A 144,179-nucleotide genomic window follows, 5' to 3' on the forward strand; every position below is an offset into this window, starting at 1 on the left:
GTCAAAAAATTGGGAGATCCTCAAATGTGACACCATCATTGGTGAAAGTATCCCCATACGACGAGTATCACCTACAGGAGAGGGAGGAACATAAGGGATCAATTAGTACAGAGTCATGTCACAATATATCCTAAACGACAAGAACACGGTCTTCAAGGGTTTTTCCCCTGCGGACATTGCAAGGCATGCAGGAACAGCACGTTTTGCAAAAGGGTCGAGTGTAATGGGATAAACAAAGAGATCAACCAGTTCCTCACCTGCAGCTCAACTTTTGTCATTTATGCACTTGAATGCCCATGCAAGTTATGGTATATTGGCAGTACCACTCTCATGGCCAAGAAACGTATATTGGAACATTGCCGGGCAATCACGCATATAGATGAAAAATATCCTGTTGCTCGCCACTTTAGGGACAAGCATTTCTCTAATTCTGCACTGCTTAGATTTTTCATTTTAGAACAAATTCCCAGCAATCCCAGAGGCGGGAACCGTGTTCTCAAACCTAGATAAAAAGAGTCCAAATATATTGTTAATTTCCAAACTAAGAACCCTGGTGGGCTCAATCAGGATGAGGAATTGGCCATCCATCTCAGGGAATAATGATAGTTGATGCGGACCTTGTAGGATCTTACTGTTTATCATATAGTTTTTGCATGTTGCTGCAATCATGTCTAGACATGTGATTTTCCATGTGATATTTTCTCTCTCTTTTTCTCTCTTCTTACTTTTTCCATTTTACATTTATGCATTGAAAGAAAAGTTTGCACTTTTTTAATGATATTTAATATTATATCTATGGTTTGTTTTATTCTTCTTTTCTCTTTCTCTTTTTTTGTTATTTAATTGCAGGAGGAAAGGAAGGGGCCCAGACACTGGCACTCATTTTCACGGGCAACCTACCCTTTTCCCCTCATCACCACTTAGTTTGGGCGACTGGTGGGTACGGTATGTGACTCTACAGGGACTTCTTGGTGGATGATTGATCTTGGGTGTATTTATCTTTGTGGAAGGGCACTGGCCCGATTTGACACTGTTCAGATGTACTGTATTTTACATTGTAACTGTTATTTCTTTTGACATGCGCAATTGCATGTTAGCTTGTTCATCATTCCAGCCTGCATGCATTTATAAGATCAGCCTCTCTCGCGTTGTCTTTGATCATGCATTGTACCGTCTTGTATATATCTATATTGTAGCGCAGAAGATGCTCCATCTTGATTTACATATTCTCATGTGGTGAAATGTTGATACAGAGTATTTACTCCTCAAATTTGTTTCACACACGTGTTCGTGCTTGCATTTATCCACTTACTCTCTGGGAGTATACAATTTCAAGACTCTCGTTAACATGCAGCAAACACGGTTATTGATGGCTCCTGACCTGGATGTTGTCAACTACAAGGCACTCGAGTCTTTCTTATATTGCATATGGAATTTTCTTTTAAATTACTGCAATTCTGTGTGGCAGACACTGTACACAGACAACTTTGTACAAATGCATTAAAGTATTTATTTAGAGATTTTGCATGCACAACAACACAATTTATGTACCGACATACCATTGCAATATGTCCGCCATGTATAGGATGTTGTGGCATTTCGCTCTCACGTTGTCCCTTGTTGATGTCTATGTTTCCTCAACTTTATCAGTCACCATGTTTGTTGGCACTTACTATTACGTGATCAAGGCTCTGCCATGAGCTGAAACGCGTCGTAATTAAACACCCTTGAAGCGATTGTGTTGTGTAGTGGAGTCCTTAGTCACTGAGAGCACCATTAATGTTAACGAGTTTTTGGACATTTCCAGCCGGTGTGCTCTGCAAGCGTGGGCGCCACCTCTCTCGGGTCCCAAGCGGTCAGAAGGAGCGGTGATTTTGGAATATATATACTCCGAATGTTATCGTAGGATACCTAGAACAGTGATTGCGGTCACACATAAGCAATATAAAGATGAGCTACATGTTTGGCACAAAGAAGGTCTTCTTACGAAACAAGAACTGAAATTTTTACATAAAGAGTATCCGGTTCTACGCAGCATCTACTTTATCCCTAAAGTACATTAAGGAGTCATGCCAATTCCGGGTCGACCCATAGTGTTGGCAATCAATGGCATGTTTGAGAATACCTCGAAATACATTGACTTTTTTCTTCAAGAGTTGGTAGTGAAGTTGCCTAGTTACATAAGAGACACTATGGATTTCCTACTTAAGCTCAATAACCTCACTCTACCTTTGGATGTTGTTCTAATGACTATGGACATCACAGCGTTATATACTAGCATAGCCCATAATGATGGTTTGAATGCTGTAGAATATTTTTTGGGTGAAAGAAAAATAGAATTTTACAAACACAATATCATGCTGGTGAATATGATCCGTATTTGTTTAAATAACAACATGTTCCAATTTAACAATGAGACATTCCAACAACTGAGAGGCGTGGCTATGGGGGCATGCTTCTCTCCCAGCTATGCATGTTTACATGTAGGCTGGTGGGAGAAGCATGTCCTCATGACCCGTCATGTGGAACAATGGTCCACCAATATTATATCATGGTGGCGGTATATAGACGACATATTTGTCGTTTGGAAGGGTACTGTACAAGAGGCACTCAGTTTTGTTAATGATATTAATGACAATGATTTGAAATTGGAATTTTTAGCGGAAGTGAGCACCAGTACTGTAAACTTCCTTGATGTAACAGTCAACTTGAAAGACGGAAAGTTGGAGACGAGTATATTCCGCAAAAGTACATCAGGGAATACGGTGTTACATGCAGAAAGTTTCCACCCACAACATAGCATAAAAAGTATACCATATGGGGAATTTTTGCGCATCCATAGAGCATGCAGTACCATAGCAGCGCGCGACAAACATCAGTTGGATGCCAAAAATAGGCTGCTAGAGCGTGGCTATGAGGAAAAAAGTTTGCTTAACGCAATGATGAAAGCAAATCTTAGAAATAGAAATGACCTATTGGTGTCTAAAAATACAACAAATCAGGAAACTCTAGCTGTCACCAGTAATATCCCTGGTAATGATCCTGTTGAAAGCGAAATGAGACTTATTACTACTTACAGTAGACAGGCTAAAAAAATTAAGAACATTATCTGTAAGGAGTGGCCCATTGTGCTGACTGATCCTACCCTGAAGGCAGTGCTTCCCAACAATCCCACTGTCACATACAGGCAAGCATTTTCTATGAGGGACGAACTGGTATCCAGTAGTCCGGAAATATCAGCCAGTGGTACCTGGCTAGCCCCAGCTAAAGGATTTTTTAAATGCTCCTCCTGTAGAGCGTGTAAATTTGGAACCAATACTCACCATTATACCACACCGTTCAGTGACAGTCCTAGATATCTTAAAGGACATTACACATGCCGAACTGATTATGTGGTATATGTATTGCAATGCACATGCAAACTCAAGTATGTTGGGAGCACAAAACTGCAAGCTTTTAATAGAATCCTGCAGCATCTACGAGCCATAGCTAACTCCGATCCTACGTACCCGGTAGCTAGGCATTTTAAAGCTTGCCATAACAACAATCTGAGCTGCTTGACCTATTTCATCATAGACTCAGTACCAAAACTTAAGAGAGGAGGTAACCGGGAAAAAGTTTTGAGGCAATTGGAATGCAAATACATATTGGAGTTAGATACACGTATTCCAGGAGGTTTAAATAATGGTGAGGATCTACACCACTTTTTATGAAAGCATATGGTTGCCACATGACATAGAAGGTCATTACGAGATTCAGCTGTATATGTAAGTTAGATGTTGTTTCTGCCATATACACACACTCAGATATGCACATACATGAGATGCTGTCATCATATCTCATGAAGAGTAAGAATATGCGATTTTTATATATTGAAACATTCCTTCCTTTTGTTTACTGCATTGCGGATTATTGTACATAGATTAGGGTAATTAAGTATATTAGCTTCCTCTGTGATAATATATATATATATAAAATTTAGTTTTTGTAGTTTGTCTTTTTATAACATTACGTTATTTATGTGTGTTATCCAGTGCGATTTTTTAGACATTAAGTGGCTGAGCATATTTTCTAACATCTATCCAGATAAGGTATAAGTGTAATTTCAGATTTGTGTTTTACGATGAGTAATAGGTCTCAATTTAATGTTTTGCAATATTTGCACATCATTTTGTAGATTTGTACATTTCGCTGTATTTGCACAGGTATAAATTGCTGAATTTGCACATGATTTTTGCAGATTTGCACATTTTGCTGTATTTGCACAGATAATATTGTCTTGCTAAATTTGCACATAATTTGCGTTATTTTGCATATCTTATACCTGGACTGAAGCACACTGTTGAATGTATACAATTTATATCACAAAGCATTTCCTGGATATACATGTTGATGGGATTGGTCCCTGTGCTTTTACAAAAATGTCAACTATAGCCGGGTGATAGTATTTTGTTTATGTCTATATACAATTGGATGCACGGCACCTTTAAAAAAGTCACGTTCAGTCCATGCTAACCATGTGATCAAGACCGCTGTGTCGGTCGAAACGCGTTAGAACCGAGATATGTGTGTGGAGGAATAAACCGAGCACTTTATTTTGCACCAGCATATTTGTGTCCGTGTCTTTTGATAGTACCGGCTGGTTCTACGAAAGGAGGATTCGATATATATATATATATATATATATATATATATATATATATATACACCATCACAGGAAACCCATTTGAAGTAGAGCCACACGAAGGGTAAATTTCGCTCACTTTTAATGGAAGACAGCCTGCCAGCAGGACCCAACAAGGACAGCAAAGTTCAATACATCTGCGCCAGACGCGTTTCAGGGGTAAACCTTTCTTCAGTGGCGTTTCTTGCTGAATGACTGGAAATGTAGCTGAGAGCACGGCTTTTGATTTCGATCACCTGTCCCAGTGGGCGTGCCTTTTCTCACGGCCTTATGGGTGATTTCAATTACCTGCCCCAGTGGGCGTGCCTTTTCTCACGGCCTTATGGGTGATGTAGTGCTCTATAATGATCCCCAGTGGGTGCACTCTCTCAGTCTCTATTGCAATTTGTTAAACAAATGTCCAGGGCGGGACCTGCCCCGCTTTGTGGCTGACAACCGGAGCGTCAAACTGGCTCCCTCCCTGCAAGGGCTCCAGCTCACCTTCGTTCTCACTGTAGACGCGCCTTCCTGGTGCTGTCAAAAGACCCGCGATACGCGGTGGGCTCCTCTTCGCGACCGGGTAAGGGCCGCCTTTTACATACACCATCACAGGAAACCCATATATATGTATCCACAAAAAGACCTCTCACCACTCCAAAGACATAAATATATTTATCTGTGTGTATCTTTCATCGAGAAAGGCGCAAGCTGTAACGCGTCTGTTTGTTGCGTTGCTGAAATAAATCGACTGCAAAAGTCCCCGTGAGTGCTCTTTTCTGCACTATTGAGGAGAAAAAGGAGCGCCCATAAATTTCGTGGGCACACCCCCACGACTGCAGCACCCGTCCAGGAGTGCTCCGGAAAGGTGATCGGAGCGGAAATATATATATATATATATATATATATAGATAGTTCTCAAGTTTAGTTGGAAAGCAGCTCCAGTATAGAGCACTCTCAACACCAGCGACACTTTAAATTTGCTCACCTCAAATTTCTGATTTTCTAATAAAGTCTTTAAGCATAGGATTAGCACAGTGCCACCCTACGCTGGGATAGAAAGGAACACAGTCTTTTGCCATTTCCACAGCAAAGTCTTTAAGCATAGGATTAGCACAGTGCTATCCATGCCGAGCTGTAAAATGACCAAAGCCTTTTCCCACTCCAGGCACAGTATTACAGCTTTGGATTCGTAAAATACCATCCAAGCCAACCTGAAATGAATAAAAGCAACCCCTGACACGTGTTTCGCTGGACCAATGTGGTGTTATGCCTAGTAGGGAGACATATATGAACCTCAGAAAGTTAACCCATGTCATACATGCAACGTGGGTGGAGGAACACAGGGGCAGACAAATCATTAGATACTGAAAAGGTGTTTGACACCCTAAATTGGGGATATCTGTGGATAGTGCTCCATAGAATGAGGTTTGGCCCATAGTTCATTCAATATACCAGACTCTTATATGGAAATGTTGGTTTTGGATTGGGGAATAACAGCAGGCCTTGTATCACTATATGCGAACGAATCTCTTGTGTATATGAGACAATAAACTGCTCGCTCCACATATTATTACAGGGCACAGCGTTAGGCCTTCGATTTAACAAAACAAGATGGTGCTGTTTCCACTGAGAGGCTTGATTAGGGAGGGCAGAGGAGAGCTACATGACTCGGATCTCAAGTGGGAGATGGGGATGTTCCAATATCTTGGCATCCAGATAGCCCATGCACCCTCATATCAATAGAGGCTAAATATGGGTAAAGTGATAGCAGGACTTCATGAGTCGATCAAGTTCTGGAACACGCTTCCACTCTTGGTTATGGGCAGGGTAGCGATCAGTAAAACTGTGTTTCTGCCACAATGGCCCTACGTCCTCCAAAATTAATTCTGTATCATACCAAGGAAAATGTTTTAGGAATTAAATACTCTACTGATTGTATTGATATGGGTGGGCAATTGCAGCAGGGTAAAACTAGAGGCGCTAGAAATACATAGGGTGAGAGGAGGGCTGGGGCTCCTAGAACTTCAGCTGAACTACCGTGCAAGATTATTGCAATACGCAGTGCACTGGTGTGATGGGGGACCAAAGGCAGGAAAGAGATTGCTGGGTAGGATGGTGGAAGAGAATGAGCTATGACAGCGGCTGGTGAAGGGGTTACAGGTCCCGGAGGATTCCCCTTTTGTGCTAAGGCAGGTAGCAGAGGCATGGGAAGGGGCACTTAGATATGTGATCCGCAGACCACAATATGCTAAGATGCTGCCACTATTGTGGCTGCTCCCCTGCAGACAGATGCAAGATACAATGAATATGAGACAATGGCTGGAGGGAGGATGCCAAACCATGGGTGATCTCTATGCAGATGGTGTGTTTATAGTGTTTGCAGAGGAACAGAGAGTATTTAACCACTGTCCATGGCAATTTCTTTAGGTTTCCAAGCTAACCCATACTGTCCAGGAGGCAGACATCCTACAGGATCAGGCAGAATCAGAGATGCTTTACTCAGACCATTCTGAATTGTCACACTTGTAGGAGTGTGATGAATAGTAGTTGTGTAGGTACAGTGATGGCTGCGCTGACATGGGCAATGAGTGATGCAAGCTACCGTGGCTTCCTGATGAGGGGCCCTGGCGCTTATGTATTTTATTACAAATTAAGCACTACTCCACAGGGGTCTGAGATTAGAAGAACGGACAATGCGCGGGTCGGGGGGGGGGAGTCTGGAAGGCCCGGATTCAGCACCCCTCCCCCAATGGCCCACAGGAAGGGTGATATGTGTGGATGGACACACTAGACGACCGTTGTGACCTTTTGACCTTGATGTAACAAAAGAGAATAAAAACTGTATCTCCATCTCATCTCAAACTTGTGAATGAATTGTCAGCCCCCTCCCCCGAACCATGTACGATGATTGTAATGATGTATGCATTGGATTGGTGACGCTGAACCATTGCAGTTTAGTATTCAAATGTATTTTCATTACCGAAAAATTATAAATAAATAATAATTTTAAAAAATTCTACTTAAAAGCCCGACAGACGAGGTCTGAAGAGAACGCCTATGCAGAATTATAGACTTTAATCAATGCAGTGATGATTTCAAGATGAAACTGATATTTAGTTGGGAAACTTGAGCGACATGAACATTTGTTGCCCTTTACAAAATACTGGATTTGTGTTATTTGGTTTTCCACATACTGAAAAGTAGCCCTTGCCTAATAGTTTATTGTTATGTGGAGCAGCCCAGCCACAGCTTAGGTAACAATGTTCTAGACAGGCACACAGGTGCCACCCTCCTAAACATGTTTGTCTTCACTCCGGGAGCACTAGGCTCCATAAAGTCCCAGACTCAGTGCTGCATCTGTTCAGAAAGTTGAGAGCCACCAGTCTCGCGCATGGTGGGTGAAATGGGACCTTTGACCCCGAGGCAAAGTGATATTTGTTTCCTCTGCACCTATCACAAACTAGATAGTCAGACAGTAAGCAAATTGTCTTCAAAAGCAGTGAAAAAGAGCTGTGTTCGAATGTTGGTGCTGCCTCAGTTTGTACCAGAAGCTTCACTTCCTGGTAACTTCCCTGCTGCACCCACGTGGTGCGCACGTGAGGTACATAATGTACTTGACACTGAAAGCCCACAACCATCACTCCTGATCCTTCTTGCTCTGCCATCTCTTTAATTACCGCGCCGGAAATGTTGGGCGCTCTCAGGTCACCGCTGATTTGGAGATCGCTGGAAGGTTAACTACTTTATAACGAGATCTGCCATTGGTGAATTGATGACCTCAGCCATGCCAAGGTGGTTTCCCAGTGATGGATGGCTCGCAGCGGCGATTGGCTGCCTGCTTTTCACGTTGGAAGCTCTGAGCTAGATGAGAAGGAGTCGTGGATTCAACAGCGAAAGGTTGACATTACCTGGGCTCCTAAAGCGCAAAGAAGACCCCTCTTACTCAGGGTATTTTGGGATTGGCATGGCTTTTGGTTAAGCAGTGTTACCTCTAGTTTGAAACGTGGGATTCAATCAACTGTGTTCATTAACATGAAACTCTAGAACCAGACCCATTCTCGATTCCCTCCTGGTGTTTGCTTCAAACATACTGTTGAATTCTGGTACATGTATGTATTCAATGGGACTAAAAGTCGGAAAATACATTTTCAGAGAATCTGATTATTGTTTGACCCCTGTGTTACCACTTCAAGCATGCCCTTTGGTTCATTGTATGCTTTCCTACCACATTTCAAACTAAATCCATTCCACATTCCATTCTGCGGTTTATTTCTGCCCAGAAATTGCAGTCTGGTATCTGCTTGCACTCTTTCATGTAGGAAGCCGAAGAGAGGCTTTAAAGATGCCACACAGAGTAGTGTAAAATACAGTACTCATTGCCCAGCCATGCATTACCAACAATTACCAACAATATGCACTCTAGAATGTTGCTTTGTTTGATGTACCTACCACCCATACAAACGCACTGGAGCTGGACATTAGTTTTTTCAAACTAATGAGAAAAATGAGACTTCGTCACTTCTTTGACAACGTCATGGAGAACCAACAAAACAAAGAAGGAGACCAACTCATGGGTTTAAAAACAAAAAGTACATTTATGGCTCAGATAAGCCACAAAACTCTGGACATATATGAATACTTGGTGAAACGGTATCTACCCCAATTGGATTTTAAATCTACACCCAAGCGGCAAAACCTCAGTCAAAAAGAATACGCAATACTTAAAGGCATTTCCCCAAATATATCCATAACTTGTCAAAAAGCAGATAAAGCAGGCGCATTGGTGGTACTAAACACAAGTTTTTACAACGACCGAGTTGAAGAACACTTGTCAGACAAGCACACTTATATGAAACTCCAAACCAATCCAACAGATCAATTTATGGAAGTCCTAAAATCCATAGTGTTAAAAGCTGCAGATCAAGGTACAATCAATGGAAAAAACAAGAACTTTTTGATACCAACCAACCCAAAAAGCCCAGCTCTATATATGGTACACAAAATCCACAAAGACTTAGTCAACCCGCCCTTCCGTCCCATAGTTTCCACCAGAGGCAGCTTACATGAACCCACAGGAAAATTTTTAGACCGATATCTACAGCCCACTGTTAACAAAATGAGTACATTCATTAAGGACACCACCGACTTTTTAACCAAAATCAAGCAAATCAAAATCAATGAGGAAGAAACATCATCATGGCTACAGTAGACGTGAAGTCACTATACACTTCCATCCCCCACCAAATGGGGATTGATGCAGTAGAACAGGCACTGTTACATTCAGATTACAGCGAAGAAATACAAATATTTCTCATGGAACCTTTACAATTCACACTAATGCACAGCTACTTTAAATGGAAAGATCAGTGGTTTTTGCAAAAAACTGGTACATCTATGGGCAATTGTGCAGCACCCTCGTATGCCAATATAGTCATGAGCCAATTTGAAAAAACACATATTCGACACCGACATGGAAGAAACATACCAGATTATTTTTGAGGTTCATCAACGACATTTTCATCCTATGGGAAGGATCAACTTTGGAACTCGAAAATGAACTCAAAAAACTCAATCAAATTGATGACAGAATACAGTTTACGCATGAGGTTCAAAACCAATCCATCATATTTCTGGATTTAAAAATGACTAGAACAGCTAAAGGTTTTACTAAAGATTTATTCAGAAAGACAACTGACAGGAAAAATACCTTGCACTATGAAAGCTTCCATCAACCAGCATTAAAACAACATTTGCCCTACTCTCAATTACTACGAGTAAAAAGAATTGTGTCTGATCCCTTGACCAATACAGAGCGCACCAATGAGATGATACAACGATTTAGACAATGGGCATACCCGGAAGAAATTTTACAACAAGCGAGAAGTCGCAGTCAAACGTTGAGAGAACAGGCGCCAACAACGAAAGGGAAACCCACACAAGAATGCCTGACATTAGTGTCCAAATTCTCAACAATGAGTCAAAAGTTTAAAAACATCAAAAAACATTGGTCAATTCTGACATTAGAACCAGATTTCAACCACCACATATTTAATGCAATTCCCATCTTTGCATACACCTGTGGAAAAAATATTGGGGAAATTATTAGACAACCTGAGATCCAAACTATCCCCAAACCATTCAAAGGTACAACTCCTTGTTGGAACTGTAACAACTGCCATAATGTCATTGTTGGACCGAATTTACCACACCCAATGAAAGGACAACATTAAACTCAAAGTAAATGCAACATGTGATTCAACTAACATCATTTACCTATACAAATGCTCGCGTGGCAAGGTGTATGTGGGACAAATGGAAAGAAAACTCAAAACATGTGTCAATGAAGACAAAAGTAACATCAGGACAACACAAGTGAAGTCCACAGTCGCACACCATTTCATAGAAGCCAAACACAACATCTGGCAACTCAAGTTTTGCGTTCTGGAAATCATCCAAAGATAAGAGGGCAGAGACAACCGCACCTTTCTTTTACAGAGAGAAACCTACTGGATCCGACATTTGAATTCACTCAAACCACATGGACTAAACGGCCGGATGGAATTTTCATGTTACTTATAACCATCCTGCAATCTGTAAATGTATTTCCTTATTAAGATTAACGTTTTGTTTAACATTAATTGGTGAAAACACATGTTTTTATTTGTGAAGCCATCATCCTTAATGTTCTGTTTAACATTTGTCCGAGAATACAGAAGCCTTTTATCACTAGCACTTTCATAAGCCTGTTCAGTAGTAATACACCTCTATATCATGGCACCCATCGTCACTGCACGTTTCGTACTAATCATGGTCCACCTTTCTATATCCGTGATCACACACGAACAGTCCGTTATTTAACCACTAGTCAGGAACTGAGGCGTACCGTGGAAAACGCCGCATGATGCGATCAGAGCATTGGCTACACACCAACATTAGTAAGTAACAACCGCACGCTTGTTAATTTTCGCGCTGGTTCGTAAAAACGTCTACCTGCCGTTAGAAGCTTGCATATATTATACGGCCGCCATTTGCGCCTGTGATCCTAACTAACTTTCCGTTTACTCATTGAGCATATAGCAAGCACTTTGAACACACGCGATTGGCAAAGAGCGCGTAACAAATCATTTGTCTACCCGCTTATGCACCTGGTATAATCTCAATACGCCGATGTATTTGTAACATACTAATCACCCTAACATACGTTAAGCTTAATAAACCTTTAATTTATTAAGCGTACGATGAATTCTTTAAGTACTTCCAGAACAAGCACGCCACCATTAGAACAACGACTAACCCACTAGCAGGCACCGACTTACCTCGTTATTCACCCCAGCACAACATCCTCGCGCCATTAGAAAAGTAAAGTAGGATTTATTTAACATTGAACTTAAGCCATCTTAGTTGAAGTGGTCGCCCTGTATATTGAAAGATGGTTCTTTCATTTCAGACTATCCCCAGATGAAGGCCTTCCAGGCCGAAATGCATTGGGAACTATAAAATGTATGTTGGGAAAATTAGTGCAGAAACTACTTGTACAAATTTGATGTGATAAAATCAAAAAGGAGTTTAACTGGAAAATAAAGAATCACCAGTGGACCGATTGTTTTCAAGATTCTTTTATTTAAAAATTGGAATATAAAAAGAATAACCTCCTAGTGGAGGATTATAAACCTGTGCCCCAGGGACATACTCCACCTCTGTGGAGATGCAGCCATGGATCATAGGAAGTGACATCATATGATCTTTGACACTGGATCTTCCCAGGAAGTTATGTCACATGACCTTGATTCAGAAGCCACCACAATATTTGACATTGCTGATATTAAGAACCCAACATAATAATATAATGACACAAAAGTTACTAACACAGATAAATATCTATTTTATATACCACTTATATATTTAATAGGGTGCTCACACGCCAGAAATATTGTCATTTCTCTATTTGACTGCATGAAAAATGTTGTTTTGATAGAGGAAGAAAAAGTGGGCGCCGACATTATTTATACAACAAGCTGTCAAGATGTATTGTGTCTTCTAGTGTATGCTCCTAATACCCCAAGGACGTTATGCACTGGCAAATTACAGTATGTTGCACTGCTGAATGTATTTATTTACTGGAACTAAGAGTTTAATGTCCCAGATTGCAGTGGGAGCTGCAGAACGTAAACAGTGCTCAACAGGGCACCGTTTACCTCCTCTTCTTGGCATTGCCAAGGAATGAAAGGGGTCGCAAATGATGTCCATGCTGGAGAGATGGCCAGAGCAGGCTATGGGGCGGGAGTTCATGTTTCTTCATCTTCTTCCCGGTGGCAACATGCTGCTTCCCTATCTCGTCTTTACGCTGTCTGTTCCATTGCTAACATCAAAAGCTTTTCTCTATGCAAATTTAACAGTAGTGGCTCTCTCTGTTCTTGTCTTTCTTTTCAGTATTGTGTGTGATGCAACCATGTCTCCTTTGAGCCACTTCAGATGGCATGAGACACTGGAGAGTGTGGAAGAACAGAAGGCAATATCAAAGTGAAGACGTAGAAATACTGTGGATCCAAAGTTCCTATGTGTAGTTTGGAGAAACGGAAAGGGCTTGGAAGTGAAGATTGAAAGAAAAAAATCTGTTTATTTTTGGTGATTTGTGCAGCCACCACATCTCACTGCCTCACTCCCTGGTGAGAGTGAGAAAAGAGAGAAGATGAGGATATTGCAACAAGGTCCTGGAGATGGTGAGGACGTACCTATCAGTGTCAAAAAGAATGTTTATTTAGAATCTTGGTCCTTGAACATAAAAAAAGCATTTCAATCTTTTCCGAATACAGTGTCATTAGATAATTCATACATATTAAATATACAATTCTATGATAGATCAAGATTCTTAGTTATTTCATTTTCCTAACCTTATTCATTTTGTCATAAAATATAGTTAATAAATTCCCGATTATATAAACTCGCTTCAGACATAAATCCCCCAAGTCCACATGCTATGTCCTAATAATACATTTCCGTTAACAAATCTACTACCTGTGCATGGTTTTTAATGTCGTATTTTAAAAACATTGGTTGTAAAAACAGTTTCCGTGCAGCAAGAACCTTAAAACAATATAGTAGTATGTGCAAAATATCACATTTTATGCCAAGGTTTAAGGTACACTTCCCTTCAGGATCCATCATAGCCCCTTTTATCCCGTCATTCGCATAACAAGGATTAATTCCTATTCGTAATCTTAATACTTCATTTCCTTGACAACGATTGGGTAATATATATATGTACGGGAACTGTTGATCAGATTGCTGTGACTTAGTCATGAAATTCACAGATTTTTTCCCCTCCAGGTTCTGGCTATCCTGGTCTCGAGAAATTTCTTTCCCTAGTACTTCAAGTTTTCACCTTACAACATCAATTTATAAGTCCTGAGGGTACAGTTTAACTCCCAGTTCCCTAGATACTGTATCTAACGTTTTCCTGACCCCCTCTGCCCACTTCATATCACTCTGCAAAATTTCACGTTTGCACCACAGAGCTATTTTTTGCTCCTCCCCGTTCCCCAGGTGTTGCCAGAATCGTATTAATGCCATACGTGCCATTAGCTCCCAAGATACCAACCCCGTGTCTATTCTTACTGCCTGAATGCATAGCAAAGGCTCATCACATTTTAAAACCATGTTTCAGTGGAACACTCCGGGGAGGACATTGAGATCTTCTTCATAGAAAAAACTGTTTTCTCCTAGATTTACCAGGTCCAGATGGGGCGGTCGCTCCTTTTCCGTGGCAGCGACGAAACTCTGGAATTCCTTACCACCCTCCATCTCCAAGGAGGACCCTCTTCCGGTCTTTAGGAAACTTCTGAAACCCTGGCTATTTGCTTCTTAGCTGGATGTAGGCATTTCTTTCTCCTCCCCATCCGTTCAGCGCCTTGACACCCTCGGGTATAAGTGCGCTTTATAAATATTATCCTATCCTATCCTGAATCATAGATGACCTGGGTAGATTTTTTAATACATATTCCCTCTTTAATATCTCACCCTCTTTTGCCACTCATATACAATATTTTGGCTCCATATTGGAACTGAGGCGGTATCATTGCCATATATGCTTTCAAGACAGGTCTATCTGACCTTTCTCCATAATTTCAGTTACATTTTACCCACCAGTCTGATTTGGTCTTTATAATAGGGAGATTATTCGTGCCTGCTGCTCTAGTCAACGTTAGATTTGCTATGATGCGTTTAACATTTCATTTAAAAAATAACAGCCTAATATCCTCCCCCACCTCTGACCATAATGAATGTTCTGTATTTACTTGCTGTACTCCTTTGCTATATATTTCACCCAGGGTTCGTTCCCAATCAACTTCTGTCACAATGCAATTCATAATCACCTGTGTCGCCCCTGACTCCTCTTGGACTAGTTTCTGAAACTTTTTTACGTCTTTAGTTTCTATTGCGCCTAGTAGGTTTCTCCAGCATCTCTCTTTATATGTTCTTTTTTCCCCCATAATAAACCTTTTTCCAAGTTTTCTTTACTTTCTGTAGGCTAATCTTCATATCTGTATCATACTTCAACTTCAGTCTTCTTTCCCCTTTTCTTATGTTTGATTTTAATTTCCTACATTCCTCATTAAACCAGTTTTTCTCTGTGTTCTGACCTTTCTTATTCCTATCTTTCCTGTGGCTTTTACCTTTTAATTTAACCCTTGGGCATTGGACCATTTGGGTAATTACATTCTCGAACCAAATTACTAGTATTAGGAATATCATCTAATGTTTGGCACTGCTGAAATAACCCCAATTTCCCTAAACCCTCTTCTATCATACAAGTAGTCAGCCACCTAGGGTACTCCATTTGTACTGGAATTATTGTATCTTGTTTTTTTTATTTCCTCAAACTATCTTGACTCTAAGTTGGAAGTGACCGCTTCCCTCAACCCTCATCACCTCAAAGTCTCTCACCAATTCAAAATTCCATGCGTGGATAAAGATGTAGTCTATAGGGCATAGTTGTTTGCCTATCTTAAATGTACGGCTTGCTGGCCAGTCTGACTCCATCCTTCCATTAGCACAAACTAGGCACATTGAACCCATAAAGTTCCCTAGGGCCGTATCTTGTGCAGTGAGTACTCTCCTAGGAAAGCTGGCAACGTTTATATTATAGGCCAGCAGTAACTCTTTACATCCTAGATCAACTCTACATGGATCTAGTTTGTGATTGAAGTCGCCCAGTAATAAAAGCAGGTCTTTCTGATATGCATCTATTATCTCCTGTATATCTTCTTTAGTTCTGCTTTATACTCCTTATGTCCACCCCATGCATATAAACATTTACAATGATTATATCATCATACTTTGGGTTGGGATCTAAAAGGAGCACTCCACTGGCCACTAACCTTTAACATTTAACTTTCAGAGGGACCACCTTCTTGGCTATTTTAGTAGCTATCGTTATTTGTCCACCAGCCGGGTAGCCAAATTTGCTTCTTCTAGCTGGTGAATTCAATTGTACATACCCTTGCAGCAAAGGGGTTTCGTTGCACAGCCAAGTCTCTTGTAGACACATAATATCAAAATGATTAATTACTTTTTTTTACATTTTCTAATTTAGATATTCGATTGTAGCCATTAATATTACAGGCAAGTATGCTCAGGCTGTGTGGCAACCCTTCTTCTTAGTCGATTTAACTTAGACAACTTCCCCGGTGATGTTAAGGGCCTATATCTATTTACTAATTCTAATCCTTCTCTGTCCTCATCTGTTTCGTATGATCTCGGAGTGATTTTTAGATCTTCCTTATCTTCATATGCCTTATTAATCAATCTAATCTCCCAGTCCCACGTGATTTTTCAGGAAGGGTTTGATCCGGGACCAATCAAATTCCTTCAAGTAAGTCCTGTTCTGCATTCATCAATGCTACCTAAACCAATCGTGAATATAACAAGATCTTTGTTACTTCTTGTCCTATTCTATTTGCTGTAAATCCTACTTATCTGAGGTCTCCTGTCCCTATGTCTTTCAGACCTACACATTTAGAGAAGGAGAGAAGCAATTGGGTTCCAATTAGTGGGATAAATTTCTTTCCTCTCTTTCCACCGTTTCTGCGGTGTATTGGTTCAATGTGTAATAGTAGATCATTCCCCCTTTCACTTTCTATTTCATGGGTTCTCCTCCCAACATCGCCCCTCCATCTCCCTTCTGGTCCTTCTATAACCCTCCCTTTCCCCGTTTGATCTTCAGAATCTCCCTTTTCCCCATGCCTTCCCACCTGCTTGTTCTTACTCATGGTTTGTATTTTGGGGTTCAATATCCTTCTCTGGGGTTTTTTATTTTGCTCTCTTCTCTTGCTTTCCATATGCTTTACATCTTTATTCGCTAATCTCCGTATATATGGGCTTGTTTTCTGGTCTTTATTATGGTCTTTAACTGGACCCTTATATCCTTCCTCCGTAGTTACATCCTCCTTTTTCTTCTGTTTTATATTCAAGCCCTTCTTACCCCTTCTCTCTTGTCTCCTCGTTCTGGGTATGTATTGCTTATATCTCATTGTTTCTCCCAGTTTTTTTTTCATAAGCATTGGGTATTGTGATATATATATACACGTTGTTTTCCATTCCGTGGCTGGACCTCTTCCTCCTCCCCCACCTGCGTCAGTATCCCTTCTCTTGTAACCAGTCTCCCTATAGAAGGCATGAGATCCTTAATTTGTTTAAACTCTCCCACAATTATTTATAATTGTTCTTTTTGTCTTTTAGCATATCATTGTTAAGTACGGAGACTTCCAACAGGGCTTGCAACGTTTTCTGTAGGATCAACATTACTTCCAACATTGATGCGCTTGGTGACGCAGTAATTTCGAGGTTTGATATTGATCTTTCGACTTCCTGTTTCCTGCTTCCTGTCTGGCGGGCTCCAACGATAGCAGAGAGCAGAGCGTCATCCCTATCGTCGTTCGGGTGAGCAGAGAGTGGGGATGTTTTTTGGCTGGTTCGGCCTTTTATGCAATGTCATCAGAGCAACGAGCCAGCTGAAATATGTGCTCTCAGACCAGTTTGTAAGTCCACTTGAAGAGAAGTAGTGGGAACAGTCTCTGTACACATATACAATTATTAAAAAAACAATATGAGAAACAATAGAAACTCCCTCTAAAAAAAAAAAAGTGGAAGGTGTATTATGGTTAGGATGCTATATCTAAAAATGACTAAATATCGCCATTTGAGGTGAACAACACAAGCACGACTCCCCATGCCCTGCTTATTACATCGTACAAAATGGCAGACTTGAAATTACAAATTACAGTACCATCTCATCTGACTTACTTGTCCCCAGTTCTTATGTTTGAATGCTACCTCACTGGAACGGATCAAACCTCTATGTTTTTACCAGGACAAGTGGGGAAGCAGGGTGGTAGGAATAACACAACAGCATTACAAGTTTGAGATTCATGCTGGACGATCATAATTATCAAATGCAGGTACTTCCTTTTGGTTTAACATCAGCAACTAGGGCCTTTGCAGACGTTCTACCCCTCATAGAGGCTGTATTGCATACTAAAAGAACATATTTCTTTCCTTTTTTAGAAGACTGGCTCATCACTGCCTTTGCTTATTTGAAGGCGCAGGAAGATACAGTCCTTGTATCCAAGACATAAACAGAACATGTTTTTGACTTTTATATGAGTTCATTTTCAAACTGTATTAGCAAGTTTCTCATTGCCTCACGACAGAGTGGAGAAAATCCAGGTTTTGATAAAGAGATTGTTGAGCAACAACTTGACTCCTACAAAGACTCTGGCTAGGATTACATGGGCTGTTTGACTTTTCTCATGGGTTGTTGGGAGCCAACATCGAAACATTAGAGTATGATCTTGAGACTGAATTGACATTAAGGGATTCTCTGATATGGTGGCTGTGCAAAGAAAACTTATTGAGAGGAAATTCACTAACCAAGCAGATTCAATAATTGTAAAAGTAACAACAGATGCCAGATCTAGAGGCTAGGGGGCAACTTTAGAGCAGGATTTCATTTAGGGTCTTTGGTTCCAACAGTAGAGCAAGATTTCATTCAAGGTCTTTGGTCCCAGGAGTTGCAATATTGCTCGAATTGAGAAGGGTTGGCTATGATCTATGTTTTAAAGTCCTTCACTCAATGTTACAGGGCAAAGCAGTGATAGTGGAGACAGACAACCGGGTGACAAGTCCATATATAAACTGCCAAGGGTGAACCATATCTTACTCTTTAATTGTCTAGTGCAGAATAGATTCTCCTGAGCAGAGATTCACCTCTCTTCTCTGGAGGCAGTGAATCTCCCAGGAAAAGAGAATTGACCAGCCGATTTCTTCAGTCACCACTTTCTATCATCGGTTCATTTCCTATGACATGGCAGAATATTTATGATGATTTGCAGGAGGCAGGCGACCCCAGCGTTATACATTTTTGCATCTCCATAGAACAGTCTTCTCTCACTTTTTGGTTGGTCCACTGGTTGGGCAGGGACACTTTGTCGATGCAATGACCCCCACCCCATTTCCCCCCATTTTGATCCTAATTCCAGCGTTCTCAGTAGTTCAGAGGGAGAAGGTGGAACTGGTGTTAGTAGTGCTGATCTAGGCCAAAAGAATATGAAATTCCCTTCCCCTGTCTCTTTGGAATTAAATAATGTACCTGTATGGGAGCTTCCATTGAAACACTCACCGCTGTTTTTCCCTTATCCAGCACTAGGAACTCTTCTGAGCTGAAGGTTGGGGTTTGGAGATTGAGTAGTAAAAACATTTTAACAAATTTAATACTGTGGCTCCCTCTCTTGGGAATTTTAGCTTTTAGCTTGTATTCATTTGTTTAATATACAATGTGTTTCTTATTGTGTGCTGCTTTTATGGTCGTCGACCGAAATAAAGTATTTAAACGGTAGTACAATCAGCAATGCCTAGGTTGTTCAGAGGACATAGCCAAAGAGTTGCAAATGGACAAATGTCCTTCTACATTAAAATATTACAATTGATATTAAAGAAATCTTGTTGCCTAGTGATCAAAGAAGGGTGTAACCTCAGATATTTGGATCCTTTTAAGATAGAGTTTTTAGGACCAATTTCTCAAGTCTTTCAGTGTCCACATTAAGAGCACAGTGGGCAGCTATAAGCACTTTAGCAGGAGATCATTTGGAGAAAAAGATTCCCTTAACAGGTAGATTGCTGCGTAGTTTCTTAAAGAGAAAACGGGTGATCCAGGGACTGGGAAGGGTTCGCCTTAGCATCTGCTCTTGGTTGTAAGAGTTGTACAAAAGAAACCTTTTGATTTATTGTCAGCTAAAATATTATCCTTAGTGGCAATAGCTTCTGAGCAAAGAGTGGGAGAGTTGGGAGCTTCATTGCACCATGAGCCATATCTCCAGTGTTTGCTGACAAGGAAGTACTAAAACCAAACTCATCTTTCCGTCCAAAAGTATTTTCAGAATTCTATTCTTCTCAGGAAATAATTCTTCCTGCCTTTTCAGACCCAGATTAAGACTAAAGTACAAGTATGCTGAATGTGCATAGAGCATTGACGACTTATTTGCAATGAACTGCTGAAGGTAGGAAAGCTGATGCACTTTTAGTTAAATTTGGATTTCCAGGAAACAAGAGAGAATTTGAGCAGATGGTTTCAGTTGTCTATTGCAAAGGCCTATTCCATAGCAGGAGCTCCTCTTCCATGGGAGGCGGAAGCGAGACTTATCCAAGGCGCATCTGCTTCCTGTGCAGAATTTAAGGGGTGTCACTTGAGCAATACACACGTTCTGTTAATTTTGGTATGAGTGTGTTAAAAGCGGTAGGATTAAATCTTGATATCAGAATATGTGAATAGAAGATATCTGAAATGTATGATAGTTTACTCTTATTACTATATTCATTACTTGCTGTATTCTCAAACATATGGATTGGGGATGAGGAAGTCTAAAGTGAGGGTAATCTTCTGTAACTTAAGGGCAATCTTCATTACCTCGAAATTGACTTTCGTGTCCCAGTTTTAAGTACCCACTCCCCCTCGAGCTGGTCCTCCCATAAGCTTGTAAATAAGAGTAAGTGTGTCACCAATGGCACGGTATTAGCCTAGAGGAGAGTAGGATTTAATAATAAAAAAAAAAATAGGGACTAAGTCAGGAGAATCTGGTGAGAACTCTTGGGAAGTGAGAAACTCACAAAATTGTAGGAAGAAAGTCTAATTTTGAGCTATTGAAACTTATCGGTAAGTAACAGAACATTATTGAAAATATCAAACAAGCTGCTCCAGTGGCTTTCATTGCAGAGACTGGTTGAAAGCTGGACTTGTGCCCAGAATGTTATAATAAAGGAAGGGTATAATGAGGTGCATGGGAAGGTGTCGCTGGTCACTAAATGCAGGGGCCGTGCGGCGCACATCCTGCGAGTACCAAGGTCCCATCAAGAATGCCGGATCTATGCAGGCACAACCTACACGGTGAACAACTTGACAATAAAAAGGCACAGTGCACTCACTTCGAGGGAGCCTTACCGGAGGATGGAGGGGATGGGAGAACAGGGCCTGTATCACCAAACGTGTGGAATGGCAAAAAACAACCCCTGACATGGTTGGTCGCCATCTCAGGAATTCCAGGCCCCAAATGTACTACCCTGGGGTCGACTTAGAGACTAATGGAGCAATTTTGGTACAAAGTATCACTTAAGGTCCCATGGGTGTAGCCTAGGCAAGCAACTTCCATCGGTAATCACTGAAGAATAACGTTACTCCTCACCTTTTATTTTATGGCTTTCGAACCATTTAGTTACATTATTACTTTATGTGTAATTTAAGCAAAATACTTTACCTTTTCTAAATATTAAACACTGGGGGCCCCATTCACAGAACTAACTTAAGACAAAATCCTAAACTTACTACCATTTTCGTATTCACAGAAGGCACTTACTCATTTTGGTATTCACAGAAGACACTTACTCACTTCGGTATTCACAGAAGTTAGGAGTCCTAACTTTAGGACTCCTAGATGCCTTCTGTGAATACCGAACTTCTTAAAATTAGGATTTTTCTCAGTTTAGGAGTCCTAAAGTTAGGACTCCTAACTTTACTACTACTTACCTGAGAAAAATCCTAATTTTAAGGCTTTCGGTATTCACAGAAGGCATTTAGGAGTCCTAAAGTTAGGAGTCCTAACTTTACTACTACTAAATTGCGAAAAATCCTAATTTTAAGACTTTCGGTATTCACAGAAGGCATTTAGGAGTCCTAAAGTTAGGCGTACTAACTATACTACTACTAAACTGAGAAAAATCCTAATTTTAAGACTTTTGGTATTCACAGAAGGCATTTAGGAGTCCTAAAGTTAGGACTCCTAACTTCTGTGAATACCGAAATGAGCAAGTGCCTTCTGTGAATACCAAAATGAGTAAGTGCCTTCTGTGAATACCAAAATGGTAGTACGTTTAGGATTTTGTCTTAAGTCAGTTCTGTGAATCGGGCCCCCACTGTACATTCCGTTATTGAGATTCCATTAATAATTAGTGTTAGTTGTGTTATACATTTTTGAATCCCACACCCCATGACTTAGCAAGCCATGGACTGATAATCTTCCCTGCCCTGAGCGTCATATGCTAAAAATGTGTACCTAGTGCTCAATTTTTGGTCCAAAAGTAAGGTTCAGCCCCAGGACCCAGTGATAAATGGCTCTGATTGATAAACTCCAGACTGTCCTGGGACTCACAAAAAAGTCCTCACACACCCTGAACTGGATCTTCTCATAGACCAGGCATCAGTTCACTTTCACCACTGAGAAAGTAAATTTACTTGCTTATATTCTGTGAACCACACCCTGCCCCCAGCTGTGCGAGCATCCCACGGACCCTCCCGCCGTTCAATTCTCCCATCAGTTATGGACACCAAGACCTTTGTGATGTTAGAATGGCAGCAGTTTATTCATATCGTGAGCTGGTACATAAGTTATCACAATTGCATAGGTCATTAATATGTTCAGCCCTGTACTGCCTACAGTTCACACTTGATCCTCGGTATAGTCTTGTCTTTATTGCTTATCAAACACAACATGCATAATCCAAAAAGCATTATCCTGCAAATCAAAAGTCTCTTGATAGGGTGTCATAAATCACTGTCAGCTGCCATGACAGCTCACCTTCCGGCGATTATTTTGGCACATCGGTTTGCGGCTTTGAGGCTTCCCTTGCTACCAAATGTCTGGTATTTGTGGTCCCCGTGGCTATGCCTGGGCTGCAAGTGCCGTGTCCACCCAGTGCTTTTCATTTCTTACTCTTTTTGTGTGCCCTAAAGTGTCCTAGCTGGGTGGCATCCCAAGGACTCTGTTTAGGCAATTATCCTTTATGCTCCTTTTTGTCTGCCCTTCAGTGTCCCTGCTGTGAAGCATCCCAAGGACCTCATTCGGGCAATTGTCCTTTTATGTCCTCGTGTTGAACCTTGTAGCTACCTACCATCCTAGAGGTGGTTTCCGACCTCCGACAGCTTCACCCAAGACTAGGAGAAACCCAGCATCTCCAATGCCTTCACAATGTTCAGGAGGAACATATCAATCACTATGCTAGACAGGTGGACCTTGTCGTCTGCGTAATAGCCTGGCATCCTGAGGTTGATGAGGCCATGCCGCACATCCTCCCAAACAATGCCCTTGCAGAAGTTGCTCATTGTTATTTTCAGCTTCCTCCACTGCTCCCTATCTTGCTGCCACCACCATTTGTATTGTGCAATGATCTCAGACCACAGTATGTCGGTTGGGCGCAACAACCTTGCCAGGTTTGTCAGATCAGTCTGGATGGCTTCTAACAGGGCTTTCTGCCCCATTGCTGCAAGATCGTTGCCCCCCAAGTGAACGACCGAGCGGCGGGGTTCCCATGAGCCCTCTGCTTGTTCCGCACCGCAAGAAGGGCTGGCTCCATTTCATGCCTGGTTAGCCCAGCCATATAACCTTGGTGTTGCACAGCCATATTCTACCATACAGCTTCCTGGTGCCTGTCCACTGCTGCGACCTGGTAATGTACGAATGTCCTTTATCCACACCGTCCGTTCTTTTGCTCCATTGCCTGAGGTGAAGCATTAGCCCTGGGTTAGTATGCCGATGGCCTAATATACATTTTAAATGCTGATGATTTCCATCTCCCTATTCACCTAATCCCTTTGTCCGCCATGCCGTGCGCTTCCACAATGGTGGCTGCCCTGATGCGGAAGGAGTGAGACCTAAAGCATAGTGGCGTGAGACCCACCTTTGCCAGGTCGTGCTGCATTAGAGCCCTGAATTGGAACCTGCTAAGGTAACTGCCATCCTCATGTATGAGTAGAGGGGCCCACCTCCCACCCTGGCCTGCAGGTAACTGCAGGTCATGTAGACTCGGCAGTGCTCGCTTGCCGTGAGACACTCCAGCCGTGTGTGCTTACTTTTCTCTTCTTGGTCAGTTTTTGACCGTCTCAGGAATACTACCAAATGCATTTTCCATAAGTACAGGTCCTCCACCTAGAGGCAAGCAGAGTCTGGATTGGCCCTTGCCAGTGCCGCCAGTTAGCTCACCCTAAATGCCCCAAAGAAAGCCAGGGAAAAACTGCTTTGAACAGGTGTGTTTCCCCCAGGGATCTACACATGTCCAGTAGGATCAGCCTCTCAAAGTCTATCAGAATTCTGATGTTGCGGGTCCTTAGTTGGGTACGGCCCCAGCTTATCATTGATGCAAAGCAATAAAATGTGTTTGTTAGGTCCACACCCCTGTGTAACTTAGAGTGGTACGCTATGGCACTCAGACACTATGGTCCTAGACTTGACCTGCTCATAGGCCCATTGTATAAAGTATTCTACTCTGTCACTGGTGCATGTTCTAACATCCCCCTCTGCTGCCCTTCTGGGGCCGTATTACACATTATCATTGTTTGCGCCAGATTATGGTGTATGCGCTGCCTCCAGGGCGAGCTGCTCCGTGTTTTCACAGTGCAGGCAGCACCCACGTGCACTTTCAAAGCACATTAGCGATCCCCTTGCAGTCAGTGACTGCACCCGCTTGCAAGGGGACGTCTGGGGGGGTCCATGGGACCCTCTTACCCCCTGCAGAGGGCTGCTCTCAGGGGGTGCTCCACCTTTTAAATAGCGTATTGTCAGTGCGCCTCCTGAGTGCTTCTTTGAGTCTGCGCCCGCGCCCCTATGCAAATAAGGGAACACCCTCTGAAATTGGGCGCTGGCACTTTAAGTGCACCAGTGCTATTGGTATTATAGAAGGGGACGTGCAAGCATCGGTGCCCACTTCTATAATACCAAAGTGTAAGCATTCAACACACTTACTGTAAGTTCTCGCTGTCTTCGGGACCAGGGCTTGGTCCACGAGTAAAGCTAGGTCAGCTGCACCATGTCCCATATGTCTCCCGATAGTTAAGTCACCTGTTCATCTGCCCAAGGCACCAGTTGGCAGAACCTTGCCCACTGAAAATGAGAGAGAGCGTCCGTGATTGTTGCATCTTGACATGTGCCTAGCTTTTATTACGATGTCACCAGACTGATTGCCAGTGGCACTCGCCACACTGTAAACGCCACTTTTGGGAATAGCTCCAGCAGCGCCACATTCTTTGTCAGACCTGTCTTATGCCAGCCCCTGGGCCACCCGGTGGCGCACCAGATGGAACCTAGAATGGCACCGAACCCCTCTTTCCCTGCCACGTCCATGTACAGGCTCAGTTGCTCTTCTGTCACCCAGGGGCCCCCCCACACCAGGGTACCACTGAACTCGCCCAAGAAGTTCCTCCTTAGTAAGCCTTACTCTGTGATGCTTTTGTGTGATGTCCTTTGTAAACCATGCCAAGCACCTGCCAGGATAACCATGGCTGCAAAGTTGAGCTTGTCTAGCAGCTGCTGCAGTTCTTGGAGAGTTGCCTTATTCTTGCCCCTCAATATCCCACCTTAAGTCAGCTTCTTTCCGCTCTGGGAGACTACAGACCCGTTCTTTTGATTCCAGCTGTATCCCCAGAAATGCCAGACACGTAGTATCTGTCTCATCTTGTGCTAGTGGGAACCCGAGTTGCTCTGCCAGTTCCTGAAATTATTAAACCATCAATTTGCACAAACAGGAAGTGGTCCAGATAGTGGAGCCCCCCCCCCACCCCCGGGCATCTTTCGCCCAGCGCCCATTCCAAGAATGTGCTAAATGCCTCAAAGTATGCGCAGGATATAGAACAGCACATGGGCAGACACTTTTCAAAGTAAATGGCTTTCTCCAGTTGGAAACCCAGGAGATGATGACTATCAGGATGCACAGGGAGGATACGGATGGCGGATTCAATATCGGCCTTTGCCATCAGGGCCCCCTACCCATTGTCCTTAACATGTCAATTGCTTTGTCCAGTGTGGCATAGGATACAGGATACTGAGCACCACTCCTGATCTAACCCATCATAACTGACCCCCCCTCAGGGTAAGATAGATGGTGAATGAGCCGAAAATGGCCCAACTCTTTCTTGGGCAGTACCCCCAGTGGGGACACTATCAAATTGTCTAGCGGTGGCTTTTTAAATGAGCCAGCCAGGCAACCCGGTTCCAAGTCTTTGGCCACTTTCCGTCTAGTCACCTCCGCACATTGTCTGTAATATATTTTAGATTGTTGCAGAGCCTCCGCACCACCGGCCCCACGTAGGGAATGCTAAAGACATTCCTGAAACCGTCTGCTAGCAGGAGTGCATCATCTTTTTTAGGGTAATGGTTGAGCAATTGGATCAGATATTGGCATTTTATAGGAGTGGGCTTCAGTCCCCATTTTTTGAAAGGTGGCTTCTTGTCACTACCCCCTTTCCCTTTCCTGCACTCGCTAGTTTGGTTGCTCCCTTTGCAATTGTTGCAAGCATGTTTGAATTTGCAAGCCGCACCCCATTTGCACTCCTGCTTTTCGAACTTCCTACAGGCGGCAGGCTGTGGCCTCGTCTGCTTGTTGCCTGCATACTGTTTTGCTTTGCTGCCCTGCTGGTACCAATCTGACCTCCTCCCGCCCCCATATGAAAGAACTGCTCGTGAGTCTCCACCCCCTCCTGCGCAGTGACCATGTGCTCAGTAATCCCGGCCACGTCCTACCAGTCTATGATAGGCCAACTCTTCATTTTTGCTCCAAAGACCTCATCATACTCTAGCCAGGCTTCCCCTTGATACTTTTGCTGTGCTAAGTACCACCCTTCGTCTAGGTTAAGCTCTTCCTCACATAATCATTTTGACTGTACCAAGATTTAAACAAGCATTGGCATAGCCAATAGGTCTCGCCTTTGGGACCTTATAAGTGTTTAGCCATGCAACAGTTGCAGAACTAAATACTTATAAGGTCCCAAAAGCAAAACCTATTGGCTATGAAAAGCGGCCGCGAAAGTGAAAGTGATCGCAATCGCGATCAAACATCAAAGCGGCCGCGAAAGTGAGAGTAATCTCGGTAAAGCACGGCGCGCGCGCCCGCGCACATGCACTGTAGCTCAAGGCTGGCCTGGTAGCACTTTTTGGAGCCCTCTCAATAAGTCTCGCCAGACCAGCGCATGCGCTGGGTCAGGTGAGACCTAAAAAGCTGGCTCTGGTACCCCTCTTGTACCTCTCTGGCACCCCTCCCCCTGCCTTCCAGAAGCATGGAGAAGCAGATACTCTTAAGGGAACAGATCGAACAATGTAAGCATCTGAATCTGAGCTTTTTAGTTATTTTTTTGTGGTAAAATTTTTATAGATGAATAAAACATTTGTTATGTACATATATCGTGATATACCGTTCGTCATTTAAAGGGGAAAAAAAATACCGTGGAAGATACAACAATACAGCCAGGTATTACAGTTTCATGAATTTCTTTTGTGTCATTTCAAGTTCAACAGTTGGTGAGATGCATAGTTCGCCCCGGATTCTGACCTTTTTAAAGGTATATTTTCCCTTCATGTTGTACGTAGCTTCAAGCGACCACATTTGTGGGCTGTATCTTGCGACTTACTAAAGGCCTTAAAAATAACTCACGGAGAAACCTGTGTTACTTGTGGAAATACAAACAAAACAAATGTGCATTTGCAGATTGTGCTGCACTTCCTAATGTGTAGTTATACTTTGCACCTAACTCCACATTTTAGAAATAGCAGCTGTCACGTGGTATTCTCAGGAGTACTTTTGGAAAGTTGCAGCTGATGTATCTCTCCAAACATACTTTTGGAAATGTTTGGAAATTCCCAAACGTCGTCCATTTACACCTGTGTGCAGGAATGTGCATGAGGGTGTCAATGTACAACTATTCTTTGTGAATCTGTTCGTCAGCATTGCTGAGTCAGTCAATAGACTTTCAAACTTCCTGTATCTGAAAATTTAAAAAAACAAAAAAGTAAGAATTTATGTTCTCTATATACAAGGATGCTGCCATCATATGCAGGACATGTCTAAAATATATATATATATCAATCAATCAATCAATCAGGTGCTTGGCAAGCACGACTACTCACCCGTAAGGGTCTCAAGGCACTGGGGGGGGGGGGGTCGCAGGTTCCAGTCCATCAAGGAGGGGATCTGTCGAAGAGTCAGGTTTTGAGGTTTCTTGTGAAGATGGGGAGCGATGGTATCTGTCTGAGGTGCAGCGGGAGGTCGTTCCAGGCTCTGGCCGAGGAAGGAGAAGGAGCGGCCTCCCGATCTGGTTTTCTGGTGCGGGGGACCACGGCGTAGGAGAGCTGGGCTGATCGTAGGGTCCTTTGGGGTGCGTGGAATTTGAGTCGACTGTTCAGGTATGCTGGTCCGGTATCGTGGAGGGCCTTGTGAGAGTGGGTTAGCATCTTGAAGGTGACTCTAGCTTCAATGGGGAGCCAGTGGAGTGTGCGCAGGTGCTGGGAGATGTGGCAGTTTCTTGGCAGGTTGAGGACCAGTCTTGAGGCGGCGTTTTGGATGTTCTGTAGCTTGCGGGTGAGGTTTTTGTTTATTCCGGCATAGAGTGTGTTGCCGTAGTCGAGCCTGCTGGTGACCAGGGTGTGAGTGACGGTCTTTCTGTTTTCCAGGAGGATCCATTTGAAGGTCTTACATAGGAGGCAGAGGGTGTGGAATCAGGAGGACGAAACGGAGTTGATCTGGCGGTCCATTTTGAGCTCTCTGTCCAGGATGATTCCCAGGTTGCGTGCGTGGTCTGTGGGGGTGGGCGGGCTTCCGAGGGCGGGGGGCCACCAGGTGTCGTTTCAGGCGTCGGGGTTTGGGCCCATGATGAGTACTTCCGTTTTGTTGGTGTTTAGTTGTAGGCAGTTGTTTTTCATCCATTTGGCGACGGCTTCTATGCCTTCTTGAAAGTTGTGTCTGGCGGTGTTGGGTTCGTTGGATGGGGAGAGGATGAGTTTGGTGTCGTCTGCGTATGACACAATGTTGAGTCCGTATGTTCTGACGATGGGGGCGAGCAGAGCCATGTAGACATTGAAGAGCGTAGGGCTGAGGGAGGACCCCTGGGGGACTCCGTAGGTGTACGGTCCAAGAGGAAAGGGGGGAGTCTGACCCGCTGCTTTCTGTCGGAGAGGAAGGAGCCGATCCAGTCGAATGTTGTTCAAATGTTCCAGGGTGGGAACAATTATATTTTAAGGTTCTACTAAAATATTCAATTACAGCTGGTATTAGGATGCTCATTGTATCGGCATGCAAAAAGTATGGTTGAAACAAACTCCCACTCGAGATTGACCATTGATATACTGGGAGAACAGGGCTATTTTACAAGTGCAAGTGGGTTAACGTGATATGAAAAGGATGCCTTGGCCTGCTACCTTTGATGCTGTACATGCTCCCAGTATGTAAAGCTCGCACTGCCATATCACTATCTACAAATTGTCTTGACCATGTCAGTTTCAGATTTATCCTATGTAAATACATATTGCTGTGCCTCTTCATAGAGAATCACACAATTACAGCCACTGCTTTTATTCCACCTTCCTTCCAGCATGAAAACACTATTGCCATAGGTGTTCCCATATAATAATAGATTTTTCTCCTTTGGTATGTAGTTGTCCTGCTCCACCTCTTCCTTCTCCTTTTCGCCACCTCATTCTCTTTCTTGTCCACTTCCTCCTTCTCAGTAGGGAGTTGGCTAGTAGGAACTAGTTTTATATTGTGCTGTTATTACATCTACATAGCACTCCATATCTTCTGAAGGTGCTAAAGACCATTTGTAGATGGGTAGCATGCTAGTCCAAGGAACTGCTGAAGATGTAGGAGTGTGTGGAGGTATTGTAGGTGGTTTGTGTAGAGTATGATTTGTGAGGACCAGAGCAGTGCTCTTATGTTTTTGTCACCTCACCTATGTATACATTCGAGCAAGAGGAGTGCAGAATAGGATGCTTAAGCATTGCCTGCTAGTGGATGTGGTAAGTGTTTTGGTATTGTGTGTGTATGACAGAGGCTCGTGCCGCAAGTGTGTAGCTGATTCTATGCATGGATGTAACTGGAGAAAGCGTTATGAAATCACAGGTAAATATTATTAACTGTTTAGATCCAGTACTTCCAACCACTAGTTTTGATTACCTTCTTCATAGAATTACTAGACCAAATGAAGATGGCACTCACTCGCCATTAATCATCCAATACCGTTAAGAGTAAACGTTGGTTTGATTCCCCCTGTACAAAAACCAGAAAGGACCTCATCAAAGCCCTTAAAAACCAACCCAGAGACAGGGATCAAATTACCTCACTCCAAACCACATACAAAGCAGCAAGAAAGAAAAGGGAGAGACTTAATAGGGAGGAAAAATGGGACAAACTTGACGAGGCAACGACTACGGGTAACAGCAGAGACGTTTAGGAGATATTTAACTCACCCTATTTTAAATCTGATAGGGACGCCACCCTTGACTCCAATGTAGGTGAAGAGGATTGGGTGAATCATGCTGTGAGTATTTTCTCCCCCATTACTTCTCCTGTCCTACCGTCCGCTACCATTCATCACAGTGACCAGGGTAAATTATCCTTCTCACTAGCAGAGGTGAGGGCTAGGGTAGCAGCCTGTAGATGTAGGAAAGTTTCCAAGATAATTTAGATCTCTGGGTACCACTACTGACCAATGTTTTTAACAATATAGGCCTGCTGGGTCCCCCTCCGTCCTGGAAAACCAGCGTAATTGTCTCAATATACAAGAAAGGTGATAGGGGAAGTCCCAAGAATTATAGGCCAATCTCGCTTTTAGACACGACAGCTAAATTGATGGGCTGACTTCTATCAAGGTTGCAATTATGGGCACAGGAGAGGAACATTTTAATGCTTTCACAATAAGGGTTTCAGTGGGGGAAAGGCACCATCGACCAGTGTCTGAACCTCTCTTATGGACAAATATACCAGAGCGAAGGGTGGGAAAATGTATCTTGCTTTTATAGATCTCTCGCACACATTTGACTGTGTGTCCCACACTAAGCTCTGGCACATAATGGAGGAGATGGACTTTGAATTAGCCCTAATCAATTTCATATGCCAGTTATATTCTGACGCTTCGGCATCTCTGCGTTACGGGAAAAACGGGGAATGCACCCGTCCCTTTAAGATCTCAAGGGGGGTAAGACAGGGTTGTGTCCTTGCCCCGTTCCTTTTCTCCATTTATACGAATAGAGTAGAAGGGGAGCTTATGGGCACAACCCCGGATGTTGCTATATTTACTTCCCACCCGTTACCCATTTTGGCATACGCTGATGATGCTGTACCGATTGCCAGAACAGGACTAGTACTGCAATCTCTCTTATCAGCCTATGCCGCTTTCATGAAATCAATGGACCTGAAAGTCAACCAAACAAAGTCATTTGTAATTGTAGCTGGGGCAGGCAAACAAGGAAAAAACCCCGTATTTTCATATGAATTTGGGGAAAACTGAGGTAGTCGACTCCTTCCCTTACTTGGGGGTCCTCTTCGACAAAAATAAATCATGGTCACAACTAGTTGAGGGAAGAGCCCTCGGAATAGAGAGGAGTCTAATGGCAATTAAGTCCTTTTCTAAAAAGCTGGGCAAAAGCCATTAGTCCCCATTAAGAAGATCTATCAGGCCAAAACAAAGTCTGCGGCGACCTATGGGGCAGGAGTCTGGGGTATGGCACCAATTGACTCATTGCAATTAATTGAGAATAAATTCTTCAAGTCATTGGTGTCCCTCCCGCAATCATACTCGAATTACATATCGAGTTGGCTTACCCCACATCATTGACTCGATTAGGCTAGCCTCGATTCTCCTGTGGCTTCAGATTTGACGTCAGGATACGGTGACTGTCAAGCCCCGCCCCACAGATCAGAGGAGTCTATTGATTATGTTCTGTTCCTGTTTCATTGTTTTCACAGGCACGTGTCTAGGGGTATAGGGAAGAGGGATCACAAAGGAGGTTGCTGAAAGGGAGGGGTCCCTGTTGGGCTCTTCTGGTTTCTTTGCTCCCGGCGTCGATGGCGGTCGTTTCCTCGGGCATGGTCCAGCCAGTCGTCCCCTCGGAATAAACAGAAACACTGAGGCAATTATTACCCGTCTTTAACTTCCTGTTGTTTTTCCCTCCCCTTTTGTTTTAGGATCGTTTGTGGATACCCAACCCCTTACTTCCTCTATGGAGTGGGCTTTCCTGTTCCGTCGTCCCCGGGCCCTTATTTTCAGGTGAGTCCTGCTGGAGATGGGTTAGAGCCCGCCCGTTCACCTACCCCTTCTTTACCCTATGGGTGGTTGTCTATAGGCCCGAGTAGGACTAATGAGCGCCACCAGCCCACGAGGGACCTCCCTGTTTCCCCGACCACTTGCCTGAAGCCGGGGCCCGATACAGGGGTCCCGGCTGCCTCGTCCTCTGGGCCTTCCTCGGGGCACGTCCCGGCGTGTCCTCGGGTTTCCACCGTCGTCTCTCTATGGTTCTGCTTCTCGTTCCGCTCCCCGCTCCTCTCCTCGTTCTGCTCCTTGCTCCGCTCCTCGTTCTGCTCCTCGCTCTTCCGACGTCCCTCGACCTCTGTGTCTGCTTCCGGTGGTTTTGAGTCCTCCAAGCCCCTCCCCTTGGGTGTGAGAGTCAGTACTGGTAGTAACGACCTGGTGCCCCCGGGGTCCTTCGGCAGCTCCCCCTCGCCACAGTGCCTCCCCTCCAGCCATGGCCGATCGGGCCATGTATCTACTGGGCTGCGGGAGAGGAAGTCCACGTTTGTCTGCAACGCTCCGGGTCGATGTGACACCTGGAAAGAAAAAGGCTGTAAGGCTAAGAACCATCGGAGGATGCGAGGGTTGGTGTCTTTATGTCTGGCCAGCCAGACAAGGGGGGCATGGTCTGTCAGTAGGGTAAATAGACGGCCCAGTAGATAGTATTGTAGGGCTTGGACCGCCCAGCGGATGGCCAGGCATTCTTTTTCTATGGTGGAGTACCTTAGTTCCCTGGGTACTAGTTTGCGGCTGAGGTACACCACTGGATGGAGCTCACCCGACGGGGTTGGTTGCGATAGGACCGCCCCAAGACTGCGGTCTGATGCGTCTGTCTGTAATGTGAATGGGCTTTTGAAGTCAGGGCACGTGAGCACCAGGTCGCTACAAAGTCTCGTTTTGAGGCGTTCAAAGCTGTGGGTTTGTTTCGGGGTCCATGTGGTGAAGGAGTTGGGGACTGACTTTTTTAACATGTCCGTGAGAGGGGCCGCTTCTTCAGCGAAGTGGGGGATGAACCTCCTGTAGTAGCCTACTAACCCCAGGAACGCCCTAATGCCCTTTTTTGTGGTTGGTTTCTCTGGGGTTGAGATGGCCTTGACCTTATCTATCTGGGGTCGGATCTGTCCGTTTTGTATATGGTAGCCTAAATAACGAACGCTGTCGGTGGCTAACATGCATTTTTCAGGGTTGGCAGTCAGACCCGCCTCCTGGAGACTGGAAAAGACGGCCTGAAGATGTTTAAGGTGTTCCCCCCAAGTGGTACTGAAAACGACTATGTCGTCCAAGTAAGCGGCAGCATAGTCTTGATGGGGTCTAAGCACGATGTCCATGAGGTGCTGGAAGGTGGCAGGGGCTCCATGCAGGCCGAAGGGGAGGACCCAGAAGTGATACAAGCCTGAGGGGGTGGCGAATGCCGTTTTCTCTTGGGCTTGACGGGTGAGTGCTATTTGCCAATATCCCTTGGTTAAGTCCAGTGTGCTGATATATCGGGCTGTCCCTAACCTATCTAGTAGTTCGTCAACCCGGGGCATGAGATATGAGTCAAAGCAGGAGACGCTGTTGAGGCGCCTAAAGTCCACACAGAAGCGTACCGTGCCGTTGGGTTTCGGGACCAGTACGATAGGGGAACACCAGGGACCGTGGGAAGGCTCGATGATTCCGTTCCCTAACATGTCTGCTACCTCCTTTTCCACTATTTGTCGCCTGGCCTCAGGGATCCTATAGGGCCTTTGCCTAATCGGGCTAGCCCCGTCTGTTAAGATGTCATGTTGAATGAGGGGGGTTTTCCCGGGCCTGGCCGAAAACACGTCAGAATAGGAATCGAGGAGGGACTGGAGGTTGGTTATCTGTACTGGTGTCAAGCAGGACCCTTTGGGGACGTCTCTGATGCCCTTGGTGTCGTCTACCTGGGGAAGAGGTATCTCTAGTGGTTTGCTGTCAGTGAGAAACAGATTCGTAGGGGTTTGAGTCCTGTCTTCAGGATCAGTGGTCCACTTTTTTATCAAGTTGACATGGTATATCTGTCCTTTTTTCCCTGAGTGGGGTACAGCTATGCGATACGTGACGGGTGTGATTTGTGCAAGCACAACGTAAGGGGCCTGCCAGCGGGACAGGAGTTTGTTGTCAGAAGAGGGAAGGAGGAGTAAGACCTTGTCTCCCACCGCAAACTGTCGAAGAACGGCCTGTCGGTCGTATAGTTTTTTCTGTTTCTGTTGTGCTGCATCTAAGTTGCACCTCACCCTGTCCCAGAGAGAAGAAAGCCTATCTTTCAGTTGTGTCGCATAGTCAAGTAGAGCCCTATTTTCGTCCGCCTCTTCTTCCCACCTTTCAGCTGCCATGTCCACTAACGTCCGGGGCTTCCTCCCGAAAACCAATTCAAAGGGGCTAAAACCGGTAGAAGACTGGGTGTGTGTTCGGATGGCGAATAACGTCAGAGGTAGTTGTCGGTCCCAGTCCCATCCGGTCTCTGACAGTTTTTTAAAGTATTGTTTTAATGGTCTGGTTGTACCTTTCTACAAGGCCGTCTGTTTGGGGGTGGTAGACAGAGGTGCGGATTTGGCGCACCCCTAGCAGGGAGCAGATCTGGGCCATCAATTTTGACATAAACGGGGTCCCCTGGTCAGCGAGAAGCTCTTTAGGGAACCCCACCCTGCTGAAAAAGGTCAACATGGCCTGAGCGACGCTATTTGTGGACATGGTGATAATGGTACCGGGTCGCATAGTCGACCAGTACTAGGATATACTGATAACCCCGAGCTGAAGTGATAAGAGGACCGACCAAGTCCATCCCCACCCGGGAAAAAGGAACGTCAATCACCGGAAGAGAGCATAAAGGCGCTCTGGGTATATGAGGGGGGTTGGACACCTGACACCTTACGCAGGCTGCGCAATACCTCCTTATATTGAAGACCCCTGGCCAATAAAACCGCCGCAAGAGGTATTCCTCCATTTTCTCTCGACCATAGTGGCCCCCTCCCGCCTGGTTATGGGCTAAGTAGAGAACCTGGTTGCGAAATGGTAGGGGGGCTAGGAGCTGTCGGAGGGTTCCATCGGGTTTCGTTACCTTTCTGTATAACAACCCCTTTGATATCACAAAACAGGGGCCTACCTGATCGTCTTTGTCGTCTATGGCCCGGGCCCGCGCGTGTCCCAGCGCTGGATCCTCTCTCTGTTCGGCCCTAAAGCCTGTCGGCCCTGGTTCCTCGTCTGCACCTGGGGGAGTAGAAAGGATATTAGCACGGCCCTGTAACACAGTTATCCTGTTTTGCTCTCTCTTTTCTCGACGTGTTTTCTTTGTTTTGCACACACCTGGTTCAATGTCTACGATTGACAGTGGAGCTTCCGTGAGCCACCGTTGGGTCTCTCTCTCCTCTACTGCCCTAGATAAGAGAGCGGTGAATCCCCCATAATCGGTACCTATGATCATATCCTCGACCAGGTGTGGGATGACCCCTACTCGGATCAAGGCGGTCTGTTCTCCGAATCCTGGGGTTACTATAGCCACGGGATAGCGTTTCTGGTCCCCATGTACACATGTAATGACCACTCCTTCTCCTTCTTGCCACTGGTGTGCCTGTACCCGTTCCTGTGTGACCACGGAATGACGGCACCCTGAGTCAATGAGGACCCGGGTATCGGTGTGATTCACCTTGAGGGTCAAATGGTAAGCTTCCTCACCCTCTCCGGCCCATAGCACCCTGCCTTTGGCATATCCAACTTCCATCGGTTCGATTGAAGCGGGTTTTTGTGGACAGTTGCGGGAGATGTGGCCCCATTCCACGCAATGAAAACATTGGGGTCCCTGACTACAGTCTTTCCCTCCTAGTCGAGGTACGAGTCTGGGATCGATGAGAGAGCGTGGGTTTAAGGGGACAGGGTTAGGGACGGTTGCTCTCCAGCGGTGTATGATGGAGGTGGGAATTCTAGGCGTGAAGGGTCGGGCCTCTGGCGACCGTTGGTGAGCGCAGGCCAGTTCTATGGCATGCGGTACGGTCAGGTTTGGATGCTGTTTTACCCAGGTCTGGGTTATCGTAGGGAGACCGTCGATGTATTGTTCCAAAAGGATCTTGTCGACTATTTCTTCCTTACTACTCGTATGGGGCTGAAGCCATTGGGTTCCTAAATCTTGTATCCAATAGAAAAATGCTCGGGGTTGTCTTGGGGCTGCCATTTCTCTTTACGAAACCGACTACGGTACTGTTCTTGGTCGCATCCAAGACGTTCCAGAATGTTTTTTTTAATAGTGTCATAGGGCGTGGTACCGGAGGGATTAGCGGCTTGATGGGCTGTCTGTAGTTCGCCTGACAGTAATGGGGCGATGTATTGGCCCCAGCGTTCCATAGGCCACTGGGCCGTACTCGCCACCCGTTCGAAGTTCGTACAAAAGAGTCCGGGTCTTCGCCGGTTCTGTATTTTTGTAATACTGAACTGGGTACGTTCGGATGCACCTTGGTGCTGGCAATAGTATCGGTCAGCTTTTGGATGGCCGTATCTTGGACCGCCTGATTTTGGACCAAGAGACCTGCTTGGGCTTGCAGAGCCTCTTGTAATATCTCCCTGTCTTTTTTTGCTTCTGTAGACTGGGCCTCGACGACCAGTTGTAAATGGCGCTGTCCTTCAGCCAGTTGGGCCAGCATTTCGTTCAGGCCTATGGGCTGCGTCATGGCGGTACGTGAGTGTCTTTCCGCGATCAGTCGTGCGCAGGCGTGGTGGTTCAGACCTGCATCCCACTTCTGACACCACTGTCATGCCCCGCCCCACAGATCAGAGGAGTCTATTGATTATGTTCTGTTGCTGTTTTATTGTTTTCATAGGCACGTGTATAGGGGTATAGGTAAGAGGGATCACAAAGGAGGTTGGGCTCTTCTGGTTTCTTTGCTCCCGGCATCGATAGCGGTCGTTTCCTCTGGCGTGGTCCAGCCAGTCGTCCCCTCGGAATAAACAGAAACACCGAGGCAATTATTACCCGTCTTTAACTTCCTGTTGTTTTTCCCTCCCCTTTTGTTTTAGGATCGTTTGTGGATACCCAACCCCTTACTTCCTCTATGGCGTGGGCTTTCCTGTTCCGTCGTCCCCGGGCCCTTATTTTCAGGTGAGTCCCGCTGGAGATGGGTTAGAGCCCGCCCGTTCGCCCACCCCTTCTTTACCCTACGGGTGATTGTCTATAGGCCCGAGTAGGACTACTGAGCGCCACCAGCCAACGAGGGACCTCCCTGTTTCCCCGACCACTTGCCTGAAGCCGGGGCCCGGTACAGGGGTCCCGGCTGCCTCGTCCTCTGGTCCTTCCTCGGGGCACGTCCCGGCGTGTCCTCGGGTTTCCGCCGTCGTCTCTCTCTGGTTCTGCTTCTCGTTCCGCTCCTCGCCCCTATCCTCGCTCTGCTCCTCGCTCTGTTCCTCACTCCTCTCCTCGCCCTGCTCCTCGCTCTGCTCCACGCTCCGCTCCTCGTTCTGCTCCTTGCTCCGCTCCTCGTTCTGCTCCTTGCTCTGCTCCTCGCTCTTCCGACGTCCCTCGACCTCTGTGTCTGCTTCCGGTGGTTTTGAGTCCTCCAAGCCCCTCCCCTTGGGTGTGAGAGTCAGTACTGGTAGTAACGACCTGGTGCCCGCGGGGTCCTTCGGCAGCTCCCCGTCGTCACAGTGACCTTAACCCAAAAGTTAATTAGAGATTGCCTAAAATTGGAGAATCACAGCAGAATCAGGTGGCTGAATTATGTAGAGCGGGAATTGACTCTTATGGGACAAAAAGAATTATTTGAGGACCCAACAGCCTGCAGAAGGATATCTAGACAAATATTGACTGATATATTTAATCAGAGGGCACAATACCTCAGAAGGGAGAGGAATTATAAGAAACAGTCGGTTCTTGCCTATCAACTGGTCCCACGCAGTTAAAGGGAGCATATTCATTTCTAGACGATATCCCCTGGCCCCAGCATAAATTCATTTTAACACGCTTCCGCCTGAATCTCCTTCCATTGTTGCTAGGCTTTCCAGGAAAGATGTTTAAACATTCAGATCCTTTACAGTGCCCTTGTGATATGCAATCACCCCAGACCGATCTTCACCTAAAGTTCTTTTGCAGGTTCTATAAGGAGGAAAGATCTGAACAAATTGCCCCAATTTTAAAGTGGTTACATCTTAAAGTGTCGGGTTGCACTATACTATTTAAAATTACTCTCCGACCTTTTAGTTTGTTTTGTAGTAGCGCGATTCTGGTGGGCGTGTATGACCAATACAAAGCGGCTGGGTCCACGACCGCGTATGATCCCTGCTACATTTTATTCATTCGGAAGAATCTTATCTTAGATAAACTGTATTTTAAGCTGTAATTTTAATTGACATTTGTATGTATACATAAGAGGGTTGGCCAAAATGAATTCTATAAATTTTACTATGATATTTTAAACGTTTATGAACTTGGGATTGTATACTGATCGTCGTAGTTGGTTGTGATTGCTTTTGTTATTATATGTTTTATAGTCTATTTTTGTATTGTATATGAATTGTTTTGTAGTCGAATTGTCTAATATGTGTAGTATGTCTTTTATGATGCAAATCGAATAAAGACTTTTTGACTGACTGACTGACTGCTTTTGTTATTGAGTACTTTTATGATCTTAATTGGAAATATCGAATAAAGTTTTTTAAGTAAGTAAGAGAAAGTGTTAGGATAGGGGCAACCGTGTATCGTGTGCCTTTAATTTCTGTAGCTGTCGGTGACATATGGTTTGTGTTAGCTTTCTATGGCATTCTTAGGAGTACAGTTAAGCTCGAGTGTAAAATAAGCTATCAAGCACACTCACTAGTGGAGGAGGAGCAGGTTCTAGAAATGCGTGTTATGTCTTATATGATTGAGAAATCCCAGGAGTAGTGGGGTGACCAATATGAATTAGCATTACACAACCCGCATTCATATGTGCTCCGAGGTGTCTCTCGTGGGGTGAAATAGAGAAGCAATGATTGTGAGACAGGTACAAATTGTCATGACTCCCAGGGCCGGCTCTAGGGCGGTGCGAACGGTGCCCTTGCACCGGGCACTGACTTGGGTTGGGGGCGTCATTTCTGCAAGTATATTATCATTTTAGAAGCACCTGCTACCGTGTTCCTGGCCACCAGCAATTTCCAGGCATCAATTAAAATGTCAAGAGAACTCTGGTGATTAATCGTCTTCCTGGGAAGAGACCTGAGGTTTGTCTAGTGAAAGATTTGACTCATCCTAAGGTAGCGTAGAGGGTTAAAATGCCTGCTGCTAAGGACGTGTACTATGCAGATAACAAAGTGCATATAATGTAAATAGGTCAGAAGGTTACTTTTTCTGTAAGAAGGATACTTTTATAACTTGTCTTTTATAAGTCAAAATCCTACTATTGAACATTGAGCTATTAACTATCATCAAAGAACTGCATGCAGACTGCAAGGTATATGTTAGAGCTATGTGTTTGTTTTCCCAGTCTTTCATCATCCTAATCTTGTGAAAAGGGTTCATTTGGGTAGAAAACAATTCTCATTATGAGAGAGAACCCCGAACAATGATGTTACGTTTTATATTCTGAATTTGTGCTTTTCTAGAATAAGGACTCCTAAACTATATGCTCACTACTTAAAATTACTTTCATATTTCAACTATACTAATTCAACACTAATCCTCTATGGGTACCGGAGTAGAGTGTTACTCGCCGACAAAAACGCTTCGTCAGGGGTAGTAAGCGCTATATAAATGCAAATACAATACGATACCAGTATTGATGAAATGTTACTCATACACTACACCTTGTAGTCCTGTCTGATGTAACATTTCCTATACACTGATTACACAAGAATGCTTGGTTGTCTCTTTGTAATGTGTGTGTGATGTAAAGTGCTCTGACACCTTACACTGGTATGAGTGGCGCTATAAAAGTAAATGAGTGTGAGAGACAGTGGTTATGGAGACTTGAGGGGAACTGTGAAAGGGTGCTAGTAAGGGAATCCGTGGCAGAGTGGTCAACAGACATTGTTGCACAGGGCGCCACTAGTGTTAATAGTCTGGTGACTATTCTGAGGTGTGGCCCAGGCTCACCCATAGTAATGGGTACAATGTGACCCATCAATCACCCAGAACTGGCAGATGGGCAGCTCCACAGATTAGCCCACAGTAATGGCTATTATGTGACAATTCTTGGTATTGTTATGAGGGTTGCTCTAGAAGTAGCCGATGAGCGGGGAACAACCTTTACAACGCAACTTTTACAACGCACTACCATTAAAACGAAACTGTTACAACGCGAGTGCATTGACAACGCAGGACATTACAACGCAAGTCTTTACATCGACTTGCACTAGATGGCGTGCTAACATTAAAAATAGTGTAGTTTACTATCCCAACACCTTCCCTACTGTTACGTGGACTGGAGTTGGAATAGTAAATTATACTTTTTTAATGTTAGCACGCCATCTAGTGCAAGTCGATGTAAAGACTTGCGTTGTAATGTCCTGCGTTGTCAATGCACTCGCGTTGTAAAACTTTCGTTGTAACAGCATGCGTTGTAACAGCATGCGTTGTAACGTCATACATCCCGATGAGCCTCTCGGGCTGATAGGAAGGTCCAATGATATGTTGGAGTGCACGACACTTGAAGTCAGCGGGGCTGTTTTGCAAGCAATGGATACTGTAACACAAGTAGTGAGGCAATGATATTTATGCCGTTGATGTGGCTTATGGAAAGGAGAGAGAACGCGTCACTTTCAGTTCAGGTGAGCCTTAACAGGATAAACATAGTCATCAGTAGGGTGACTTGAAACACGGGCTGTCGAAGAATACATTTCAAATTCAGGTGCAGCGTGGGAAGATTAATAGTGTAACATCAACATACAGCCAATTGCATTTTATATGATGTTAAACCAGATGTGTACAAATCAGATACCTCAAAAGATTTGGACAGATTACACCGTGTGATAGCAAGAGTGGGGTAATTGTATGTTATAGAGAGCCATGCCTTCTTAGTTTTATTTCATACCAGGTGGTGTACAGTAGTTTTTACATTTACAAGAGAAGAGTTCTGAAACCTAACCGATTGTACAGGAAAGATGATTTACTCTTCCCTGTTCCTTCTTATATGCAGGCAACAGCCAGGTGGGTGCAGGTTGGATTCGATAGGGCTCTCGTGTGGCTCTCTTTGAGGCTGGATGAATGCTGGGCTTTGTCAGTGACCGCAGAGACTGGGCCCATCCTATACCTGGCGAGTGCTTCAAGTGTTATAATATAGCATTAGTGTATGCTCTGCAGAGTATATTCAGAGCATCACAAACATCACAATATCTTCCTTCTGTATGTTTGCACTAATTAATTATTGCATTACTTTTGCATAGCACCAAGGATTCACAGCCTTCCTGAAATGCAGGAAGTGTTTGATAATTCTTATTTTTACCAGGAGAGAGTTCTAGAGTTTAGATATTTATAGAGAAGATAAAGTCCCACGCGTGTTCTCTTCTTATATGTCTAGATATCAAATTGTAGTGCCAGCCTACAACTGAGTGTTCTCTTCAGTGAATCTTTTGAGGTTTACTAGGGTGAAATATGGGCCTTTGTCATGTATGCCCTATGAGCGATGCACAAGTTCTTGAAAGTTGAGAGCCTGGTGATGGGTAACCTATGAAGGGCTTGTAGGACCATTGAAATGTGGTCATGTAGATGAATATGTAGTAGTTGTCGTGCTGCCACTTTCTAGATTCTTTGTAGTTACCGCAGTAATGAGAGTAAGACCTACAGGTAAAGTCCAATTTCAGAGTCAAGAAGTGAAAATGAGAAAGTTAGTAGCCTGGAGGGTGTGTGGGGATCGTAAATGTGAGAACATCTTGGTTTAGGGCATACATGGGGTCAAATGCATCTCCTGTGACTTGGTTTATTTGGAGCCCCAGGGATAGGCAGGAGTCCATGATAATTCACAGGATTTTCACGTCAATTGAAGTTATTAGTGGGGCTCCAAATTCCTGGGGCCACACTGACGAGTCCTGCCTATCTGCATTTCAAGAACTTCCTTGTGCACCAGGCAACAATAAAAATGTCAAGATAATTCTGGTGATTAATGATCCTACTTGTAGGAGGTCGGAATTTGGTCTTGGCAGTTTTGGCTCATCGCAAAGTAGCACAGGGGGGTTTAATGTGCCTTCTGCAAAGAATGTGCACCATGCAGATCACAGAACTGAGTGTGAGTGAATTATGAGTAGCACTATAAAAAAAAAGAAATGTACGTCAGAGAGAGGTTATGGAGAGATGAGTTGCACTGTTGGAGAGTGGTAGTGGGGGAATTCATGGAGGACGAGGTTATTGGGGAGGCGAGGGCCAAAAAAGACAATTGTAATGGCCGCCACAAGAGCCAGCCCTGGCTGGCAGTCATAGCCCACCCCTGAAGTTAGGGTCTAGTTGCGCCGCTGCTCACCACATATATAGTTCTCTACTCCTTCAAGAGAGTTTAGATTCATATTTTAAGTTATCAAAGTTTTGTTTCTTCCTGAAATAACATTATGTCCTTGTACTTCTTCTCTGTACTCAGATTCCGTTCTTTGCCAAAACATGCTAGACGGAAAAATGATGGTCTTTAGGGCTCCGTAAACACTAGTGTCATGGCTGCAGCTGCATGGTATCATAATTGGCTAGCAAGATGCTTTTAACCATGAGGCATTCAAAATGGCTGCTGCCATTTCCAAACAACTTGAGCCTTTACTAGTGTGATGGGAAACACTAGATTATGTTTGAACCCACAGTGTGTTCTCCAAGTCTGCAAAACCATTCTCTACGTGTCTCCGACTCTCTGTGACCCCTCCAACCTTTCCTACTTTGAATGCGCTTGGGGCGAGAGAGTTTGGAAATTGCATGCCCGCCAATTGCTGCAGAGGTCATGCTATCCGCAAAGGCGGCTCCTCCGCTAAGGCGAAGGAGCGTGCCCCATTCCTTTAAAGCAGTGAAAAGTAAAAATAAAATGATAACGGCCATCCATTGTTATGATGTTATTTTTACTATTGCAGTTGCACTGCAGTGTATCCCCACTGATAGGGCGGGGCAGGGCCGTCCTCCCCTGACGTCGAGGCCAGAGGAGGAGTGGTGGCTGCACCTAAAGTGCACATGAAGGTTTGGCCGGCCAAACCTTCATGCGCACTGTGCATGTTCTCCACAGGCTGTATTATACAGCCTTAGGGGAGAACATGCCCAGCCTCCAAGCCACTGTCTGAACGCCGAACCACGGCACTCAGACGAATCACAATGCTGCTTATGGCAGTATTGTGATTGGTCAAGAGATTCTGGGAGGCTGGGTGCTTCCTGGTGGAGGAGACGCAGCGGCTGCGACGACAACACCACCAGGTAAGTTTTAATTTCTTTTTTCTTATTTATTATTTTGAATTCCCTTCTTCCTCCCTGTTCCCCCACGCCCGTTAGGTAGCAGCCGCTACTGGCTATACATGCTGCGAGCGGACTCTATATACGGCTCCAGTCAGGTGACCCCACTGCTTAGGGATATATGCCATGCCTACTTTCCTCCAGGGCATGCAAGAGTAGTAGAGAAATGAAACGAAACAGTCAAATAAAATTAACTAACATTAAAAAAAAACAAATGAAAATAAGTAAGTGCCTGGCAACACTTAATGCAATATAAGGAAAGTAAATGTGATAGGAAAAAACCCAATTTAAAATAAAAACAAGCATTTGCAATGCAATAGGTCTCGCATTTATGGGAGTTTAAGCTATTGGCATTGCAAAAGACAAAGCATTTTATTTATGTTTTCAAAACGAAAACAAAAATAAAAGGTATTGTTATTTGCAATGTCAATAGCTCAAACTCGCATAAATGCGAGATATTGCTTTGCAAATGCTTGTTTCAGGTGCACATGGTCAATAAAGGCGAACCACCACAAACTGAAAACATATGATTATATTAACTAAAACCCCAGCACTGGAGGGACGAGTCCCCAGTGATATGGGGTGATCTGGTAACATTATGCTATAGCAAATGGTTGAAGTTGTCAATTCGCAAATGTGAATTACCAGACTGCAGTAATGCAAATGTCAATTAGCTCGATAACCCCTGCCTAACAGCTACGTTCGGGATGGCTCCTTTAATGTTGTACATATATTCCTGAATAAATACCTCGGAGACGGGTGTATAATTATTCATTAAACTTCTTTATTAGCCACAGAAGGAGAGCGCCGGGCAAGACGTGACCGCGCGGTCAAATCCCGACTCGCACATGCGCAGTAGCTCCGTTAGCGCTGTCCTCGCGCGCTACGTAACCACGTAGCGTTCGAGGACTAGAGCGCAACACTACATATCTCCCTTCTTTTTCGTTACACAAAGAATATGTAGTCCTTACAGTCTTACGGGTTGCTTAGCTTCCCTCTAGTTCAAAGTCTCGGAAGTGGCTAGGTCTTACCACCACTCTGCCTGCTCTAGTGCACCTTACCGGAGTGGAGGAAGCATCTGGGGTACCATCCTCAGCTGGGCTCCCCACCTTGTCTCTGGAAGTACCCCTTTCTTCTCTCCTCGGGGTACCGCTCTCCTCTCCCAGCAGTTCCTCCATCTCCGTTGTCACTTGATCTTCCTGCTCCTCGCAGCTCACTTCCGCTTTCGTATCTCTTTCTTCGGTTGAGTTACTTCCTTCATTTTCTCTTGGCTTTGGTTCTTGTTGTGTCTTTTCATTCTCTTCTAGGGGCCATCTTAGGATCTTATTGCATTTGGACATGCGATCTTGGGACCACACGTTCCCATCACTGAGCAATGCTGCCCTATCGTACACTTCTTTCACTTGTACGAGTGGACTGTACTTGCTATCTCCTTTCCTTTTCCGTATAGCCAATCTGACTCTCACCCATTCTCCTCTCTCCAGGGTCGTTTCCTTCACTTTTCTCCTCTGATTGTAGTACTTCGTATATATCCTCTGGGCCTTCTCTAGATTGTGCTGTACCACCGCAGGAGACCATTTGCTGGTGATCGTCTTCTCTCTCCATGTCACATTGTCCTTGGTGAAGGGGTGTCTTCCTCTTAAGATTTGGAAAGGGCTATACCCCGTACCAGTGGGGGTGATGCGGTATGCCCAAATCATGTTCTGTAACTCTTTCTCCCAATCCTTGCCCATCATTATGGCTGCTTGAATGGACCCCATTATGACTCTATTGAATCGTTCCACCTGTCCGTTACTCGACGGATGATACAATGAGGTCTGTTGTAGTTTGATTCCGTTTCTTTCAGCGTACTTGTACCACTTTTCCGAGGTGAATTGAGGTCCATTGTCGCTCAGGATGGTTCTCGGAATACCTTCCCTGAGAAAAACTGAAGTTAGAAACTTAATCACTGTCTCCGCATCCATTACTTCTTGGATGTGTATCTCCGGCCATTTCGAATATTTGTCGATCAGAACGCATAGGTATTGGGGCGTTCCTTGGGTGTCCAACACTGGTCCCAGAATATCCACTGCCACTTCTTTCCACGGGCCACTCGGTAGTGAGAACTTCCCCCAATGCCGGTCGTAAGGGATTCAGTGTTTTGTCCGCTCTTTGGCACTGATCGCATTCTCTCACAAGTCTTTCCACCTGGGCGTGTTAAATGGTAGCGGCAGTTTCAGTCGATAATCTTTCAAGTATTTGCCCGGCGGTAATCGCCTCTCATACCACTCGATGATTTACCAATAAAAGAGGCAGGCGCCGGAGACTGGAAGGCAGGAAACAAAGTTTTATTCCGTCGGAGCAGAACACATCAGATCAGACAGCAAGGTATCGTCACGAGGTGCTCTAACTGCATCTCTGAGACCTGGTCTCTTATACACTGGTTTATTGCTTTATTACACATAGTATATTCTTGAGATTCCCTTGATGTGCGGGGAAATATCCCCTGAAGCCCCGGCTCAGATCCGATCCCACACATGGTTACAGTAGAGGTTCCCACCCTACCCGCAGTGGGAGATGGCTATCGCGCAGCAGGGAATTCCGCTAATTCCCGGGGGTGTGTGCAACCGGCCGGGTCTCAGGGGGTAGGGGCTTTGATTCTACTGTAATCCCTTTGATGTGGGGTGTTTCCCTTACAGTAGGGGCAATAAACTGCATCCGCAGGGCTAGGCGATGGCCTGGGACCAGTTCAGACAATGGGGCGCAGAGGAAGGGGGTTATCAAAGGAGAGGCATGACCATGTATGGGTTGTCGGTCGGAAGTGGTTCCGTAGCAGGGTCGCGCAGAAGGAGAGGGTTTATGGCCTGTATGAGAGAGAGCGGGGGTGGCCGGCGCGCGGGGGGATGCTTGCAGCGCCAAGGGAAAACGCTGGCGGTCGAGAGTGAGCGGGGAGAGAGTGGGGTGCCTAAAATGGCGGCTGTGCATTCGCTGCGCGTGGTGCTGGGGAGGGGCAAGATGGCGCAGATAATGTTCAGTTTGCGAGCTAAATTTCCACAGTCCTCCCTTTTAACATATCTCGCCAGCTTGTCCGGCCAATATTCGCCTTTGTTAGCCTTTCAGTTACAGTATCGTCAATGTTCGTCACACATTTAAAGATACAGAGTCTTTAGGGTAGGCAGGAGTAATCTGACACATTTGTACATTGTCTCATACAGTTTGATGAAGCAGGCGAGGAGGAAGTACATTCAAAGTTGCAGTATAGTTGTGTACATGGCTGGTGTTGTATGAATGTTACTATACAAAGTTACATTTTCTTAACTTCTCAGTGTACAGTCGGAAGTGATTGATGCAACATCATGAAAACTTGATAAGAAGATAGTTAATATAATAAGGTGGTTGGGAGAGGATTTTCAACTTTGACATGGGTTCTTCTTTCCAGTGTCCTTGTTTATAAAGAGCTATCACTGGTAAGCTCTCATTGTTCTTCTTTCGTTGGCACTGTTGAGCACCGGCGGTGGAACTAAGGTCCAGTTCAAATCCGATTTCTTCACGTGGCAGGGTGTGACCACTCACTGTTCTTTGATCATAGTCCTGTTCCTTAACACAGTTCACCACAGGTACCTTTGAGACAGGGTGCCGGCCTTTTGTTCCTCGGTAGTAGGTCAAAGTCATAGTCCAAATGAAAGAGGAAGAGAGAATGGGGTGGCATGGGATCAGATCAAAAATGCGGACCAAGGAGAGCAGAATCTTTTCGGCACTGGGCCCATCAATCGGGCCCGACGGGTTAAGACTTCAGGCACGCTGGTCAGTGAGCAGGGGCCTCGATGTAGCCCTTCGCGCTCATCGTTCTGATAATGGTGCCTCGTCTCACACTCTTGTTGCTTCGTCGCTTCCCCCTTGGTCGATGTCATAGATGTTTTATGATCCGCAGCCAGACTGTGCGTCACATCCGACCCCTCTCTTCCGATGGCTGCAGGTTATCCTTGAATAGGTTATAAGAAACGAAAGTCTTAGAGATCTTGGCAGGGAAGACATTTACATACTTCATTCTCTCTCCCAACCACTGAGTAGTTGCGGAAATGCTCTTATCTGTTACTATATGATTGGTGTCTATTAACTCTGATGTTAATGTGCGTGTTTACTAATCTATTGATTACTGCTGTGGTGCAGGGTTCTGTGGGTGTCCCTGTCCATCGTCTGGCCTTCTAGGTGTCAGTTTCTGCCCCCTATAATGCAAGGTTTGGTAATACCCGTAAGTGCGAGGTGCTATGGTCATGCGTTCACGAGTATCCTTTTCATACAGTAGGTGACCCTTTATCAGTTTAAAACAGGGGCCATCAGCTGTTTTGTTCGGGATACTCTGAGACGGCTAGTATAGGGCTGGAGTTATCTTTGGGAGAACAGGGTGCTTTAGACATTTTATTCCGGGCCAATTGGTCAGGGGTAATTCTGGGTGGTGGAGATGGTGTCCTTTAAGAACAAAAACCACTGACATATAGTCCCCGTGTTGTGGGTCAGATTGGGAGACATCAGTCGTCTTACCTGTCCTTTCCTGCTCAGCCGATTAGGCTTAATGTTTGTAAAAAGGAGAGGTAGTAACGTGGTAAAGTATGGTCGTTTTTGTTTCTGTCAATTTGTTCGAACACCACTGTGTTCAGGCCAATTATACACTTACCAAAGGGGTGTATGTCGTTAATTTATTCAAGAAGAAAAGAGGGCAAGAGGGAGCCCTTTGCGAGGGAGGGGGGGGGGGGGGGGGGGGGGGGGGGGGAGAGAGAGAGAGAGAGAGAGAGAGAGAGAGAGAGAGAGAGAGAGAGAGAGAGAGAGAGAGAGAGAGAGAGAGAGAGAGAGAGAGAGAGAGAGAGAGAGAGAGACACAGACACGTGTGCATCAAGTAGGCTATTTTGGCATACATACGACACAAAACGAGAGAGAGAGAGATGGGTAAGATAATAGGCCACTTGGTGCACACACAACATGGAGTAGCATGGGTCTGTTCCATGTAAGAAAACACAAGCGGGGAAAAGACATAAATTCGGTGATCATGTACACACAAATGCCGGATAGGGTATGACAGTACATGCAACAAGACGGAGACTCAGGGTTGTGTCGAGCACGGGGACCTCTCCTTTCCTGTCCTCTATTCCTATGCACGCTGCGTACCTTTAGTATTTTTGTAGTTTATCTTATGGGTTGTCTGACCCTTTTATTCTCCTCCCTTTGATCGGTGGACGCACACTTCAATCATACAATGACGCTCTCTTCAAGTGATCCGAACATGAAAGGCATACACATTCATATCGTATAATCGTAGTACACACGCACAATCATATCATACGGTTTTTCATGTTCTCAATGGTGGTCTGTTAATTTTACACACTATCTCACAACGTTTGTCTATGTTCTCCCTGATATAGAACTTGGTGCGGTCCATGTCCACTCCACTCTTCAGTCGGAACTTCGTCGTGACCTATAGAGGGGAAATAAGAGGGGAGGGGAGGTGCAGTAATCAAAATACCCCAGCGCGCGCGGACACGAAAGGTTCTACCTACCATGTACCAGGCTAGCCGCAGGGTTGGGTAATACCACGGACCCATTATTCTTTAGTTTGAGGCAAAGATGCTCTAGTTCATTCATCTCCTAAATTCGCGTTCCCTGGTCGTGCATGTATTTCTCAATTGGTCGTGTATTATGGTGCAGGATACCGTACCTTGCATGCGACATATACCTTAAGTTATAGTTCATTATTGATTTGACAATTCTTGGAAAAAGGGCAGGCGTGATGGGTACAAATTCCGTTAAACAAAAAGATTTTTAGGCAAATGGTGTCTGTATTATCTGTATGCTTTCGCTTAGGAGTAACAATCATTTATTCAAAAGAAAAACCTTCAACAACCTAGATGATTAGTCATGACACTGAGTTCGTAATTCCTTTTTAAGAAGCCCTTTATTTAAAACAATGTCAGTATGGAAATACGGGCCTACAGCCGCCACAGACCGGCCACGGTGTGAGAGGCGTCGAGCAACATGAGCAACACTGGATTAACATAAAAATCGGTTCCCCCCTCTCCCCCACCGCCATGTGTGAAAGCATCGCATACATGTATATATATCTCTTTTTAACACGAATGTCACGTGACTGGAACGCCACAAGGAGTTGTAGGCTACTCCTACATCAGCGCCATCTTAGGGCGGGGTCGGGCCAGTGCACAGTCTAAGTCTTTCCATGAATTAGCAGTTGAACCAGAATCCCTTTCGGTAGTTCGAGAACTTTCGTTAGCGTCAACTTTGCGTCACTGCAACCTTGTAGCAATGCCACGGTTTGTTCTTAGGGCGGGGCAGCAGGCGGGTTCTTCCGCCGACGCTTTACTGTCTCACTGTATCAAGCGGAGGCAAGGTGGCTGCCGCCCGGGGGCAAAAAGAGCAATGGTGGTGGTTTTGTCCTTACCGGAAGTCCGCAGGAGTCGAACGTAAAATGACTCCAACCAATTCTGCAAGGCTGAGGGGAGCGTTCTGTCAAGGGTGGGGCCCATGCCCTAGCAAACAAGCTTTCGAGTCCAGAATTGTCTCACGGTGGGCCAGGCCTGGAACCGGAGGGGTCGACCGCCGGAGTTCAAGGGCAGCAGTAGCAGCAGCTCTTCGGTACAGTCACCGGAGAGGAGCCAGCAGCAGTAACAGCAGCAGTTCGGGTGGTGCTGCCACCGGGGTGATTCCAGTAGCAGTGACGACAGCAGTTTGGATGATATCACCACCGGGGTGGGTCCCCGATTACCTTGCTGCGGGGGCCCACTCCTCATGTCGGGCGCTAGCGGCAGTCCTGGTGAACCCGGTGCTTGGGTGGTTGCCTGGCGGCCGCGTGCAAGGGTGCCGGCTCAGCCGAACGGCGAATGAAGTGGCAGGGCGCAACTCAGCTGGCCGACGTGTGAAAGGTGTGGTTTGGGGTGCCCTCATCTGCTGGCGAGCCTCCACCTGGGGAGGTGGGGGAGGTCCGTCCGCGTCGCCTCCCCCCGCCAGGGCACCCTCCGTTATTGAAGGAAGAAGTGACTGGGAAGACCCGCACAGCGTGCCAGGGTGAAATTCAGCAGGCCGATGAAAAAGATGGCTGGGTGCAGCTTAGCTGGCCGGTGAGTGAAAGACGGTTGGGTGCAGCTTAGCTGGCCGGAGAGTTAAAGGCGGTTGGGGTGCCTGGCAAGCCTCTACCTGGGGAGGTGGGGGAGGTCCGTCCGCGTCGCCTCCCCCCGCCAGGGCAGCAGCCATAATTGAAGAAAGAAAGAAAACGGGAAGGTCCGCACAGCGTGGCGGGCTCCGCCTTGGTGTTGCCAGAACTTCGGCGCTTCGTATAGCCTCCGGCCTATTCGCACAATCGCTCGCCACTGATGTCAATGGATTTTTGCATGGCTTTTATAGCCCAAAGTCAACTAAGAGGGACCGCCCAAAACAGGCCAATGTTGCAATTTCGAGGAAGGAGAGGCGAGGACGGTGTCACGTGGACGTTAAGGCTTTGGGATGGAGGTTGCAGCAGACTGTCATGTAAATAGTTGTTTTAAAACGTGTTTTATCCTGTTCATTTTACCGGAATGTTGTTATACTTGTAATTTATTAAAAATGTTTGACCATACTATTTTGCTGGAGCGTTGTACGTATCAGCGATCTGGTTAGCGTATTCGGAAAAAAATGGCGTTTGCTCGATTGCACGTGATCCTAATCAAGTGTGGTGACGTTGATGGTGGGTATCAACAAACTTCCGGTTGTGTCTATTGGGGTCCCTATTTTTGTTCAGTTCCAAAAGGACCGGGCACTGGGATTTCCAGTGTCCGAACCCTCTACAGAATGCACATTGATTTCCATCTAAGTCTCTCCGTCCGTTGTAGGGTGTAGGTGTATGGTCTCTAGGGGGTTTTTGTCCTGGTTCTCGCTGTTTATCTACGGTATCGAGTTGTACCCAGGTATATCCGAACGGCTCAGCGTGGTCAACTTTCCGGATTTGTTTCCACACATCAGCCGGCAGGCATAGCCCAAAGAACAAGTCGATATCTGCTAACGTCATTATCGTTGAGCCTAAGGCTGTGCCTAATTCAGTGTAGAAGGCAGTCGGGTTCTTTCTCAAGTCGGGTAGGGTCTTTCTAAAGGTCAAAATATCTTGCCGGTCCCACGGCTGGTAGACCCAGTTATATACAACCCTTCCCTTCGCATCTTGGTGGTTGATGTCGTCGTGTGTTCCCTGACCCCGTGGGGGGACCCAGTAGGGGGCAGCTTCTTTAATGGGCATCATGGCATCGGCCCTTCCTTCCTGGGGCTTAGTTGCTATGGGGGTTTCTGTTTTGGTGGTCTGTCCATGTTCTTTAAGGTGTCAGTAGACCTCGAGTGTACGAGTGAAGAGGTTCGTTACATCGCCCTCTCTTTCTTCCCCAATGTCTACCTTCCTATATAGGGCCGCTAGGCCTTCGGGACCTTTATCGTGGTACCTATCCTCATATGTATTCAGGGTGTGATAACAGAGCCGTACGACGAAGTGTCGTCTGCGGCTGCCGGCATACGATTTATACACGTCCGTTATATACTCCTCACTTTCTTTTCGCTCCACCAGCGTCCCTACTATCTTGTCAATTCCTGCTCGTTCATCTTTAGTTAACCGATTCATTCTGGTGGACTCTTTCTTTCCTATCTCATGGTCGTCTAGCGTTGTAGTCGACGTTAGGTTCAGTACAAGAGGCTCAGCCGGCGCGAAGGCCGTGAGGGCCGAGGCCCCTGTACTGCTTTCGTTCGTGTTCGGGGGTTGTGGGTGTTGCACTACCGATTGGGAGGGTGCATACGGAGGGGGCATGTAAATGGTCGGGGGACCTAACAGTAATTCGTCATTCGTTTGCTGCTTGGAGGACAATACAGGGTAGAGCAAAGAAGGGGTCCTAACAGCGTACTGGCCTGAGGTTTCGGGCTCCTGTCTTAGTTTAGTTTCCCTTCTCTCCTTTATGTCTTCTTCTAACTTTTTAGCGGCTAGGTGAGCTGCCTTTCGTAATTCCTTTTCTGCTTTTACTTCTTCCCTCTTTTTCCGTTGCGTCGCTTCTTTGCGCCACATGCCAATACTGTCAAGCATAGTAGGCGTCGTCTTATTGCTACGCAGAGCTACTTCTAGCGCTTCTATCTTGCGGTCGTCGAAGGATCCCATCAGTGGCCACTGACTTTCGGGGTCCTTCTTGGTATATTTATGCCACAGCTTGCTATAAGCTACGGCGACTAGTCCATATTTAGTGAACATGTCCTTATTAGGGGTGCCTTCCAGTGGAGCCGGATGGTTCACCTCTAATAAGCGGTCCGGGCAGAACCAACTACCAATCAGTGGGGAGAAGATAGGCATGACGGGTTTCAACGGGGACAAAAGTCAGCACTACCTATCTTTTCACTGCTTGCAAAGACTAGACAGAATATCTCTATTCTTCGTTATTTGTAAGCAGAGAATACCTCCAAAGAACCAATATCGAACAACTAGTGTTCGGACAATCAATCAATCAATCAATGGGGAGATAAAGATAGGCACGACGGGTTTCAACGGGGACAAAAGTCTGCGTTACCTACCCTTCACTATTTGCAAAGACTAGACAGAATATTCCTATTCTACGTTATTTGCAAACAGAGAATATCTCAAAAAGTACTATTCTTCAAAACAATCAATGTTCGGACAATCAATCAATGGGGAGATAAAGATAGGCACGACGGGTTTCAACGGGGACAAAAGTCTGCGTTACCTACCCTTCACTATCTGCAAAGGGAGAGAGAGAGAGTATTCCTACTCCTCCCCGTTTGTAGACAGCGAATATCTCAAAAAGAACAATCAATGAGCAATACTAGTATTCAAACAATCAATCAATTATTTCGCACTTTTGTCGTATTTCACGACCTTACCCGGACCGCGTGGACAGTTTCTCGTCTTCCGCCTCCAGCGCCCGATCGTCCTCTATTCTCCGTATTTGCCGCGGCACTCCTGATGGTTCCCAGTCAGGACCGTAGATCACTCGAGAGAGGTCTGCTCGGAACCAGTGAAGTTCGGATGATCGGCTGCCAGACGAGGGTCTATTGGGCAGGAGCTCTCCCGATCGTTGCAGTCGTTCACTCTGTCGTCGGGACCTCTCCCACTGGATCCACGTGTCGCTGATGGGCCCCACGTTTGGGACGCCAATTGTTAAATGGTAGCGGCAGTTTCAGTCGATAATCTTTCAAGTATTTGCCCGGCGGTAATCGCCTCTCATACCACTCGATGATTTACCAATAAAAGAGGCAGGCGCCGGAGACTGGAAGGCAGGAAACAAAGTTTTATTCCGTCGGAGCAGAACACATCAGATCAGACAGCAAGGTATCGTCACGAGGTGCTCTAACTGCATCTCTGAGACCTGGTCTCTTATACACTGGTTTATTGCTTTATTACACATAGTATATTCTTGAGATTCCCTTGATGTGCGGGGAAATATCCCCTGAAGCCCCGGCTCAGATCCGATCCCACACATGGTTACAGTAGAGGTTCCCACCCTACCCGCAGTGGGAGATGGCTATCGCGCAGCAGGGAATTCCGCTAATTCCCGGGGGTGTGTGCAACCGGCCGGGTCTCAGGGGGTAGGGGCTTTGATTCTACTGTAATCCCTTTGATGTGGGGTGTTTCCCTTACAGTAGGGGCAATAAACTGCATCCGCAGGGCTAGGCGATGGCCTGGGACCAGTTCAGACAATGGGGCGCAGAGGAAGGGGGTTATCAAAGGAGAGGCATGACCATGTATGGGTTGTCGGTCGGAAGTGGTTCCGTAGCAGGGTCGCGCAGAAGGAGAGGGTTTATGGCCTGTATGAGAGAGAGCGGGGGTGGCCGGCGCGCGGGGGGATGCTTGCAGCGCCAAGGGAAAACGCTGGCGGTCGAGAGTGAGCGGGGAGAGAGTGGGGTGCCTAAAATGGCGGCTGTGCATTCGCTGCGCGTGGTGCTGGGGAGGGGCAAGATGGCGCAGATAATGTTCAGTTTGCGAGCTAAATTTCCACAGGCGTCCATTCCTGGCCACCAGTACATGTGCTTCGCTCTCGTCTTGGTTTTTACTATTCCTAGATGTGCTTCGTGCAATAGCGCGACCAGTCGAGAACCTAACGCTGCAGGGGGAATTACTTTATCACCTCTGTACAGGAATATGCCTTTGTCCCCCACTGACAGTTCCTCTCTGACTTCATAGTATTTCCTGAGTGCATCCCGCAACCGTTTTTTCTCAGGCCATCCATGTATTATGTTCTCTTTGACTTCACTAATCTCCCTGTCTTCTTCGTACGCTTGGGTCCACTCTTGTTTACTTATCACTCTTTCTGGATCTTTCATCACCGCTACCATTTCTTCCTCTTCTGTTGCTGGGTTCAGGGCTTCTTCCATGGCTGCCGCTCTACTGAGGTAATCTGCTACTTTGTTTCGTGTCCCCGGTATGTACTCCACATCATACCTGTACTCTAGTAGTTTTAGTGTCATCTTGGCGATGCGTGGCGTGGCACTGGCATGCCCACTCGGAGTGAGCACTTTGACTAATGGCTTGTGATCAGTTTAGAGTTTGAACCTTGTGCCCCATAGGAATTGGTGGAACTTCCCCATGGCCCACACCACCGCTAGCATCTCTTTTTCGATTACGCTATATTTCTGTTCTGTGGGTGATAACGCTCTTGATGCAAAACTGAGGGTCTCCGTCGTTCCTTCTCTCCTCTCCTGCATGAGGACTGCCCCCAGTCCTTTCTCGCTGGCATTCGTCATCAGCACCGACCGACCGAGCGGGTCATATCCCTGCAGTGGCACGGCTTGGCTGATGTCCGTCTTCAGGGCTTCAAATTCCTTTTGTGTTTCTTCTGTCCACTTGAATGCTGTTTTCTCCCTTGTTAATTGTCGTAGGTGGTGTGTCTTGGTGGCAAAATGTTGCACAAACTTGCTGTAATATTCTGCCATCCCCAGGAAGGATCTCACCTCTTCTTTGTTGGATGGAGCCATAGCATTGCATATTGCTTTCACATTTGCGCGTTTAGGCGTGATGCCTTGTCCTCCTATTTCATGACCGAAGTAGGTGACTGACGTCATTCCCAGTCAGCACTTCTCCCATTCCGCGGTCAGGCCGTTGTTTTCTAGCACACGGAGTACCTTATCTAACTTCTCATCATGGTCTTTCCTATCTGTTGATCTTGCATGACGTACTTCACCATTGGTCTCTTCGTTTTTCGTCAACAAACCTTTTCATAGTGCCCCATTATGCCGCAGAACATGCACTTCGCTCGAAACGCTGGGCAACGTTTGTCCAGGGCTGCATGTGCTTGACTTCCGCACCTGTAGCATGACACGTTGTTGTCTCTATTCTGCTTCCATGTTTGCCCCTGTTTCCCTTTCCATTTAGTTAGTCCTTTACCTTCAGGAGGCATGGTTTTACTCCTTCCCTGTGGTTCGGCGTCGTCCACTTTGTTCACCATGGTCTTCTGGAGTGTCTCCCTTTTCGCTGCATCAGCACACCTTTTTGACAATTCCGCCTTTTTTACCATAGCAATTACTTCTTTAAGCGATGCCTCACTGTTTGCCCACAACTTGTCTTGCACTGTTTTGTTGGTGGTGTGCATGACTATTTGATCTTTTATGAATTCGTCATGCAGGACTCCATACTTGCATGTCACCGCCAACTTTCTCAACGCTGCTACATAATCGTCTATGGATTCACCGGTTTCTTGTTTCCTTTGTTGGAAGTTGTATCGGTCAATGGAAACACTCACCGCGGGGCGGTAGTGGTTGTCGAGATCATCAATGGCGTGCTTGAATACGTCGTCGGCGGCGTTCTGTCTGGGTGTGGGGACCAGATTCTGAAAGACCCTTATGCCTTCCGGGCCTAAGTTATGCAGGAGAATTCTTTTCTTCCTCGCGCTGGGGAAGGCTTCTCCATTTTCGTCTTCTAGAGCTGCAATATAGTTCTTGAAGTACTCTCTCCAATCCTCCCACTTCATTTGGGGTTCTCCCGGTCTCGGCAGAAACGGGATTGGCGTCGTTAATGAAGATGCTAGCGTGCTCATCGCGTCGCGTCTGTCTGGTTCCGCCCCTGGGCCTCTTGGACTGCCTGCCGCGTCCGTGCTTTCACTCTGCACCTGATCCTGTCGGATTTCTTCTGCTCCCCTGTCTCTACGTGCTGCTGCGTCCGCCAGGGTCTCTTTGGGTTGGAGTCTACTCCGTCCTTATCTTGCCTTCTACCCCACTGCTGGTTTCTCACCCTGTGGTTGGCTCCTGTCCCTTCTTGCTGCCTCTGCCGCACTCTCCCTCCGTGTAGTGCACTTCACTGGTGGTCTTCCTACTTGTGGTCCCCAGTGGTGGCTTCCAGGCTGGCCTGTGCTTGCAGGGGTGGTGGGTGTGTTCTCTCAATCTTCTTCACCACGTTCTTTTTCCAAAATCCCATCCTCGTCGCCACTGTAATGTTGTACATATATTCCTGAATAAATACCTCGGAGACGGGTGTATAATTATTCATTAAACTTCTTTATTAGCCACAGAAGGAGAGCGCCGGGCAAGATGCGACCGGGCGGTCAAATCCCAACTCTCGCATGCGCAGTAGCTCCGTTAGCGCTGTTCTCGCACGCTACGTAACCACGTAGCGTTCGAGGACTAGAGCGCAACACTACAGCTCCCTAGTTAATCCCTTGAGTTTAGAAGGAAGCCTAGCGTATGAACCTTGCAGGGTTCCCACTCCTGAACGTCGCAAGGTATTGTGTAACGACAGCTAAAGGTACTTTACATTCGGACAGTCCAGATTTCTCGGTAGGCGAAATGGGTGTTGCAAGAGTTCTATGCAAATGACGGGGCTGCGCCCGCCGTCTTGCCTTTTCACTGACCTTTGCTCTGTCTTTGTAGGATCGCTGTCCAAAGCTGAGTACCACCTCCTAGTACCCCCATGATTGCCGCCATGCTCTCCTCCTGCACGGGTCCCCAAGTGAAGTACTGGGTGTTCTAGAAGAGGCTTAGTGTGCAGCGTTAGGGAGCGACGGGGCCATATTGGAATGAAGTCTATCTGATTTACTTAATTGACAAACGAACAGTTCACCCCGTTTTTTTTTTTAAGTATGTACGGGAAATTACTTGTTTTAATAGCATGTGTGGAGTCTTACTAATTACATTTTGGGGTCACAGATCATAGTTTACATTTGTTTTTAATCGACAGGAAGATGGTTTGTTGATGTAAACGTTAAAGTTAACAGGCATTTGCAATGCAATAGGTCCAATTGCATTGCAAATGGTTAAGTTTAAAACTGAGCGCGGCACCCTTCAAGGACACCGCGCTCGTTTTTAAAAAAACTTTAACACTGAGGCGGTGTCCTTGAAGCGGCGCCGCGCTCAGTTTTAAAGTTAAAAAAAAAAAAAAGCTCCTGAGCTGTTCCAGCATTGCAGGAGCAAGAGAGGCTGGGTTTGAGGTTGTACAACACAAGGCAACTGTTTCTCCAAAATCACATATCATGTGTTGGGAACATGTTGGCTGGATATCATAGATCAAAAATTTCCTTTGGTTCACAAATATTAACAATTTTTAGCAGTTGAAGTGCGCCTCTGAAGAAGACACGATCTGCCGCCCTCTCTGCTCGGAACCATCCATGAGCAATCAGGAGCTACAAGAGTCCAGCATGTTAGCACAGTAAGGAGTGAGCCCATAGGAAATTGTATAATTTCTAGAAAAATATACATAACCAGAATATATAAAGAGGAAATGAAAAATGCCTCCAACTCTTAAACCTTCAAATTTACAAAGCAAACACACTGGTTACCCAAAACACGAACGAAGCTGGTAGTTTGGCTGTTGTGTCACGAAGAAGTTTTTTTTCTCAAGTTACACTAAATACAAAGGACATCTTGTAGATCCGGAGTGTTTGTTTTTCTCAATACAAACACACACACCAATTATGACACAAGCAGAAACTACGTTGTCAGTGCAACAGAGAAGGAACGGATCCAGCTCAATAGGCAGCTGTGCCACATGCACTCACACTGAATACTTGCAGCACAGACCAGTGAAAACCACACCCAGACACACAAAACAGATTAAGTGTGGAGAGCATCAGTGCAAGGGTCACCGACATGAATCCACAATATGACGACGGGAACAGTGCAAGCTTCAGTCACTCTCAGAACAGTTACAGCCGTTGCAGCAGTAGTGCAGGTTTACAAACTGATGCTGCTCCTAGAAGCCACAGGTCCTCCACCAATCCAAGTAGAGTGCAACAGTTGCAGCTGTGCTGCTAGTTAAGAACTGAGCATATACTGCAACCTACCACAGCTGCTGCGATTCCTAGGAGCCCACCATGTCTTCAGTTTTCAACCATGCTTCCGCTCCAGCTAGGGCGTGGATTCATTGAAAGAGTTCAAAGACATGCAGGGCCAAGTTCATAAGCACAAGACACACAAATGAAGGACAGAATGCACAACAAATCAAACATTCACCCACAGTTAAGAGATCTGGGTTAAATCCATTGTTCTTTTGCTCAGTATGCCAACCCAGTTTGGACCCAGCCATATGCAAATCAGTCTTGACCCTGCACCTCGTGGGAACAATACAGCCCTTACAGCCAAGCCAGGTCCTCCCTGGACCACTAACAAGCATCCTGGGACTGGTTTCTAGGTATCACCCCTCATCAGCCAGGTTAGCTTGATTCCAGTGGCACAGGGAGCCCGGGATCCACGTATGGGCCTACCTGGCGCACTTAGAGCAAAAAAGCAAAAGACACATGTACCAGCCACTCAGCCTGCAATAGGTAAAAAAAAATCTGAATCATATCGAGGAGTACCCATAGTGGGCAGGTGCCGAGAGGTACATCTGGGGCAGTAGCATTGACCAAAGGTCCACATGAGGGGCAGATGTACATCCTCGAGTGGCAGGCAAGAGGTAGTAGTCAGGAAGCCTGGGATCAGGAACAGCAGCGAAAGGCTGCAAGGAAATTAAAGAGAGATTTCATCAAAGGTACCCCATTTACACGGGTACAGTAACAGAAGCAACACAAAGTAAAAAGAGGGGAAGCAGTTGGTCACCTTCTGCCGCAGGCCCCAAACCTTTTAGAACACACATACTATAGTTTCCTATAGTTAAACTAAAGCTCATAATCAAAAATTAAAATATGGCTCAACACCAACTATGACCACAGTGTTCGTATGTAGTGGATACAACACCAAAGTTCTCAATGTAGAACATTTAAAACACTGCTGCTATCTAAAGCTGTAGAAAAAAAAGGGGGGGGAGACTAAAAGTAAAAAAATGTAAAACAGTGCAATGAAACTGTAAACAGAGATTTCAGTAGAACTGGACCCAAGTGATAAAGTAAGGAGGGGACAAACAGTACCCTAAATAAAGGCGGGGGGTATTTAACACGAATAAGGTTTAAAAGGGAGTGCATGTTCCTCAGGCACGAGGGCAGTGCCCAGACTGGCCCGTCTGCAATTCTTTCACTGCATGCCAGCTCCTTGAGTGGCAGACGTCCGTGGGCAAGAAGGAGAAACAAAGAATGAGTAGGAAATCTTAAGTTACGGCTTCAGAAAAGAGCAACTAACGCGAGCACCGAAACACTGACAGAATATATTCACACACACAGATCAACTCCAAAAGGCAAAAACACTGAATGCAAGTAGGGGCTCTACATGCCAGGGTAGACATTTACACCGTTTTACTCCATATCGAACGGCCCCAAGAAGTGAAAATACAACACCAATCACCCATAGCTTACGAAGTGGTCCACTGTCAGCCAGGCACTAAGCATGATGCCGTGCTTATGTCAAATGCCTGTATTTTCAGTAGAAATAAACTTCACAGAGCAGGTAAACCACCAGACAACCCTCGCTTCCCCAGGCAGAGCAACGCAATGTTTCCATCATCTGTTTTGCACTTTCGCAACACATCACATTACTATAGGAGCAAGATGATGCCGAAGGCCAAGTCCTTATCAAATGTCTTTTTTGGATGCCAAGGAAACAAAGTCAGACTGCACCCTCAAATGCTAACAGAGGCAGGACTGGTGTAACTCAGCAGAAGCTGCTGGGAGAAAAGTGAAGGAGCTGTGAACATCAATGCAAGAGAGGTGTGCCACAAAAAATACAGAAGTAATTTTGTGAAGTACGAGAAGAACAACAAACAAGCATTGGCCACGCGGCTAATAGCGATCGCGATCAAAGCGATCGCGAGGACGGGACGCGCTGTGTGGCAAGCACGTGAGTGGTGCGCGCGCAGCAGTGATTGTCGGCTGCGCGCGTGCACGCTCGCGTGCACTCAAGCTTTAGGCCACAGGCAGCACTTTAAAAATCCCACATACAAAATGTCTCTCCGAGCCAGCGCATGCGCTGGGCTCAGCGAGACCTAACAAGATAGAAGGTCCACGCACCTCTTCAAAGGTAAACAGTTTATAAACGGTGCCAAGCAGCCAGGAAAACAACATAGGGTTGCGTGAGGAGATCTAAAAGTGTTTTACATGCACAAATAAAAAACTCTCAGGCAGAACAGTTACCTTTAGGGAGACGTTCAGCCGTTCACAAACTCTCAAGACAAACCATGCCTTGAAGCTCCCACTTCCACTCGCCACAGTGACATGGATTGTACGCCACATCATTGTACGCAGTGGTGGCATATAATTCCACAGCATTAAAATCAAGCGCCTACAGGTATCCATTGGTGGATAGCTCTCAGGCGGGAATACTGCCATTTTCAAGGCTTTGTGAATCGGGCATCGAGTTTTGGTGCACCATTTTCGAAGAGCTATTGTTTCTATTGCCACTGTGTATTGACAGACTCTGCTTCTCTTGTGTAACATGCATTGGCCTGTTTGCACCCAGTGTTTTAAATAAAGGGCATAATCTTCCCTCTGGCACCCCCAATTGAGAAATAGTGCTCCTTCGTTCTGTGGCACACTCTGAAGCATTTTATTATGTCATTAGTTCCTCTTCAGAACTGATTGTTAAATGTATGGCTTTTTGACCAGTACATTTTAAAATTAGCCTATAAAATGCACCCCTTACTACAAACTTTCCACCTTTTTCATTGGTGGGAAAGACCTCCGCAGCCCCTAAGCTCACCCTGGGAGGTCAGGCTCACTCACTACTCCCTACACTGACTTACTCTGTAGGAGGCATTTCTTTCTGCTAGAGATGCGTTTGACTCCCTATCCCCCTGGCTATAGGATATATAGGTTAAGCCTCCATGCAGGCAGTAACATCAATCCCTTTGTACCCACTGTTCGGCTAAATAGAGCATATACATTTCAGTCTTTTGCAATGGGTCCCATGCCTTCTGACTAGCCGAAGGTATTGTATTATAGTTGCATTTACATAGCGCTTACTACCCTGATGAGGCGTCAAAGTGCTTTTTCAGTGAATAGCACTCTACTCCAGAACTGCAATTTGACACTAAAGATATCTTTGTAGGTCCCAGCATGAGTGCCGCAGGCAATGTACAACAGAACATTTGCAGTGGTGGAAAAACAGGACACATCTTTGATTCTAAATTCTGTTACCTGGCTTGTACAGTTTTAATAAAGAAATCCTCATCCAAAAATAGCAATGTGCTATATTTATACTACTTTGGCAATCAAAATTGCAAGAAGCTCAATGTGACTGATCCTCTCACATTTGAAATTTGAGAATGTGTATTCAATTTATTATTGAAATTCACAAAAGTTATATGAAATGTGTTTGCTTTAAATTTGCCCTGATTTAAATGTTTATTTGGGAGCATATATCATATCTTCCAATCCTAGGGATGCAATACGGTGCACATGGATTTGCCCTGTTTTTGCAAGCACCCAGTGCAAAGTATCCATAATATGTTCCAGAGTCTGAAGCACAGATAGACGTTTGCCTTTCTAGCCTGTGCGTGGTGCTGCCTGCCAGGATTGCAGGACATTGCATAAATGCAGTGCTTATGCTGTGTGCATGGTTGCAGTTGGTGGACACCGGCATTCATTTTTAGGGACCAGGACTTATTTTTCAACATCAAACTTTGACCCAAAGCAAGAGAGAAACTGAGAGAAAGAATGAGGAAGATAAAGAAACAGTGAAAAGCGGAGAAAGCCGGATGAAAAAGACACTGCAAGACAAATAAGGTAACAGGAAGTGGTGGTAGAAAGAGGCAAGAGGTGGAGTCAATACAAAGCAGTCTTGTTTTGTGTTTTTGTAAATCAAGCACTGAACATGAGAACTGGTACTGCAATTGACAAGGGTTAATGTGCCTCCGCAGTGCTTTGACAGAGAGATGCTCTCTTTTACATGCCTCTCTAGCCCTCCGCTCTCATGAAGGTGGCGTCTGCGTCACCTTGGGATCCTGGCAGCCTGCTCCATTTCTTCCCCTTAACAAGCTATCTTTGTAGATTTCCCCAGAGCTCAGCCATCTTGTTTGCTTTGGCAGGGTGCAGTGGACGGCATGTTTTTCACGAATCACAGATCAGTCACGCTGCTGTAATCCCACTCCGGGCACTGATTACATTGCCACAGGTTGGGTGTAATTTGAAATCTCTGGACCAAAGAAAATTATAAAACTGAAATATAAAACTCTTGATAACAGGATGTGACGTGAGATGGCAACGTGAGGCCAGAGCGCCTCAGAGGTTTTCACAGCTCAAATTGAATTGGAGGGCACGTTTATTAAAACAACCCCTCTAGGCGTTGAAAGATTAACGAAATAGAGACAGGATGAGGACCCAAACAGGCAGGTCTCTGTGGTACTCCTGAAGGTCAGGAAGTCGAACAGTAGCCTCAAGTTTCTTGGAAGACTGTTCCCAGGTGAGGTTATTGCAGTAGAAAATGCACATCGTCCTGTAGAGATGCAGTCAGACTGATGCACCTTGACAATTAGTGTGCTGATGAATCATCAGTGAAGAAATGGGGAGGTTTTTTTCCAAATTTGATGAGAAAGTATCTAGCATGGACTCCGGAGGCTTGCTAGGGAATGAGTGTGACATCATTTGGTGGTAGGTCTGCAACTCGTCTTGCTTCTAAATAATACATTCATTTAATGTATGTATTTATAGGTTTTTAGCAGGAACTAGACAAAAGGGGCAGCAGAGCACTTCACACTGGATCATAAAGGTCTACATGAAGTATTTAGAAGTTGAATGGGAAGAAAAAGGTATTCATCAAGTACTATAATTGAATCAAAAGGGAGAGAAAACTATCATCTCAACAATGCGTAGTAAGAGGTTGAACGTTTTATGAGAAATAAGTACACAACAGTTAGGAGAATTGTGCAAAAGGGGTCCTAATAATCGATCAACTTCGGTGCAGTAGGTCCTGGAGGAGGAAGTGGTATAACACAAATTGATGGGGCCTCTTTGAAGAATGCGTAGCAGCAACCTGAAACTAGCATATCTGACAGAATTTGATAGGCCTTAGGCTGCAGGGGGGCCCTGATGAACAGGCCCCCTGTGCCTCCTGGACCACTGGCGCCTGCTTTACGTCCCTGAGAAGATGGGCCTTTATAGTCCTCTGATTAGGATTTTTATAACTGTTAGAAGAGTTGGACTTTAATTCCTTGTTTGGAGGTGTCCTATGGGGTATTCATCCTGAGTTCTTAGGGGCGTGGCTGAGGGGGGCGGAGTTTGAGGTACAGCAGTGCTTCTCGGTAAAGCTTGTTTCTGAGCTCTTGTTTTGTGAAGAGAGTGATCTCTATTACGAGGGAGTCTGTGCTCCTAAGACAGGGGAGTCTCCTAAGATGGCTGATTTGTGAGACGGGTGGTTTAATTTTCCACTGTGGAGTCTTGTGGATGCTGCAGGCCAGCCCGAAGATGCTCCTGCTTCTGGAGGGGGTCTGTTTAGACTGCTCTATATAGGGAGATATGATCTGATCTGATCTTCGTCCACTTGATAATAGTTGGAGTGCACCAGTTCAGAACTTTGTGAACATGGGATAGATATGCTTAGAACGCTCCTGAAGTTGAAAGTCAAGCCGTGGGTGTTGCATTCTGTCTAGGAGAAGAGATGACCCAGAAGAGTTGTATCACTAACCTTAATTTTATTATTAAATACCGTCTCGGTTACACATATTTATCTACTCCTGGGGAAGCTTGAAACCCAGTAAACAACAAGGGGGACAATGAGGGCTTGATAAAGGTCCACCGTACTTGCCCTGTATAGAACTAGAAGACAAAAGAGGTACGGTGTTCCTGGGTGGCAAGTTGGCCATCTGGTGAGTACTCAGAGTGGTGGGGAGGTGGGAAATACCTCCTTTCGGAACTAGGACCCTCACACACCCAGCAAGCTAGGTGTCATGCTTCATCATATGGGTCTGTTCCTCGTCGAGCCGGCGCTGCAATGCTCGACGGGCACCCATAAAGCGGCTATTTATCGGAGATCTTTTGTTCCTGGCCGTATAGGTGCCATGGGTGTGAGGGGCCTGGTAAGATGCAGATGTGGTGTGTGGGTTAAAACAGGTAAGGGAATCCTCTATAATTGTTTTTATTCTGGAGAGGTCACAACCTGATTAAAAAGTAAAAAGAAGAAGGAGGGCGACTATTTTGTTTTAATCTGACAAAAATTACGCTCTACCCCTTAGTGGTCACACCCACGGCACCTATATGGCAAAGAACAATAGATCTCAGATAAAGAGCCCCTTTATGGGTGCCCCTCGAGCATTGCAGCGCCGGCTCGAAGAGGAGCAGACCCATATGATGAAGCATGACACCTAGCTTGCTGGGAGTGTGAGGGTCCTAGTTTCGAAAGGAGGTATTTCCCAACTCCCCACCACTCTGAGTACTCACCAGGTGGCCAACTTGCCACCCAGGAACACTGTCCCTCCTTTGTCTTCTGAAGCTTGAAACCCACCATGGTAGCTCTATGCTGCCCTGCACTACAATGCCTTGTTTCCCCTTGTAACTTCCCATGTGTCTGCTCTCAGAGGAAATGATGTTCTGCGTCCATCGTGGAAGATGCTTTCACCACTGGGTCCTGCGTTCTGGTGCCCATTTGATATCAAGTCATTTAACCACTGGAAGGGGGAGGGATTCCCCTGCTGTGATTGTTTGAATGTCAAATGCCACTTGGTCATCATGAATAATACAATGTTTTTGCACAACCACGAGGTTTCTTATGCTACCCCTTTGGAGAGAGTTGTAAAATCATCCCATTCAAATCCTAAGCATGATGCATTTGGACCCAGATGGTATGAGTCATTGTTTCATTGTTGTTTAGTTCATCCTGCCCGTAATTAGAAGAACTGTGCATAAGCAATATGGAAACTTCAGAGGCCAGTTCCTCAGGACAGGCTGCTTGCAGATGGCGAAGAACAATTGGAAGTGACAAGCTCGCTGTGTGGCGGATTACTTGGGGGTGTGCTTAGCTGGCGACGAGGTCAATTTTGTGAATGGGAGCAATTTCCATCAAAGAACCAAATTTCAGCACAGAGACCAAACTAGAAAGGCCACCCACTCAGGCTAATAGGTGGGTTTTCAAAGCTTTCGAACACAGATTCCTGGATGAAACGAAGAACGGTAGACCAATAGAGTCAGGCACAGCATCTTAAAACACTCTTCTCCTCAGCCAATACCCACTGCACCACTACAGAGATCTGTGTTGTGTTTGTTTAAGGCAAACACTATTTGATCTGCATCATCCTGGGCAGTGTGTATCCTTTGTAGTTGTATTTTGACAACCCAGCATAAAAGACATTTGCTTGATCTGCCATGGACATTATTAGGAAATGAGATGTGGGGTGGTGGCTACTTTGCTGACCTAGAAGTCTCACTCCCAGCACTTGTTTACTAATCTTGGTTTTGTTACTTAATCAATGAAAATGTAACACGGGGTATATTGATTTTCCTGTGCAAATATCTACTGTTCCACTCCAGTGCATCCTGGTTTTTGTAATACAGTCTGGGTGAGACCCCACACTCCAGACTATTTTATGTACAGCAACTTATGTTTGAGATGCTTTGGCTACAATAAAATATTCTCTGTAAATTTCTCTATGGTCCTTTGGAGGTGTGCAGGGTGGAGGGGTGCATCTTGTCTCAAATACCATACGTATAAAATAAATGACACAACAGAGTGCTGATCCCATACTAGGAGTAGTAGCAGGTGCTTCTTAAGTTGAAGAAAATCCCTCTGTGAAACATCTCCTACTTTTTTGGACATCTCCAAACATCAGCTCAATGTGCCTTCCTCAGCACTGGCCACAAGCAGGGAGTGGCTTACGCTTGTTAGAAACTTGAGAAATTGTGGTTATGCAGGTTTGCGTTAGTGAGACTCAAGGCTAAATAGATATGAGGGCCCTTCTGGAGGCTTGCACAGGAGAAGCAGCCCTCAGATGGGTTGAGAGAGTACTAGACTCTAGATAGCTAAGAATTTGGAGTGATAGGTCATAGGTTGATGCACAGGGAGACTTTGGACATTTTTAAGGGGGAAGATTGTCGGAGAGCAGGAATGGGGTGGAGGAGTAGCAAGGGTTGATATCTCCGTGATAAGGAAGCGATAATACATTTACAGTTTTGAAAACTAAAAATGAGGTGTAAGTTTCTTTCTGTAGCTTGGAGTGACCAACCTTCATGTGGTGTCTAATGGAAGATAGGTTGTTGCTGGGGAGGCTGTAATGTTTGTAAGTGGCTCAAAAGAGTGTTTCACAATGTTGATGAGCTGGCTGTTGAAATAGTCCTGCGTGCTTAAATCTACCATGGTAATTAGTACTTTGCTATTAGGGAATGTCAGGTAATAAGCATTATTTTCATTTAGGCGTGCTGATACCTGGCAGCTTTGGTTGTGTTAGGGATAACTGATTCCACGTGCACCTTGGAGTTAAATAAAACTCCAAGTTGTATTGCTGTTTGAAAAGAGGTGAGGTTGTCACACTGGAGGAAGTTGTTCAGGGACCTGGTTGTTGGGGACGCAGATGCTGGAAAGTAAATGATTTCTGTTCGAATGAGATAAATATAAACGATTAAAGAGCCACATGTGGCAACAGTCGGCTGTTAAGCGGCTGGTGATAGAGTGTGGAGATGATAGGTGAACAATGGAGAAGGTAAAAATCCCTGGTCGCAGGGATGATGAGAGTGAAAGGGCAAAGTTGGTCCATGGAGATATTAAGGCCATGATAGAATGATTCAATAGGGTCAAGAGGAGCAGTTGGCTGTAATGTGCATTTTGGATTGCAGCTATGGCAGGCTGTTCAGCTTGTTAATGGTGATGGGGAGTCAGAGAGGGTGAATGCTGTATATGTAAGAGACTTATTTATCACAAAGCCAGTACCCCCCCACCCCCTTGAGCCGAGTGGGAGAAGATAGGGTGGTTGTTGGTGCACCGAGGCTGCCATTGTTGAATAATTAGGCTCTATCCATGCATCGCTGATGGCCAATAACGTGCAGTGAAAGGTGGGTGATAGCCCAAAATGGTTGGTGATGAATACATGCTTGTCACACATCAGCGCTGCGTTCCCAGAGGCAGTGTGAGACAATATGGGTGTTGGGTGATTGGTTGTACAGTGTTTTCTTGGTGATACTTTTTAGTGGTGCTATGACTCTGCAGTAATTGATTGGGTCTTTAAAGGATAAATAAGTATGATAGTGGGAATGTGGAAGAGGAGATTCAAGGTGAACAGTGGAAAAGGGGAGCCGTCCTGTGGTAAATAATTTAATTACCGGGACTTAATTTGATACAGAAAAATAATAAATATAGCTCAGTAAAATAAGAGGCAGAATCCGTGATATTAGAGGTTCGGAATGGGCTTTATTCCAATGGACGATTCGAATCGTTGACTCCAGGTTCCATCACCACGGAGGTTCAGGAAGTGAAGTACATATTTTATTGATAAGTAATCACTTTTATACAATAGGCATTACAGTGAAGCAAATGCAGGAGGCGTAACAATTGATAGTGAAGATAAAACATACATGCATAGCAAAAGTAGGCGTAACTGGGTGTAACTAAAGAACGTCATCAGGTATGATGTCATAATGGGGTGGTTCCATGAAAGAATTTCGCAATGTCAGCAGAAATACTTGACAGAAATGCACGCGCAGCGGCATAACGTATGATTGACGTGCGACTAGGGGGTGAAGGGGATTTGACATTTAACTCTACATGTGGCGACAGATGTCTGGAGGGTCAAGTCAACCTAATCCCAAATCATATCTAACATCCTATGTTTAAAGAACTATGTTATCCAAAAGAGAGGTCTCTTAGAATAGAATCTTATTCTATACTGACTATACTGACTGTTAGTGCGTGTACAAGCGTCTAAGTGTCTACACTAGATGCGAGGGCAGAAGTCTTCCATAATAATAGGGCTATGAACTACTTGCATAAAGACAGAGAAGCCGGGCCTCTGCTCGGTAGCTGGAAGGATGTTTACTTAAACTATCAGACAGGAATGCATTGGGCAGGGAGCGGAGCAGATAATTTCGAAGGTGAAATACAGTTTTTGGCAGGCTACAAGCTGATGTCAGGCACCGTGAGCCGCGCAGAGAATGAGGACAAAGTTCATGGATACAGATGCAGGCTCAGACTGGAGCTCTCAGAGGCAGAAGGCAGGAAAAGCTTGATGGCAGAATCAGGGCCTACTTGCCTGGACTGTAAAATGGCATAAGTGAACCATATAAAGCCGGTGGCCTTTCGTACTTAGGAATGGAATATCCGGCCCATTCATGGCGGATCTGAAAGAGGACATGTTAACGGTGGACGCACATGTATTTGCGTCTTCATAACTGGAACTGGAGGGAACATACATGTACTTGTGATTTATACATGAAACCGTTGGGGTCCAAGATAGGGGACATAACTGATCATAAAAATCCATATTTCCACATTCCCTCCTTGTCCCCTACTTGCCCGTCAAGAGATATCAATCTTCATCAATCCATTGATCTGTTCATATAGCATCATTTGTTCTTCTTTTTTCTTCTGGGACGAACGAAATCTTGGTGGTGGAATACACGATGTGGCACACAGACCACAAATCGCTGGTCCACATTGTAGGCATAAGCAGCAACTGAATAGTATGAGAAAGCCAATACCTAGGAAGGATAGGACCTTCCATCCAAAGGTATATAATACACTCCAAAACCAACCGGACCAAGTCCAGGTGCCTGGATTCTGGTGTATCTGGCTTACAATCTTATGAAGACGAGTTATGGCTTTATATACAGATGGCGAATTTTCTGGTATGAAAATGCAACAACTTGATCCGATGACCCTACAAGCTCCGCCCCTATCGGCCAGGATGACGTCAAGGACAAGACGATTTTGAAGCACAACAATCCGCATAGCAGACTGCTCTTCTGTTAAATTGCCTAAGGCGGAAATAGTTTCGTTCACTACTGCTTCAAGGGTTCTAGTTAATCTACGTATCAGCTTACTATTAGTAACGGTACCTATATAGGGAAAGAGACCTTTATTGAAATCTGTGTGTTTTTCCCATGCTGTTTCAGTGTAATCGACTATTGGGAGATCTCTCCTTTCTCTATTGTGTACTAACTGAGTATTTCTGTGATAATCAGGAGGAGCTAGGAAAACAGGTGGCAAAAGGAATCCGATGTAGCAGGTACCATCCCAATCTAGAGGCAGACGTATATATGCCGTCTGACCACATATAAAATAGGAATGGCGGTAAGCTCTAAATGTCGACTTGCCTTGATCACTAAATTCTATTACAGTGGTGCATCTACTATGGCCCATATGTATGGAACCATTCTTTCTTACACATAATTCACCTTTTACTGGAAATACTGACATGGCGGGCAAAATTGGAGTAGCTTCGGATTCGACATTTAGGATCATAAGATTAAGCGTAAAATTACCTAATCCATATACTTCATTTTCTAGATCAGTTCCTGTTCTTTTGGGAAGTCCCTCCTTGTTGGGGTGGCAGACTTTAAGTAAAACTAAGTTCAGATTTCCCCATACCCCGTTGTCTTGGTAAACTGCGGAATTAATTAAACTAAACCATGCTCCACAGGAGCCGTTGTGTGTGAACGGGTATGGAAAGAGAGGTAGAATTCCTTTATAATTCTGATAGGGAGGGAGTCGGCCACATATCCAACAATTTGTAGCATTGCTAACCTGATGGGAATGATGTAACATACTAATAAACGTGTTATTGCGCAGCGCAAATCTATATGACAATTCATGCGGAGGTAATTCACTAAAAGAATGTTCAGCAGTAACATTATAAACATGTCTAGAAATAGGATAATATATGTGCAACAATATACTTGCAGTAATTATTAAAAGACTTAGGAAAAACAAAATTAATAACGTCACTGTGCAATGACTACGCAGTGATTTACAGTACGCATGTCGTTTCAGCTTTATCCTTTTGTTTCTTTCTCCGTACAGGTCTAAGGGGTACATGTCAGAGACAAATTCGACCGCTTCACCTTGGAGAGGACTTAAACAATCAAATTGCCTGACTGGTTAGACCTGAGTTTTAGTTTATACAGTTCACGACTGTTCAATTCAACCAAAGGAAGTTTAGAGTCACTCGGGGAAGACACGCAAGGTGTGTCGTTTACATCTGATGGTAGTCCATGAAATTTCTTGATATGACTTGAATGTATCCAGCCTTTTCGACCCTCGATCTTCACGGCTGTCCTCGTCGTTAATAACACGAGCTGAGGCGACCTCCACCTAGGGTCCAGCTGAGACCTCCGATCAAAGTTCCTCACTAAGACCAAGTCTCCTGGAATTACGTCATGGGGTTTCACCTCAGTGTTGTCGGGAAAAGCTGCAGCTACCTGTGAACGACAAGATTGTAGTGCAGACATCAAGGAAGCCAAGTAATCTGTCAGCATATTACAGTCAATATCAGTTATTTTGCGTGGTATAGGCGTCCCCCACATATTTGGTGGTCTACCGAAGATCACCTCATACGGGGATAGCCCTGTTCGAGAGTGTGCTACCATTCTCATGTAAAAGAGTGCAACAGGTAAAGCTACTACCCAGTCGACACCTTTTTCTCTACAAATTTTGGACAATCTAATTTTCAGGGTCTGATTATGTCTTTCCACGAGACCTGCTGCCTCGGGGTGTCGGACACAGTGAAACTTCCACTGATAACCTAACAAAAGTGAAACGTGTTTCATTAGTTCGGATGAGAACGGCTGGCCGTTATCTGAGTAGACAACACGTGGTAAACCGTACCGTGGGAAGAATTCTCGAACTAACTGTTTGGCAGTAGTCGGGGCAGTGTAATCTGAAACCGGGTATGCCTCTGTCCAACGGGAAAGAGCACAGACAACTACGAGAACATATTTGAATCCTCGACATCGTTCCATCTGGATATAATCCATCTGGAGGACTTCAAAAGGGTGATCAGGAGGCTGAAATCCACCCTGTTCTACGGGAATGCTTTTTCCTGGATTAAACTGACAACAGATCATACAGGTACGGACTTTTTGTTTAGCTGCTGCTCGTAAATGTTTGTTGAACCAAATGTGTTGGATGCTGTCTAGCATAGCTTTTTCTCCTAGATGTGCTGGACTATGTACAGTGTTAATAATGACTTGGACCATTGAATCAGGAAGGAACCACACAGATTTTTCCTTCGTCATCCATCCTTGATCCGTTTGGATCCCTCCTAATTCAGTCCATTTCTTTATTTCGTCTGGAGTAGCATGTGTCTGTATGTCAATTACGTCAAGAGCGGGATCCTTAACTGTCATACAATGTGTTGGCGTCGGGACTATTGTCTTTGTCATGTCGGATGTTTGAGTTTGAGCAGTCTGTTTAGCTGTTCTGTCAGCTAGATCATTGCCTTGAGAAATGATATCAGTAACTTTCGTATGAGCTTTACATTTCATAATTGATATTGCAGTGGGTAGATGTATTGCATCTAATAAGGCATGAATGAGGGGTCCGTGCTGAATGTGGGCACCGTGAGAAGTTAAATAACCTCTCTCTCGCCACAGCACACCGAAGTCATGTACAACTCCGAATGCATAACGTGAATCAGTGTATATGTTGACTTTTTTATTTGTGGCTTGAATACAGGCTTGTGTCAGAGCGATGAGCTCTGCTGCTTGAGCGGACAAGGTATTTATACAATTTGTTTCAATAATTTCAGTGTCTGTTGTGACTGCATAAGCGGCCACTAACTCTCCTGTACCTGTTCTCATACATGAACCATCTACATACAACGTCAGGTCTGGATCTGACAGTGGAACGTCTGTCAAGTCTTGTCTAGGTTTCGTCGTGATAGTGATAACTTCAATACAATCATGTGCAAGTGGGTCTGTTCCCTTTACAGGTAACAGTGTGGCAGGATTCAATGTACTACAACGTCTGATTTCTATATGTGGCTGAAACAATGTTAATTCGTAACCGGTGAGTCGTGCTATAGTCAAGTGTTGTGTCTGTGTGCGGTTCAAGAGAACCTCTACTGCATGTGGTACTTGTACTGTCAATGGATGTCCTAATACTATGGCATCGCTTTGTCTGATTGCTAAGGCTGTTGCTGCCACTGATTTTAGGCATGCAGGCAAAGCCTGAGCTACGGGATCTAATGTACTAGAAAAATAAGCACACGGTTTGTGTGATCCTGCTTGTTCTGAGTGAGTACTGACAAAGCAGTACCTTCGCGTTCTGTAACAAAGAGTGTAAACTGTTTATTGTAACATGGTGTTGCTAGGACAGGTGCTTGACATAAAGCTTTCTTTAAACTTTCAAAAACGTGTGTATGTTCCTGAGTCCAAGGGAGGACAGTCGATGTGGCTGCCTCCTGTGTTGTCAATTGAATGAGTGGTTTTGCTAGAAATGCATACTGAGGGATCCACTGCCTACAATATGAAGTGAGGCCTATGAAAGCCCGCACCTCCTTTTGTGTCTTGGGTATCGGCATATTTGCAATTAGCTGGATGCGATCTGGTGTAAGCTGCCTTCCCTCCTTGGACAGCGAGTGACCAAGGTAAACAACTCGCTGGACACAGAATTGCAGCTTAGAAGGGGACACCTTGTGCCCCTTTTCGGCCAAAAATTGTAATACCGTCAGTGATGCTTTCTCGCATTCAGGTTCGTTTCTAGCGGTGATCAGCAGATCATCGACATATTGAAGCAGGGCAGTGTTGACTGGCATGTGGATACTGTCGAGTTCTCGTTTCAGTGCTTGGCTATAGATGCTGGGGCTTTCTGTAAATCCTTGAGGTGCGCGTGTGAATTTAAAGCTACGTCCATTTAAACTAAATCCGAACAAGTATTGGCTTTCCGGATCTATTGGGACGCTGAAAAAGGCATTCTTGAGATCAATTACAGTAAAGAATGTTGCTCCGGAATCAATAGCTGTCAGTAATGACGAGATATCTGGGACCACAGGGAATTGTGGCACAATGCATTTGTTCAATTCGCGCAGATCACTAACCAATCGATATACTGGCGGAGCCTTTGGATCTGTTCGTTTAAGAATCGGAATTATCGGGGAATTACATACATTGGAGTCTGTTTCCACAACCACTCCTTGGACAATGAGCTCGTCAATAATTTGCAGTAAAGCCACTACAGCATCTGGTGGTAACTTATATTGTCGCATTCGTGGTAGTACCACTCCTGCCTTTAGTGTACCTCGGTATGGTGTAATATTCATGCAACCAACATCAGTAGGGCCTTGTGCCCATAAATGTGTAGGTAAAGTCTGCAGTCGGGGATCCATGTCTCGAGACACATAGTGACCTTTGAAATCACGTAAAAACAATCTTACTCCTTCCGGAGAACAACATATTATAGCTCCTAGAGCTTTCAGTGTTTTTATACCTAACAGGTTTTCTGGACATGATTTAGTAAGCAATAAATCTGTAGTTCGGGTTAAGGGTCCTATCGTAAGTGGAAGAGGCTGTGATACTTCATTAACAATAGGTTTTCCTGAAAAACCAAGGGAAATATTCTGTGAGCCTGAGAGGGGTGCCCCTGGAACTTCACTACGTTTTATAGTTGTTCGACTTGCCCCTGTATCAAGTAAACATTTTCTATCCTGGCCTAATAGTTCACTATGTACATAAGGTCCTTCTTGGTCTACAGGGACCTCGATAAGGGGTAAGTCAACTTCCCTCTCTAGGCTGGTTCATGCGTATCGTTGATAATCAGGATAGTCATACTGTGCGGTCTGGTACAGCTGTCGTGTCGTGGTTTGTGTGGCAGCAACAGGCAACGCTGGTGCAGCTGGCACAAACTGTATAGACTGTTGTGGAGCTGGCATGGACTGTGCATGCTGCAGTGCTCCTTGTTCATTCTGATCCTGTCTAGGTGGCCGTGGTCTTTCTTGTGTTTTACCTGTGGCGATATTACGCTTCAGGACTGGGCAATCGTGTATGTAATGACCTGGTTGTTTGCAATAGTTGCATGTCCCTTTTACAGGTCCTGCTGAATCACCGGACTGTGTCGTACCCTTTTTATGACCTTCAGCTGGAATTGTCTGGGAGACTAGCATTTTCATTTTTGTGTCTTTCATGCGTTTCTGTTCATGTTCTTGTTCCTCTCTAATTCTATTGTAATGGTACTGTAACATTTGTAACATTTGTGATGGGGTATTACCTTGCCAGGTACTCTCGAATTTTAATACTCTGTTCTTCACCTGGGGCAAGGAATTTTCAACTAATTTTGTCACAAACAGATGTGGGTATGACTCGCTACTTGCTTTTATACCACTATTTATACCAAAACATTTTTCGAATCGGGCATAGAAATCACTAGTGTCTTCATCTTGCTTTTGTTTACAGGCTGAGATTGCACCCCAGTCTTCCTTTTTCGTGGTTAATAAACGTGGCAGTACCTGTACTAGTAAACCTGGTAGTGCTTTAGTTTTATCCCCAAGCCCCGAACCTGGACCTCGGGCCCTTTCTTCATTTTCTAATGCTGTCCAGTCTATCTTTTGGTCTCCCACCTCCCACTCTTTTTCCTTAAGTTTTTCATAAATGCCAGCAGGCATTAATACCTTTAATATTGTCATAATGTCGGGATAGGTATACTCTCCCATGAGTAACATGTCTTTAATTTCTCGGTGAAAACCCGCTGGGTCTTTGTCATGACTGGGTACCACTTTCTTCATTTCTAACAATTCTATTTTCGATATGGGCGTATATACATATACACGTTTAAACTCATTGTCCTCGCCTTTTATTGGGTGTACTTCTCGTAAGGGATTCTGTCTGTCCATGTAATACGTCGTTCTTTCCTTGATGGGCAGTGAGACATGTTCTGGGCATACGAAAAGAATGTACTGCTTTCTTGATTCTAGTATATCTCTAATTAACTTAGTACCTGAACCTCTCCATCTATTCGAGAGTAATTCAGTCAATATATCAGGTAAAAGACCAGGATCGGAATGTTGACTTTGATAAAGTATAAGAAGTTGTTGAATCATATAAATCCCAGCTAAACGCTGTTCATCTGGGGTGAGGTTCAAAAATGTGTGTGCTACTGTATCATCACCATATTTTCCGGGACTGTCAACCCAATGAACGGCTGACCTGGCTAATTCTTGTTCATCCATAGAATCGAGTAAATGATAACCCCTTCGTTCTCGGAGTAATTTGTCAGCGGCTTGGAACGAATGCTCGGGGGACCTTATATTCATTATAGGTGTTTGGAAATTCCTGTTATTATCTGAACATATCGGACGTATCGGGTCAGTGAAACATCTAGTACTATTACAAGATCTTCCTCTACCTACATAGGCTATGGTTTCTGACTGTCCTGTGGGCAGTCCTGATCCTTCCTCCTCCTCATCTTGTTCAAACTGGTCTACCACTAATCTCTCTTCGTGAAAGCGTTCTATTTCTTTACGGATCTTTCGGCACATGGCTATTATACATTTTTGCCTGTCATGTCTCCCCTCTGATATATTCTGGCTCCATCTGGTAAGGGTTTGCTCATTTCGTCCTCTTTTCCGGGCACAGGGTCATATCTACAATCTACAAGAAGTTCCTTAAGCGTGCGGGAATTTATGAGTTTGGGGGTACGTGGATGTGCTGATTCTTGAAAAGTAAGTTTATTTATTCTGGGTGGCGTAGAAGAAATGTTGGTAGCACCTCCGGTAGCCCCGTCTGGGGTATCGGGCGTGAAAGGATTCGTTGAACGCGATACAGCAACTATAGGTGTGGACACAGCTGTAGAAGCAGCTGTAGGAACAGATGTGGAAACAGATGTGCTTGCCGGAACTTGTGTCAGGATTTGATGCTGTAGGGATACAGATACTGGATCTTGGCGTTGAACCTCCCCGGCAGACGGTCTATGTGGGGCGGAGTTAGCATACTCGGGAGCTGCGTCATCTAAATATGAGGAAAGAAAAACATCTTCTGCTGTTCTAGGATGCCCCTTAGGATGCATTTTTATTGGGAATAATGGGGGCGGCAAGTCTTTTGGTATCTCCGGAGTAGCCTTAGGTAATCCCTCGGCCAGAAGGGGATACATACCATTCATAAGGGCATTTCTTTGTCTGTCTACTTGTTCTGATTTCACTCGTGTACCTTCTTCAATTAATAGATTTTCTCGGACTTTATTTGAATTTTCCTTACTCTTCTCTTCCTGTCTACGTGCTTTTTCTGTGCGTCTATACGATTCTTTACGCCATAGTTCAATGGCGTCTATCTGTGACTGTCTGGCTTTCCTTTTCCATAATTCTTCCTCTACTTTCACGATGCAATCTGCATCCCAGGTCCCAGCTGCGGGCCACCTCTGACTTTCTGGTAATTCCTTAGTGTAGTCTACCCATAGATCAAGAAATAATATGGCGTCTAGGCCATGCTTATGATACATGAAGTACCCTGGAGTGTCCCTAGGAGGAATGGGAACAGTTTCTTCGAGTACCCCTTTTCTAGTTGTGATCTGTCTTAGTTTCGAGAAGAGCGGCATATTGAGAACTGATCTGATACTTGGTCTTGAACAAACTTAATACAATAAACACAATAATGAACAGTCATTCACACCACAATATGCAGGACGTATTAACACATTTAACATTTAACGTTTTAAATGAGCAACAATGATGATGACGATCTAAGAAAACTTAATCACAAGACATAATCCTCGACATTCACGGAATTATTCTGAATTTATATACTTGATATACTAGATATACTGCTAAACAGTACAGATACACTGCTAAAACAGTGCAGACCGGATTTGTGTACCCAAACCCGTCTGGACCGGCACAACTTATGTGCACGCCAGAACGCCTCCCCAGTAATGGTACTCACCGGGTAGCTCGGAACGGAAAGCCTCGGAACGGAACTGAACTGAACTGGACTGGACTTGACTCGAAAACTTCGGAAACTTCGGAACATCGGAAACCTCGGAACTTCGGAATTTCGGAACTTGGTGGGCCTCTGTATACCTCGGATCTTGCTCTCTCAGCTAGGCTCTGGTCGGGATACTTCGCACTTCTCACCGCCTCGTCTGGGTGTTGATCGCAGCCTCAGTCGCCCCCGCTTGACCGGAGGGAGATACAGGAAATCCTGCTGGTACGCGTTGTTGTCCGTCCAGCTGTGGCAGGAGACCGGGCCTGCAACGCACCGCCGGCGCGTGAGATGAGAAAGTGTCCCTGTTCGGGCGCCATTCATGTGGTAAATAATTTAATTACCGGGACTTAATTTGATACAGAAAAATAATAAATATAGCTCAGTAAAATAAGAGGCAGAATCCGTGATATTAGAGGTTCGGAATGGGCTTTATTCCAATGGACGATTCGAATCGTTGACTCCAGGTTCCATCACCACGGAGGTTCAGGAAGTGAAGTACATATTTTATTGATAAGTAATCACTTTTATACAATAGGCATTACAGTGAAGCAAATGCAGGAGGCGTAACAATTGATAGTGAAGATAAAACATACATGCATAGCAAAAGTAGGCGTAACTGGGTGTAACTAAAGAACGTCATCAGGTATGATGTCATAATGGGGTGGTTCCATGAAAGAATTTCGCAATGTCAGCAGAAATACTTGACAGAAATGCACGCGCAGCGGCATAACGTATGATTGACGTGCGACTAGGGGGTGAAGGGGATTTGACATTTAACTCTACATGTGGCGACAGATGTCTGGAGGGTCAAGTCAACCTAATCCCAAATCATATCTAACATCCTATGTTTAAAGAACTATGTTATCCAAAAGAGAGGTCTCTTAGAATAAAATCCTATTCTATACTGACTATACTGACTGTTAGTGCGTGTACAAGCGTCTAAGTGTCTACACTAGATGCGAGGGCAGAAGTCTTCCATAATAATAGGGCTATGAATTACTTGCATAAAGACAGAGAAGCCGGGCCTCTGCTCGGTAGCTGGAAGGATGTTTACTTAAACTATCAGACAGGAATGCATTGGGCAGGGAGCGGAGCAGATAATTTCGAAGATGAAATACAGTTTTTGGCAGGCTACAAGCTGATGTCAGGCACCGTGAGCCGCGCAGAGAATGAGGACAAAGTTCATGGATACAGATGCAGGCTCAGACTGGAGCTCTCAGAGGCAGAAGGCAGGAAAAGCTTGATGGCAGAATCAGGGCCTACTTGCCTGGACTGTAAAATGGCATAAGTGAACCATATAAAGCCGGTGGCCTTTCGTACTTAGGAATGGAATATCCGGCCCATTCATGGCGGATCTGAAAGAGGACATGTTAACGGTGGACGCACATGTATTTGCGTCTTCATAACTGGAACTGGAGGGAACATACATGTACTTGTGATTTATACATGAAACCGTTGGGGTCCAAGATAGGGGACATAACTGATCATAAAAATCCATATTTCCACAGTCCAATGAACCAGGACTCTGGGGATGGAGTGACAGTGAAGGGTGAGTGGTGTAGTTGAGGAGTCATGCTTGTTTGAGGAAGTGTAGGGCACCACTTGCTTAAGCACCACTCAGTTAGGTCAGAGGGGGGCACTGGGATTACTTGAATGCTCAATAACATTATGGGCGACACAATGTTGTGAGTGAAGGTTATCAGTTGAGTTCTCCATTAAAATCCTGCAGGAGAAGGGCTGTCCGTTGTGTGACACTTTACCAGCCCAAGCCTTAGTAGAGTTCACATGGTAGCACCTCGGACAGCAGACATTTGATCATTTCAGGCCTCACACAGCAGAACTATGCCCCCAGATGTACAGCCTCTATGGATGGCTCATCTATGCATGCAAAGCTCAGCCAAACAAGTTTCTCAAGATCACACTGACTGTCGGGAAGGTAGGACCTTGCCCAGCTCAGCATTCAAGCACTAAGCATTGGAAATTACTTGCTCACTTTCTTCTCTGCCCTGGTCATTATGTGAGAGATGCTGCAAGAAGTAATGTCAGTATTCAGATTTCACTTTCTGCTCTTTATTGCTTGCATTAGTTTTATGCAGCTTATATGGCTCTTACATAAACTTTAAGCACCATTTTTTCACTACCCATTTACTCTTTTCTCATCTGTAGAATATATTATCTCTAGTTCCTTCTCAGTGTACATCCAGATATCTGCAGAGATACTTTGTTTTAAGGATACCCTTTTGTTAAACATGAGAGCAAACAGTTTTTATGTAATCCGAGGAGTGGTAGTGACTGCATCTCCCTTAACCCTCTCCCTCAAGTCACTAACAGGAGAGAGATACCAAACCAGGATACTTTACTTTTAGAATCAATCATTTTTATTGCGTAGTACTCGTTCAAATTACACAGCTCAACTGCCTACAACCATCGGCCGGCAGAGCGTAACGTGATGGTTAGTACACAGCGTACAGGTCTAAAGCCCGGAGGGCGACCCCGCAAAAAGATGGTTCAGTGCAGAACATACCTTCAAGGCAACTGCTCATATACCACTTTTATAAGAAATAGAAAAGCAAAACAAATAGACAAACCCCAGCCCTCCACCCCGCCAAAACCCCCACCCTCTCCGCATCAGTCTCGAACTTCCTAGCCTAGTCCCCCGAGGTCATCAGTCCCAGCTCAGGATAAGTCAGACTACCCTAGTGGCCCCTGCCGGTTCCAAAGGGATGAGCTGGAGAATTTGTAAGTATTTTGGGCACGTGACTTCCCTCAATTCCTTTGATAGGAGCTGCAGGAATGGACCCCAGAGCTTTGCATATTCTGACCCCTTCCCATCAATGCTGAGCGACAGGATCTCCATTGCTAAAAGGTGCCAGAGCCTCCCTATCCAATCCCTCGGGTCAGGTGCGATCGGAGAGCCCCATTGCGCCAGTAGAACCTGCCGCGCCGCAAGCAACGCTAATGCAATTTGTCTGCCCCGCAGTGAGCGCAAAGGAAAGAACTTAGGATGGAGAAGACCCAACAACGTGTACGCGGGTTCCGGGGGAATGTGATCTGGAACGCCCCGTCGAGATCATCAAGAACTGCCGCCTAGTACCGCACCAGCTTCGGGCAATGCCACAGCAAATGAATCAGGGTGGCAGGATGACCACACCCCCGCCAGCAGAGGCCTGACCTAGTTTTATCCCAGGACTGAATACGCGCAGGAGTATAGTACCAATATGCTACCACCTTGTAAGCAGATTCCGCACCCGCCATGTCAGAGGCAGTATGATGGGCTCAGTAGAAAATATGCTCACATTCCTTGTGCGTCAGAGGGCGCCCCAACTCAGTCTCCCATCTAACCTGCGCCTTCGACCGCTGCTGCTTAGGACGCGCCATTATCACTGCATACAATTCCGATATGAGTTTCCGGTCATCCTTTTTGCAAACCAACCAGCGCTCAAAAGTGGTCAGGGGACGCAACATCAAAGCGAAATTAGAAGGTTGGGTCACCCAGTGCGCCAATTGCGAGTAATGAAAAGCATCAAGTTTGCGCAGTTGAGCGAAGGGGATCAAGCCATCCAAATCAAAGAGGGAGCCCACCCTCTTACACCCCTCCTCCCTCCATCGCTGAAAGACTGGAGACGCGCATCCCGGCGGAAAGTCAGGGTTATCCACTATAGGTGTCATAGGGGATGGAAACGTAGTCCAACCCTTGTGCCCCGCTAACTGATCCCACGCTTTGAGAGTCGGTGAGGTCACCGGCGACGAATAGAGGCCCCATGCCCTATGCTTCCGTGGAAGCCAGAGTTCACGCCATACATTACAACCAGCTACCGTCTGATCCATAAAGTTCCAGTGTTTGCTGGACAGCAGTCTATTCCACTCCGTGACGTAGCGCAGACAAGATGCTTGGTAATAGGCACCCAAGAGCGGGAAGCGCAGCCCCCCCACGGCCTTCGGCGAGGTTACAAGGGATAATGCGAACCTCGGTCTCTTATTATTCCACAGAAATTTATTAAGAAGCCCCTGCAGTTTCTGGAGGGTGCCTGCCGGAGGCTGCGCAGGGAGCATCTGAAACAGATAGAGGACATGCGGGAGCACAGTCATTTTTATCGCCGCGAGTCTCCCGTACCAGGGCAGATTAAGGCGAGACCAGTTGGATAGCGACTTGGAAGTGTGATCCACCAACAGGTTATAGTTGAGGGAGACAGTTTTAGCAATGGAGGAAGTCAACCGTATACCCAGGTAAGGAATGTCGGATTGCACCCACTGAAAGTCAAAGTCACGCTGCAGGTCGCGGACCTCATCTTCAGGAATAGAGAGATTAAGAATTTGTGATTTCGAGAAATTTACTTTAAACCCTGCCACTTTTCCAAATTCATGAAGCTCCCTCGCCAAATACCGCAGGGTGGTGTGAGGTTGGGTAAGTGAAAGAATAACATTGTCTGCATACAGACTAATTTTGTGTATGTCCGCGCCAAACTTGATTCCCACTATATCCGGGTTCGAGCGTATGTGTTGGGCAAAAGGCTCCATGTAGAGCGCAAAAAGGAGCGGGAACAAGGGGCACCCCTGCCGCGTCCCCCTGGAGATGGGAAAAAGGGAAGACTTACACCCATGCACTCTCACCGATGCCTTAGGGGCTGCATAAAGACATTGCACCCAGCGTACAAAATTCTCACCAAGCCCAAAGGCCCGCAAAGCGGCAAACAGATAGTCCCAGTCCACTCGATCAACGGCCTTTTCTGCGTCGATGGAAAGAAGACAGGCCCGAGCCTGAGATCGATGAACCAGGTCTATAAGATGAAGAATTTGCTTGGTGTTATCCTCGCCCTGTCGCGTAGGAATAAAGCCTGATTGGTCCGGGTCTATGATACCATCCATCAGGGGGCTAAGACGCGCCACCAGGATACTCGCAAATAGCTTTGTGTCTATATTTAAAAGGGAAATTGGCCGATACGAGCCACAATCCCTCGAGTCCTTCCCAGGCTTAAGGATGACCGTAATCGCTGCCTCCGACATGGAGGGTGTTACTTCTCCAGTTTCCAGGAAAGAGTTGAAAAGACGTGTTAAAAGCCGAGCCAGCTCTACGCAAAAAGTTTTAAAAAATAGTGCTGAAAAGCCATCCGGCCCTGGTTATTTGGCAATCTTTAGACGGGCTATTGCGGATATGACTTCCTCAATGCGAATAGCGGAATCCAACGCGTCGGCCGAGGATGTAAACAACGGTGTAATGCGGCAGGACGCGAGATAGTCCGCCAACCCCTCCGAGCTCGGCGTCTCCCTACTATATAAGCTCTGATAAAAATATCGGAAAGAATCCACTATAAGGGTGTCAGTGGTATGCTCAACCGCTTGTGAGTCCCTAATGGACTGAATCGCTGTTCGCTGTGCGCGCCCTCGCAACCTATGGGCTAACAGCTTCCCCCCCTTTATTCCCACACAGATAAAATTTATAGCAAAGGCGTAGGAGGGCATGCTCGGCCCTATCTAGGTCGAAGTGCTTCAGCATGCGCTGCTTCGTTTCAAGCTCCCTCCAAAACCTAGGAGCTCCTGTTCTTTTGTGCACAGACTCTAGAGCTCCCACGTCCTTCTCCAGCTCCGCTCGTTTAGCCTTACGTAAACGCGTGAACGTGGCAGTCAGCGCGGTGAATTCCCCCCGCACCACCAACTTTAGGGCCTCCCATACAGCTGCTAAAGACGTACTCTCTTGGTCATTATCTGCCTGGTAAGCGGTGATAGTGTTCCGTATGCGAGTAACTACCGTTTACGAGTGGAGCAAAGAATCGCGCAGGCGCCAACCAGGAGGTGGGGGGCGCTTACCGTGAGAGGTGAGCTGTACCGAAATGAGGGCATGGTCCGAGAGCGAACGGGGGGGTGATAGTCGCTTCAGATAAGTAGGACACGAGAGAGGTTGAGGCTAAGAAGTGGTCGAGGCGGGCATAGGTTTTATGCGCTGCAGAGTAGTAGGTGTAATCTCGCTCAGTGGGGTGCCGTACACACCAGTCATCATGCAAACCGCCATCACTCAGCCATTGCCTCCCCCCCTGCGAGAGCGCGCCCGTACGATGGGTCCGCTCCTCAGATCTATCCATACACGGATCCATCACCACATTTAAATCTCCACCCACCAGGATCGAGGCGTCCGGAGAAGCCAGAACCTCAGAGAAGGCCGCCCGCAGGAAGGATTCCTGGTGCTCGTTCGGGACATACAATGATCCTATAGTTAGGTGCGTATCCCCCCATTGCACGCGGACAGCAAGGAACCTACCCTTAATATCGACGACTTGGGAGAGAACTTTGCAATGAGCGCGCGCGCGCTAAAGAGGATTGCCACCCCATGCTTTTAAGCCGGGCCTGAAGACCACAACTGTAAAGGGAAGCGCTTGTCTCTCATCCGCTTAGTGTCCTTAGGAAGGAGATGAGTCTCCTGTAGCAGACACACATCACCATCCGCATTTTCCAGGAGGGACAGGATAGCAGATCGCTTAACAGGACTATTCAATCCCCTAACATTCAGGCTCACCACTTTTAGGATCCTACCCATAGAAGTCGGGGAAGATAGAGCCATGACCTAGTCGCATAGCGCCAGAGATATAAGGCGGGCAAGAAGGCAGTGACCACGGGCCATAGTCTGTCACAAAGATCAAACGATGAAGGGAACATGGCACCATGTTGAATTGCGCCGCTCACCGGAGACAATATACATCCAACACCCAAGGGGCAGATGGTGGTAATAACACTCAACAGAGGACCTCTCTCCTCCGGCGCCGAGAAAGAGCCCACCTGATGCCAGCCATGCGCAGCTCAGGGAACGCCGGTGTTGCCCGTCACCTGTGCCACCGATGTGACAGCCACCTCTTTCTCCAGGATACTAGTGGACACGTCGGGCTTCGAAGATTGAGGGGATTTCCCGACCCGCTGCCAGCCGCCGGAGATGACGCGGGGGGGCGCCAGCAATTCCAGACTGAGGAGAGGACAGTTCCTACCCCAGGACATTGTAAGCGGCATCCAAAGAATGGATCTGCAGGAGCTTTCTCTGATATTTGAAGATAAGTCTAAACGGGTGACCCCACGAATAGGGGATGCCTTGTTCACGGAGGTGATTGGTGATGGGCTTAAACTCCCTGTGCTTGACCAGGGTGGAAGCTGCTAAGTCCTGAAAGAGTGTTGGTTGGTGACCCCTAAGCTGCACAGGGTTAAGATCGCGGGCGTTCCGAAGAATTCGCTCCTTAAGTTGGAAATCGTGGACGCACACCAGAATGTCCGGTGGGGGAGCTTTAGCACCTCTCGGCAAGCCAACACGGTGAATGCGATCCAGCTGTATTTCCCGTTCCTCGCCATCCCCCAAGATCTGTCGAAAGAGCTGGCTAACATATTCACGGAGGTCATCCCCTTCCCCTTTCCATGGCACAGCCCGGATTCTTATATTATTCCATCGAGAACGGTTTTCCAAGTCCTCGACGTGAGCTTGCAGATCAAGGTTTTGCTCCGTGGGGCGAATGACATCCTGCTGGAGTTGGTGCAAATCGTCCTCCCACCCCAAATCGTGCTCCTCCAGGGTAGCAATTCGTTCCCCAATGGCATCCACGACGTGCCGCTCCTCCCGTGGATCGGAGGAGAGCTGGGAGCGAAGCTCCAGAATATCTTCTTTAATGGCTGAGAATAAGTCAAGCATAAAAGCCTTAGTTGCCGGCTGATCACTATCCTCAGGCTGCGGCGAGAGTGGGCCCGATTGGGATGTGGACGGACCCGCTGATTTCTGCAGGATATCCTTCAGGGGCCTATCACGCCTATTCCTGGCGGAAGACATGGTGGTCAAAGCAGAAGCCCACACAGAGAAACTGGAGGCTCAGCAAAGAGGCGAGAACAGCCCTCCAAAAAGCAAGGCCAGAGTCCACCCACAATGAAATCCAGACCCAGTACAAAGGGAAACCAACAAGCCCCCAATGCGCTTGCCCAAGTGGTACATGAATCAATCCTCAGGGAGACAAGGCAAGGTCCCAGGCACCTCAGGTATAGGGACTCAAAGTGAGGAGGAGGCCTACACACCCGCCACAGATCCCGGGGCTCTCCCAGCCACAACCCCGCTATGGGCACAAGGACCAACCAAGGCAGGCCCCCACCAAGGCGCCAAGATCCTCTACTACGCCTGTTGTGCCAGGCCCCCACGCCCAGTTGAAACACCAAGGGAGCCACTAGCCCAGCAGTGCCTTCAAAGCAGGAGGGAGGGGAGGGAGGGGGACAGCGCGATTCCACCTCCAAAGTACGCCTCGCAGCGCGCAGCGGGGCTCCCACCACAACACCGACCGCCGAAATACGGTCCGAGCACCACCTTCGTGAGAACAGCTGCCCCTCCGCAGCTGCCGGCCAGACCGCACTGCCCACACACTGAGAATGGGACTCCTCAGAGCAGTAGGCCCCAGGAAACTCCGGCGACGGACCCCTAGTCCTCTCTCATGGCAGGCAACCGCCGCCCGCCGACTCACGGGCCGAGTGTAGGCCCCTGAAAGCCAACAGCGTAGGCCTCCCAGGCTCGAAACCACCACTAGGCCCAGGGAATGGCCATGCGGGGGGGGGGGGGGTTTACAACCACAGCCTGCGCCCCTATGTGGCCAAACAGAGGAGGGGCACGGACCGCCCTAAGCAGCAATGCCAAGTTAGGGCCCTCAGTCCAGTCATGCCATGCCATGTCCTTTTTCATTGGAAACACAAGGCACTCCAGAGTGGCCTCAGCCTTGTTAGGCCTCATCAGTGATGTGCACATTTCTCCCCCTCACCCAGGGAACTACGAGGCCCACATTTGGGCATACTTTTGGAGTTTCACTGCCAAGAAGAAAAGGGTGCATTAATTAATTCCAGCCATTGTTAATTGCAGTATAAAACAGTCCAGGCTATTGTTTGTTTGCTCAATGTGCTACAGAACAGGATCAGCCATATGCAAATCAGCCATGGTCTTTCTGTAGAAAAATTCCATCTTCTGGTTCAGACATGAAAATATTGTCCATGCAGGTAACAATCTAGCCCAGTTACAGCCCTAGAGGGCTGCACTCCCTCGCTCGACTTTGCAGTCATATTAGAGTACTAAGGTCCAAGGGAAGGGGCTGGCACGTGAGACAGGCTCGCAGCATCGGTTAATTGCATGCTTCAGGCGTGCTGCAAAGCTGGGAAGTCATTGAATGCAGGTGAAAGGAACTATATCTCATAACTGGTAATTAAATCTGCATCATGCTAATTTATAAAATGAAATGCACTCTGGAATTGCCTAATTGTATGCTAATAATTAGTTTTAGAACTTTTAAAGGCTGCAGAGGGGCGGAAAGGGATTTTGGTGCCATAGCTCACAGCAAATCCTATTGAACCTGTTTAGCTAACATATCATTGCATTCTGGTAGTTTCACATTTAATAATGTAACCTTGGGATGAAAAATCCCAGAATGCTAATAACTGTCAGAGAAAACCCTAAATAATAATGGTTTGTTGGTACAGCACTTAAACATGTGCTTTATAATCTTTCAAATATAAATGTAAATGTTTCAGAACTCAGATTTATCTCACTAGATCCCATTGCTTAATTTTAAAGTGACCTCAGTGATGCCGTGAATAGAAGTCGAGGTATGTTCATCTGTTTCATCTGCTTTCATATGTTGCTCAAAAGTCTTCTGTGCCTTATGTTGCACTGGGTATCTGGGATACCATATTGGAATCCTAAATGCTGCAGCACACCTCATTAAGCCTAAAGAAATATAACCACATCTCACCCCACCCTGATGGAACTCACCCTGATGACCCCCCTTTCCAACCTGCACACCTTCAAAACCAGCCACTTTATCTACAATCCATGCTTGTACTACTGGCTATCGAGGCCATGAATATCGACCTACAGGAATATCGAACCACAAAATATCGAAAGGTACGTGCATATAGGGAAGTGAAGATTTACTGTTCCCAACGCCACATCTACGTACTGTGAAGATATATTTATATTACTACGGTACACACATGTGGAATTAGGTATAGAAAATCTATACTTACCTTTCAATATTTTGGGTGTGGTATTTTGTCGTCAATGTTTGCATGTCTGAATACTCTCGATTCGATATTCAGAGTGAACACCTAAATCCAGCAGGAACGGCACCCCTGTTTACTTGGATGCCAAGCTCACCATCCCCAGTGAGATTCTAATGCTGCAGCCAGTACTCCTTCAGTAAAACAAAGTAAAATACGCTCTCCATCGATACACCCAGGTCATATTTATCAATATTTCACACAACGCATCGAGCCATGTTGCTGTGATGGGCAGGAATGCGTCATGTTGCTGTGATAGGCAGGAATGCGTGGACTTAACATTATACGGCACATTCCTGCTCTCCGCCTGCACTGGCGCACAAACTGCTGCCTAGCACCAATGCAGACACACTTGCAACATGGTGCAAGGGTGTCTGCGTTACAGGCAGGATTGTTTTTGTGCAAGAGGGTGCACCTTCCTGCACAAAAATTATTCTCAGAGGAATTTTCCTCTAAGTGTGCTGCAGAATGAGGAAACAACAAGGAGAAATAAAGATATTTTTCCATGTTGCGTCTGGTGGGGAGGCTTACAATTCTGACACCTTCCCAGGTGTAACAGTGTTGGTAAATCTGGGAATGTGTCACAATGCGTGAGTGGATGCGTGGGAACATCCATGTTCCATCCATGGCACACGTCTCGGCCGCACTGTAACGCAAGGCAGCAATTTGCGCTGCCTTGAGTTACTCTAGATTTAGCAAGCCATGCAGAGCCACACAAAGTGGCCTTACGTGGCTTGATAAATCTCATTTAGGTTTTGCGTCTCCTTGCGTGGTACAAAAGCATTGCAAAACATTGATAAACATGGACCCAAGGTTCTTGAACAATATCCCTGTATCCCTCCAGACACCCCTAAACCATTATGCCAATTAAAACGGGCCCCATGCATTCCCTTCCTTACCAGGGCCCCATAAATCCTAGGACCGGCTCTGGGTCTGGCTGTCCAGGCACCTAAACACATATTGAAAAGCAGCATCCCCAATATGTCAGGAGTCACGCAGCTTCCAGTGGCCTGTGGCGTTCAAGGTAGCTTATAGGCCCATGACTTAGAGGAGAGATCATCAGTCTCGCATGCCAGACCATCTCTGCTACAAGGTTCACCCACAAGCACAAAAGAGAATGTGTGGCACCAAGGAACCTTATAACTAGTTTGACTGCTGTAGAGTCGTACTCGGAACGGGCGACTTGACCAGCGAGTCGTGCCTGGCTTCTAATATAAGCGCACTGTGAGTACGAGTCATAAGTCCAGAGTGCGGCCAAGGCAGATAAGAGGAAATGACTGGCCGAACGTCGTGCTCTTGGCACTGCATAAGGTATGACAGCTTCTGGTGACGCAAAGATATCTTAAGGATTTTTGAAGCCCCGGGCAAGACCTAGTTTAGGGTCTCATGTTCCTACCAACTTTAAATGTGATGCCCATTTTGAGCTAATTTAAGCCCTCATAATTCCAAACAATTTTTATATATATCTTAACTTTTCGGAAGTCCAGTAGATTAAAGGTCTAAAACGCGTTTATTATACATATCCTTGAAAGCTCACCCTTTCCCAAGTGCTATTTGTGGCAGCTCCCTTACTAGCAGTGTATGCTCATCACGGTGCCATGCATATCCCCACCTGCTTCACCTAGTACCAAATAGGAAGTACATTGAATACACAGGTCAACCAGGAATGAGGTGCACACGCCCGGGAGTGTGCCCTGGTCTTCTATATCTGACACACTGCAAGCATGGATGTCGTTTAGGGGTCGCAGCTGCGACCACTGGCTTGCCTTTTGTGACCCCTGGCACTGCCTTTGGGACCCCTGGCACTGCCTTTGGGACCCCTGGCACTGCCTTTGCGACCCCTGACCTCAGAGGTGGAAAAGTTAGTGCCAGGAACACAGGGTCAGCTCGTCCTTATGGATATTGGTTTAAGCACCACTCTCCTTGTTTTCAGTCAGTTTTTTTATTACACTAATAGTGAATAATATAATATCATATTATTCACTATTAGTGTAGTGTAAAAATGGAGCATAGTTAGCTGGAATATGAACCTATCTGGCAGCTGAGGTAAGTAAAATATGCTTTTAAATGTATATTCTGTGCGTGCTTGTGGGTGAGAGTGTGCATATGTAAGACAGAGTGTGTGTATGAGTGAATGTATGTGTATGTGTAAGCAGGTGTGTTTGAGTAAAAGTAGAGGTCAAATGGCTTGTGATGTCACTTCCGCTTCCCTTGACATTTTGGTGAATTGACGTCCATGACTGCAAGGGGGTGGATTAGTCTCCGGGTTGAGCCAGGAGAGGTAGAAAGAGAGGGAAGACAAACAGAGGGAGGAAAGGGTAAATTAGAGGGTGATAGAAACAGAGAGAGGTAAACAGACAGATAGAGAGAGATGAAAGGGTAGAAGAAAGCTGACCCAGAGAAAGACTGAAAGGTAGAGTGGTGCCGTGGGGACAGGTAGAGTGAGACTAGGTCAGAGGCAGAGATGGGGGGTGAGGCTGAGATAAAGAAAGAGGAAACAGAGTCTTAATAATGCATCTATCACTTTAACAGAGGGTCCCTGGGAAGGTGGGGGCCCTGAACAATTGCCCTCTCTACCCATGCCGTAACACGTCCCTGAGCTGACCTGCCAGGAGCTATGAAGGAAGTGCCTGTTTGTTACCAGGACTTCTGTCTACAGATGCCAGCACCGTTTTTCAAACCTTTCTAAAGGGAATATTTGAAACAACAGTCATTCACAAAGTGTGGTACTCTAACTAAACTCTGTTGCCTGGGGCGTAGCTTGGTCAGTAAGTTGGGGGGGGGGGGGGGGGGGGAAGTGTGAGCTTTCAGATTGCCCAACAATCAGGCTGGCACATAAAAATATATTTTAGGACGAGCAGGGCGCACGAGAGGGGCTTAAAGGGCAGCAGAAAGAGAGAGGATTGCGGATTGGTGGTTGGTAGGGGTACTAAAGTGAGAGAAAGCACATTATTTTGTGAAATGACCAACATTTTTTAAGTCTTTCCAAACAGAGAGAGGGAGAGGGTATGTGTGCGTTTTTGTGTGTGTAAAAATTCCTAGTGAAATCCGACAGCCACCGCACTTTACCAGTCTGAAAGCACCTGTACGCAACCATTTATCACAAAATACATTTATCAGGGGTTGACTTGTAACCCCCCAAAACATCCCGAACACTCTCCTGAAGGTACGCCCCTGTCCATTGCTCTCCAGTTAGACCCCCTCTCGAAGGTGGGATGGAGGCTGCAGCAGCCATCTCCGTGTCCAGCTCCAGGTAGCAGATGGAGACCAGATCAGTGCTTTAAATGGGCCGGTACTCACAGGTACTGAGTACCGGCACTTCTATTTTTTATCACTCTGAGTACCGGCACTTCTCTACTGCCGTGGAGAGTACCGGTACTCATGAAGGGTAGGCGCATTGGCCGCTAGTGGTGGTTGCCTGTCTCTTTGACAGCCAATGCACTTGTATAGCCCTGAGCTGACTACTCAGCGTGGGAGCGTGGGCTCATTTGCATGAAATCCGGGTGTTCGCCGTCATGCTCTGTAAGGAATCGAGGCAGCCCAGTGACAGCACAATGAGGAAATCCATGGGGGGTAAGGAGGTTAAAGGGGCTTTAATCCCACCTGATACTTTTGTGTGCAAGCCTGCCTATGTGTGTCTGTTTGCCTGCTTGTGTGTGCGTGTGTTTGTGTGAGAGAAAAAGGAGAAAAATATTACTACAAAAGCAAATGTTAAATTATCACTGTGTTTAACTTTCGTTTTGTATAACGAATCCACCTGTTTTGTTTATAGAAACACATTCCTCGTGTTTTGGTATGTGCTGCAACTAGTATATAAGTCAGTAAGCTTCCCATGTCTTGCCTTTAGCCCCGCCCCTAGCCCCGCCCACTCGCCACATTTAAATGAGTACCTGCACTATTTTATTCCCATTTAAAGCACTGGACCAGATCCACCTCCGACAATCTCCACGAGCGAGCGGCACTTAACGCCGGAGCCTCCGACTCGAGGCCGCTTTTATAGTCCGCTCAATGTTAATGGCATTTGCCTGTGTTTATTCACCTGGTGCAAACACATCGAACTATCTGCGGAGCTGCCCCCGCCTCCTCTGGGGGCCGTTTCCTGAACCCCGCTGAAAGAGCTCTTAATAAGCATGAGGCATGATGCTTGCTTATGGCTGTTAAGGGGCCCGTGGGGGCTGGAATCCATATCTCCCAACCATGGCATAAAATCCATAATCATACATCACATTAGAGCGGCCCTGCTCGGCTAATACCAGTATTAATTATCCGCAGAGCGTCTTCCGCCGTTGTGTACGGCCGCGGCGCCTCCTGGAAATAGGACGGGCCCAGAGACGCCTTTGGACCGGAGAATTCCCCATACATTGCGACCCTCATTCAGAGAGCGGTGGCAGGCTGGCGGTAATACCACGAGTCGGCGATAGAGGCACTCTACCAAAAAATGGGCACTTGGTGTGTGTAAATACCAGCGGCTTCTTGTTGATTTTGAGGAGCACGGTTTGTTTTCTTGTGCAGTAAATGGGTATTACCGCATTTATAAGGAAGTAATGATTCTTCACTATAAATTGTAAACTCGTGTTTAATGTGCTTAGAGCAAAACCCAGCTCTTTAAATTTCTGACCTTCTGTAAATGCCATGAGTGTGACGTCGGTCGCAATATGTCATAACCACCCACGACCCTAAGGATACTGTCACAACTACCGTCGAATTTATTGCTGTCACGTAATTAAATTACCTCTACTCACTAACCGTGCCCGTGAAAATGTACAGGTTAGCCCCAGCAGTAATCATCCTATGTAAGATGTATGTAGCTTTATGAGATAGCCACCCCACGACCCCAAGGACAATGCCACAAACGCCATCTGACTTCAGCCAAAACCTATCCTCACTAGCCACAGCTATACCTACCAGCACCATATGCAAGATGTACCTACCAGCACCATATGCAAGATGTATGTGGCTATACGAGGTTGTCTTGTGCTCCTCAGATTCTCCCAGATATCACAAAACATGATCCTAGTTTTAACCTGAGTCACTGACTGAGGGAGATATTCTCAAGAACGTCTGATAACCATCGCAAAAGTAACTTAACCCAACCTTCAACATCGCAGTCTATCGCGGGATATTTACGCCGTGTTAACCAAGTATTCACAACACGGCGGTACCATGCGATAGTCCCCAGATAACGGGTCAAATGGCTGAGTTCAAATCAACGCCATGCCGCAAAAATGTGAAACACAAACTCAAAAAAAGCTGCAATGAGGCCAATCGCGATACAAAATGCTGCGAAAACCAGCAGCAGGCCTGCAAATCCCACGCGTCTGGTGGGAAAATGCACTCTAAAAGCTACAAAAACAACACATCAGAAACAATCAAAAGTGCGTAGCAACATGGATGCACCATGACCGAGCGCAGAGGCCAACGCGAACCCCACAACCCCCAAAGACAACCAGCAAGGAACAACGGGCTCGGGGAAGGCCAAGGAGAAGAGAGAGAGGAAGACTGGGTGCAGTCCGCAGGAAAACAAGATCAGCGTCACGTAGGTGACAGAACACTACCAACAACTGACCCACAATCAGACTACCTTGAATGCAGCCGGAGTGTCGAGGAGGCCAATGGAAGAGGCCAAGAGGTGCTGGCATGATATGATAAACTAAACCAGGCACAAAGCCGCTGCCAACAGGAAGGCAGCAACGGCGACAGGAGTTGTGAGTCCTGCGCCACAGGAGGAGCTGGAGGAAATGGAGGCCAGTCATCAGTAAGGTGACGGTGCAAGGAGGTGGGAGTACGGACACAGCTCGAGAGGACCTGACACAGCAACAACAGGGTGAGTAACGACCAGGGACTGGGAGGACGGGGGAGATGGGCAGAACGACACACATGCACAATTAAGTATAGCACACTGCACACCCACAATAACCCAGGAACATGTCCCTCATCCCCGTGGCACACTGCAGCACGCACACATAGCAATAACAGCACATCCACATTGACGACAATGTGGTACAATGTGCAACCCAGACACTGCAGAACAGAGGACACATCTGGCTCCGCACACGTGCAGAAACAGGCCTACTACATCTGACAGAGCTGGATACTGTGAAATGGAAACGTACCCATAAAACCTCACATCCATCATGTAGTCCAAATGTACACTGTCCCGCATCTAAATCCTGCACCTCCAAAACAGTCACAATGTACATTGTCATACAGTCTGCATGTAAACAAGAACAATGCGCCAACCCACGTGTCAACACAATGTCAACATGCATCTCCCCTTCACATTGCAGAGGGACACACAACACCTCCAGCAGACCACAGAAGACCACACATCAGTGATGCCAGAGAGGACCACCACACCCTCGACACCCACGCCCTACAACAGCCCATGGACATCCCATGCAACCCACCACCAGGACCAGGCTAGCCAAGCTACTTAGAGGAGAACCCAGCCCCTGCAACAGACCACACAGCATGAAGCCCCCACAAGCACGGCAGGCTCACAACACTTCACCGACCCACACATGGCAACCCAATGCCAGGTGTCAGAATGCCAAAAGGAGGTGGCCGAACAGGTGCGGGTGTGGTCCGGACCCATGGAAGGCGAACTAGATCGCATACGTGGGTGTCTATTACCCTTCAGGGACCACCTACATCCCGCAAAGGAGACCCACACTGCCATAGAGACACATGCCGATGCACATTCCCAGTACAGAACCACGACCAGCGGCACGCACATATCAGTCACACACCCACGTTGGCTCCGCATACGACGGCCCAGTTACATGTCCACGCTCTAACCCGCTGTCTGCGGTGACATGTCTGCGTCCGCTGTACAGGGCCCAGGGCCCTCATGCATACAACAAGACCATAGTGACACACACAGATATTATGTTGAACTGGCTACGGGCACGTGCGCCCGGCCCCTTTATTGGCAGGGCCACATGTACAGTGAGGCCTTTGTTGGATGTGTGTGGGGTGAGTATAAGCCAGCCTGAAGAACGGGGATTTAAACCCAGCGGCGCAGGGGACACGCCCGAAGTCTTCGGGTTCACCTGTCTTAGAGTACAGAGACACGGGATTCTTCTGGTGACATCAAAGATCAAATTTATTAGCTGCAGCCAGTAACAGAGGTCCTAGAAGTACAACACGGTGTATGTTCTCAGGAGACTGCTCAACATAATAGAGCGGAGCATCGTCTTTTATGCCAAAAACCACGTTCCTGGCCAGCATCAATTACTTACAAATTTGACCAATCAGAGGATGACATTTACAGAGGCATCACATAACGACAAACCCACTTTCAGTTATCCAACCCATCGCCAATGACAAGGCAAAAATCCAGCATTCTTGCTCGAACAGGCCGGATGGGCCCATCATAAAAGAACTCAACCCAAATCAATAATTAGGCCATAGGGCCATAAAAGGAAGGAGCAGAAACAGATGAGAAGCAAGATAGAGGGGTGTGTGCGTGTGCCATAGAATCAACAATGTCCTGCTCTTTGATCTCTATCTGATCAGCTGCTTAACAAGGTACTGGCTCAACAAGTTTAGCCTCGAGCAACAGGGTCAGTTGACTCAGGTCAAACAGGAGTCAACACCAATTCAAGCTAAGGTGTATGCATCCCTAGAGGCTCGCTTGGCCACAGTCATACTGTAGTCATTAGCCTATGTGAGGGCAACCACAAAATGGCGGTTATGCACAAAATGAAACCCAAGGGTGCAGCCTAGATCGTCAAATACACTGTGAATCCATCGGTGTAGCATGACGAAAACGCTTACGCATACCGCACTCACGCGTTGCGGTTCGCTGATACCAAAACCATCACGATACGACAACCTTCATTAAATGGGTTCAGAATTTACGGAACCACAGACCCTCCTTTTGCCCTTACATAGGCAATAACCTAAATTCACGTCAATCTGAGTCCAGGTCTATATTCATCAGATCATTGAGATGTTGCTGTAGCATCATCCTGGTACTTAGTAACTCTCTCTGGACAGGTCTCCTCGAACACGAGGTAGCAAAAAGGCCACAGATAGCAGGAGCACACTGTATACAAAGACAGAACAGGAAAAGGATAGCTAATACCACCCCAATGACCATCAGAATCTTCCATCCCCAGGTGGATAACAATCCCCAGAACCATCCCATTAACGACCAATCTCCTTCGTCCACATGTACGGACTCGGAGAGCTTATGTAGCTTGGAGATGGCTTGGAAAACTGTCGGAGCGTTGTCTGGAATGAAAACACAACAGCTTGATTAGATCAATTTACAGACCCCTCCTCTATCTGCAAGTATGACATCTAACGCAACTCTGTTCTGAAGAGTCATAAGGCGATCCGACTGGAGCTCAGCAGTCAAGTTACTAAGGGCGCCGGCAGTCTCGACTATGGTGGACTCAACTACTCTCGTCAATTGCCGTATGTTCCTGCTGTTAACCATAGGTCCCCAAAACGGCAGAAATCCCTTCAAGAAATCTCCCAATTCTTGTCCTGCGGTATCTTCCTTTCTGAAGACACCTCTAACGACTCTCATCTTGTGGTAATCTGCCACAGCTGTAAATGTAGGAGGTAACAAGAACGAGACAAAACATGTGCCCGAGAAATCAGGGGGCAGCCATATATACGCTCTGTCATGGCAAATGAAGTAGGTACCCTTAGCTGCTAGAAATGGTGGGGAAGTCTGGGATGCAAAAACGTATGTCTCAATGCAAACACTCTTCCCTAGCTGAGCTCTAGGATTCTTGCCATTACCTTGCAGACAGTAATGACCCTGATGGGGTACTATCCAAATCGGAGAGGATCTCTTCGCTCGCTGGTTCCCACTCAGACTAGCTCCATATCCAGTAACGTTCCATCCGATATACGCTAGCGTCTCATTTCTCGGGATAGTCTCATAAGAACCTATTCCTCTAATCATGTCGACTATTCCCTTCGACTATTCCCTTGACCAGAGCATTATTCTTCGGATTATCCTTCACAGAACATAGGGGGTTAACTTCACGGGCATAAATGAACATTGTTCTGTATGCCCACACAGAACCATTGTAGCTAAATGGCAGGACCAGGTAAGGAATACCTTTATCAGTAGTATGGGGCATAAGGCCACACACCCAACAATTAGTTGTGTTCACTACTAGCTGGTGTTGGTGCAGAAGCTGAACAAAGGAATTATTAGCAAATTCCATTCTCCTAATGGACTCATGTTCGGGCAGAGGGTGAAAAGAATGCGAAGAAACAGTAGGAGGAGGCATGGGTTGTGCAGTGGGCATGAATGTTACTTGAATAGAGAACGTCACATATCCAATTAAAAACATCATTAAACTAAACAGTATAAACAGACATAATATTAAAAAACGTTTTCTACTCATTATTATACACATTTCGTTCTTGAAGCTCATTCTTTTAGTAGGTCTCTCCATCCTGAAAAACTCCATCCTCTAATCGTGCTGCTCGCGGCGGATGGGTGTTCCGTGCTAAGGAATGCACTTGTCGGTCCAGGGAACGCCCTTAGACCAACCAGAACCGTCGACCTAACGTCTTTGGCTTGCACTCCAAGGACTTGGCACCGCGACCCTACAGCTGAACCCGGATGGTAGTTTCTCGGAGGGGAGCTAACCTTAAAAAAAAAAGCAAAGAAGGAACTTAATTTGTTATTTGTCCCGCGACTCTTGGTCGCAAATCATAACGCTCTTTGCCAGGCAATGTCTGTTCTCGGAAAAGTAGCTCAGGTTTAACAGTGTTCAAACGGTTCGATGGAGGCACAGCTTCTTGAAGAAGATTATCGCTTTCTGGCTCAGTGTTTGTTCCAATCAAACGGGCATCGCTGAAAGGCAGAAAACGAGGCACGGTCTCAGAATCAGGAAGTCCTTTTTGGACCCACCGGTCGTACGGCAGAGGCAAAGGGGCCCTCTTACAATGTACGCCGTGAATCCAGTTCTTTTTACCGTGCACTCGTACCGCAGAACGGGTAGATAATAACACCAGGTAAGGTCCTGTCCAGCGGGGCTGCTCGTTCTTGGTTCGCTGAAAATTCTTCACAAGCACCCACGCGCCAGGTTCAATGGTGTGCCCTGGATCTTCAGAAACCTGTGGCAAAGTATCATGAACCTGTTGATGCAGAACACGCAATTTAGCCGTCAATTCGTACAGGTAGTCAAGCAATACAGGGTTTTCTATCTCACTAAATTTTGTCGGCCGCGGCACTCCCCAAATATTTGCCGGGCGACCAAACACAACCTCATAAGGACTCAGACCCATTCGCGAATGCACAGTCATTCTTGTGGACAGAAGGGCTAACGGCAAAGCATCAGGCCATTGTAGACCAGAGCTCGCTTGAATTTTGGCCAATTTCAATTTTAACGTGCCATTGTAGCACTCAACTAGACCAGCTGACTGGGGGTGATTGGCAGCGTGGAACTTCTGCCGGATTCCTAACCCATCACACACTCTCTTCATCACTTGACCCACAAATTCACTCCCATTGTCACTCCAGACAATTCTCGGCAACCCATACCTAGGGAAAAATTCCTTAATAAGGGCTTTAGCTGTGGACAAGGCAGTATTGTCCTTCAAAGGGTAGGCTTCCACCCATCTAGAAAAAGAGCAAACAACCACTAAGACATACTTCAGGTTGTTGCACCTATCCATGTGGATGAAATCTAGCTGCAAAGCCTCAAACGGATACGTGGGAGGAGCAAAATGACCAGCTGGAGTTGGAGTTCCCTTACCAGGATTGTACATCAAACAAACCATACAGTTCTTGACCAAATTCTCTGCACACTTAGGAATTCCAGCATTTCGCCATACTGGGGCCAACAACTTACAAATCCCTTTCACACTGATATGGGCCATTCCATGTGCCATCGTAAACACTGGAAGTACATACGCATCAGGCAACAACCATCGCTGATGCTCTGACAACTCAACCCAACAACCATTCGAGTCCAATTTCCCCTTGCTTTCTCTCCATTCATTCAACTCTTTCTCTGTAGCCTCAGCTTGGATGGATTTCACACTCTCAATCGTATCTTCACACATACTTCTATCTGGAACCCATCTCGCCGAACCCGCAACATACATTCGACTCATCACATCTCTCGCAGTCTCTTTCGCGACTTCATCTGCAAACGCATTACCACGACCAACATCATCCATGACTTTCTTATGCGCACTGCATTTCACGATCGCAACTTGCAACGGCAGAGTAAGAGATTCAAGAAGTTCATTCACCAATTGACCATGTTGGATATTGGTCCCATGCGAAGTCAGAAACCCACGTTCTCTCCACAATCGTCCAAAGCTAAGAGCAACACTGAACGTATACTGGCTGTCAGTGTACACAGTCACTCTTTTCCCTTTCGACAGCACACACGCTCTTGTCAATGCAATCAACTCTGCCGCTTGTGCTGAATTATGTGGGATACGAGCAGCTTCAACAATCGTATGCAAAGTCGTAACCGCATATGCCGCAGTCGTATCACCATTCGGAAGCTTGAAGCACGAATCATCAACCCATAAAGTACCATCACATTCTGCAAGAGGAGTGTCCCTAAGGTCTATCCTCCCTTTCGTTTCTTCCTCAGTCCTAAGAAAACAATCATGCTGTTCGGTATCATCTGTCTCAGTTGAGATCGGCAACAACGTGGCTGGGTTCAACGTGTTGCATCTCTTTATATGTACATGACTTGCTAACAAGGTCAATTCGTAACCTGACAACCGAGCACTAGTTAAGTGCTGTGTCTTGGTACGGTTCAACAAGGTATCCACAGCATGTGGAACCATCACAATCAGTGTATTGTTCATCACCAAACCAGCAGACTGTCGGATTGAAACAGCCGCTGCCGCTGTAGCTCTCAAACAACTCGGCAACGCTCTGGCTACCGGATCCAAAGTCGACGAAAAATAAGCACATGGACGTTGCTTATCGCCAAACTGTTGAGTCAAAACTGACAATGCACATCCCTCTCTCTCGTGGACATACAATGTGAAAGGTTTACTGTAGTCGGGAGTAACCAACACAGGAGCCGAACACAGCGCATCACGCAATTCTGAAAAACTCTTCTGACATTCGTCAGTCCAAGGAATAGGATTCGGAGTATCCTTAACAGTAAGAGCTATCAAAGGTTTTGCAAGCAACGAAAAATTAGGAATCCACTGTCTACAGTACGATGTAATACCTAAAAACGCACGCACTCTCTCTGTGTCGTAGGCACACTCATTTTCGCAATCGCTTGAATTCTTTCTGGGGTCAATCTTCTTCCCTCCTTCGATAAGAGGTGACCTAAGTAGGTAACTTCTTGTCGGCAATACTGCAACTTCGAAAGAGAAACCTTATGATGGAAATCAGACAAGTGACGTAACAACGACAGAGTAGCCTCTCTACAAGTCTCTTCATTGTCAGCAGCAACTAAAAGATCATCAACATACTGAATAAGGACAGCACCATCAGGTAAAACCAACAAATCCAGTTGCGTCTTCAAAGCTTGACTATAGATCGATGGACTCTCACAATAGCCTAAAGAGAAGCCAAAGATATCTCTACTCTCCACGGCAATTGGGATGCTGAAGAAAGCATTCTTCAAATCAATCACCGAAAACCACGTGACTGTGGCCGGAATCAAAGTCAGCAAAGCGGTGATATCAGGCACGACAGGGAATTGCGGAACAACGATCTTATTCACCTCGCGAAGATCGATCACAAACCTATATACAGGAGGCTGAGAAGAATCGGTTCTTTTCAGAACAGGCAAAACCGGACTATTGCACACATTACCTCTCGTTTCCTCAATCACACCTTTCTCAAGCAGATCAGAGATGATCGCCAAGAGTGCTCTTTCACCATCACTTGAGATACGATACTGTGGAATGCGTGGCAATCTAGCATTCGCCTTCAATGTCACAACATATGGTGGAATCTCCAAGAGACCCACATCATTAGGACCAGTAGCCCAAAGAGAATCAGGAAGAGAAGACAATTCAGCTGGAAGTTGGTCTTTAGCCAAATACATCGGAGAGATCACTCTCTTTCCCAATGTAAGCTGTACTCCTGAAGGAGAACAATAAAGCGTCGCATACAATCTCTTCAACAAGTCCAATCCCAACAAGTTCTCACCACAACCTGTCGTCAGAATGAGGGGTGCTTCGAATTCACAAGGTCCGACAGAAAGAGACAAAGGACTAGAAATCGGATTTCTAACCGGGACGCCAGAAAACCCTACTGAAACATTCGTTAAGCCAGACAAAGGTGCGCCAGGGAGTTTAGAGTGCATGATAGAACTCTTTGCAGCACCAGTATCCAACAGAAAAGGCTCTGACACACCTGATGCAATCACTTCAACATAAGGTCCACTCTGATCTACTGGAACTGAAACGACTCCCTCTCTTTGTCTGTGGCTGTCCTAACAATCATTGCCTTCCTTATCCTCTCCTTCAATGTAATAATCGTCCGCATAATACTGAGCCGTCCTACCAGACGCGCCATTCTGTTGATCAAAACAATTAATCGAATTCTGCGGAGGCAAGGAACGCGCAATCTGAGACATACCACGTCCTCGACCTCGCGGAGCTTGTTGAACACCTCAACCTTTCATACCAGAAACACCATTTGTGCGCTGTAATAAAATCGGGCAACTATTCTTGAAGTGACCCTCTTCTTTGCAATACGCACACTGATTAGGGCCTACAGAAAAACGCTGTTGAGAAGACTCGAACCTTTGCGAGTTTCTCTGATATTGTTGGGGTTGCTGATAATCACGCTGGGTATTGCGAGGCGGGTATGCTTGCTGCAAAAGAACCTTAGTCTTCAATTCTTTAGTCTTTTTATCCGCTTTCTCTATCTCATCCTTATTTCTATTCTCATAGTACTGGGCAGTAGCCAATATCTGTGCTGACGAAGAAACAGCCCAGGCACTTTCAGAATACTTCAACCTATTGCACAACTCGGGAAGCAAATTATGCACAAACTTGTCAACGAACAAACTTTGACCAACTTCTGTACTCATGTCTTGACCACTGTGGTCTGCAAATGTCTCTTCAAATCGAGTGAAAAAGTCGGACACAGTTTTGTCTTTCTTCTGCTTGCATGCAGACAACTTGTCCCAATTGACACGCATAGCAGGCATCAAAGTCTTCATATAATCAATAATTCTACCAGGGAGATCAGCAATCACATTCTCGGGTTTAGCACCACCTATTTGTCTTTCATCTGCAGTTCTAAGGTTATTCCATGTATCACCTAATTCCTGCGCATGATCCGTATGACAAATCTTACTCCATATAGGCTGTGGAACAACATTCCCAAATAACATATCTATATCAGCCAAATTCATAATACATGAACCTGAGATAGTTCCTTATAAAACCCCGCAGGATTTTTACGTGGATCAGGCAGAGTCTGTTTTAGAGCTAGGACTTCGGCACGCTTCCATGGAACATGTAACCAAACGCGCTGGAAATGCGGCAGAACAGGTGGATTAGCTTGCGCATCACCAGGTCTCCAAACGGGAGGAACCTAACGCATCGGATATTGACGTGCCTTTCTCCTAACTGAAGAATCAGGCTCAAATAATGACCTAGAAGGAAACTCACTCCTAAACGACAACAATGTCGCAACTGCTCTTTCAACATCAAGACCCACTATAGTTCCTTTCGCAAACTCGGACCGCACACGGAACAACTCAGGCGGAGTCTGCCCTACCTCACTATCTTCCCACTGTTCACGAAGGAAAGAACACATCATATCAAATATGTATCTCTGTTTCGGTGCTTCCCATTGATGGAAAACATCCATAACACCCTCAAGATCATAGTGCGAAGGAAAGGTAACCCATTTACGCGCCAAGTGATCCAACACTGTCCGTTCATCAGGACCAGGCAATTGACTACGCAATTGCTTACGCTCTACAACAGGAGACATACCCAATGAACCCATTAGAGGAGAAAAAAGACTAGCAACCGCATCAGTCATTCTCCGTCGAGCAGAAGGAGAAGGTGACAGAAGAACAGGAGACAAAGCAGAATGAGAAGGAACCGAAGTCAGAACAGTAACAGAAGGAACAGATAACCCAGGTATAGGAGTAGCAGACGAAGGAGGTAGCAAAGACGGCGGCCCTTGAGAAGGCTGCGCCGAAGCAGTAGTAGCCAGTAGAGGGAGAGCTGGCTGTTGAGGAACCACTGGAGGTAAAATAACCGGGGGTTGCGCAACTACAAGTGGTGGAGGTGCGGTAGCACTCTGAGCATAAGGGGGTGGTGAACTTAATAGATGCGACATTAAAGGATCTTTCGCAAGATCTTTCTTTTCTTCTTGCTGTTGAGGCGGCAAAGCTGGATAACATTTGTCTACCGCTAATTGACGTTGCCTAAACATCTGTTCGCTTTCTTGCTCTTCCTCATTATCCTTAAACTGTATAGCAGTCTGCACCATCGACATACCTCGTGCACGCTTATTTCGCTTCGCTAACTTAATTTCCTTCTGGTTGGCTTCTTTTCGCCAAAGGCGGAAAGAGTCAAACATTGCCGGCCGGGCTTTGTTTTTGAAGAGTCTAACTTCTAAATTATCTAAAATCTCTGTGTCATAACTACCATATTGGGGCCATTTTAGGACACCATCCTTCCTAGTATACCTAATCCATACATCATTATACGTGATGGGGCCCACGCCGTGTTTTAAATAGAGCTCATAGGTTGGAGTTCCGATCGGAGGCACCGGACACGAGTCCTCCAATCGGGAATCCCTATTACAACCATACCAGAATATCTTTCCAAGTCTGCTAAGACCAGGCATCTTCGCTCACTAGTCTAGCTTCAAACTTCAAGGGAATATCAAAACGATAGCCTCGTGAATACACGAGTCCCTTGGCTTTGGGGCCTGCAGGTACCAAATCAAAGCGATCCCGAAGGATACCAAAACAAACTAAGGACTGGGAGATGCTCCACTCACACTTAACTGAAATATCGATGACGTCGCCAGAAGACCCGTCTATCGTCTCGCTTTACAAGTCATCTAAGGGCTCCAAGACAGGGCGACAGTCAGGGCAGCAGTCCTTCGTAGCCGTCGGAATGCGGGGAACTTCGCAGCAAAGACTTTCGGACCACAACGACATACAGGGGTCGATAAAGTGGTAGGCCTCCCTCCAGAATTTTCACACGAAGCTCCTCACGATCTTCAGGCTTGGACCAGTACCGCTGAAGTCGCCCCACGTTGGGTGCCAACTGAAGAACCGGGATTTAAACCCAGCGGCGCAGGGGACACACCCGAAGTCTTCGGGTTCACCTGTCTTAGAGTACAGAGACACGGGATTCTTCTGGTGACATCAAAGATCAAATTTATTAGCTGCAGCCAGTAACAGAGGTCCTAGAAGTACAACACGGTGTATGTTCTCAGGAGACTGCTCAACATAATAGAGCGGAGCATCGTCTTTTATGCCAAAAACCACGTTCCTGGCTAGCATCAATTACTTACAAATTTGACCAATCAGAGGATGACATTTACAGAGGCATCACATAACGACAAACCCACTTTCAGTTATCCAACCCATCACCAATGACAAGGCAAAAATCCAGCATTCTTGCTCGAGCAGGCCGGACGGGCCCATCATAAAAGACCTCAACCCAAATCAATAATTAGGCCATAGGGCCATAAAAGGAAGGAGCAGAAACAGATGAGAAGCAAGATAGAGGGGTGTGTGCGTGTGCCATAGAATCAATAATGTCCTGCTCTTTGATCTCTATCTGACCAGCTGCTTAACAAGGTACTGACTCAACAAGTTTAGCCTCGGGCAACAGGGTCAGTTGACTCAGGTCAAACAGGAGTCAACACGAATTCAAGCTAAGGTGTATGCGTCCCTAGAGGCTCGCTTGGCCACAGTCATCCTGTAGTCATTAGCCTATGTGAGGGCAACCACAAAATGGCGGTTATGCACAAAATGAAACCGAAGGGTGCAGCCTAGATCGTCAAATACACAGTGAATCCATCGGTGTAGCATGACGAAAACGCTTACGCATACCGCACTTGTCAGTCGCGGTTCGCTGATACCAAAACCATCACGATACGACAACCTTCATTAAATGGGTTCAGAATTTACGGAACCACAAGCCCACGCAGAGTGCTTGGTGCTGGCAACAACTTGAACAGTGGACACCCGTGCAATGGAAACAGAAAACACCTGCATAACAGAGTCAACTGCTGAGCAACATGGAGGGAGCTGGAGCAAGTACAGAGGTCACCCAACATACAAACAGAAGAGTCCGTGAGTTGCAGTGCGCTGAGGTTGGGGCACTAGAGCTGAGCGTGCTCATGTGAAGAAAATGTCTAGTGTATTTAGTTACTTGTGATATACAGAGACTGGGGTCACTTTGGGTTTTAGGTACCCACACAACCTCTTACATGGATCTTCTCAAAGGTGCGTGATTTATAAATCACCATTCCTTTCGAGTTTCTATATGTACCATTCAAGCAGATAGCGTAAATGGGAGGCTTGATAATATTTCAGGAGGTGTGGTATGGCCAGTCCTCCTCTCCTGGATGTCAATGTCCCCTTAGCTCCCCTCACCACTATTATTGCCCTTTTACCTTGCCAAGTGTAGTTCTTACAGAACATTTGCAAGGTTTCTATGTCGGGATTGTAAGTGGGGTGCCCGGAATAAGTACAGTATTTTCACTAGTATAGTCATCTGCTCAGATGCTACGTGACTGAACCAAGATATCAGACGTGTAAGATAGTGGGTTAGTTCTATTTTCAGTGTACGGGTGATTCATGTTGCATATTGACTAATAATCTATGTATAGTTTTGGCTATAACTATACCTAAATATTCCAGATCAATCTACTTACACCGAAACAACAAACAGGGTTTTAGTTTGCAAGGTATGAATTGTCCCTGTTGGAGTACTGAGATTTACGCCTCTGGTTTTGGAAGGTTATCTTGAAACCTGACACTAGCTTGAAATCCCACAAACAATAGGTGTTTCTGGACTAGTGAGAGTGAGCATTATTTTTCAGATCCAGTGTATTATATGTTGTTATAGTTCAGGCTTCTCCAACGAATAGCCCGTGAGCTACTAGTGGCTCTCCCGCTACCTGTGAGTAGCTGTTCTATGTGCAGTCTAGCCTAATAAATTATGTGTTTGCTCGGCTGAATTAATATATACCTACCAAATTATGGGTGATCGGCCACACTCTATAAATGTTTGATTGATTGATTGATTGAAAAGTGTGTATTTGAGATGAAAATGTATGTATTTTCAGACGTCATAAGCTGATGTTTAGGGGAAAAATAATTAAGTGATAAATCATGTGGCATAGGGGAGACTTATTAAAAACATTATTACCTTGGTGCCGGGATAGTGCAGGAATGAATGTTATGTATTACCCATATAAAGTTATTCCAAATTGGCAAAGCCTTTTTTACATTATTATCAGCAACTCTGCATTATGCACTGAAGTGATTTCTGCAGGTAAGCATGAGTAATATGGCCACTAATGTACTCTTGTCTGACGTGCTAACTATTACGGCACTAATAATATTACCAGCACAAGAAGATTTGCAGTGAACATAAGTAGCTCTTATTACAGTAAAGGTTGGAGACCTCTGCTATAGTGACTCTAAGTGAGTCTGGAGTTGCGATCCCCTGTGATGTGAGTGTTATTTAATTCCTTTGGGTATGTCTTCTTTTCTGAGATGTATCCTCCTGCAGATCCGACTGTATTCCAAGTGCTCAAAGCCATTAGTGCCCCACATTTTCTTCCCAAGCCTTCTAACCAAAAACTAAACTGTTACCCTTTCTCACCTGCCTGAACTGCCAGTAGCTACATAGTGTAAGCCTTTGCCAGCTGTCAGCCGGTGCTCAGCCTTGAATAAGTGTTATGTTAATTTGTAAAGCTCACTATCACTCGCAATGGTATCCTGGTGCTGAGCAGGTGTGTGGCCCTAGCCCTGCCTCACGGTCAGTTGGCTAATTAAAAGGCAAGGTCTTCAGCTTCTTGTGGAATTTAAGAGAGGAGAAGACTCTGATGTGGCGTGGCAGGTCATTCCATGCTTTAGACGCAGGTCATTCCATGCTTTAGACGCAATGTAAGATAATGCTAATCCTCCTGATCTGGTTCTGGGTATGAGTGGGATGTGTCCGATTAGGAGTCCTGTGGAGCGAAAGTGTCTTGGTAGGTAGGGCCTGAGTTGTGTAGTGCCTTGAATGTGTGTGTGAGGAGTGTCAGGATTTGTAGAGGACGTCTGCCTAATGCCTGCCATCCATAATATCCTGCATCCTTTTCTCCCCTCTCTGAATCCATGTAGTCTATTAATCTAATAGAGTATGCAGAGCATCCCGTACCTTATAGTATTTTGGGACCGTAATGCCCGCCAGGTCCCGCACAGCTTCTATTGTTCAGACGCAGTGGGCACCATTTCTGGAGGGCGTGGCATATTAAAACTACATCACATGCAGTGGCCGCCACTTGGCTTACTGACATGTGACAATTGACGCCTTGTTACTGGTGCTCGAGTTTCTGGCAGGTTCCTGTTCCCTGCCCGAAATGTTTGTCTTACACTACCTTCTTCCGCTGCGTGTTATCTCTATCCACTTACTCGCTCTATGCACCTGCACCGCTTCCTGTTGGAGGTGCAAGGCGTGTGATCACATGCCCTGCTTCTACCGTAAGTGGTTCCTGTTTCTCTGCTTGCAGTGCGGCATTCATTCCGGCAGTTCCCCGACCCGCATTCCTTTTTCCTGGTTCCATGTTCTAAACCCCCGTCTCTTTCCCGCAGTGATCCCTTGATTCCCCCCTGAGTGGTGTGAGTTACGTGTGGGAGATTGAGAATGAGTTTGGCTGCAGAGTTCTGCATGGTCTGTAGTCATTTAGTGAGTTGCTTGGAGATCCTGGCGTAGACTGTGGAAGAAGGATGCTGAGACAGCATTGACTTGTGCAGTCGTGTCCAGTTTGCATTCGATTTGAAGAAGTCTCTATCTGCGGCGTCTTGACTTGTTCTCCATTCGCTTCTGTGAAATAGGTGTGAAATGTCTCTTAAGAGCAAATAAAAGGCTGACCTTAAAGGGCTGAGATGACTCCTCTAAACTCCAAAGAATACTCATCATGGAGCCTGTGGGCATCCTATAACACCACACTGTTAAATCCTACTTGAAATGTCTTTTGAGCCACAGGTACACACTTTGAAAGGGACTGAACAGGATTGTAAGACAATTCTTGTGGATCACCTGTCTGTTTGCTAAAGGACTCTGCTTTTGTCCTACCAGACTTCTGTCTCTGATTTTTTTGTGGGTACAGTACTTGCGACATACTGAATTTAAGTGTTAGATGTGGTAGGACATTAGGAGTCCCATTGTACACTCCTCACATACCCACAGCCCTCAGAACTCAAGTTTAGTGTGGCTAACGACGTTCCGCATCTTGAAAATGCCCTGACTCATGGCAAGTTGGGCCTGTTTCCAGTCACTACTGGTAAAGTGGGTAGGGTTGGTCCGCGGAAAGTTTACCCCATTAGTTAGGGCATGTGGGAGAGTCACTCTCACCTACTAGCTGGTGACCGGCATAAATGTGACACTCCAGGCACCCGCTTCGGAGCCCTTTCTGAGCTTGCAAATGATCAGATGAAGACTGGAACTGCTACCTGTTACCTGAGAGGAGCCCTGACGGACTGGATATGCTAATGCTTGTACTCTGGACAAAGATTATAGTCCTTCCCGGGGCCGTACCATGATGTGCTGCACGGGCACAGCGCAGAGCCGAGCGCCTGTTTCATGCGCCTTCAGCGGGTAAAGCAAATTAACAAACTCTTCCAGTTTTCTGCGTTAACACCTTACTTTCAGATACCACAGCTCAGAAACTGATAGAGGCCATCCTTGCTCACTGATTTTGAGCTCTACTGGCTGTCAACAAATCACCAACTTGGAGAACTATCAGGTTTAATGAATTGACGCAGACGCCACCGGTGCATAAAACACTAGCCAGCTCCGCGGAGCTCATCATACGGCCCTAGTTGTCTCACTGTGGCCCCTCCAAGGCCCCACGCTGCCCTCAGACCGAGCACGACCCTCTATCACCCCACCTCCTAACAAGCTGTAGATTTCCCCAGAGCCCAGCGCCATTGTTTGCCCTGGCTGTGAGCTGCTGTGTGTTTTTTTTCAAAAGTCACGGATTCAATTAAACCGGTATTATTTCACTCCGGGCACTGATTACATTGCCACGGATTGGGTGTTATTCTAGCTCCCTGGAATAAGGAAACAAGCAAACAGCACAGCACCCTCTTAAAATGAGCGAAATGCAGGGACTGGCGCTTTACAGGACCTGCTGAGACCAGCGCTTTAAGATGGAGAGGAAGGCTATGTAACACGGAAAAAGGGCTAATCTATCAGTGGTGGCTCCTCCGCTAGGGCGGAGGAGTGTCGCCCTACTGCAAGGAGCTGCAAAGAAAGGACAAAATAAAATTATAATAATGGAATATTATTATCGTTTTAATTTGTCCTTCCGCTGGAGCAGTGCGTGAGGGGGCAGGGCAGAGCTGCAGGGGAGCAGTGACTGTTTGGTCGGCCCTCTCAGGTCCAGTCATGCACACTTCCCTGTTCTCCATGCAGGCTGCATTACAGCTTGCATGGAGAACAAGTTCACCCCTCCAGCCCCTGGTTGTGCACCTTGTCAGGGAGGGTGAGAACCTGACTGCCAGCTTCCTGTTCTGACCTGGAGTCGGACACAGGCGAGCAGGAGAGAAGACGTGGGACCCGGCGGCAAGGTAGGTTTTTTTTAGAGCAGTCTGTGCCCCCCCACCTCCCCAGGCGCACTCGCCCCCCACCCGCGAGCCTCGACGGCTGCCCTTGCTGGTAATTCACTTCTGCAGATTTTAGGCACTGTAAATAACAGGTGTAAATTACACACTTTAAGAGTATTCAGTTTTCTAACCTAAAAATGAAAGAAGACGTTTTTGACGTTATGGTGGCGCAGTGTGCCACTGGCATATTTATAAGGCCAAGTAAAGCCATGTTACTTGGCTTTACATGACCTTATGAATATGTGCCCTTTTCACGCAGAAATCTGCTGAGAGGGGCGTTCCATGGGTGTTGCTGGGGACATTCCCAGCAACACCCATGGCTTTTTGACAATGCCCCAGATTTAGGAGAAATTGTAAGTGTGAGCCAGCGTCAAAAATATACGCCTCCCTAGGGACGGTGTAAGGGAGGCACAATGAGGAGAAATATCTTTATTTCTCATCGTTTTTCCTCTTTCTATGTGTTCTGCAATATGCAGTACACATAAAAAGAGGAAAAAGCCTCTTGTGATTGTTTTTGTCCAGCAAGTTTCCCTTCCTGCACAAAAATAATCATCCCTGCAACGCAGGCCCCCTTACATCATGGTGCAAAGGTGCCTGCGTTCGAGCACAGCAGCCCATTGTGTCCTGGCAAAGGGAAAAGGACAGGAATGTGCCATATCTAATAGATACTACACATTTCTGCCCTTTTCTTTTGCCATAGGGCAGCGCAGCAGCATGGCCGGCTGCACTGCCCTATGTCAGAAAACCCATAAATGAGGCTCTAAATGTGTCTTTTTTCCGGAATTTAAATGTGTGACCTGTATCACTGCAGATGTGCATTAACTGAGTCAGCTTGACAGAGCAATGACTTTCAAAGCCTGGTAAGACTGACCAGCGTAAGCCGCATATCAAGCGTGCCTGACTCTTGCCAATACCTACATGCCCAGCCTAAAATGTATCATACCAACTCCTTTCCAGTCCAACTGCAGAAGCACCATCTTGACAGAACCGACTCTCCTCCACCCATTCTGCGTTTCACTGGTTCGGCCCTGTCAAGGGACTGGCTCGTTCCTAGTCAATAACTAGATACGTGTCTATATAATGGTATCCCTGCATCCCTATAGCCTTTGCTGACTTGATCCAGGCGTTTGTACTGGTGGACTAGATTTAGATACTCAGGGAGACCCAAAGCATCCTGTGTTAATGACACCAGACTGTGAGACTGGGGAATAACCAGGACTTTCTTAAACTCCTCTTGACTTTAAATCTTATAACGCTCACGAGGCTGACATGATTTTGATTTGATTTAAATTTATAAAACGCGACGTATGCCTGAAGGCGTCTGGCGATATACATCTGCTGTGGATCCTCCACACCAGACCTAGCCAGAAATTAAAATGAGAGAGTAAAAAGCCAGGTTTTCAACTATCCTCTCAGGCATGGAATTCCAGAGCTTCGAGGTATGGTACACAAAACCTCTTCTGCCCCAAGAGGCTCTATAATTCCTTGGTACTTACTGCTTTCTTTGAGGCCGCAGATTGTAGGTCCCTCCTAGGTCAGTAACTCCAGTGAGGGAGGCTTCACCTTCAGTAATACCACGTAACCCAGATATGCACTGCTGTCTCTTGGTGGTGAAGGCTGCTGGTGCCATACAGCCGTCTCAGTACCAACATCAAAGCAGCCTCTCCCTAGAACATCTGCAGAAAGTAGAGCGAGCTCTCCTTCTAGGAGCAATTGAGCCAGTCCAGTGCCCAGGAAAAGACAAGGGCATACCACTACCCCCCCTACTTTTCATGATGAAACACGAATGGACCACTATCTTAGATCTCCATGATCTAAAGTAGCAGTCCCCCCTGAAGAAGTTCATGATGTTGAGTTTGGCTCAAGTGCTGGCAGTTTTTCAAGGTGACTGGTAGTGGAGATACAGGATGCTCACATCCATGGATCCTTCCAGTAAAATCACATGAAATGCATCTCTCTTTCCGTTATCAGTACAGGACACTCATTCGGTTTCAGTGCCGCTCCTTGGGTTTTCACTAGGATCCTGTCCCCGGAGCAGCCTTGTTGCAGTAGCAGAAGGCCAAATGGTACCCATACCTGAATGACTGTATTCTCAGCGCAGCATCAAAGAATGATCTAGCACTGACTCTCAGCATCTTATTCAAGCATGGGTTCTCAGTTGGCTATCCTAAATCTTCAGTGACTTCCTCCGAAAGGACTCAGTTCATAGAGGGTACTCTGAACTCCTGCCTGGCAAAGACATTCCCTCCTCCAGACCTGGTCATGGCAGTTATCCATAGAGAGAATACATTTATCACAAGAATAAGACAGCCTACAGGGACTACTCTTCTGGTGACTGGCACCCAACTCTATGTTTGACGTGCAGTCCCTATAACTCTATCTGACAAAACAATGGGACTTGCTATGGGCCAATTAGTCAAAGATCACACCAGTCCATCCATTCCAGCTACCAACATCACGGTTACACGCCTTTGCCCCTGCTCCATTCATAGCACATGTTCTCCACCGACAAATCAGAGTTTGGGTGGTGGTCTCATATTGGGGAACTCTCCAGCGGTGGCCTTGTGGTCAGGAGAGATTCATCCTTGCACAGGCAATTGTTGGGCTTGATATACCAATCTACTTAATGTTGAAGGCCTTCTCGCCACTGCTGAGATACGTGGTGCTAATGATGTTACACAAACCTGCAGCCCTCGTTTAGACCAGGAAGAAAAGGGGCACTCAGATAAGATCATGCACCGCCCTCTGCCACACTCTGCATTGATCTCATACTTAATATGTTGCCCGGTCGCATTCCATCAGGACTAAGATGGCCTCAGTGACATTTTTCCAAAAATGTACCTTCCAGAGACCGATTCTGAGAATTGAGATGGAAATAGTCCCTTGGATGGCTCGCATAGTCCACCAAAGGAAGATCTGGATGAGATTTCGATGATTAGGCCTCAGCTCATTTGAGATTTGTGCGTGTATGTGGAAGGCATTTGTGACATGGAATGAGACCCAGATATGAGCTCTGTGGTCTGAAGTGGCTTATCACATGCACCATCCTTTACTGACCATGACTATCAGCAGCTCAACTGGCTGAGGAGGATTGGCCGTGGTGGCAGCATGTTGATGTTAGCAGCAGGCCAGGTCTTTTTACCTCTCACCTGCACTGCTGAGTGGCCTACTTGTCTCTCCTGTTTACATTGCTTTCTCAGCCCCTGCAATGGGCTCCTTCTCTTCAGTCTTATGGGATAAGAATGCTGCATGGTTGTTTAACATATTCATTTGTAGTAGTGTGTAGTTGGAGTACATTTTCTGTATTTAACTTTGGCAATAGGAATACATTTTGAATTGCTTCACGTCGTTTGTAGTGGAATCAACTCTAGGGTGTGGAGGGTAGGGTCTCTCTGTAGCGCAGGGGCTGTCCTGCCTCCTTCGTACTCCACTGATTCCTAAAAGTGTTATCCCCAAAAGCTTAAGTGGTAGTTGAGTAGGGAATCCTGTCGCTCTATTGTACTGTTGTTTTAGGTTCTTCTGGCTGGGAGCTCTTAACCCACTCCTTACTACTGGTACTGTGGGACAAAGACTGTGGCAGGACCAGCCAGGGAGAAATATGTAAAAAAACAAGCTCTGCCTGACACCATTCCCATCGTTGCACCACATTCTCTGTCTGTGAACTGGGTATAAAGAGGGAGCCAAAAACCCACAGTCGTGGTGCCAGGATTTTTCATCAACCAGGTTCAAGAGTCTTAAACCAATGGACACTACGTAAGGTATTTGAGCACCAAGGTTGCCAGATACGGGACCTGGGAAATACTTGGGAAAGAATGCAGAGAGGTGCTGGTATTTCTGGCGTGCTCTTAGCGGTTCATTATCGCTAGCACTGTGCTCACCTTTTAACTTGTTTCTGTGTGCCTTCCTCGCGCTCCCCGTTCCGTCGCGGCTTGTAGTGCCGATTGTAAGGAGGGACGCGACTCCTCCCATTTGCCTCCTCACTTCCTGCCCACGGGTTTAAAACTCAGATGCCTGCACAGCCGCGCAGCGGGCAAGCTGGTGTCGCGCCAAAGGCAAGCCCGTCTGCGCCCGTCCGCGCCTGGACGCCGCCATACGCCAGACACGCTGGTAGCAGCCTGTTAGGACGTTTTTCCTACTCTAAATTGGAGCTGTTGGCTATTAACACATTGATGGACATTTGCCCATCACCTTTTCCAGGTTATATGGAGGGGCCTTTTTGTTGTCGAAGCTGTGGGTTCAACTCTCATCTAGCCTGGCCCACTCCACTCGCTCCCTTTGCTCTTAGGTCACCCATATTAATCCTGCATTTAAATGTTCGCTCCCTGGCTAAACATCATTTGGATATCTATGATCTGATCCAGGATAAAACCCCTGATGCCTTTTTTCTCACCGAAACATGGCTCAGTGATGATATGGTGGTTGACCCGGGGCTTGCACTTCCGAGTGTGCTCGTTTTAGCATTACTCTTAGCGCCAACTTCACTATGTCAGGGTTGTTGGTTTATCGCCCCCCTGGCCCAGCCAAAGAGTTTAAATTAGCTCTTATGGATGTTGTTAGCACTCTGGCCATGTGCACAGCTAATTTTAATATTCTAGGTGACCTCAACTTGCATTTTGATCTTAATCAGGATAATGATATCAACAGTTTGCTGGCAGACCTGGTGGCTTGTCAACTGACGCAATTGGTTTCTGGCGCTACCCATACGGCCGGACATTTATTGGACCCTGTTTTTTCTAATATTCCTCTTGCTTCGGTGGAGACTCCTAGTCCCGTATGCTGGTCAGACCATTATTTGGTTGCATTGTCCTTCCCGACTTTCTAACCTCCTCATAGAACCCTTCAACAGTCCTTCCCATGAGGCACAGGGTCAAGACTGATTTGCATATGGCCATGTCTAAACTGGGGTGGTGTAGTGGGCAAAAGAACGATGGATTTAACCCAGATCTCTTGACTGGGGGAGAATGTCTGCATTGTCAGCATTCCGTCCATCATTTGTTTGTTGTAACGCTTTTCGCCCTAAGTGGGATGGGTATTCCCAGACGTGGGACCCGTGCTCACTACGCCACTGGAGTCAAGCTATCCTGGCTGATGACGGCTGATAGCCAGAAACCGGTCCTAGGATGCTTGATTCCGGTCCAGGGAAGACATGGCTTGGCAGTTCGGGCTGGACTGTTCCCATGAGGCACAGGGTCAAGACTGATTTGCATATGGCCATGTCTAAACTGGGGTGGTGTAGTGGGCAAAAGAACGATGGATTTAACCCAGATCTCTTGACTGGGGGAGAATGTCTGCATTGTCAGCATTCCGTCCATCATTTGTTTGTTGTAACGATGTTAGCAGCAGGCCAGGTCTTTTTACCTCTCACCTGCACTGCTGAGTGGCCTACTTGTCTCTCCTGTTTACATTGCTTTCTCAGCCCCTGCAATGGGCTCCTTCTCTTCAGTCTTATGGGATAAGAATGCTGCATGGTTGTTTAACATATTCATTTGTAGTAGTGTGTAGTTGGAGTACATTTTCTGTATTTAACTTTGGCAATAGGAATACATTTTGAATTGCTTCACGTCGTTTGTAGTGGAATCAACTCTAGGGTGTGGAGGGTAGGGTCTCTCTGTAGCGCAGGGGCTGTCCTGCCTCCTTCGTACTCCACTGATTCCTAAAAGTGTTATCCCCAAAAGCTTAAGTGGTAGTTGAGTAGGGAATCCTGTCGCTCTATTGTACTGTTGTTTTAGGTTCTTCTGGCTGGGAGCTCTTAACCCACTCCTTACTACTGGTACTGTGGGACAAAGACTGTGGCAGGACCAGCCAGGGAGAAATATGTAAAAAACAAGCTCTGCCTGACACCATTCCCATCGTTGCACCACATTCTCTGTCTGTGAACTGGGTATAAAGAGGGAGCCAAAAACCCACAGTCGTGGTGCCAGGATTTTTCATCAACCAGGTTCAAGAGTCTTAAACCAATGGACACTACGTAAGGTATTTGAGCACCAAGGTTGCCAGATACGGGACCTGGGAAATACTTGGGAAAGAATGCAGAGAGGTGCTGGTATTTCTGGCGTGCTCTTAGCGGTTCATTATCGCTAGCACTGTGCTCACCTTTTAACTTGTTTCTGTGTGCCTTCCTCGCGCTCCCCGTTCCGTCGCGGCTTGTAGTGCCGATTGTAAGGAGGGACGCGACTCCTCCCATTTGCCTCCTCACTTCCTGCCCACGGGTTTAAAACTCAGATGCCTGCACAGCCGCGCAGCGGGCAAGCTGGTGTCGCGCCAAAGGCAAGCCCGTCTGCGCCCGTCCGCGCCTGGACGCCGCCATACGCCAGACACGCTGGTAGCAGCCTGTTAGGACGTTTTTCCTACTCTAAATTGGAGCTGTTGGCTATTAACACATTGATGGACATTTGCCCATCACCTTTTCCAGGTTATATGGAGGGGCCTTTTTGTTGTCGAAGCTGTGGGTTCAACTCTCATCTAGCCTGGCCCACTCCACTCGCTCCCTTTGCTCTTAGGTCACCCATATTAATCCTGCATTTAAATGTTCGCTCCCTGGCTAAACATCATTTGGATATCTACGATCTGATCCAGGATAAAACCCCTGATGCCTTTTTTCTCACCGAAACATGGCTCAGTGATGATATGTTGGTTGACCCGGGGCTTGCACTTCCGAGTGTGCTCGTTTTAGCATTACTCTTAGCGCCAACTTCACTATGTCAGGGTTGTTGGTTTATCGCCCCCCTGGCCCAGCCAAAGAGTTTAAATTAGCTCTTATGGATGTTGTTAGCACTCTGGCCATGTGCACAGCTAATTTTAATATTCTAGGTGACCTCAACTTGCATTTTGATCTTAATCAGGATAATGATTTCAACAGTTTGCTGGCAGACCTGGTGGCTTGTCAACTGACGCAATTGGTTTCTGGCGCTACCCATACGGCCGGACATTTATTGGACCCTGTTTTTTCTAATATTCCTCTTGCTTCGGTGGAGACTCCTAGTCCCGTATGCTGGTCAGACCATTATTTGGTTGCATTGTCCTTCCCGACTTTCTAACCTCCTCATAGAACCCTTCAACAGTCCTTCTTTAACGCCCTTGGCGTAAATTGAAACTGGTGGATTTTCATGCACTTCTTTCCGCTCACCCCCTCAAGGGCATAGTGATCCTAATGTTTCCTATAGATTATTCTGTAATTGGATCTCTAAAGCTCTTGATTCTCTTATTCCTGCTAAATGGTCTAAGGGCCGTAGCTCGGATTCTAATCCTTGGTTCAATGAACGACTAGCTGAGATCCGTAAATCTTGTAAAAGGTTGGAGCGTATCTGGAGAAAGAACTATGATCCCGGGGCCAAAGCCGGCTATCGGGCTGCAATTAAAAGTTACCACAGGACTATACATTCTGTTCGGGCGGCTTATTTTGCTTAATCCTGATGTGTTGGAAGAATATATTTTTAGTTCCCCAGGACGGGTAAGGTCATTGACTGTTTTGAGATCTTTTAGAAACCAAGCTACCTTCCATTGCTTGCACGACAAACAGGTTCCTGAGATTTTCTGCTGGTTTTCGTGTTAGGTACTTTATGTCCCTTCCACATTGCATCAGTGTAATTCCAAAATTTGAGGACCTCCTTTCAGATTAGAGAAGGTAATTATGTTTATTATTACAATCCACGCTTTTCTTGGTAGAAGACTCGGTGGACACCTTTTGGTCTCAGTTGTATGTCTTTATGGTCACTATTCCGTCCTCGAGTAGGAGACATCATGTGCACAATCTTTTCATTCACGGGTCTTTTCTCGCTTTTTCTTTTTCTCTTATCAGTCCGTTTTATCACATTTTTTTCTATGTAAGCACCATATCCAGTGAATGGATGTCTAGGATTTTCACTATTTCTGTCCAGTCTTGGACAATCCTTTATTTCTCCCCACCTGTGACTCTCCAGCATTAGATTTTTTGTTCTTTTAAATAAATGAGTTCTGACTCTTAGGTGAGCAGATATTGTTAGTAGGACCTCCTATATGTAATTTACTCAGTTTTCTTCTTTCCATAATATCCGCTAGGTCTGTTCATTTAGACGGCTACCTGATGAAGGCATAACGCCGATACGCACGTAGATACAAATTTCGTCAGCCATGACAGTTATAAATGTTTTTAATCATGACAATGTATTTCTATACTGAGCTGTAGTTATTTTTGTATACAGTCCATGTTCTATCTGAAAAGAATATATCACTCGCGTTCTTTATTCTTGTACCATCTAAATCAATTGTGCATAAATAGTCTCAGTATAAATGAATGAATGAGTGTGCCTGCGAAGTTAAAGAGTAATAATGGACTTGCACTTTGATTAATAGTTGCTCAGTTTCATCAATTACATTGTGCTATTTGCGTTTATAATATTCTCTTTTTCTCTATTTTCCTTATTGAAAAAAATATCCTCATAAAAAACATTGTCATATGAATAAAACATATATTTTTGATATTTACCTGGTTGATTACATATTTGTTCTGTAAACTTATAGGTCCACTCTACGTTATATTGCATTTCCTAAATGTTTTTTTCATTTGCCCTCTACAACCAGGACCAGAGTGTTTTACTCCACTAGAAACTGGACCACCTGTGATAACGAGGCATTTTGAAGGATCACAGCCGTGGTCAGCGGTTTCATCAAGACATTCCCAAAGTGCCTAGATGCAGCAGCGAGAAGTTTCATTATGGCAATCTGTGGTATATCAGGACTCCTGTTTGCCAAAAATAGCCTGTGACCACAGGCAGTGGCCACCAAGGATGCTGGGCTGGGTGAGGGGCAAAGACTGCATCCACCATCAGTGGACCATCCGAGCTCTGCCTTCAGTGTCACTGGCTTCGAGCGTGTGCTTTATTTGGGTACCAGGTTCAAGAATGTATCTAGGAAAGAACCCTTGAAAGGAGGACCTACCTTCTCTAGTCACCAAGAAGAGATCATGATTGCTCCTCATCTTCATTGGATCACCAGCCTCTACTGTCAAGAGTGTCTACACATAGTTGTGTAGGCCAGAGCTATGCCAACTCAGTGCATGTGGGAAGGAGCAGGTTTGCCCCCGCCTCACCAGCGAAAGAGGCCCAGGCCCCAGGGACTGCAAAACCAGGGAAGAGGCTATTTGTAGGCAACTGAGACAGCCTGCAGCTGGGATCCATCATGAGTCCTGTAAGGGGGGTTGTTTTACCAGAGAGAAAAGAGTTCATTCTTTGCTGCCCCAGTCCCTTAAGGACAACTTACACTGCCTGAATGATATAGTAGTTGATACTGGCAGCTTCTCCAACATAGTTATTATTCCCCAGATATAACTATGTTCTTTCTGATGACTCTCTCAACATTGCTAATTGATGTGTGTAGAATTAAACTACTTTTCGTTTTGTCCAATGTAGTATTCACTAAAGTTATCCTCCTTACTCAGTACTGAGTATTTGCTCCTTGCCAATGCTTAATTTGAGCAAGTGGTTTCCGGTGCCCAGCACCGGCACTTAATTGCCAAAGCCAGCACTTATAACAGTCTGCCACATGGTGGCGTTGTCTATCCAATTTAGAGATTAGCACAACAACAGATGTTTATTAATTCAAAATACATTCAAAATGACTATTACCTGCAGCTCAAGTCATTATTTCAGCTTCAGGGTCCTGGTATAGCCTGACATGTCATACGTTTAGGATTGTGATGGTTAATAGTTAAGTTGTTACTGTCATTGGCAGTGGTGATAGGGGCAATCGATGGTGCAGGCCACAGTGTCCTCCTGACGAGGGCCCTGGCACTTATTTTATTTTTTACAAATTAAGGACTGCTCCTTGCCTTCTTGATGCTCTTCTCAGAAAGAATGCAGAGGCTGGCCAGGAGGTTCTCTTAAAGATGGTTGAGTCTGACTAAGCACAACCTGCCTATTTCTAAGTTGCTGTGGAAACTACCCAGAAGTGACATGAAGGCGACTCTTTTCCCCCATATAAAAACTTACCAACATATACCAGCCTGCAGAATAACCGACCATCTCTGATAAGGATCTGCAACTTTCCTGGACAACTAGTCCGCCATCAAAAAGGCTTAAACCCACCTCTTCCGGAAAACCTCTATATGTAACAACCTTATAGATGCCTAACAGGAAATGGTAACTCAGGGAACAATGAGACAACTAGCACATCATGAAAATGTATTTATGTGTAATAGGAGAAGGCTACCAATTACAACACCATAATTACTCCATCACCTCAGAGCACACTAGCGCACTAGTTGCTCTAGACTCCTACTCTTGTTTAAATGACCATCTTTCCCCCACTCTCAAGGACTATCCATATGGCCGAAGTGAAACTCTACAACACCATGGAAGCAATAACATGACTGATGCCCCACAATAATGATAAGTGACCCAACAATGCAAACATACACAAACTTAGCCACCTGAGCGAACATCATTGACACTAGCAGTACTAACCCCTAATATACAACTATACATTATACTCCTAACCAAAAATAATTGACCAGGAAATATACACTAGGAAGCTGCACTGTATCGCCAGACAGCAGATTTGGAAAAGCAGAGCTCGCTCAGCGAAAATCAGGATTGGAGAATCAGGCGGCCTATTCACACTGGAACTCTTAGAGCACAATATGGACACTTTGTATTGGAAAGAAGTATTTCACATTCATCCATCAAGCTGAATTTCAAACACAAAAACTCTTATATGGCCAGATTTGAAGCTGCTCTCTCTACAGCGGGTCCTGCATCCCGCACCCTGTCCTTACAACAACTGTCAACTCTGTGCAGAGCTTTGGACAACATAAACCACTGTTGTCCACTTAGAAGAGCCCCCTGATATTCACATTGTAATTGCATTTGTATAGTGCTTCATACCGTTTGCGAGGCAATGACGCCTTGTTGGAGGGGTAGCATGCTACACTGTGAGGGTGTGCTTGGTTGGATGTTGTATTTGCAGTGTGGTCTATCTGGAAAGCATCTTGGAATCAGCGCAAAAGGGGTGCTGGTGGTGAATGGGGAGAGATAGCACATACACAGCTTACCTTATTCACCTGTGAGTCAATCTGCTGGTCCGTATGATTTGTTTTCTGTGGTCACAGAACCATCAACCCCTAGATGTGGCCACTCTGAAAAGCTTTGGCGGTGGCTAGAGAAAAGATGAGAGAGGTGCTTCAATGATCTACAGTGAAGCCCATCTCTGCAGCCAGGGGTTTTACAGGGTCTATTCTTGAGGTTGCTGAGGGGCCTCATTTTGACCAGCAGGGAGGACTATATTAAAGTCATCCAAGATGACAGACAATTGTATTATAGTCATTTAGTTTAGAATATTTTACAGCACCAGAAATACAGCAGATATCTTTGTTCATGACCTCTCTGTATTTGTGTAGATTTTAGTTAGAGGTTTTTAAGATTCATTGTTGTCTCCTTTGGCTTTCCTGATTACAGTTTTCCCTGGTGTTTCTGTGGGCCCAGTCTGGTTGCATTGTTTGTGAGGGCCTGATCTGAGGTAGGAGAGATATTTCGGTTTGCTTGGTCACAGCGTCTGCTACACGTTCATGTTAGGCCACCCACTGGAGAACATGCTTAGTCCAAGACCTGCACTGATTGCAGTAGGCCCTGGTGTTGCACAGTTATGGTAGTGTCAAAGCCTTTTCCTGGAACTCATCAGATTATTGTACCTGTCTTGGAGTACGCTTCAGTAGAGTGTTTTGTTCTGAGTTCAAAGTTGTTCCTTTTGTGGAATTATCAATCCATCGGGAATTATAAAGCATGCTTAATCACCCGATAGGCTATCCAGGCACTTGCAGGTCCTAGAGGCTTATTTGAACAACCAGGTCTTGAGGGCCATTCAGAATTCCAGAAGTGAGGCGATGGTCTGGAGGTGCGTGTGGAGGCTGTTCCAGGTCTTTGCTGCGATGTGGGAGAAGGAGCGTCCTCCACTTCTGCTTTGTTGGATATTGCAAGTATGAACAAGTGAAAGGGAGGCGGAGCGTAGTGTTCTCGATGGTTGGTGCAAGTTAATGTTGGCGGGTCCTTGGTTGTGTAGAGCCTTGTGTGTGTGGGTGAACAGCTTGAGTTGGCATCTCTTCTGTACGGAGAGTTGCCTGAGGTGGGATGTGATGTGGGTTCATCGGGCAAGGCTGCGCCGTTCTGTATGTTCTGAAGTGTGGCGATTCCTAAGTAGAGGGCATTGCCATAGTCCAATCGGCTGGTGATGAGGGCTTGTGTCATGGTGTGTCTCGTTTGTAGGGGTAGGCACTTGAAGATCTTACATAGCATGCCTAGAATGAGGAAGCAGGCGGAGGAGACGGCGTTGATCTGTGATTTCATGGTGAGGTAGGTTGGCTCTGTATACTAATATTGGGGAGAGGTAGAGAACATGGTTTCAAATACTTTGTATCTTAGCTGTGAAGAATTCCAGGGCTTTTCTGCCTGCACTGATAATGCTGTCCCTCCAATGTTTTTTTTGTAGGAGGGAATGTTTAGATGAGGTACTCTCATTGATGGCTTTGTGGTATGTACAGTGTTTTAAAGGCAAAGCTTAAGGCCATTGGCATCCAGTGCGCTGCATGAATCACCACTGTAATGGGGTCTCTTGGATGGATACATAGTAACAGTCTTGCTACAATGTTTTGGATCTGTTGCATTGTACATAGTATAGAGCTGGGATCTTCTAGGAACAGGTAACTTGTGTAGTCTAGCTGTAACATCAGATGGGTGAGAATGACCTGTGGTGTCTGCGGACATCGCAGGTGAGGGAAGATGCTTCACTGTGTCCGCAAAGTATAGTATGGGCTTCCTTTGACTTCATTCACACAAGAGATCATACATAGGTTGGAGTCCATGGTGACTCCATGGTCTCTGGTGGTGCCTCTTCTCCCTTGGGCAGATTGTTGTAGGTTGGTAATTGTGCCATTTTTCTCATACCATAATGTCTGTTTCGGAGAAACCCTTCTAGTTTGGATGCCTCTAAGTCATTAGAGTGTTCTAGTTTTTAGATAATTTGCGTGTCATCTGCATGTGATGGGGTAGATGTCAAAACTGCTGACAGGTCTGAAAGAAGTAGCACTGCTAGCCTCTTGTTGCCCATTATTAGTTTCAGGACATCTCAAAGAGAAATCAAGGCATATTCTGTACCTCTTCCTGGGCAGAATTTACATTATTGATGCAACAGTAGGTTGTTCTCTTGTTATGTTATGGTGATTTATAGAGCGCGCGATTACCAAAAAGGTGTCCTGGCGCTAAACTACTCCTCCCATGACAAACCGGGCAAAGGAAATTAGTTCACGAACAGCCAGGTCTTCAGCAACTTTCTAAAGCACAGCAGATTATCAATGCATCGCAGGTGAAGAGGCAGCTTATTCCACAACTTGGCAGCGCCAAAGGAAAAGCTGCGCCCGCCCCAACGAGCCTTTTTCATCCAGGGGACAGTGATCAATTTGGCCTCAGACGATCGAAGCCGGCGCGGAGGGGAATACCATTGAAATTGTTTTTTTTTTTAAATCCAAGCCTTCTCCATGTAGGGCTCTGAAAACCAGGCACAGTGCTTTGAACTGGACCCTGTTTTTAACTGGAAGCCAGTGCAGATCTTGAATAACATTCGAAATAGGAGCAAATTTAGGGGTGCCTGTCAGAAGTCTCGCCGCAGCATTTTGCAGCAACTGCAATCTATGCAACAAGTTTTGCTGTAGATTTAAGTACAGGCTGTTGCAGTAATCTAATCTGGATAATACCAGGGCCGTAACCACCGTTTTACGGCAATCAAGTGGGAGCAGAATCAAGATTTTTTTCAGTATTCTAAGCATGTACCCCGTTTTGGAAGCTACCGCTTTAACCTGGGCGGCCATGGAGAGTTTGACATCAACCACAATCCCGAGATTTTTAACCTTCTCAACCGGGATGGGGAGCGCCCCCAAAGCCGGCGGCCACCATGAGGACGTCCAAAAATTGGGGTTGTTTCCGAACAGCATGTCCTCGGTTTTATTCGAGTTCAGCCTGAGGCAGTTACTAGCCATCCAGTGCCCCACTTCCGTCATGCAAGACTGGAAATTGAGATCCAACCCCTTTTCCAAACCTGGAAGTAAGGACACTACGATTTGTGTGTCATCCGCATACGAGGTGACACTAAACCCGTAGCGTCTTATAATCGGAGCAAGGGATGTAACATAAACGTTAAAAAGGGTGGGACTTAATGAAGACCCCTGCGGAACCCCACAGGGTAGGGAGAAGGGTTGTGAATAAAAATTGCCCAGTGCGACTATTTGGCTTCGGTCCGTGAGGAAAGAGTTGAGCAAGTCCCAAGCTTTCCGCAGAATCCCACCTTTCCTTAGACGATCCATCAGAAGCCCATGATGGACCGTATCGAATGCGGCCGATAGGTCCAAAAGGATCAAAGCAGCTCTGCCTCCCTGATCCACTGCCAACCTGATATCCTCCGTGGCTTTAACCAGGGCAGATTCAGTGCTGTGCCCTTTCCTGAAGCCTTACTGAGATGAATCGAGCAAAAGGGAATTCTTCACAAAGGCACTGAGTTGCTTATTCATTGCCTTTTCAACCAGCCTGGCTGGAAGAGGCAGGCGGGAAATGGGACGGAAATTATTCGGATCCAGAGGGTCCAGGCTAGGTTTTTTTAATAGTGGTAGGATGGAGGCCTCCTTCCATTTCTTTGGGAACTGGCCTCCTTCAAACATCTCATTAAAAATGGGGGTGAGATAGCAGGCAATTGGGACCGGGGCCAATTTAATGATTTTCAAAGGGCAGGGATCCAGGGGGGAACCGGATTTGGCATTGGCTAGTAGTTCCAATGTGTCCTGCAGGGTTAATGGCCTGAAAGACTCCAAGGTTCCACCCTGCATGACCCTGTCTCCCCCTTCCGTCCCTGTTTCCCGTCCAGTCTTTATCGGATCACAGAGGCTAGTGAAGATATTTTTAACTTTAGTTTGAAAGAATAAGGCAATCTGTTCACAGAGCTCTGTGCTGGACTGGACGGGGGCTGACCTGATAGAGGACAGATTGGTAATGGTATGAGAAAGCTCTTTGGCCGAGTTTTTAGCCGCCTCAATTTGAGCTGCATAGAACTTCTGTTTGGCCAAACGCAACATTTGTTTATACGTGACCATGCTAGCTTGGTATGTCAGCTTCTCATTGTCCAGATAGCCCTTCCTCCAGTTCCGCTCCAGTCGTTTACATATGCATTTTTGCAATTTTAATTCCTCCGAGTACCAAGGGGCTGAGGGTAAAATTCTTTTAGGTACGACCAATTTAGGAGGTGCAAGATCTTTACATGCCTGCGTAAGCCATCTAGTATACGAGGAGGCAGCCTCCTCCGTACCATCGGAAATGGGCGTGGTAGATGCTGTTAATACCATAGACAGGGTCTCAGCTTCCACCCTATTCCACGCTCTGATTTCCATCTGATCCCGTGGGCCCCTCCCTTTAGGCTTGTGGGGTTTAACAGCAAGATTGAACAATACCCCAGCATGATCTGACCAAGCCAGAGGCAAAAGGCCCATGAAGGATAGCTCAGGGAGGTTGGAGAAAACCCCGCCCAAGGTAAGGCCAGTTTGGTGCGAGGGACCTGTCACTTGCTGGGAGAGCTCTGCGGCTTCCATTAGATCCAATAGGCGGGCCGTTTCCAGGTCGTCTGCAATTTCCAGGTGGAAATTGAAATCTCCAAGTATGGTGTAGGAATTGCCCAGCAAGGCATCTTCCAGGAGGTTTCCCAACGAAGGGAAAAAAGAGGGTCTAGCGCCGGGAGGTCTGTATATTAAAATGCCCTTAAACGCAAAATGGTCTTTTAACCTAAGATTAAACGCAAGTGCCTCACGTGTGGGCTGATTGACCGCTTTACACGTTCCCTGAACCGAACTGTGATAAATAATAGCTAGACCACCTCCCTTCTTGTCTGGCCTATTGAGCACCTCACAATGGAAACAGGGGGGGTAGCTTTAACTAAATCAGGCCCGGACGCCTCGTCCGTCCAGGTTTCAGTGATAAAAGCAATCTTAATGCCTTGGTCTTCCAGTAGATTGGCGCATTCAATACTATGTTTCGCCAGCGATCTAGCTTTGATGAGAATGCAACTGAACTTCTCAACAGGACATCTGGCGAAACGGCCGTCACCCTTCAACGATCTGATCGGTTCAGATAACAGTTTGGGGAGCGGCGTTCTACAGTAGGGGCAGAATCCTAATGGAAAACTATTTCTCGCCTTGGCCAAAAGACGCCCACAGGCTGCGTGCCTTCCCCGCCATTTAGATCCATTAACGCTTCTCTGGTGTATACAAGTTTCCTAAACGTACCTGGTATCTCTAGGCCAGGGGTTTGGGCACTGAGCGCGACCCGAGCGCGGACGGGCGCAGACGGGCTTGCCTTAGGCGCGCCTTCGGCGCGGTCGCGCCAGCGCTCCTCAAATAGGCAAGCGTCCGCCCAGCTAGACTGCCAACCTGTCCACCCCTCAAAGATGGCTGCCGCTGCCCGTGAAACCCTGCTCCACAGGAACAACCTGCTCGGGTCGGGACCAGAGCCAGGTGAGGAGCAAGTACCAGCTATCAGGAGGTTTTGTTTAAAAATAATGTGCAAAGGGTAAAGTTAAAACACCACCACAAGATTAAAAATATCTCGGGAACAGTTAGCAACCGAGCCTGTGTGCAAAATGGCAATGTTAAAATATTAAAAATCTGCAGCGATCCACAACAGCTTCCTAGCGGAAAGCGCTCAAATACCTTTAGCGCGAAGGCTTCCCTATGCTCCCGGGTCAAGCCTCAGGAGTAGTAGTCGCTCGCGGTCGCGCCAGCGCTCCTCAAATAGGCAAGCGTCCGCCCAGCTAGACTGCCAACCTGTCCATTCCTCAAAGATGGCTGCCGCCGCCCGTGAAACCCTGCTCCACAGGAACAACCTGCTCGGGTCGGGACCAGCGCCAGGTGAGGAGCGAGTACCAGCTATCAGGAGGTTTTGTTTAAAAATAATGTGCAAAGGTTAAAGTTAAAACACCACCACAAGATTAAAAATATCTCGTGAACAGTTAGCAACCGAGTCTGTGTGCAAAATGGCAATGTTAAAATATTAAAAATCTGCAGCGATCCACAACAGCTTCCTAGCGGAAAGCGCTCAAATACCTTTAGCGCGAATGCTCCCGGCTCAGGCCTCAGGAGTAGTACTCTTCTACAAAGTTATAGATCTGTGAAATGAGAGCTCTTTCAATCAGTTTTCAAAGGGATGCACCATTGAGGATTGGTCTGGAGTTGGCTGGGTTGAAAAGGGTTGAGGTTCTTTTTTTTTAATTGAGTTATCTGATGAAAGAGGTTTTGAGTTCGAAAGGGAAGAATCCTGTATCTTGGGATTTGTTAAGTGTGTAACAGCCTTAGACTAAGCAGATGTGTGAAGGATGATACTTTTTAACTTTTTTTACTTTTGAGCTAATGGAAAGCCTGCTTGACATCATCATCTCATTGACTTCGTGTTGGATTTGGATATATGACCAATGGATGTTAGTGACAGCTGGTGCTTTGCATCTTTCTTTCTGTCCCTCCAGGTCGTTGTCTCCTGGGCATTGTTTTGTTTTGTTTTGAGCTACTCTTCTCTTTATTTTGTTCACTAGCTCATTGTCAATTGTGTCACAGCCGGTTTGTGAGTTTGGTGTCTTAGCAGTGGTGCATTCTGGGTTGTGCAATTCTGAGAGAATCCTATACAGTTCTTTTGAGAGGCATTCCATATGAGTGATCCATATGCTAAGCAATTGCTTTGCGATTTTGATGGCAGATTTGTTTGCTGTATTGTGTCCTAATAGGCAGATTTTGTCCTACTGGCTCTAACACACAGAATACAGGGAGTGCATGGACCAAACCTGCATGACTAACATTGCCTTACATTTTGATGGGAAGTCCTGATTCTGCAGGTATTTGGATTGCTTGGAAATGCAATACATATATCCACTATTTTCCCAAATAGCTTACACTTGCTTAGAAAACTCGTTTACCCTAAATGGGGCCTTATTATGCGTTAGAAATCAGTGAACTCTCAAGCTTGGATGCATCTGCACAACAGAATTCAAGAGCAGATGAGGGACACTAGGGCCAGGATTTCACTTGAAAATCTATCCGGCCTAATGTGTGTGAGAGTCTCTCAGAGGATTGGAAAATAGTTTCAGGTTCTAGAGCCATACATACCCAATCCTATGGGTGACAAAGACATGTCTGTGCGTGCTCAGCAGGGAGTGACTTCAGAGTGTGCCACAGTGTGACTTTATGGATGTCATACATGTAGGGGCATGTAAGAAACATGACCACAGGGCTGGCAGGCGATATGTGACGCGGTTTATGGATCAAATATGGGAGTTCAGCAGCGTTCCCTAGTGGCCATCTCAATATGTGCCTTGCATGAAATAACCTGTAATTTCCTATTTAACTTTTCTTTTTATAAAGGGACAATGTCCTCACTCTCCCCTAAAGAATTGTTGACATGGTGAATCTTGGGTAATAGTCGAGCGCTCTACGAGCTTCCTTCCCAGGTGTGTGGAATTAGAGGAACCTCAGTTGAGCCAACCTATATGATTCAGTCTTCCACCGTTTCCACTGATTCGTTTTGCCACCTAAATCTCGAAGAGCAATCATTCACTATATGGATTCCCCTCTTGTGCTATATCTGAAGCTGGATTGCCTTTGCCTCAAAAGCATAAGGGCATGATTACCTTCTGACACACCCAAAAATGGCATTGTGGATGGCAAGCCAAGGCTTTGAGAGGGGTGCGGCCTTCTTCAGAAAAAGGTGCTGTGAGGGAGTAGCTGAGCTGCGGGCTTTAGTGACAGTGCCAGGGCTTCAGAATGAGGTGTGGCTAAGTGACACTTTTTATTTTGATGAGCGCTCTTGGCTTTTCCTACTTACTAATGGTGAGGAAGAGGTTAGATGAGTGTTGGCTGCGTGGAGCAAGAACCGTGAGGAAAAACATTGGGGGAGGAAATTATCGGATGAGTGCTGTACAGGAGTTACCCAGAGAGAGGGCATTAATGGTCCATCATCACCGAGAACCCTAGGAGAAGAAAGCATGTGGCTAGTTATGGCAAGAAGGTAAAAAGAATCACTAGCAATAAAACTGAGAAAGAAATGGGGACAGGGCTGTCGACGATGCAAAAATCATCAGCGATGGCCTTGGGACAGCAGGAGGTGGCACGAGTGATGGCCGAGAAGGAGGAAGAATAGTCAGCGATGGACGTAGAAGAGAAAGAGGTAGGACTGAGGAAGGAAGAATCCTTTGTGATGGACTAGAAGGAAGTAGAGGTAGGGTGAGGACGAATCATCAGTGATGGACCTAAAAGAGAATGAGATAAGGGCAGCTAGGGTCTAAAGAAAAGAAAATGAAAGGTCAGTGACGGGCCCGAGGCTGGGGAATGGGAAGCAAATACTGGCCCTGTGTGACCAAAAGATAATGATCTGGATACTGTTTGGTTCAGTAACCCAGACTTTGCTCTCGGAACCAATCATCTCCAGTGGCTGTAGAGGGACAGATTGAAGCAGAGATGGGGGAGAGAACATATCCCCAAGGAGAAGCGAGAGAGCAGCTATTTGGAGGGATCAATGGCTGGGCTCATGTGAATCGAAGGGGAGATGCAGCTATTTCTAGAGAGCTGGGTTTTAGTAATTAAATTCCTAATTATCTGTTTGCTTGTTAATTAGGATTGTCAGGATAACTGCCAATGAGGCGATGCTAAAGAGCCAATTACTGAGGAACAAGCTCTGCTCTGCAGAGCTGAGATGGCTGTTTACTCCATAAACTATGACTAATAAAACAACTTCACAAACTCCTCCGCAACTCACTCTCCACCCCTCCTTTCCCCACCTCCTCGCACCATCTCACCTTCTCTTCCCCACAGTTTCTACCTTCATAATTTTATTAATAGTCTCCATGTCCCCACTTCTCTTGTGAATATACGCCCTCCATCATTCGCTCTTTACTTTCACCCCTTCAGTCTCAATTTCACGCACTTGTGCTCACGTCTTGCACACATTCTTTCGCACCTCTTTGCTTGCCCCTCTCCCACATTCGCAATCTCATTTGCTAGTTTCTCTCCCTCCCTTTCACTTCCACCGTTTCTAATTCTCTTTCACAGATTCTCTTCTCTTGATATCTGACAAGCCCCACCACATTTACTCTTCTCGCCCTAACACAAACATTCTCTAATCTTATCCTTTCCCTCATTTTCCCTACCTACTTCACATCATCTCTTCTCTCTTCTCTTCGGGTCTTTCTTCCTCTCGTATAGTTCCCCCCCGCCCCGTTCTTTTTCTTTGTAGGTTCCTGGGTGCTCAGGGCAAGTAGGAGCCTCTGGTGTGCTGTCCTACTGGGCACGCCTTGGGATCAGACAAGCTTCCCGAGATTTAGGACAGGGATAGCAGAAAAGGTTGTACAGAGTTTCCCACCCCATTGAAGCTCCTATCCATACAGAGAGCTGTTCAAAGCACTAGAACCCTGAATTTAATGCAATGCAATTGGAGTATAGAACAAAAACACAGGGTAAATTGTTGCTACCTGACAGAAGGCGAATGTAAGCGCAACAATGCCGCAAAGTAACTACAGGACCCATGCTGGGCCTCGTGCACTTTGGATCAGTGCTTAATTTGTAAAATATTAAGTGCCAGGGCCCTGGCCAGAAGCCACTGCAGCTTGCAACACCCATCGCCACGGTCATTGCTGCCAAAACAACTACTAACCATCTCTCTTGCATGTAAATGCGACAGTTCAGATTATTCCAGGTTCCCAAAGCTAAAGGAATGGCTGGGGGGGAGGGGCAGGTATTAGTCATTTTTGATGTATATTGCATTTATAAACAACTGTTGTTCTGCTAATCTCTGAATTAGATTAGCAGAGCCACCATGTGGCAGACTGTCATAAGTGCTGTGTTGATAATTAAGTGCACCGGAAACCAATTAGGTGCCGGTGCGGAGCACCGGAAACCACCAGCTCAAATTAAGCAGTGCCTTGGACTCCATCTATAATTGTTATTAAGCATCGTGACCACAGTTAGGGCTCTTGTAGAACGCATAGTAACCTTAAAATATGGAGTAAATTCGAGGTAGGTCGTACAGTAAATGTCCATCGGTAGTGTCTGAGCCTGTGGAAGGCTGCAAGGGTGAAAACCAGCAGCCTGGCTCCCAGCTCTGTAGGGCTGAGTAACTCTACCTCGAGTCATTTCCCTTTGTTAGAATTCACAAAAATTTTATTCCACTAGTATTCCCCAAAAAAGTTATTTATTTTTTTATCTTCTCTTTGTTTAGACTTGACACATTTCACTCTAACCATCCTGCTTCAGAGCTGTCTCCAGGTTTTTATGATTACTAATCATATCAGCATTGTCTTTATTGCATTCCAGTGAAAATGCGTTACTTCATGTTGGACTAAAGCACCACAGTTATACTGCTGTATTATTCATAACTGTAAGTTCATTGTTTCTATTCGGTTATTTTCATTCATTTTCAAGTTCTCCTAGAGGGACTTGGTGGTGGAAGGGTAATAGAGAGTCTCAGAAGTAGTGTTTATAACGGACCAAGACATTAATGAAGAGTTAAAGGGAAGAGAACAACGCACTACCTTGAGGAGACAATGAAGACATGCCTGTGTTGGTTGGGTCGAAGCAACTGACCTAGTGGAGACGGGGTGTATATGTAGGGAAATTGAAAAGTGAGCTCATAGCAGGGCTAATATTTATGTTCGGGGGTGGGGGGAGTCACATTGTAGGGGGAATCTCTTATAGTAGTCAAACATGCTCAAGTGTAAGTTATAGATCAGGAATATGAAAGTTTGAATGGAGAGATGTAACCAATTCTTTTGAATCTACAGTAATTTGAATCTAGCAGGATCCATTTATTAAAGGATGCCCACCAGGCGTCACAGCGGGACAGACAGAACTACAGGTGTGAATGTGCCGAGAAGTAGATTATTCTTAGACGCGTTAAGAAGGTAGGGAGGGGCCAAGAGCAATAAAATGTCTATGAGACAGATGTTGACATCGGGAGCTTGTTTGAGTGACACTAACACAGCGTATTGATGGTAATGTGTGTTTGTGTGATAGAGAATGGGATGGAGTGTGAGAGAGGTAGAGTGAAAAAAGGAAGGGATCACAAGAAGGGAAAGGATAAGAATGAATCGTAGAGGATTGGAGCTTGTGCGCCTCTCTACAGGAAGACGGCTGAGTAGGATACTGTGTGTTATTGAGGCCAACTGGGCCATGAATGGTACGGTTCCATCTATCCATGAGAGATGGACATCTATGCCCTATGCACTATCATTTGTGTACAGAGCCTTTAATATTGACCTCTAGAGCCAGACTGGCCACCTCATCACTCTAGACTGCGGTGCTGCTTTCAGAGCATGAAAGGCTGACAAAACTCTTTTGATACCAAAGACGTGAACATTCTCAAGACGGATGCAAGTAATCATGGCTTGGGTGCTGTCTTGTTACAAAAGAGAGCGTGTGGTAAAGAAGAAATCATTGTATTTGGGTTAAGAGCTCTGCAGAATACTGAAGCAACCTATTTTACCATTGAGGGGGAGACATTAGGTTGTGATGTACTTTAGGAATTTTGTGTGGGGCACGAATTTCATTTTGCAGGCATATCATAAGCCTTGTATCGATTTGTTGTCTACCCAAAGCAGGGGTAAGGCCACTCACCAGATTACCAAGTGCCAATATTGTTTGTAGACATTTCATTAAAATGTGCATATATTCCTGGCACAAAAATATTCACTGTGGATTGTTTATCCAGATTGCCTTCTCCGGGTTTGGAGAATAGAATTCTGGTGAATTGGAAGTTGAGATTAAGTTTGTTTGCATGGTTGGGTGCAAGGTGTTAAATGGTGCTTTGTCAAAGGATGTGTAGACGCAGAGTCTCGATGAGGATAAGGTGTTGGGGGAGGTGATAGAGCACATGATTAAGAGATGGCCGAACATTTAAGGGTTGTAATCGGAACTTGCACCATTGCACCATTTGTTTGCATTAATACAGAGTTAGGATTTGATCATCGACAGAATAGCAGGGATGGTTTGCAAGTGGTTCCTGAGGGAATGCATAGCAGCATTTTATCTTTGCCAAATTATGGACATCTGGAGATTAGCGCAATGAAGAGCGGAGCCAGGATGGATTTTTGGTGGCCTGGTGTGGATAAAGCAATTGAGAGAATGTAGTCCATGTATTGTGAGTGACAACACAGAGGTTACTGTGCCTTCTCCATTTGAGAAGGTTGACACTCCTTTGACTCCATGGATAAAAGTAGCCATGGATCTATCTGGTCCTTTTTAGGTTCTTGGTGAAATTCCCAAATGTGTATTGGTCTGATTAATAATATGACCAAGTGGCCCGAGATCAAGTTTGTGGAAAGTGTGTGTACTAACATGGATATCGATTGTAAGGGAGGGGTATCAGGATATTTTGGTAACCAACAACCGAAAGCAATTGACATCCGATGATAAAAAAAAATGATTGAGGTCTACGTCACTTTGTCACTTGAGAAGTAATGAATTGCTATAAAGAGTGAATCGAGTTTTGAAATATTAGTTGCAGGTATCTTTAGCCAGAAGGCTTAACTGGAAAACCACTGTGAGGAACATGTTATATGAGGACTACACTTCACACCAGTACAGGGATGTCTCCTTGTACCTTAAATAAATGGAGTGCAGATGGACTGGAAACATGCAGACTCGCATAAGAAGGTGTGAGCAAGAGTGTGGAAGACAAGAGGATATTCAATGATCTGGAGAAGTATCAGCTTAAAGTGTAGTGCGGGGATTGGGTGGGAATGAAGAAACCTATTCATGTCAAAAAGCGTTTGTCTTGGTTTTACTTTTCTTCTCTTGTTCAGGTGAAGGATGTGAAAGGCAATGTGGTGGTATTGTTTGAAGGCAGAGTGTGGAATAAAGAATGTGTTTCTTTGGTGCCTGAAAATATAGAAGCATATGTGTTGGATTCAATGGGGTGAATGGAGATGAAGCAAACCATTCTGAAAGAAATGGTGTTCAACTGAAAAGTAGGACAAGAACAGTCCCAATCTTGCAGACGAATTATGCATCTTGCTCATTGAATGTATTGATTTATTTGTCATTATCAAAGACTTGCTTTTGAAAAATTTATTAATTTTCCTATTTATTGTATTTCATTCTTTATTATGTGTTCCATTTCCTTTTTGCTGTTTAATTAGTGTTACCAGTTTGTTGTCTGTGTTGTTAAGAGAAGGAGATGTGTGGAGTTTATGTTGGTTTAGACATGTTTGAAACAAGAATGCATTCTGAGGTCCATTCATTTATGAAGATCATGAAGAGTCCCAATTTTTTATTTTTTTTATCAGATTTTTATTGATTTTCAGAAAACATATTGAGACATTTTACAAAACTTGTTGAAATTACGCAAGAGTTTAATCTTACATCATAATGTAGTTAAACATAGTAATCTCAGGATGTCCAGCTGCAAATATCGTCAGCCCCACCAATGAGCAAGGAAATAAATGTTCATCCTAATCCCAAGGTAGGCCTCAGCTCTTTGTCCTGTAGTGCTTTGCATTGCACACAATTAGTCATGGATCCCCTCAGTGTTCTGCTCCTCAGTCAATACCCAACAAAATTCCCTCCCCCCACCCCCCTCCCAACATCCACCCTCCCCACCCCCCAGGCATGCCACAGAGTTGTCAAATCCTTCGCATATGGGTGTTGGTCGGTCCGACAGTGCACAGTGTATTCTATTCCAATGAACCCGATGAAGATTCCTTATTTGCCAGTTGCTGCTGTGTTGGTGAGCTATCCAGTGTTTGAATTGCACTTGCATTTACTCAATAAATCTCTCTTGGAGATCACATCTCATCATTTTATCCACCTTTGCCATTTCTTCCACCCCGGTGAGCCAATTTTGGTATGGCAAGAGTGGAAAGATTGGAGCCTTAGAGCCTACTGTAGTGGGCTCTACTGGCCATTAAAGGCCTGCTCCAGCGTTGCGAGGGCCTTTGACAAGGGAGCAGGCCTTTAATGCCTAGCAGAGCCGCTACAGAGGGCTCTAAGGCTATTAGAACATTTCGCCCTTAGAGGGCAAAATGTTCTAATTTGTAAAACAAAGGGCTCATGGAGCCTCCCCTCGGGATCCGTGAGGCCTTTCTTCATGGCAACAGCTGTGAACAAACATTGGATTGTTGGAGCTCCGGACTTCTACCAGCCATTGACAGCCCGGAGCACTCCATTGTTTTCAATGAGGCTCCCAACATTCCAGTGTTCTAATGTTTCTTAAATTACATGTCAACGATTGGAGAGCAGAACTTCACTCCTGAGAAAAGGAAATTGAGAATTTTACACTCTCTTGGACTAGGAGATATAAAGCAAGAAATTAAGACGTACTGATGAAACTGAATCATTTAGGAATGCCCTTGATAACGTTGAGAATTGTTATTCACCCACGGTATGCAATGCTAGTGACAGTTATACGTTCTTTAAAAGGAAGCATAAAGTAAATCAATGCATAGATGACTGTGTTGCATTCCTTAAAAAATAGAGTTGAACTGTTAGTTTGATAACCTACACAATGAATTTGTAGGGGATTAAATCATAGTGCACACTGATAATCTGTCTGTGCAAGGAAAACTGTGGGCAAATGGAGATGCTGCTTAGAAGGGTGCTGTTATTGAACATCCCGATAGATGCACTTAGGCTGCACTTGAGGATGCAAGAACACAAGAGACTATTTGTAATGTATGTGGTAATAAATCACAGAATAAAAAATATATAGAGGATGGCAACAGCATAAAGGGTTAACCCCTTGGGTGCTTCGGTCGGCCGGGGGCCGTCCGACGCACCAGTGGTCATGTATGTAGGACGGCCCCCGGCCATCTGATCACATGGCACTGGGAATCCCTCTGGTGCAGGTACCAGGGGGATTCCCTTTTCCCCATAACAGCCTCGGGAGCTGGGAAAGAGCTTCCCCAGCTCCCGAGGCTGTTTCTTTGGTTTCCTGAAATGACCATCAGCGCGCACGTCGCGCTGACGTCATTTCAGTGAAACCGAAACTGAAATGAGCCATGAGGCTCATTTCAGCTTAACTTTCTATGCGCTCAGGAGGCTATCTCATCCCCCCAGGCATGTAGAAAGACGGGGGAGGTATCATTGGAAAGGGGAGATTCTTGGGGATCCACCCACTAGGCACCAGGGAGGGGTGAGCGTCCCCTTGGGCAAGGGCCTTTGCTCCCCCATAATGTTTGGGGTAAATTCAGTCTTTCTGAACCCCCCTGGAAGGCAGATGGGGGCTGCAGCCCTCAATTTGCCCCCCGGGGGGGCAGACAGCCCACTTGAAATCAGGGATTATTTTTTACTATGTAAATTAAGGGTGGGGCTGCCCAAAATGGGCACACAAATGCCCCCAACCCCCTGCACAATTAGAGTCTTTCTTCCCCCCTGGGGGGCAGAAGCCTCCAATCTGCTCCCCTGGGGGGCAGAAAGCCCACTAGATGCCAATTTCTTTTAAAAAAATGTTTAATTTAGGGGTGGGGGCTGTCCAAGATGGGCATGCCAATGCCCCCACCCCTCTTCACCCACATAATTCCAGTCTTTCTGACCTGGGGACAGATTGGGGCAGTAGCCCCCAAACTGCTCCCCGCGGGGGCAGAAAGCACCCTAGACACTAGGGATTATTTTTTTTATTAGGCCCGGGGTGGGGGCTGCCCAGAATGAGCATGCCAATGCCCCCACCCCTCTCTCCCCACAAAATTCCAGTCTTTCTGCCCCCCCTAGGAGGCAGATGGGACAATAGCCACTTATCTGACCCACCCCCCCCCCCCGAGGTGGGACAGAAAGCCCACTAGCCACCAGGGATTTTTTTTTATCCGACGTACAGGGTGGGGCCTGCCCTGAATTTTTTTCAACTAATTTTCAATTTTTCTTTATTCAACTGTTAGTTTCTATGAAGAAACCTTGAAGGATCTAAACAAATGACCACTTGCAGAATTTAGAATTTTGTCTACTTTTTTAAAATGTATAGCGTTCCAGGATCCATTATTGCTTTCATAACCATTTTTACCATTAACTGGAATAAGGTTGAAAGCACAAAAATAGCAAAAATAGGCTATGTCCCAATAAAATGCCAAAACTGTTTACAAAAATGTTGGTTTTCTGACAAAAGTCTGTCTGTCCCTAAAAGCTGGCAAAATTGTGATTTCAGCCCCACATGTGATACCATTTGCAGGGAAAAACAAGACGCTTTCATTTGCAGCACATTTTTCCCGTTGTTCCCCCCCAAAACAATGTGGTTGTACTTTGTCTAAGTTCTGGGTTGCCTCCAAGGGAATCCACAAACCCAGGGTACCTTTAGAATCCCCATGAGGTTGGAGGAAAAGGATGCAAATTTGGTGTGGATACCTTATGTGCTCAAAATGTTACAGGGACCTAAGCACAAACTACCCCAAATAGCCAAACAAAGGCTTAGCATGGGGGTGAGGGGAGGCCTAGCAGCAAAGGGGTTAAGAAAAGAACAAGGTCATAAGAAAAAGAAGGATGTTTTTGTTGTCAAGTGCTACAGATGTGGCAGCAGAGACCATGCTAATGAGAAGAGTTAAAAAATGTTCTAATCGTAATAGCGAGGGGCCGTTCCTATGCCTCTGTAAGAAAAGCAAAGGCAATATTAAAGTTATTAAAGTGTCAATGACACTGCTGCCCTTATCTCGTTCAGGTGTGATGAATCATCGAGAACAAGTTGTGGTTTACCTTTTGGGAAGGTAGCAGTGTGTTAAATGTGAGGACTTCTAAAGGTAAACTAGTATGTGAAATGAAAATTGGAGGAGTGAAATGAAATGTTGTGATGGACTCAAGTCCACCTTTTACAATAATTGACAATCATAAAGGACACGTTTGTTAACTTGCCAGGTGATTTGTTCTAACCTCCTGATGTTAGATTGCATAGTTATAATGGAGAACCCCTTCCGTTGTTAGGATTTAGGACAGTTACATTAGAGTTGAAAAGTAGAACAGAAAAGGTGTAGGCCAGCTGTGTGCTGATGAGTAGGGACTTTCGCGGCAGATAGATCAAAGATCTATTGACATCATTTTGGACCCAAAAAGCACATAACTCGTGTTGGTTGTGGTTGGGAATGTGGAGACTGCAACAAAAATGCTTGAGGGCTTTCCTTCTGTTCTCTCGGGTAGTAGTGGACGGTTAGATGAGCTTCCACACCATCCAGTAGGATTTTATTTGTTTTGTTATTAGAGAGGAGGATTGTGTAGTGTCTCCTTACAGTGTTCAAATGAGTATTATGATGTAGTGGGATTCGGTAATGGGTGTTGGGGGTTATGGGATTCTACAGGGTCAGTTGTAGAAGTGAAGCTAGCGAGTGTAGTTGCGGGTTGGAGGTGCCTAGTGAAGATGCTGAAGTTAGGAGCCTCAGCTGATCTTTTCACCAACCGAGCCACCAGGGGATCGTTCGAGTCAATGTCCCCTTCCGTCTAAGCCCTTTTTGAACAAATGTGCCAGGACTGATTTTGGTTTCCTCCTGTCCTGCAGAACACATAAGACACGTCACCCAAGATCCTACACAGATTTAAATACACATGAATGTGTGTGTGGAGTTGGAGCATGCAACTGCACTGTGTGGAAGGAAATACAGCACCTTCAAAGCTTAACAGTACCCTTTCCTGAAGATGAGTGTAGTGCAGTGATGTTTTACGTGTCAGTACTGACAGGCATCAAAGGCAGTGTATAATTTTATACAGGAGCACGGTGAAGCTTCATGGAGCGTAACTGATGTGTGTCACACTTTGAATCAGCTTAGACAGAACCCTTTGTTGTGCTATTGAAAAAACAGAAAGATTCACAGAATTACAATTACAACGAGGTTTAGAGCACTGACCAGCAAGCCAGGAACCTAGAATAAGCATCAGAAATGGGTTTCTATTAGCATTCAGCTTCTAGATAGTGATTGTATAAAGAGCAGGTTAAGAGATTAGAGGACTGACAACACATAAAGAGGGAATACCCACAGATTTCTCCTTTTTGAGGGGTCAAAGCTTGTAACTGTAGGATCCACCCAAACTCAGTTTTTTGGTAAGCCTATTCTGCTCCCTTATCCATGCATCCCACCATCTTTTAATGCATTTTGCAAATACTGTTGGCCACCTCCAGATATTCTAGCATCTAGTTGCTGCCTTGAACACCTTTGTACTGCTTATAATTAATGTATTTGGCTGCAGCATGGAAGCCACCATCATATCTCAGTTCAAGCTTAAATGTCATGTCTGCTTTCTTGGATAGGCAAATCGATCTTTATTGCATGTTTAGGCTGTCCGGAATTCGGTTTAAACCGAATCTAAACGACAGTACCCTGGTCTTTCTCAGTGTGACTTGCTCTCTCTGCTCTCCTGCCATTTTTTGGTGAAGTTAGTGTGCAGTGGAGGTGGTGTAAGATACTGTTGTAGCTGTGAGGGGAGGAGACATGTATCTCACAGAATGCTAGTCAGTGGTTCAATATGAAAGGAGAGTTATCCGGTGGCCATTTTGAAAATCAAAATATTCTGCAGACGTGAAAGGTTTTGGGTGGCCATCTTAAAGTATTATTTTCCACATAAATTCTGGATGTTTTTAGTCACGAACAATTCTTGAAAAACAAAATACAGACTAAATAGAGTAGTATTGGTACTGTTTTTGTCATATCTAATAATTCTTTGGAGGGTGATTTTCCAGATTGGATATTGGATCGGTAAATTACAGATACTACTTATATGGCTCAATTGTTTTTTTGGAAGAATTAGGAGTAGAACATGTAGGATGGAAAGATGCAGAATGTAACGGCTTCACCATTTTTTCTACAGTCACCTGGAGAACCTGCATTGAAGTGGAGTAAATGGGGAAAAAATAATTTGGACTACTACTGAGTATGTGTCACAAACTTGAGTGCAGAAAGGCAAATGCACTTCTGTTACATTGTCTTGGAGCAAAAGGACAAGAGATACTTGAAAATTTGCCAGATTTACCACCCAATGAGGCTAGAGATTTGAATGAATATAAAATAGTGATAGCAAAAATGGATGCAAATTACTTACTGAGAGTAACCACAACATTAGAAAGATATCACTTTGGCCTTAGGAGTCAAGAAGAGATGAGACAGTAGAAGAATTTGTAACAAGCCGTTGGAAGTTAGGATCTACATGTAAATTTGGGGTAACATTAGAAGAAAGAATTCATGATCAGTTCTTATTAAGGTATAACAATGACAACATTTGTGAAGTACTGCGGATGAACCACCATTGGAGGAGGTGCTTATTATGGCGAAAAGAGTAGAACATATGCTGAAGTGTGTTTAAAGAGTTAAACAAGGGGAGGAACGTGAACAGTACTGAAGATGTTTCAAAAGAAACAAAGGACACAACTAATGATGTTTGTGTAGATAAGACCAGAAATAGTCAGAGTAAAAATGTTGTTGAATTCAAAAGGTCATGTTTTAGTTGTGGTCTAGAGGGACACAAAGCGAATGATAAAACATGCCTGGTGTTGTACCAAACATGTAATATGTGTGGGATAAAAGGGTATTTTTGTAGATGTTTTAAAATTGAAACCAAAATGTTCTCTAGATCTAAAATCTCTGAGGTATGTCACGAAGTAGTACTAGAGGTAAAGAGTCTTTCCACAGGACATCCAACTGGATGGTAATGATTGATGGGCAATGGTCTCAATGATATTTGATTCATGCTCACAAATTATTATTTAGAAGGAAACTTTGAGGAAAAAATTCCTACTGGGAAAAAACTGCGCAGCATGGATATAAAATTTGAAGGGTATAGCAGTTCAGATTTTAAAATGTTAGGGTATTTTGAAGTCAATATTGAAATTGGAAAGACATTCACAAAAGGAAAAGTTTCTCGTCTGAGTGAGATAATGTTAGGTTGGCTACACCAAGGTGATTTGGGGGGCATTCTGAACCCCAATAAGATTCCCCAGGTGCAGATAGAAGAAGCTTCACAAACAAATAATGCATTTGTGGAGGAATTTAGCAATTTATTTGAGAACAGATTGGGAAAACTAGTTGGATATAAACATAAAATCAGGTTGCAAGAGTCCGCAGTGCCAGTTGTAGCAAAAGTGAGACGTGTTCCAAAATGTTTGTAAGATGCAGTGGCTAAATAGTTGCAAAAATTTACTAATGAAGGGGTCATTGACTCTATAGGGGCCACTGAATGGCATTCACCCCTTGTAGTAGCATGCAAAGGCAATGGTGATGTTCGCCTTTGTATTGATCTAAGAGCTTTAAATAAAGAAATTGTAGTAGATAGGTTTCCCTTACCAAAATACAGAAGAAATGATTTCCACATTTTCAGATGCACAGGTCTTCACAACTCTGGCTTTGGTATCAACATACCATCAAGGAGAGTTGGAGGAGTCCTCCCAAGAACTGACGGCATTTGTGACCCCAATGGGGGTCTACACATTTAAAAGAATGCCGTTTGGTCTCATCTCAGCGGCAGCTGTATTTCAGAGGAGAATGCAAAGGATTCTTAGTGGCATCCCTGTGGTCAAATGCTACCCAGACAACAGTATAGTCTTTGGCTCACCCACGGAAGAGCATAATGTAGAGTCAGGGGAGTTCTAAAAATGTTGCAAATAGTGGAGCTTACATTAAAAGCTGAAAAATAAAATTTTTGTCTGTCTGAGGTGGATTATCTTGTCTTGGTTACAGACTGGAAGATACAATTCATCTAAAACAGGAACTAGTTAATACTATCGGAGCTTTGAAAGAACCTGCTAATAAAGAAGAGTTAGCTTCCTTTCTGGGAATGATACATTGCTATAGTAAACTTGTGCAGAAACCTTTCACATGAGAGGTCTTCCCAAGAAGAAAGTTGAATTTCAATGGAGTGAGGAGTGCATGGAGGAATTCAATGAGGTAAAAAAGGAGTTAAGTCAAGCTCCTTCACTGCAGGTGTTTGATCCCCAATGGAATTTCAAAGTTAATTGTGATGCTAGTGAAAAAGGTTTAGGAACTTTACTGGTTCAGAAAAGAATGGTCGGGAAAATTTGATTGCATGCATTTCTGGAGCTCTTACAGTTTCTTAATATAATTATTTAGTAATCGACAGGGAGTCATTGGCAGTGTTCTGGGCAATAAATAGATTTAAATTTTTTATGGGGTTTGAGGTTTTTAGTAGAGAGTGATCACAAACCTTTAGTAAAAGTTTTCTCAAAAAAAGGGTTGGATTGCATCTCATCAAGGATACGAAGATGTGTGATGAGTTTACAAGAGTATAATTTCTTGGTACATTATAGACCTGGTGTAAGTAACTATTCTGCTGATTGCATATCAAGAATGGTGAAGAGATGGCGGAGTTAAGTGAGATGGGAGTGGAGGAGAATTTTGTTGAATTACTCAATGTATGCGAGGTTACTCAAGGATGTGCAAGTATGGAGGAATGGTTGTAAGAACTAAAAAAGGATTCACAAGTAAAGAAAGTTATGGAGTTGGTAAAGAAAGCAATGCCAAATAATAAGGAATTTGAAGACGTGTGGTGGGTGTTGGTGGATGGTAAGACATGAATTATTAGTGGACAGGGGTTTTCTGTTGAGAGGCACATGATTGGCTCCACCACATGAAGACCCTTTGGGTATAGTAAATACTAAAGGAAGATTACGCAGAGACTTCTGGTGGCCTGCACTGCATTATGAGGTTGAACCCATGGTTCAAAAGTCTGCTGAATGTGTGTGTCTAAAAAGGGTTTGAGAACAAGTCATGCACCTATAATGCATAGAGACTTGCCTTGTCATACTTGGAAAGAGGTAGCCTTAGACATATTGCGACCCATAAGAGGTGAAAATGCTACACCTTATAGAACTGTTTTATTAAACCTATGCTCAATATGGATTGAAGTATCATATGTGGGAGATATATCTTCAGTATCATTTAGGAGAGAAGGTTTTCCATGTTACTTGCTATCTGATAATGGAGTACAATTTTGCTCTGCTTAGGTGAAGACATATTTGACAGAATGTGGGATAACTCATAAAATGTCAGCACTATATCACCCTCAAAACAATGGTGCAGTGGAGAGAGTAATAAAAACACTGAAAGAGGGAATACAGATAGCAAGAGTGAATGGTCTTGACTCCAAGGAGTAGTTATCCAGGAGAATAGCAGGCAATCCTATGCCCCCCCCCCCCCATTCAACAACTGGAAAGTCTCCATCTGAATTGCTCAAGGGCAGTGCTTCCTGTACCAAGGTTTGTCCTCTGTGGATGGGTTGGAACAAACGAGTGGGCGAATGGAGAGAAAGAGTAAATGCTCTGCAGAATAAGAGGAAAGGTCTGTGTGATCAGAACAAAAAAGTGAAGGAAGTGGCAGTTAAAGTGGGTGCCTATTTAAGAGTGAGAATGCCCAAGGGATGTTCTGAATGGTTTAAGTTCACAAGAAACTTCGAAATGGTCAAACTGTTAAATATTGCTGTTAAGACACATGAAGGAAGAATCTGGAACAAGAGTAGAACTCTTGTTTTACATTTACCACAAGGGAGGAAGTTACATGGTGATGGTCATGATGCGGATGACAATCTCCCCAGGCTGCTGTATTATTTTCGGACGCTTCCTGTTTGGCTCTCTGCATCAACTTTTAAGAGGCTTCAACAGATGATAACGGGGTTTCTCTGGCTTGCTGGCAGACGTCGTGTAGCTTTGCACACTTTGATGCGCCCGCGGGCAGAGGGAGGCCTAGCAGTTCCGGACTTGGAGTCTTATTATTTGGCGGCCCAGCTGCAATGGTGGCTCGAGAGTTTCGGGGTTTGGGGGATGCTGCGGTGGGGGGGGGGCGGATTTCTGCCTACGTGCTATCTAGGATGATTTTACAACAGCCGCTTCACCTTGGGGGTCTACCTGGTGACGTGCAGACTTTTCGATTGTGCTGGAATAGGAGTCAACAGAGGGCGCGGATCGCCTGCCCGTATGCCCCAGAGATCCCGTTGTTAATGTGTCAGCAGTTGCCTCATGGGGGCAACTGGTCAGCGGTTACGGGATGGTGCGAATCGGGATTGACAGCTGTGGGAGATTTGTACAAAGATAATGTTCTGCTGCCTTATGAGGCCATCCGTGAGCGTTTTGATCTCCCTTGCGGGGATTACCTGCTGCATGCGGCATTAGTGTCGGCTATTCAGCGACGATGGAAAGGAGAGCTGTCTGAAACTAAGTCATCAATGGCTTGCCAATATGTGGTGCTGGCGGCTGGTACCATTAAAGCTGTCACTTGTTTATATCGACGGATGACTTGCGAAAAGTTGGGCCCCCTTCTTAGGTTGAAGCAGCACTGGGAGGAGGACATTGAAGGGGAAATTCCTGACAAATTCTGGGTTGAATTGCTTGAGCGCCCCTGGAAATGCTCCAGGAACGCCCGATTCCAACAGATTCAATTTTTTATTTTGCACAGGGCTTATCTCACTCCAGTCAAAATTAAACGTTATTTTAAAACACTCGCGGCACCCTGCGCCCGCTGCAACAGAGAGGGAGCTGATTTCCAACATATGATGTGGGACTGCCCTCGGATCGGGACTTATTGGCGGGAAGTGTGGACGCTGCTTTGTGATGTTACG

At 45.7% G+C, this 144,179-nt stretch overlaps 1 long non-coding RNA gene across 2 annotated transcripts; it reads left to right on the forward strand.

The window, feature by feature from the left end:
• The first annotated feature begins 11,548 nt into the window (after nt 1-11,548).
• On the forward strand, nt 11,549-118,790 carry LOC146860130 (uncharacterized). 2 transcript variants are annotated; one of them, XR_014979103.1, is made up of 4 exons: nt 11,549-11,598; nt 13,094-13,383; nt 17,402-17,602; nt 118,184-118,790. It is a non-coding gene; the product is annotated as an uncharacterized LOC146860130 (long non-coding RNA). The 2 variants fall into 2 exon arrangements; XR_014979102.1 differs by lacking the exon at nt 118,184-118,790 and adding an exon at nt 18,227-19,508.
• The last annotated feature ends 25,389 nt before the right edge of the window (nt 118,791-144,179 follow it).

This window comes from Triturus cristatus, chromosome 3_1, assembly GCF_964204655.1.
Source record: "Triturus cristatus chromosome 3_1, aTriCri1.1, whole genome shotgun sequence".
NCBI classification, from domain to species: domain Eukaryota; kingdom Metazoa; phylum Chordata; class Amphibia; order Caudata; family Salamandridae; genus Triturus; species Triturus cristatus.